Below are 124,717 nucleotides of genomic sequence, written 5' to 3'. Positions count from 1 at the left end.
CATCTAAAAATATATAGAAAAAATGAGCCGGGCATGGTGGCGCATGCCTGTAGTCCCAGCTACTTGGGAGGCTGAGGCAGGAGGATCTCTTGAGCCCAGGAGTTTGAGGTTGCTGTGAGCTAGGCCGACGCCATGGCACTCACTCTAGCCTGGGCAACACAGTGAGACTCTGTCTCAACAACAACAACAAAAAAACCAGGCCGGGCGCGGTGGCTCATGCCTATAATCCTAGCACACTGGGAGGCCGAGGCAGGTGGATTGCTCCAGGTCAGGAGTTCCAAACCAGCCTGAGCAAGAGTGAGACCCTGACTCTACTATAAATAGAAAGAAATTAATTGACCAACTCATATATATAGAAAAAGTTAGCCGGGCATGGTGGTGCATGCCTGTAGTCCCAGCTACTTGGGAGGCTGAGGCTTTGCTTGAGCCCAGGAGTTTGAGGTTGCTGTGAGCTAGGCTGACGCCATGGCACTCACTCTACCCTGGGCAACAAAGTGAGACTCTGTCTCAAAAAAAGAAAGAAAGAAAACAAAGCCAAAAAACTATAAACTTGATTTTTGTAAAACTAAAAACTTGATTTTTGTAATAAAACTATAGAAGGTAAAATTCAGGGAAAAAACTAGGTGTGCAGGTTGAAAGACTGAGAAGCACTAATAAGCGCCGAAGTTCACTGCACAGGAGGGAGGGCTAAAGAGCTGGTCGTTCAGCAGGGAGCTGGAGGGAATTTCCTTGGCGAAGGGGAGACAGAGGGAGAGTAGGATCGCTCAGTACCAGAGTGTTCCGTTCCTCCCGCTCCCATCCGCGCTGTTCGGGAGCAAGCTGTGGATTTGGACGACTTAATCTGTGCCTTGATTAGTTTGATGAACGGCCAAGTTCAGTGGAAATGCTTGGCACCGCATTTCAGAGCTGAAGCAGACAAACATCGCCCTGGCCAAGTGGCAACTGCGAAGGTTTGGGATCTGACTGGGGCGGTGGGTGACTGGGGAAGCAGAGACTGAGGGGGAGAGGCGCGTGCACTTGGGCAGAAAGAGAAAATTAGGAAAAATGCACTTGATTTTTAAGTTCATGAACAAACAAAGGATCACAAGTCATAGATGATGAAGTTGAACATACGGTAATAAGTAAAAAATGCCGGCCGGGCGCAGTGGCTCACGTCTGTAATCCTAGCACTCTGGGAGGCCCAGGAAGGAGGATCGCTCGAGGTCAGGAGTTCGAAACCAGCCTGAGCAAGAGCGAGACTCCGTCTCTATTATAAATAGAAAGAAATTAATTGGCCAACTAATATATATAGAAAAATTTAGCTGGGTATGGTGTCGCATGCCTGTAGTCCCAGCTACTCGGGAGGCTGAGGCAGGAGGATCGCTTGAGCCCAGGAGTTTGAGGTTGCTGTGAGCTAGGCTGACGCCACGGCACTCACTCTAGCCTGGATAACAAAGTGAGACTCTGTCTAAAATAAACAAACAAACAAACAAACATTGTTCAGGATAAGACACATGTAAAATGTTGAACATGTAGGAACAAATGATGTCAAAGTCACATGTACTCTGTCTCAAAAAATGAACAAACAAACAAAAAATGCCGTTCACTACAATGCAGATATTTAACATATTAGGGTGACAAAGTCTTTCTGCCAGAAAGTGGAAACACAAATAGTAATCAAAAGCATATATCATTTGGAAACAAATTGCAAACACACGCGTGCTCTCACACGCACACCCATGCACGCCCCCACGACCACACAGAACTACTAGAGAGGAACCACTAGGGACAGCCGGCCCCCACGTGCCCTATGCGGGAAGACTCCTTTTATCCGCCTCTGGAAGGACCACGCTCCTGGCCTCTTGCCTTTCCCAGGACCTGTCCTTCCCGGCCGTGAGGCGCAGGTGGGGCCCGCAGCGAGCAGCCAGGTCTGTCTGCCTGACTGACTTAGCTCGGTTAAAACATCCAAAGTCATCCTCCATTTGCTATCCTTCCTAAAATGCTCTGTTAAAAGTCTTTAGTATTGTAGACAGAAATGTGATGGAAAAAATAAAAATAAAATAAAATAAAAGTCTTTAGTAGGTGGGTACAATTGCTTGACACAGTGAAAACTGTAATTCAGAATAATTGTCTGAAAGACTCAAGTGAATTAAAGTCTGATTTATAAAGTTATTTGTGAGATCCACAAGTTTGCATTGTCAACAGAAAAAAAGGCCAAAGTCTGTAAAATAGTTTCAAAGAGATTTACTCTGAGCCAAATTTGAGGACCATGACCCGGAGCCATGCCCAAGAATCTTTGAGCAAATGGACTCACTGTGACTGGGTTACAGTTGGTTTTATACATTTCAGGGAGACAGGGGTTACAGGTAAAGTCATAAATTAATACGTAGGAGACATACATCAGTTTGGCCTGAAAAGGTGGGCCATCTCGAAGCGGGGGCTTACAGGTTATAGGTGTGTTTAAAGATTCTTTGGCTTGTAATTGGTTAAAGACATGAAGCTTTGTCTAAAGGCTTGGAGTTTTTCAACATAAGGAGCTGTTATCAGAGACAAGCCACCAGATTTGTTGTGTAAATTGAGGAGCTGCATGTTTGTCTTGCATACCCTTAGGCCTGTTAATGGGTTATGAAGGATATCCCCAAGAAGGGGGGCAATTTAGTTTTAGGATATTCCTTTGGCTGACTGAATGGAGGTCCATTCAGTCAGCTGGTGGGTTGAGCCTTGAAATTTTATTTTATTTTATTTTATTTTATTTATTTATTTATTTTTTTTGAGACAGAGTCTCACTTTGTTGTCCAGGCTAGAGTGAGTGCCGTGGCGTCAGCCTACCTCACAGCAACCTCAAACTCCTGGGCTCAAGCGATCCTCCTGCCTCAGCCTCCCGAGTAGCTGGGACTACAGGCATGCGCCACCATGCCCGGCTAATTTTTTTATATATATATCAGTTGGCCAATTAATTTCTTTCTATTTTATAGTAGAGACGGGGTCTCGCTCTTGCTCAGGCTGGTTTTGAACTCCTGACCTCGAGCAATCCGCCCGCCTCGGCCTCCCAAGAGCTAGGATTACAGGCGTGAGCCACAGCGCCCGGCCTATTTTATTTTATTTTTTTAGACAGAGTCTCACTTTGTTGCCCAGGCTAGAGTGAGTGCCGTGGCGTCAGCCTGGCTCACAGCAACCTCAATCTCCGGGGCTCAGCGATCCTCCTGCCTCAGCCTCCCGAGTAGCTGGGACTACAGGCATGCGCCACCATGCCCGGCTAATTTTTTGTATATATATTTTTAGTTGGTCAATTAATTTATTTCTATTTTTGGTAGAGACGGGGTCTCGCTCAGGCTGGTTTCGAACTCCTGACCTTGAGCAATCCGCCCGCCTCGGCCTCCCAAAGTGCTAGGATTACAGGCGTGAGCCACCACGCCCGGCCTGAAATTTTATTTTAGTTCACAGTGTTTTCAAAGCTCTCTTGGAATGTGAGCTGATCCTCAGGAATTTCTGCAGAGAGTTCCTTTTGGACCGGTTTTAACAAACAGCTAAACATCAGTTTTAATTAGTTCATGATTCACATGCAAATAAACGCGGCTACAGAACATGAAGAGTGCTGGGAAGGACTTCCTAAAGAGGACTCATAGTTCCCTCTGGGGGTTCCTCTTTCATGAATAATTTATTTGGCAAACACTTTCTCCAGACAAAGTACAAAGGTCATGACCTTGCCTAGGCTGGAACAATTCCCACTTCTCAAATACTAGGTTTCGTTTAGTGTCCCGGAATCCCCACCGTCACCCTCATCACCCTCATCACCCAGTGACCGTGTCATGCGTGTGAGCCTTGCGGAAAACAGCCCGGACGGCCATTCCTCACGCTTGGACTTTCGCTATTTCTGGGACATTCACTCTAACATTACAGAGGATTCTCAGGCCGGGCGCGGTGGCTCACGCCTGTAATCCCAACACTTTGGGAGGCCGAGGCGGGCGGATTGCTCAAGATCAGGAGTTCGAAACCAGCCTGAGCGAGACCCCGTCTCTACCAAAAATAGAAATAAATTAATTGGCCAACTAAAAATATATATACAAAAAATTAGCCAGGCATGGTGGCGCATGCCTGTAGTCCCAGCTACTCGGGAGGCTGAGGCAGGAGGATCGCTGAGCCCCGGAGTTTGAGGTTGCTGTGAGCGAGGCTGACGCCACGGCACTCACTCTAGCCTGGGCAACAAAGTGAGACTGTCTCGAAAAAAAAAAAAAGAGGATTCTGGAGGATTTTCTGGGTTCTGTGTTGATTTATCTGACGATGCTTCCAGTACCTTTTCCCTCACGAGCAGCGTGTGAGGAGGCGTGCAGGCCACGGCAAGGGGCCACCGCGCGATTTGAAAGTGATCGTGACGACACGGTCCCGGCCGGCCACCCAGCCAGGTGCCGCTGCCCCAGCAGCCGGTGAGCGGGAAAGGTCATGCCTCGAACTCCCAACCTCGGGGTGGTTCACACTCGGCATAACCGTGGCGAAGTCGGACAGCCATACTTAGACAAACCGTGATAATTTCATTGTTAACTTAAAGAGGACAAATGGAAGGAAACAGAGGAAGGCCAAGCAGTGCTGTAAAAGACAAGATGGGTGGGAAACGTCTTGGTCGAGATCCAGGCAAACATTAGCCAAGCTCAATTAAAGTCCACGCGGCACACGCTGGAACGCAGATGAATTGGAGTGGGGGGGAGTGAGAACCTTCCAGGTCCTCAAATCCCCATTTTATAGAGGCAGACGCTCAGTCTCCAGGAGGTGGAGTTGCAAGCTCAGGCCAGGCAGGGGCAGGTCATTGTATTTCCCGGCCTGTCATCGCTACCATGGAAACCCTACCCATCCTAAAGGTTCAGCTCAAGTCACCGTCCCTGTCACTGCCCCTTCCTGCCTTTCCTAACCAAGTGGCTCTCACCGCTGAGTTTCTGCAGATTTTAGAAGCGTCCATATAACACTTTCTACTTACATTGATATTTTGCTCACTTGTGCATAACGTCCTAGCGGTCAGCCTTCAGACAGGGCGCCACTATGGGACACTGAACCTTTGCTGATGTGAATGACTGAATGATTTCCAACATCATTTTTTTTAGTGGACATAGTCCTTAACTCTGTCTGAATTTAAAATAAAAACAGTTTTATTTTGTTTTGCTTTTCCTGCCTTACTACCCTTTTCCCCTCCTGGGCTGCTGGAACCCCAGGAGAGAGCTCTCCCCAGGGCGCAGGCCGGTGACCAGGAGTGGCACAGAACGCCCTCCTGCCAAGAGGAAACGGCAGGGAAGAAAGGGAAGGTACCTTACCCTCAACCCCTCTTCCTTTTTTTCAATCAATGACGCTCATAAATTCTACTTGCTTTATTTCTCCTTTTTTCCTGTGAACCCAGGCAGATTATCTAACACTCCCCCCACCAGAGCACTCTATTAGCTCCATGCCATGATTAAAAATGCAAAAAAAAGGCCGGGCGCTGTGGCTCACGCCTGTAATCCTAGCTCTTGGGAGGCCGAGGCGGGCGGATTGCTCAAGGTCAGGAGTTCAAAACCAGCCTGAGCAAGAGTGAGACCCCGTCTCTACTATAAATACAAAGAAATTAATTGGCCAACTGATATATATATAAAAAATTAGCCGGGCATGGTGGCGCATGCCTGTAGTTCCAGCTACCCGGGAGGCTGAGGCAGAAGGATCGCTCGAGCCCAGGAGTTTGAGGTTGCTGTGAGCTAGGCTGACGCCACGGCACTCACTCTAGCCTGGGCAACAAAGTGAGACTCTGTCTCAAAAAAAAAAAAAAAAAAAAAAATGCAAAAAAAAAAAAAGGCTGGGTGCGGTGGCTCACGCCTGTCATCCTAGCACTCTGAGAGGCCAAGGCAGGCGGATCCTTTGAGCTCAGGAGTTTGAGACCAGCCTGGGCAAGAGCCAGACCCCATCTCTAAAAAAAAAAAATAAAAATAAATAAATAAATAAAAAGAAATTAGCTGAATAACTAAACATACATAGAAAAAATTAGCCGGGCATGCTGGTGCACGCCTGTAGTCCCAGCTACTCAGGAGGCTGAGGCAGGAGGATCGCTTGAGCCCAGGAGTTTGAGGTTGCTGTGAGCTAGGCTGACACCACGGCACTCACTCTAGCCTGGGCAACAGAGTGAGACTCTGTCTCAAAAAAAAAAAAAAAAAAAAAGAATTTTCTGGATCATAAAAGCAATATACTTTATGCATGGGGTGAGAGGGGAGAGTTCCAACCTCTGGCTGTCCTGTCATCCGTCCATCCACCAGAGGTCACGGTCGATGGCATCTTGACCTTGAAAGATTCAGACGGATCACGTCGCTGCCAGTGTTTGGATGAAAGGAAAACCTCGCATTCACAGTGACTCTGCCGGGTGCCTTCCAGCAATCCGTTCCGCAGCGGTGAGGAGCGCGGTCGGGCGCTACAGGGGACTGAGTCGTGCCCCCAGCTGCACCCCGTGTGGGGTGAGGATGAGGACGGTGCAGGCTGCGTGTGCTCTCCAGCCCCCGCTCCCGGGAGGGTTGCGGCGTGGGCGTGTGTCGTGTGCTGGGCGTCTATAAATACGCGCGAGCTGCTCCCTGCTGTCCCGGCACACTCTCCCTTCCCGGCTTGCACACGCCCGCACCCTCACAGGAGGGAGCAGAACGAATCTCATTTCTGCCGCCAGGACCACCACTGCAGACACATTGCTGCACAGCCAGGCATCGCTCTCCAGGCACGGCTCGCCCCAGAGGCGCAAGGTTCGCCCTGGTTTTCCAGCGGAGACCTGCAGAGCGCTCTTCCCACTCCATCCTCCCGGCCTCCTCGCATCTCGTTGCCCAGACGCCCACTTCTCTTCGCCTCCTCCTGCCCTCTGGGTTGGACACAGGCTGCTGCTTCTCCCAGCCTGGGAGTCCGACTCCACTTTCTGGCTGAAGCTTTTCTTTTTTCTTTCTCCAGGAATCCCAACCCACGGGTGCTCCACCCACTGCTGCTGCCCCCGCAGAGGGACCTGTCCAGCACGACCTGCCCCTGCCCTCCTGCTTCACCTCCCGCCTCTCCCTCAGGCACGGACAGTGGTGACCAGCCAGTCTCTGCAGAAGAGTGTCTGGGTCTAAATTGCGGCTACTGGTTATTGGTTACCTAACACCTTCTGGGGCTTCAGCTTCCTCATCTAAACCTGGGGACAGGCTGGGCGCGGTGGCTCACGCCTGTAATTCTGGCACTCTGGGAGGCCGAGGTGGGCGGATTGCTCGAGGTCAAGAGTTCAAAACCAGCCTGAGCAAGAGCGAGAGCCCATCTCTACCAAAAATAGAAAGAAATTAGCTGGACAACTAAAAATATATTTAAAAAATCAGCCGGGCACAGTGGTTCATGCTTGTAGTCCCAGCTACTCGGGAGGCTGAGGCAGGAGGATCGCCTGAGCCCAGGAGTTGGAGGTTGCTGTGAGCTAGGCTGATGCCACGGCACTCTAGCCCAAGCAACAGAGGGAGACTCCGTCTCAAAAAAAAAAAAAAAGAAACCCAAAAAACAAAAAATATTATAGAAAATAAAGATGGGGACATTCGTAATACCTGCCTCACAGGGTTTGTAACGATCGTGCTGGGCTGCTGCAATCATGGGAGACCCTATGTGTCACGCCTTCCTGAAGGCATGCCCCACTGAAGTCCTCAACAATACTGATCTGGGGCGTGGCTGAGTGGCCTTCCTGGTCCACAGCACGAGCAGAGTGCTGAGATAGGTGCCCGCACCTTCGCTGAGTTGTGCACACGCTTGCTTGCCGCTTTCTGGAACCCGGCCACACCCTGGAGAGGCCTGGGTTAGCCTGTTGGATTCTGGGAAACACCTGTCTCAGTTGGCCCCACCCTTCAAGTCAACGCTAGACTTGTGGACAGGTATCTGGAACCAGCCACGCCCAGCTAACGGGCCTAGTTAGCAAACTCACAAGTGATTCCAGCTCACAATGTATGAACTGCCAACTCACAGAATCTTGAGTAAATAAGTGGTGACAGATTCATTACATTTTGGCATGATTTGTTACGCAGCAACGGCTGACTGATACAAATACAATAGGGTTTTAAATAAATCCTTAATTAATTAATCAATTTTAAAGGCTAGTCAAGTGAAGCAGTGGGAGTGGAGAAAGAAAAAAAGGAATCTGTAACTAGTTGTGATCAATTAGCTGTACACGACAACTGAGTCTTTGTACCGTGCGTGGAAAGTATTTAGGAAAGTGTGTGGAACACAGCATGTCGGTAGTCGTCTATTACAACAGTATTTGTCGTTAGTTCAAGGCATGTGGTCGTCGCGGAAACTCCTGAATGGGGTGAGCCTTCTCAGGCTTCCACACCTCTGCACGTGAGGAAAACCTTCCTGCCTGCTTTCGCTGACTGCCTACCCCCCACCGTCCCTCAAGAAGGGGTGTCTGAGATGTTAGCAACTGGCGTGGCCTGGGCACAACCAGCCAGGTGTGTGCCACCCGAACGCCAGGTCTGTGTTCCAGGCTTGGATCAGACATCACCTTACCTGGAGCCTGGGTTATCGTGATACTTCATCAGATTTCCCTGCTTTTGCCCTTACATCCCTCCATCCCCACCCCGTAATTCCTTCTCAACACAGTAGTGTTTTTAAAATGGAAACAATCCCTTAAAAACAAAGTCCAATCGTGTCACCATGCAGAGAACCACACTCTGCAATGATTATCCGTTCACCCAGCGTGAAATCAAAGGTCCTTACGATGGTCCACAGTCCTGCAAGGTCTGAGCCCTCCTCTGCCAATCCTCACCTACCGTGTTTCCCTGAAAATAAGACGGGGTCTTATATTTATTTTTTCTCAGGAAGACACCCTAGGGCTTATTTTCAGAGGATGTGTTTTTTTATTTTAAGTACGGTACAACAGTCTACATTGATTCAAATACAGTGAAGTCGTCTTCTTCTGGAACATCATCATCACTCTCCACACCCCAAATTCCATCCTGAATGTCTTGCGACTCTATTCCTTTACAACTATTGGCCCCAATCTCTCCTGTCGAGCACTAGAGTTCTCACGGGGTGGATGAGAAGGGCTGCTCGTCTTCTTTCCCGCTCCGAGATGAAATGCATGGGTTGTGCAGACGCGCTGCGCAGCCACGCCCGTCACTAGGGCTTATTTTCAGGGTAGGGCTTCTATTGCACAAGTGCTCAGAAATCCTGCTAGGGCTTATTTTATGGGTAGGTCTTATTTTCGGGGAAACACGGTGTCTCTATGTATAAATCCGTCTGCCAGGATCTGCAGGGCAGGCTGCCAGGAAGAGCAGCCTGGAAGCCCCAGGCACGAGCGGACGCTGCAGTCCGAGGGCAGAACCACTTGTTCTTTGGGCAGCCCGGTTCCACGTGTAAGGTCTTTCTCCCGACTGCACCAGGCCCAGGTTGCCCGGGACGACCTCCACAGCTGCACCCACACGAGCGTTCGGCCGAACCGCTGGGACTGCAGCCCAGACAGCTGGCGCGTGAAACTGGCCACCACCTCTTCTAACGAACTGTGCAACGTCCCAGTTCAGTGTGTCTCTCATCCGGCTCCTCCACTGAAATGCAAGTTCCACCAGCACTGGGCGATCTTTGTTTCATTGGCCGACGTCCCAAACGTTCCATAGAAGTTTGTTGAGTCGAATAGCAGTATCACATCCCTCGGAAATCCTCTCTGACCACCAGCTGTGCCCACGAGAGACACCCACCTCCCCTGAGCTCGGTGCCTTCTCACAGAACTTTCAGTTGGCCGAGTTCGTCCACCTCACTCAGACCAGTTAGCCTCATTACACGAGTTTCATAGAGCACCGGACATAACTAAATATCTTATGGTTTTATTGATTTAGTGTGTTTATCTTTTTGCTCACGTTGGTCTCCTATTTTTTTTTTTAGCATATTATGGGGGTATAAGTGTTAAGGTTACGTATATTGCCCATGCCCCCCTCTCCCCTCGAGTCAGAGCCTCAAGCGTGACCATCCCCCAAACGTTTGCACATCTCACTCATTGTGTTTGTATACACCCATCCCCCCTCCCCCCCCACCTGTCTGACACCCGGTCTCTCCTTTTTTGCATCTATTCCTTTAACTTTCTTCTACTTCTTCTTTTTTTTTGAGACAGAGTCTCACTTTGTTGCCCAGGATAGAGTGAGTGCCGTGGCGTCAGCCTAGCTCACAGCAACCTCAAACTCCTGGGCTTAGCAATCTTGCTGCCTCAGCCTCCTGAGTAGCTGGGACTACAGGCATGCGCCACCATGCCCAGCCAGTTTTTTCTATATATATTAGTTGTCCAATTAATTTCATTCTATTTATAGTAGGGACGGGTCTTGCTCTTGCTCAGGCTGGTTTTGAACTCCTGACCTTGAGCAATCCGCCCTCCTCAGCCTCCCAGAGGCTAGGATTACAGGCGTGAGCCACCCTGTTAGGCCTCTTCTACTTCTTTCTTCAGATTCTGCTTTGACCCAGTGAGAAAAACAAAAGGAGGATGCATTGAATTAATTTACATATATAAAGAACACACAAAAGGCAACGTTGAGCTGTTTGATATCTTCACCTGCAGAAACAGTCTTTCAACTTAGCAGCATCCATTTCACCAGCATTTATTAAGCACCAAATATATCAGACATTATATAAAGCGCTGAGACCACAGAGATAAAAGTCAAGGTCTTATATTCTAGGTGTAGAATTATGAAGTGATGCCTGGGGACTGCATCTGGCCTTTATTCATTACTACCCCATAGTTAGCAAGTGCAGTATTTGCTATTTAAATCAGTTGACAATATGGAAAGATTAGAATATTTTACATAATAATCAGAATTTCTGGCTTCCCTTGAAATATCAAAAGATGCAGCAACATGGCTTATATTTCTACAGGGCACAAGTGGCTGCTCTAACTGGGCAGGAAGGGTTCATTTCTAGCTCACGACATGCACTGACACTGTATTGCTCCCAACTTAAGGTCAGTTGTCAGTCGGTATTCACCATCTTATCCCTGGCCTGATCTAGGTATTAGTTACTGTCCTGGCCTCCTGCAGGCATTTGATTTTGGGATCCCTAGTCTGTTGGGTTGTATTTGATGACACTACTAGAACGATTCTTAACTCTGCAAAATAATTCTGCTCCTGTGATGTAATTTGATGTTCACAATAAATCTAAGATGTAGGTAGGCTGTTATTAGCTCCATTTTTCACACAAGGTAATAAAAAATTGGAGTGATTAATTTACTGATTCAAAGTGTAGAGGCAGTTCTAGCATTCAGATTTCCTCATTAGCATCCTGTCTAAAGAGTATTGCATGGCTCACGCCTGTAATCCTAGCAGTCTGGGAGGCCGAGGCGGGCGGACTGCTCCAGGTCAGGAGTTCGAAACCAGCCTGAGCGAGACCCCGTCTCTACTATAAATAGAAAGAAATTAATTGGCAACTAATATATATATAGAAAAAATTAGCCGGCATGGTGGCACATGCCTGTAGTCCCAGCTACTTGGGAGGCTGAGGCAGTAGGATTGCTTGAGCCCAGGAGTTTGAGGTTGCTGTGAGCTAGGCTGACGCCACGGCACTCACTATAGCCTGGGCAACAAAGTGAGACTCTGTCTTAAAAAAAAAAAAAGAGTATTGCAGAGGCATCCTATTTAGGCAAAAGAAAAAAAAGGGTGTGTATGTGTATCTCTGTGTGTAATTGGTAAGTTGAACAAATATGACACATTTTGATTACATGGAAAATGCAATTTCCGTCTTCCATTGTCCCTTTGTACATGTGTTCATTGGTGTGATCTTTTCCTAACCTAAGATGAAATGCTGAACAAGCCATGACTCTCCAGTAATAATTATTGTTTCTTTTACATATGTAGGATCAAACTATAAACAATATTTTGTAACTTGCTTTTCTCTTCCAACAATATATCTTTTTTTTTTTTCGAGACAGAGTCTCACTCTGTTGCCCGGGCTAGAGTGCCGTGGCGTAAGCCTAGCTCACAGCAACCTCAAACTCCTGGGCTCAAGCGATCCTCCTGCCTCAGCCTCCCAAGTAGCTGGGACTATAGGCATGTGCCATCATGCCCAGCTAATTTTTTTAATAGATATTTTTAATTAGCCAATTAATTTCTTTCTAGGCTGGTTTTGAACTCCTGACCTCGAACAATCCACCAGCCTCGACCTCCCAGAGTGCTAGGATTACAAGCGTGAGCCACCGTACCCGGCCCATGCTTGAGGGTTTTACTCCCTTGTTAAGAAGGGTCAGTGTTTTATAGCTTACTAGAACATTTTCTTTCTTTCCTTCTGTTTTTTAGAGACAGGGTCTCTGTTGCTTGGGCTGGAGTGCAGTGGCGTCATCACAGCTTACTGCAGCCTCACACTCCTGAGGCTCAAGCTATCCTCCTATGTCAGCCTTCCCAGTAGCTACCACATCTGGCTAATTTTTCTATTTTTTGTAGAGACAGAGTCTTGCCATGTTGCCCAGGTAGGTCTCGAACTCCTGGTCTCAAGCAATCTTCCTGTCTTGGCTTCCCCATGTGCTGGGATTATAGGCATGAGCCACCACGCCCAGCCTATAATTAACAGATCATTTTCAAACTACCCCTCACCCAAGCTTCGAGGGGCCCCTGGGAAGACGTCCTGTCTTTCCTCTTCACGCTCACTGCCACTCTGCACTTCCGGCGGGGGCAGACCTCAATTCCTGCCGGGAATTAATTCCTTGTGTTCCTTCCACACCCAGGCAGCTCCTCCCTTCCCTTCTCTGCTACCTCAGTCCTCCTGTCCACCAAAGTCCAGATCAAATCATTCCTCTTCCAGAACGTGTTTCTGGGATAACCCCACCCCCAAGTCATCTTTCCACTCATGAATCATATTCCTCTATAATTTTAGTATGTGTTTTTCTAAAATTTCCTTGGGGTGGGCAGGCTGAACTTTGGCAGGATCTATTTTGAATCTGCCTCCACAGAAAGCACACTGCTAGATGCTGAGTTTTGAAAAGGGCTGTGGAATTGTGGAATGAGTTACTGGAAAAAGCCCCAGAGTAGTCCCCTGAATGCCTTTAAAATCAGTTATACTCTCATCTGAAATTAGGCAAATGGATTGGATGAGTTTTCAAAGTGGCTTCAGCCATACTTTTCTAAGAATGTGATTACAATTAGTTATTAATGGAATATAAATTATTCTCAGCTGAGCCGATGAAAGATACCTCCACTTACTTGTAATAGTTATTTGGTATGGCGTTCACTATAAGAGAAAAACCTCTGAAAGAAGGTTTGATCACCACAATTATCAGAGTTGTTAGTGGTGGTCACATGGCATGGATTCGAAAACCATAACAGTGAGATTCCATTGTATAAAGATACTTTTATTCATAGCTTATGACATAAAACAGAACCAATGAATTTTAAAATTATCCTATATACTGAACATTAAGAAAAACTTTAGTTCATTTAAAAATACATAAATTATTTTCATTCCGCCCCCTCAAAGTATGGTACTTCACTGTTCCAAAAATACTATGCATTCAAATAAACTATAATTATGAACACACATAGCTTCCCAGAGTTAGAACTTTAAAAATGGATTGTGCTAAATAAAATGCATGTTGCTGCAATATTTAAGCATGATTTGAAGTAAATCATTATTATAAGTAGGCATGTAATTACTATGGCTTTAGGAAGTTTTAACCAGGCACTACACACAAAAGTATAAAATTTCTGCAGCTTTTGATCAAAGTAGAACGAACAGACACCCACCATTACTTCTTATTCCAGGTCTTTTTAGATGAGGTAACTGGAGTGAACAATCCTGGAGAGAAAAGGTAAGGACTGGAACAAAAGCCATGAAAAAATAGAAATAGAGAATCTAGAAATACTAAGAATTTCTGGGAATATAAAATCCAAGTTTTAAAAAAACGAATCTTTGCTGGAGAAGTGATGGCTTTGAATCTTGCTCCCTAAGGACTGGAGTTAAAACAAGATTGCCAGGGGAGTGTCGAACCTAACGCATCAGTCAACTTCTAACATTCGAAGTCTTCCCTGAAGTTTGTGTCAGTCTAATTCCTGGATGTCCTGGCGCCTGGCAGCTGAGCTCCCTGCCTGGGCTCCTTGCAGCGACACACAAATGGGCAATGTCCTCCTCAGCAGCTGCAGGGACCTCCGCATGGTTACTTAGGTAAAGCAGACTAATGCAAACGCACCTATTTCTACGTGTGCTGTGTATACGTGCAGCCACACAGAAAAGCAGTTCACACGTGTCACCTCTGGTGACCAGACTGGGGAAGAGGTCAATGGGAACTTTCCCTTTATGGTTTGAATTTTTTTAAATTTTTATTTATTTTTTAAGACAGAGTCTCCCTCTGTTGCCTGGGCTAGAGTGCCGTGGCGTCAGCCTAGCTCACAGCAACCTCACACTCCTGGGCTCAAGCAATCCTGCTGCCTCCCGAGTAGCTGGGACTACAGGCATGCGCCACCATGCCGGCTAATTTTTTCTATATATATATTTTTAGTTGTCCAGATAACTTCTTTCTATTTTTAGTAGACACGGAGTCTCGCTCTTGCTCATGCTGCTCTTGAACTCCTGACCCACTCCCACCTTGGCCTCCCAGAGTGCTAGGATTACAGGCATGAGCCACTGTGCCTGGCCTATGGTTTGAATTTTTACTGTAAGAATGTATTTATGTATTATTTGCCTAATTTTAAAAATTAGCAATCCAGAGAGGAACGCTGGGATGCCAACCTATGTAGACAGCACTGTGGAAAAGAACAGGCAGAGGGCTTTCGTCTAACGAAGAAGTAGTTCGTGCAGAAAGTTGTTGCAACATCAGTTTCCAGCCCGGGCGCAGTGGCTCACGCCTGTAATCCTAGCACTCTGGGAGGCCAAGGCGGGCAGATTGCTCGAGGTTAGGAGTTCAAAACCAGCCTGAGCAAGAGCGAGACCCTGTCTCTACTATAAATAGAAAGAAATGAATTGCCAACTAATATATATAGAAAAAATTAGCCGGGCATGGTGGTGCATGCCTGTGGTCCCAGCTACTTGGGAGGCTGAGGCAGCAGGACTGCTTGAGCCCAGGAGTTTGAGGTTGCTGTGAGCTAGGCTGATGCCACGGACTCACTCTAGCCTGGGCAATAAAGCGAGACTCTGTCTCAAAAGAAAAAACCACACCAGTTTCCTTGGGGGGCAATGAGAGCTAGTCTGTCTTTGCACCTGGTGTCCTTGTCCCCACCTATGGACAGCTTCCTGTTGGAGATTTTACTGGGATATCTTGCTAGTACAGCAAACTCTGGGTTCTAAAACCACACACATCATCATCTGTCCCATGTGACTTTCTTATTTTGATGGATTCTGTCATATTTTCAGGCTGCTGCATCTTCATTGTCCCTGTATCAAGTTAGTCGCTGAGTCATGCTTACCCACCTTTGCCACTCGGCCTTTTCTTCTCGTTTATACCACAGGACTCTACTTTGAGCATCGAAACAAACTCTTGTAACAGTTCCCCAACTAATCTTTCTGCTTCCAGTCCCACTGATCTGGCATTAATGTTTTTTTCTATATATTTTTAGTTGGCCAACTAATTCCTTTCTATTTTTAGTAGAGATGGGGGTCTCGCTCTTGCTCAGACTGGTCTTGAACTCCTGACCTTGAGTGATCCACCCGCCTCGGCCTCCCAGAGTGCTAGGATTACAGGCGTGAGCCACCTGCTTTATTTCTTTTTTTTTTTTTTTTTTTTTTTGAGACAGAGTCTCACTTTTGTTGCCCAGGCTAGAGTGAGTGCCGTGGCGTCAGCCTAGCTCACAGCAACCTCAAACTCCTGGGCTCAAACGATCCTCCTGCCTCAGCCTCCCAAGTAGCTGGGACTACAGGCATGTGCCACCATGCCCGGCTAGTTTTTTGTATATATATTTTTAGTTGGTCAATTAATTTCTTTCTATTTTTAGTAGAGACGGGGTCTCGCTCAGGATGGTTTCGAACTCCCAACCTCGAGCAATCCACCCGCCTCGGACTCCCAGAGTGCTAGGATTACAGGCGTGAGCCACCTGCTTTATTTCTTAATATTCCATTCTTAGAATCATTTGTCTAAAATCCCTCTTTACTGTCCACTGAACATATTCTCTTTTTCCCACTATGTGCTTTTCTCTTTCTTAAGTGCTCAAGTCAGTATATATATATATACATATTTGAGACAGAGTTTCACTTTGTTGCCCAGGCTAGAGTGAGTGCCATGGTGTCAACCTAGCTCACAGCAACCTCAAACTCCTGGACTCAAGTGATCCTGTTGCCTCAGCCTCCCGAGTAGCTGGGACTACAGGCATGCGATACCATGCCCGGCTAATTTTTTCTATATATATTAGTTGGCCAATTAATTTTTTTCTATTTATAGCAGAGATGGGGGTCTTGCTCTTGCTCAGGCTGGTCTTGAACTCCCACCCTGGAGCAATCCAGGGCCTGCCTCAGCCTCCCAGAGTGCTAGGATTACAGGCATGAGCCACTGCGTTCTGCCTCAAGTCAATATTTATCATGTTTGGGAAGACTTTGTTGTCTGGTATTTTTGTTTAATTAGTTTTATTTAATATGTTGGATCTATTTTTGTGTCTGAAGTTTATTACAAATTTCTTAGAGGCAGGATCCTTGCCATAAGCTTTATATCATTCCCTCCACAACAACTGACTCACCCATACACAGCACATTCATCAAAGGCATTCAGCTTGGAGTCCCAGCTATAAACTTGGGAGGCTGAGGCCGGAGAATTGCTTGAGCCCATGTGTTGGAGGTTGCTGTGAGCTGTGATGACAACACTGTACTCCAGCCCCAGGTGACAGGGGCTGACTCAAACAAACAAACAAACAAACAAACAAATAAAAGGCAGTTGGATAAGTAAATGTTGGATGACTGACTGAAATTAAAGACTCTCTGTGCCTTTCCTATTTCTGGGGAGCATTGCTTATATGCTTCCAAAAGTAAAAAAGAAAAATTAATATGTAGATGTAACGTTCGTGCAACAGTGTTTGTTGAATGAAAATATGTGCCCGGCATTTTGCTAGGCCCCGTGGATATGGCAGTGACCAGCCAGACTAAAATCCAGGCCTTCATGAAGTTTACCTTCCAAAGGAGAGGACAGACAAAAAAAAAATAAAAGAAATAAGCAAAACATAGAGTTTGTCAAATTGTGATAAGTGCTTTGCGGAAAAATAAATCAGCAAAGGAGCTTAGGAAACGTAGGGTATATGCCAGGGTGTGGTAGCTGCGATCTACAATAGGGTGGTCAGTGTGTTTGCTACCTGGCATTGGAAAAAGGTGGCATGTACATCTAAGCATAACACAGCTAAGATTGGCTTGAATTGGTTTGCCTCTGAAAATATGACTTGGAATATTTTTCTCATGATTTAATTTTAGTTGGCTTTTAGCAAAGATTTCAAAATGGCAGCTCAGGTTCATTTTTAGTTCAATGAAGAATAGTTCTCATACATATGCAGCCTGGATTTAATTCTATTTCTTGGGTTGGATTATTACCAAGATCTTAACAAGGAAAATGAAGAAATATGGGCGCCTCAGGAATTGACTAACCGCTTACATCCTGCGTTGAACACGCGGCTCGGTATCCAGAAGCGGACTAGTACCAGATTAAGAACTAGAAAGGATTTCTTGGCAAAGGATCCTCACTTGCAAAAATAATTTCAAGACTTGGGCTGAGCTCAAATTTTAGGATTTACGTGGAAATTCAAGACTTATCTTTTTACATTACCATGTAAACAATTTGAGCAAGTAATACAAACTCCCAGAGGTTTGGTCTTAAAAGGTGTAGAGTTTAGGAAGGATTTTTTTTTTTTTTTTTTTTAAGAAGCAACAAGAGGAATAGGAAGGATATTTTTTATCTCCTCTACTCCGCAGTGCACCTTATCAGAGGAAAGCATTCCTTATACAGTGTTACGCAGTTAGACCTGTATTAACAAAAAGGGCACGTTTCAACATCACTGTTTGTTGTCAACAACTTTGTGATTAAAATATTACAGAGGGTATTTGGAATGCATTCTAGAAAGAAGGAGTAAGTAGGGTAGGATATGGAGATCCTATTTAGCTCAAATAATATCAGTATGAAGTTATCCATGTCTAAAAGCCATTTGCACTGAAGTGTAATCCACTAATCATTCTGTTAACGGCTATCAGAGCATCTCTAAGTTTGATTAGGGGTGGGAAGAGGACACAGGAGACTTGCAGATGGTGAGGGGTAGAGGTGAGAGATGTACTGATGCCATCAGGAAAAAAGAGAACAGAATGGGGAAAATGAGAATGCCAAAACAAACTTATTTTGCTCAGGGCCCATGCTATTAACAACCAGCCATGACGGACAAGCAGGAGCTGTGGGTAGAAGTTTTTGTGTATGTGCCTGTGCATAATCCGAGATGACAACAAGCTAATGAAGCTTTGCATAATTTATTAAGAATTTTTACTTGCTTTTTCTTCCCCCCAGCATTGCTGACTGTGTAGAAAGATGTTTAGCCCTGGATAATTCTATAATGAGGTATTACATCACTAGACTATATATAAATATACCATATAGCTATACACAAGTAAAAATAGATTGAGTAAATTTCCTTTTCTTAAAAAAAAAAAAAAAACAGCTTAAAAGAAACTGCTTACCTGATATACATTAGTGTGAAACCTATTTTTGGATACTTCCTGTACCAATTTCAACAGATTTTCAATTAAACTTTGCAGCAAACAATTTGCATTCATTTCTCTAGGAACCTTGGATACAGGATAATAGGCAGGTGTGCTGTGCTGTAGATAAAGCTGGCATCTTAAAGTCCACAAAGACAAGGAGGCAAGAATTGGAAGAGCAAATTGGACTCACGGAAACAGCGGATCCCTTCAGTTAAAGCTTTCCCACTGGTCTGGAGCAGCAGGCTCTCACACTACCCCCGTCCACACCACAAGCTTGCGATAAAGACCTTCCTGTACTGACAAGTCCATTTGCTAAATACCACAGTCGCACAGACATATTTTGAAATGCTTCCTAATGTATTATGCATACTAAGCTGGTTCTAAATCAAAATAATAAAAGCAAAATCCCTACTTAAAATTAGAAAGGCAATTTAAGTAATGCATTTTAGGCTAACTCATTAGGGTAGATAATAAGACCTTTTAGAAGGTCTCCATCTTTTTCAGTACCCATGTTTGAGGGAGTGATTCTTTTCATACTTGCCATTTTTATACTGGAAGGGATTACAAACACAGGATCTAACAGTCTTACATTCTTTGATAATTTTTTTTTTTTTTTTTGAGACAAAGTCTTGCTCTGTTACCCCAGCTAGAGTGCGGTGGTGTCATCATAGCTCACTGCAGCCTCCAACTTCCCCTGCCTCAGCCTCCCGAGGTGCTGGGACTACAGGCGTGCACCATCAGAGACGGGGTCTCACCTTTGCTCGGGCTGGCCTCGAACTCCTGACCTCAAGCGATCCTCCTGCCTGGGCCTCCCAGAGTGCTAGGATCACAGGTGTGAGCCACCGCGCAGGGACTTAAGTCTTTTCTTTTTTTTTTTTTTTTTTTTGAGACAGAGTCTCGCTTTCTTGCCTAGGCCAGAGTGAGTGCCATGGCGTCAGCCTAGCTCACAGCAACCTCAAACTCCTGGGCTCAAGCAATCCTCCTGCCTCAGCCTCCCGAGTAGCTGGGACTACAGGCACGAGCCACCATGCCCGGCTGATTTTTATATTATATATATTAGTTGGCCAATTAATTTCTTTCTATTTTTATGGTAGAGACGGGGTCTCGCTCAGGCTGGTTTCGAACTCCTGAGCTCGGAGCAATCCGCCCGCCTCGGCCTCCCAGAGTGCTAGGATTACAGGCGTGAGCCACCGCGCCCGGCCTTAAGTCTTTTCTTTACAGGAGCAATTCTCTGCTCCCAGATTCTTGTCATATAGGTTTGAGCCTGCCGTGTCATGTCGTTAGTTCCATCACAAGCTCTGACAGCTGCTGTCCCGGTCTTGTCGTCTTTGTGTTTCCATCTTCTTTACAAGCGATATATTCTGGTCACTTACATTAGCTTTATATTATGATGACTGATATGGTTAAGGAATTGTTCCATTTCAATAGTATAACAACAGTGTAACAAATGGATGGACGTTTGTGAAACCTCATCCCTCTGCCGGGCATAGGAGGGGCTTATCTAAAGAATGGTCGAAAGGTGAGTGGAGCTAATGATCCAAGCAGGAGGGGTCAACACCTCTGCACTCCCAGCTGGCTCTTACGCCATGGAAATGGAAGAGAGAAGTCCTTGGTGGCCTTGGCTCCTAATCCTTGTTTCCCTCACTAGAGGAGGTGGTGAAACTGACAAAGGAAGAAGAGCTGTAGTGTTGGGTTTGTGTCCACCTTGTTAAGCATTTTTGTTTCCTTTTTCTTGTGAATGATGAGATGGGATTAAGTGTACACACTGCATCTGGCTGAGTTTTGTGAACTTATGTAAAGATGAAAATGGAAACTCTGGCCTTGTAAATTGCTACTGATCTTAGATAGGTCTGCTTATGTCTGAAAGCCAACAGTTCTGTCACTCTTTTCAGAAAACAACAAAGGCTCAGTGTGGATTAGTATTTTCAAATTGTTTCAGGAGTCTTAGATGAGACACTTGATTAAATCCTGGCCTAGTCTAGATTTCAGGGTCTGAGTTGTGGGTTCCACTCTTCCTCCTCTCTGAAGGGAATGGGGTCCAGAGCAGAGCTGTGCCTAGGAATGCAGACTGTCTTCAAATCTGCTTGGTGCCACCACACTGGGACACTGGCGCTTGTGGTCTGACAGTTACCTATAAGCAAGGTTGAACTACGTGTGGGTGAGGAAGTACTTTCTCAGTCGATTTGTGAAGCCCACAGACGGAGGTGGTGGTGACATGAGAGGTTGGGGTGGATGTTCAGCTTGCTAGATGAGGTGGACCCCCTAAGAAGAGGAGAATCTGACAGACACAACTAACCCAGAGGAGGACTGAAAGGGGCTGTGGTTTCAAAGCATGTGCCTACTTGTCAGATGGACACGTCTTCATTTTTTATTATCTACTTGTACACACAACGCTATTTTGGGTGGGAACATACAAAAGCAATAGAAAAGTTTTTTGTTTTTTCGATAAGAGCTCCTGGAATAGCACATTATCCAGCCCTGTTCATTCAGCTTGCATGGAGAAGGAAGTCAGGCCAAAGGTTTGGTTGCATCTAAGTTAAGAGTGTACCTCCTGGCTTTAGTACTCAATCCAGTTCCTAGCTGAGTCAGGTATAACTCAGGGCCACAGAAATGTGTAGAAATAATAACAGCAACTAACATTTATTAAGTGCTTCCAGTATACATTTATTTGCTATATATTTTATATAGATTCTTTCATTTAATTCTTGTAAGAACCTTACCAAGTAGGATGTTTTATTATGGTTCTGAACAAACCATCACTAATACTAGAGAAATACCTCTTCACGTATGCCCTATACATAGCAGATCAATAACGCCACCAGCACGTAGAGAAGTTAGCTTGTGTTCAGGCACACTAAGTGTTCGCTGTTTCCTGAACACTTCACCAGGCTACCAAGACACCTCCCTTGGACCTCTTTCTACCTCACTGGCTGTTCCCTTTCCATCTCCTTTGTCAAGTCCTTCTCATCTTGTTTTCCTGATGTTGCAGCGCCCAGCGCTCACTTGTTGGTCTTCTTTTTTTCCCCTAGCTACATCACCTAGTTGACCTCAACCAGTGCCATGACTTTACATACCATCAATCTACTGACAATGTCCAACTTTATGTCCAACGCAGACATATACATCTAATTGTCCACACCTTTCTTCACATGGATGTTCAGGTGACATCTCAAACCTACCATATTTAGATTAGGATTTACAAATACTACCCCCCTCCCAAATTTGCTCCTCCCCAATTTCAGTAAAGGGCAACTCCATCCTCCCTAGAGCTCAGACGGAAACCCTTAGGATCAATTTGGACTCCACCCTTGGTCTTACACTCTAATCTGCCAGCAATTCCTGCGTGCAGAATCTTACCTTCTGTCAGTCACTCCGACTCTAATCCAGCCCATCCTTATTTTTCACTGCAGCGAGGCTAATCCCCCTGCTTGCTCTCTTGTGTCTCTAAGTATGCTGCCCTTATAGAAACCTGTCATTTTGTTTTTTAAAATAACTTTTTATTATGAAATTTTAAAACATACACATAAATACACCTAAGTGATGACCAACCCATGCGCCCATCACTTAGCCTCACAAATTTAACATGTTGCCGATCTTCTTTCATTTATTCACCCCCTCCCATTTTTTGTGGAGTATTGTAAAACAAATCCCATAAAAGTCATCCTTGTAGTGATCAGATCCAGCTGTTCACCACTTTCCAATGGCCTCTCATCTCAGCAAAAGCCAAATCCTTCATTGTGGCCTTACAAAGCCCACGTGATATGTGACAACTCCCCAGCATCCGCCACTGTCTAACCCCAACCCCACACCCGTCTGACTCTAACCCTAACCCCACACCAGCTGCCGCAGTCTGACCCTAACCCCAACCCCGCCACTGTCTAACCCTAACCCCACACCCATATGACTCTAACCCTAACCCCACACCACCTGCCGCAGTCTGACCCTAACCCCAACCCCGCCACTGTCTAACCCTAACCCCACACCTGCCGCAGTCTGACCCCAACCCCAACCCCACACCCGGCTGACCCTAACCCCACTCTCAGCTCCGACAGAGCGTCTCAGGCCCTCGCAGGCGCCGGCACCGTCCGGAGGGCCGGGCGAGGCGGACTGCTGGGCCTCACCCCGAGTCAGGGTTCGGCGGGGCTCCTGCGGGACCCGAACACGTGCATTTCGGACGAGTCCGCGCGCTGCGCTCTGCCGGGCGGACCGGAGAACGCCAAGCCCCGCTTCACCCCGCGTCCCTCGGCGGGGCCGGCGGGTCGTGCCGGGCGCCGCTCGGGCTCACGCGGCTCCGGGGCGCTCCCGGCCGCCGCGCACGCTACGGGTTTTCTCCTCACAGGCGCCGTCGTGCCGCCGCAGTCCGCAGCAGGGCCGGCCGGGCGCCGCGCACGGCGGCGGGGAGGGAGGCCCGGCGCCCTCGCTTCCTCTCCCTCAGCTCCGTCGGCTGGCGGGAGCTGGGCGGCGCCGCCCGCCCTCCGTCTCCCGGCACAGCCCGCGTCACGAGGGAGCCGCGCGCTCACGCCGTGCGGCGGCGCGGGGGACGGACGCGGGCGCCAACGCCGCGCTTTCCTGCTCGGGACGCCCTCGGGTCCGCGTCCCGGTAACCCGCGGAGCCGGCGTGGGCGGCGCCGCCCGCTCCTGTCCTCCTCCGGCCGCCCGCCCCGCTCCGGTCCCGCACCTGCCCCGCGCCCGGCCAGCTCGGGTCCGCGTCCGCCCCCAGCGGGCGCGGCGGCGGCGGCGGGAGGAAGGGGAGGCGCCGAGGGAGGGTCCCGGCCGCGGGAGGCCGCAGCGCGCCCGTCACCGCGTCGGCGCCGCCCGGCGAACCCGGAAGGGGCCGAGCCGCGCCGCGCCGCCCGCACCCGGCGAGCGCGGGAGCCGCAGGCACTCGGAGCGCGCCCGCCGGCGGGCCATGGCCGCGGGGGCCGCCGCAGGTGGGGGCGCGCGGTGAGGCGAGGCTGCGCCCGCGCCGGGCGGATGGGACGCGGCTGGGCGGGCGGGCGGTGCCGGCGTCCGCGGCTGGAATGGTGCTGGCGGCGCCGCTCGGTGCCTGCGTTCTGACGCCCGCGAGGAGCCACCATGGAGACGCCGCCGCTGCCCCCCGCGTGAGTGAGCGCGGCCGCGCCGCTGCGGAGGCCGGGCCGGGCCGGGCCGGGGCGGGCGGGGGCGCGGGCGTGACGGGGCGCGGCGCCCGCAGTCCCGAGGCGGACGCGGCCGGGGCTCCGCCGGGCCGGGCGGCGGCCGAGCACGCCGCCCACGGTGTGCGGGAAGGGTCTTTCGGTCCCGGGAGGACCGCGGGTGCGGTGGGCCGTGCGGGGCTCTGCCGCCGAGACCCGGGCCGCCCACCCCGCCCGGCCGGGACGCGCGGAGTTCGCGGGGAAGCGAAACTGGGAAGTGCCGGTCGCGGCTGGCTGAATGGGTTGGCCCTGGGTTGCTTGTGTCCCGATCTCTGAGAAATTAGTATCTGAGGAGATTTCACATCCCTCGAACGAGCCGCGGCCGGTCAGGGCGTGCGACCTCTCCACCTGGCACTGCAGAGATCAGAGCACCTTGTGTGTCCTGGCGCCTGGGCGGTGAGTAGAGCACCGCCCTGCTAGGCACAGGTGGCTCTTCCCGTGGGGCGAGTGCATCCAAGACCAGCTGCAACAGAAGGACTTTCTAGAAATGATAGCAGCTGGAAGATGATGTAGAGGCTATTACTGCACTGTTCAGCCCAAGGGTTTTGGGGGTTTTGTTTTTGATTTTAAAACATCTTAGTCAAAGTGGACTGTGTAAATCCCCAGGAGTTTTGAACATTTCAATTTTGATTCAGGAAGGAACAAGAGCCCTTTGAATCTGACTTTTCACATCGCAGACAAAGCTCGTTCTGAAAAACGGGGTGCGTTTTGGTGAGAGCTTATTCATGGAGCGTTGTTGATTTTTTGGTTAGATTTGGCTGGCCTCACTCCATGACAGTTGTATCGCACCAGCCTCTTGTGGTTATTTGGTAGGGTTCTAGCCAAAATATGGGTGTTTGGCTTGAGCTGAATAATGTTTTGATATTGAGTCCTTTCAGGAGAGCTAATGGGAGTCTGGAACTACAATTTCTGTAAGTGCATTTCGGAATTTTTAGCTTGAGTGGAACAGGTCACAGGGATCTAAGGAGTAGATAGGTGCTAAGACTCTTGAATTGACCCTGCCCGCTGATAGAAGCCAGGGCCCAGCCTCTTCTTTATTGCTGTGCCTTTGAGGGCTGTGATCTGGTCTGCTGCTTCAGCAGGTTAGGGGCGGCTCTTGAACCCCAGGAAACATGATTGTGGATTGTTAAGGGCAGGGTGAGCACATGAGTGTCTGTCCAGCTCAGAAGCACTCAGAGCAGGTTGCGCTGTCTGTATGTAGACAACACATGGTACATAATATATGACACATAGGTATGTTACCTGTAGTAAACCTGCCCCTGTATATCAGTTCTCTGCAGCCCTTTTTTACCTTGGGAGCAGAGGGATTAAAGGAAAGAGCAAGAGGAATCTTCGGATGCAGGTGAAGAGAAGGGTGTGGAAAAGCAGGCTCTGGAGAGAGGGAGTAGAGACATAGAAAATAATTTAAATATAAATAATAAAAAAAGAAATAAATGTGTGCTTGCAAATATTGATAAACTGAATCTAGGGCAGCACAACCAATCATAATTTTGATGAGCAGCACGGTTCTTTGGTACTGAGACTCTGTCAGTAGTGCTGGAACAATGAGAGGCTGAGATAAAATGGAAAACCTGGAATGCCAGCATGGAGTCGTGGGTGGCTAAAGTTGCGGAGACTTTTTCATTGTTTCTGTCCAATTAATTATAAATACAATTAGGTTTTATTTTTGTTTGTCCTATCTGGGATTAACCCTAATTCTAAAACTTGTAGTGTTATTTGCCTTTCTGTGGATCAGAAATGTTTTTTTTTCTTCCCACCCCTTGGCCCGTTTGCCTGCACCTGCATGATCTTCCTTCCACCCTGGACTGTGTGTGCCAGACTTGAGAAGTGCAGGTAGTGTCTTTGGGAAGGGACTTCACTGGGCCTCACTTCTAGAGCTGGGCTGGGACAGGAGGCCAGTGGAAGTTACTTGGAGGATTCAGATTTTCATAAGGTTAGATGTTTAGCCTGAGCTTTAAGGCAAAGAAATATGTTTGACTTGGACTTAAAGTGCCTTGGATGGTGTGATTGAAGCAGAGACCTGGATTCTCTTTGTGAGAGTGTCTGTTCATTAATTCATTCAGTCTGCAAATATTGGAATGTCTGTCTCTGCCTGGCACTATGTATGGAGCTTCAGCTTGTGCTTCTCTTTTAACATTCAAGTTAACGTGTTCTCAAATCCCATCTTGCTCCCCACTGGCCCAAGAGCACGTCATTTAGGAGGATGACAGGTGTCTGCTCAAGATCCTGATTCCCTTTAGGATGGGCTCCTTGAAATTGGGTTTTGCTCTCTCGTGCTTTTTCTCCTCCTTACCTTCAAGCTCTTCTCATCCTTTTTGATTCTCATATTGATTGTCATTGGGCTTTATATTTCTACTTACTGTTTTTTGCAACCTTGAGTATAGGTGGCATTTAGATTGTGTTGCATTTTGGGGTTTGGGTGATAGGAAGACCATGTGACATTTGCTTTTGATCAAACCTGACAGATGTGCAACTGAAAATCAGATATAGATTAGTGAAGGAATTTCAGGTAGTAAACTGAGATGTGCAAAAGGAAATGTATATCGATCCACCCTGATTTCAGTAGTGTTTTACAGTTGTTTACATTGAAGATTTTCAGAATTACACTGAAGGGAGACTGTGAGTCTAGGACTGAGCGCATCCCTTTGCCCTCCCCTCCCTCAATGAGCCATTTTCTTGGCCCTTGTGTTCTGACGCTACACAGGCCTTGCTTTTTTGCTTTTCCTCCACAAAACTGAGCAAACATGCCTCAGATACAACCACATCTCTTTTCGATGGATGGTTCCACATCACTGGAGACTCTTGTCATCGAGGGTGTTCAAGCATAGGTGGACGGCGGACAACTTGTTGACTGTGTTCTAAGGGATTTGGGAACCAGATAAGTTGGATTAGAGCAGAGGTTCTCACATTTTTGGATTTCACTGACCTGTAAAATTAAAAAGAAAAAATTGAAGTCTGACATGGAATTGCTGAGTTTTTTGTTGTGCCAAGTAAAAGAGTTATTTATAAAACAATAATTATCAATTGCAATAATTTTATGAAAGAAAAAACATTTTACTATCCTTCCTTTAAATATAAGGAAGGACATAATTTCTAACTAAAGGATAGTCCTTAAATTGAATAAATTTAATTTTATGAAACCTTACTACATTGTCCTCGTTTTGTCACAGACTAGTAAAAAGTTCATTGAAGCCTGACATTTGCAATCCTTTGGGTTAGATCACCTTTAATGTTCTTTCTGATTCTAAGATTGAATAACTGTGAATTTGGCACCTTGTTACAGGCTACCCTCGTATTCATTTGTTTGTCTTTTATAGTGTATTGGAGTGTATTTTTGTTTTTGTTTAACTAGTCCTAAATGTTAATTGGGCACCTCCTGTAGATGAATCTCCCCAGTGACAGACAAAGATGTTAAGATATTTAGGCATAACCGTGGCCCACAGGCAAGGGTAAGTGAAGACATGGATCAATGTGTTGAAGGAAGTGCTCTATTCAGGGACAATTTTGAGTTACATTTGAGAACTTGAGAAGTGGATTCTGGAAATAAGTGGCATTTATGTTGTAGTTTTAAACATTTTTGATGCTGGGAAATCACTTCTCCCTCCCCCCAAAAGCCCAAGTCTTTTGTTTCTAGTTCACATTTTATAATGCACATAGTAGGCATTCAATAAATATTAGTAATATTAAATATTAATAATATTCACCTGCTTTTCTGAAGGTGACTGTAAGTTTACTCTTCTGTGGCTGTTACAGATCTGCACTAGGAGTGTTTATGAAAATGACTGAATTTCCTTCTTAAGCTCAGGCAGAAGTTTCTTTCAAGGGGATACAAAGAAGGAAAATTGCCTTTCAGTTGCTTTTCTATAGTATTATACCAAATTCCAAATGCATTTACCATTTGTGATGAGGCAATTTGGGGTTTTTATTTGTGTTTGTTGAGTGCCTGCTATGACGGGGTTTTAGAGATATCTTAGAAAACCAAGTCTTTTTCATCCTGGTTGGAACTAATAGTAAATAGACATACGATATTGGTAGTGGTAAGTACTATACATAAAAATAAGGCAGGATAGAGGGGTGGAGAATAATGAGGTTCAGTGAGTGATAGTTCAGATGGGGTCAGGTGTCTTTGATGAGGTGACACCTTAGCATAGTCTGGAAGCGAGACTGGCCTAGACAGGGAACTTAGGTGCGAAGGATTCATGCGTCCCCCCTGCTGGGACCATGGCTGTAGTGAGTGGGTCAGTGTATTTTCTGCATGTTACACACGGTGCTGCGTCACATTTTGGACTATTGGCGTTTGCTGAAATATCCCTTTGATCAGTTCCTTTCACTGATTCTGCCTGGAAAAGCAAGCCCTTTTCCATGACATCACTGTTTTGTGGTTTCCTCCTCTAGCTTTTAGGTTGCTAAATGTGATTTACATATTTTATTACCTAATCTCACTTTTTCTTGTCAACAACCTTATAGTGTAGGTCCGTTACCTAATACTTTTTTTCAGCTGAGGAAATAGAGGTTAAGTTACTTTCCCAAGCTTATCAAGTATTGGAAAATTGAGATGCTAATCTCTCTCGATCACTTTTTCTAAGTCTTACATTGTTTCTCTTCTATTAATGTTCATGGGCATTGGTGGTTCTGCACGGAAGTAGGTCTTGGCCAATTCTTTTCAATCCACTGTTCATCTCTTAAATTACAGCTCCATCTGTATCTGAAGTCTGGACTCCAGTTCTGTGCTTCAGCCTGGAATTTTGAGCTTCTAACAGTATCTACTCCTAGCTCCTCCCTCTAAAACTCAACGCGTCTAAAACTGACATTTCTTCCCCAACTGACTTTCCTTTATACCATCTCCACTTACTCAGTGGGGTGACCATTCTGCTGGTTCCTGATACCCCAGACATTTGCATAGTCTTGGTTTCTCTCTTTTTCTTCTTCTCCACGTCTTATCAGTCCCCAGGAACTGTGGAGTCTTGGTTTCCAGTGTCCATTCTGGCTGCTACTATTCTGAGGAATGGATTTCATCACTTGATACCTGAATTTTTCAGTAGTCTCCTGCAGAGCTCTGTATTCTCTCCTCACCTTTCACTTCACCTACTCTTTTATCCTTCTGACATCTCAGAGTCAGTGAAATGACTTTTCCAAACCAGAGAGTCAGGCAGTCAGAGCCCTCCGTCATTTTGACCTTATCTTATGTAGCCAAGATCATTATGTGCTTTAACCTCTTAGGATAAACTCTGCTTTTCCACAAGCCAGAATTCTCCAGCCTTTTCCTGCTTCCGTCCCCCTGTCCACAGTTAAAACAACTTGGAGTTCCTCCAGGGCCCAGTTGGAGCTCCGTTTCCTTCACAAACTCTTTCCTATTTACTGTAGCTTCCACCAGCTCGTGCTGCATTCCTATGGTATTTATAATTGGTAGCCTGTAGTCTCGCACCTGTGTGCTGACTTGGGCGGTTGCTTGGTGGTTTCGGATGTGCCTTCCCGTGTAGACGGTGGCTGGAGAAGGATCCAGGTTCAGCCTCCCTTCTTTCCCTCACCTTGCTTAGTACAGGGCATGCTGTGGCGTCCAGCAGCACTTGCTACTTGATTCATTAACTGCAAGGGTCATTTTGAGTATTGTCAATTACTATGAATTGAGTGTTGCAATTAAAAATGTGGAAGGTCAATAAAAATCACAAAAACCTATCTCCATATTGGGTTTAGCTCCTAACCTCAATGCTTTTCTTCTAAACTCTGTTGACACCCATGTAGTGCTTACTTGCTTATACAGCTCCCTGAGATAAGTAGGTGAGGTGTTGTTATCTGTCTCTTTCACGTTACATTTCATGTTAGACGTATTTGTGGAATAAATTTCATAAGTAAACAGTCTAGAGCCCAGGGAGGCTAGGTGACTGGTCCCCCAGGCTACCGTGCAGGTTTGTTGTGCCCGAGCCCGGTCCTTGTTGACTGCCCTTTCAGTCGCATGCTGGGAGATGCAGCCCGGCCAGCTGGGTCGCCAGGTTACATAGCTGCTCCTCTTACCAACCAAGTGATGGCAATGCTAGGAAAGCTGGCAAAAGAAAGGTCCGGAATACGCGTGATAAAAGAAAGGGAAGTGTCCGAAGTGGATTGTCGACCTCCTTTTCCCTGTCTTAGCATCTCGCAGATATCCCGTACTGACAGCGTTTCGCTAATTGTTTATAAAATATTCTTCAAAAGATTGGTCTTGCATAAGACGTGCTTTTACCCTGGTCCCTCTCCTGGTAATAGTCACTGTCAGGGACAAGAAGTGCCTGATTGTGCTCTGTTTGTCATGTAGGTGGGAGGGAAGAGGGAGAGAGCTGAGTTAACTGAAGCAGAGCTTTTTACAGCTCCATTGTTCTGCTATCAGAGAGCAATTATACTCCTTCCATCACCCTGCACCTCAGACACCCAGCACCTCCTCCTGCCTGCGCCTAGCTGAACAGAAGCCGCACAGCCGGTCCGGGGAGAACAAGGCTGGCCTGATAGCTGCCTCTGCCCTCCAGTAGTCCAGGGCTCTGAGTTTTAAGTGCTAATCCACTTCAGTAAGTCTGGGCAGTTCTAGTTTTGCTAGATGTTTCCTTTCCAGTTCTGGAAAATCAGAAATATAACCTTAAACTATATGTGTCACAGTGAAGTATTCAGTGGAGCATTATTATGAAATTGTATGTAAGATATTCTGTGACTTGATGTAAGATGGGAAGTTTTTAATCTCACAAGATGCTTCATACTCAATTCTAAGTGTCCACATACTGAACATACAATCTAAGTTCTTATATGGCTATAGGGCAGACGTTCACATTTAAAAAAATTCTACTTATTTAGTAATGTGATCATATGTTTGTAGATTATAGTTACTCTTCTGGCTTTGTGCCTAATAAAAGTTTACACAGTAAACCTTCGAAGAAAATTTGCAAGGCGTCTCTTTGCCTTTAGCTAATTGCAGAAACTAGAAACCGCAACCCTACCATAAACCAAAACATGTTTCCAGGAGAGAAAGCCCTCTACTTTCACAGTCTCTAAGTAATATGGCTGTTATTTGAGTGAAGGATGTGAGAGTATTTTGTTGAAAAATCTAAAATACTAGTTATGGCTGCATCTCCATGCTTCTGATATCCTGGACTTGTGTATGGGAGCAATGCTAGTAAGATACTGACTTCTGAGTGCAAGTGTAGCTGGAAGACAGCAGAGAAAACAGAAGAAATATTACAAGGTAATGGAGAAACTTCAGAACAGTATGGCATGGATGGTGACTTTGAAAACAACAGCTGCTGACATGAACTTGGCAGAAATTTGTGAGTAATGGAGGGTGACTCATTGCAAGCAGGGGAGTCTTGTAGCTTTTGAGGTGAACAGACAGGGGGGCTGAGCTGGCCACCCAGGGGCCGAGTATTTATGTCCTCAACGCGAAAGTGTCTTTGCTCCTCTGTTAAATGTTGCAGCTACATCATGCACGTGAATTGTAGCATTGTTTCTACCAGAAAAACGCTGAAAGCATAAACAGTCCGTATTTTCTAAAGTGCTTGTTCTCAATCTGGGATAATTGTCCTGGGGTGGGAGGTAAGTGGGTGGTGGGACATATTACATCACCTTTGTTTTTGGTTTTTTGAGGATCACACATAGCTGTTTTTCATCCTTACCCTGGAGATGCCATCGTTCAGATATAGCGAGTCCTAAAAGGGCTTGCGTGACTTCACATGAGGGGTGGTTGTGTGTAGTTCGAAAAATTGTTGGCGGTGTTCATGATCTTTCTGTTCCCCTCCATTGAAAATCACTGTTCCAAAGCAAATAATAAATATCTAAAAAAATTACACCCACTTTCTAAGGTGTCTCAGAATGGTTGCAGTAGGTTTAAACCTTTGCTTGATTATGAAATCTTGACTGTTGCAAGGAGACAGCCAGCCCTCTTAGAGTATTTTCTTCCTCTCTGAGAATTCAGTTATCATCAGCAGTGTGTTCTTGGGCAGAGTTAGAAAGTCACCTCATCTGAGAAGCAACCCTGCCACAGCTGCGAGTTTGCAGAAGTCAGTCGTTGAAGGGAGGGTTTAGGATTATCTGTTCCAAAACCTAGCTGTGCGCTGGACTCCAAGCCCTGGGAAAGCTCGCTTTGATAGCAGTAGGCTGTTGGATGATTGCAAGACTAGTTGTGGAGTATAGAGTTGGGGAAAGACTCAAAGGTGAAAGAAACTTGAAAAAGTGTCTTCTTCAGATATTTTGAAGAAGACATTTCTCAGAATGAGAAGCTTTTGTGGAAAAGGCTAGCTCTTTGCTTCAGAAAGGAAGCAGGGAGAAGGTGTTGTTCTGGACTTAAGTGATGTAACTTGAAGGTGAACCTTTACTTCCCACTTAGCTGCCTGTTCACATCCGTTGTTTCAGATGTGCTGCATCATTTCTGTTACTCATTCCTGCTTCCAAATGAGAGACCATCTAACACAGAGCCTCATAGGAAATGGAAAACTATAGGAAGGGCATTAGTGTTGACAATAGTCCTGTGCAGTAGGGGTGCTGTGCTTGTGAGTAGCTCTCAGGACATACAGCACTTAGAACAATTCAGTGTTATTTCTTTATTCCTTTAAGCCTTTGAATACACTCCTCTTTGCAGGGTTTCTGTAGTATATCAAGAAAAGCAGGAGCTGACATTATCTTTAAGAGAACACCAAAATGGGCCTCGATTGTTGTATGGCTGCTGTCTCACAAGGCTAATTCTCTAATGCAGGGAAGGGAATGTTAATTCCTAACTTCTTAAGCAAATGTAAACATTCTTGACTTTTAAATAGTGATATTCTTTGTAGGCAAAGTTGCTTTGGCTTCTACTCTGAGTGTTGAAACTTCTATGATTGTTTTGCTAATCCTCAGTATAATATTTTTCCTCCGTTGCAACTTCTAAATTATTATAGCAGAAACAGATATGGAATAAATAGTACCTTGCTACATATGTGGGCATTCAGTGTTACAGTCAGAACGTTTGCACGGGTCACATGTCTACGCAACTTCCCCTTTCCCCGGTGTCCTGTTGTTTTCTTACAACAGAGCGAGGACATGTGTCTCACTGCAGTGTTCCGCAGCCCTCTCCCTCTGGCTATGAGTGTTCTTTCATGTTTGCCTTGCAGACCTACCAGTGCTGTCCCTCTCCTGGACCAGGGGTAGCTCATCCTTTACGTGCCCCCGCCCAGGCCGTGGGGAGGGGAGCTGCTGCCTCAACCTTCCACCCCAGCTGTGGGCTCTCCCTGGGGGGCAGCCCCTTGCCAATCCATTTGTTAGGCCCCTTTAACACTCTCCAGTGGCTGGAGTGGAACTGAGGTCCACTTATAGTAGGTGAGACCTTGAAGAATCAGATGTCTCTACTAGTGCTGATTCTGGGATTGGGGGAATGAGCAAAGATGATTTCTATGATTATTATTATTATTTTTTTGAGACCGCATCTCACTCTGTTGCCTGGGCTAGAGTGCCGTGGCATCAGCCTAGCTTACAGCAACCTCAAACTCCTGGGCTCAAGCAATCCTGCCTCAGCCTCCCGAGTAGCTGGAACTACAGGCACACACCACCATGGCCGGCTAATTTTTTCTATATATTTTTAGTTGGGCAATTAATTTCTTTCTATTTTTAATAGAGACAGGGTCTCGCTCTTGCTCAGGCTGGTTTTGAACTCCTGACCTGGAGCAGTCCGCCTGCCTCGGCCTCCCAGAGTGCGAGGATGACAGGCGTGAGCCACTGTACCCAGCCCCCAAAAAAATCAGTTCTTAATCTTCCTACCCCAGACTGGTTCCACCTGCAGCCTTCCCCACCTCGATTAACAGAAACTCAGTCCTTCCACTTACTCAGGCTGGAAGAGTTGCTGTCGTTCTGTGACAGTTCTGTGACATCGCACATCCACTGTCGGCAGGTCTTGCTGGCTGTGCCTTCAGAATACCCAGATCCAGCCTCTTACCACCGCTGCCCTGCTCTGAGCCACTGTCTTCTCCTACTGCTGCCTCCTAAATAGTTAGCCTCCTAAGTAGTTTTCCCCTTCTCATCTTTGACCTCTGAAGACCATTCTCAACCAGAAGCCAAAGTGATCTTTCGAAGATGCACGTTGGCTTGTATCACTCCTGCCATGCCTCCCCATCCACTCAGGGTCAAAGCCAAAGTCCTTGTCGTGTCCCCATCCCCAGCCCTTTGCTCCAGCCGTGGCTCTTGGTCCTGGGACACGCCTGGCGCCCACGCGCCTTCGTGCGAGCCCTTTCTTCCACCTGGGTGTTCTCCCTTCTAGCCTTTTGCTCAGTTTTCATTTCTGATCAGGCCTTCCCTGAGCACCCTGCTTCATGCTGCAGACTGCACCCCTGCACCACCATCACCCGCATGTCTCGCTATCTGCACCCTGCCCTGCCTGTCTGCTCCTGTGGCACTTACCGCCCCGCCCTCTGCTTTGCGGGTTTGTCAGTTGTCTTCCACACCCCCCCAGACTCCACCCTTTCTGAGGATGGGGTCTTTGTTTTATTCATTAACTGTTCCAAGTGCATTGAGAATAGTGCTTGGTACATGATTGGTGCTAAAAGGAATTTGCCTAATGAATTAATAAACAATAATATTTTAAAAAATGAATCGTCCTTTCAGAATTGGGTCAGGAAAGGAAGAGAAGTGCAGCAGTTAGTCATGATGTTTGCTTATTCCTTGATACATAGACCAGCATGAATTTTCTAGGGTTTTTTTTTTTTTTTTTTTTTTTTTTTTGAGACAGAGTCTCACTCTGTTGCCCAGGCTAGAGTGAGTGCCGTGGCATCAGCCTAGCTCACAGCAACATCAAACTCCTGGGCTCAAGCAATCCTACTGCCTCAGCCTCCCGTTTCTAGGGTTTTTTAAGTCTGATTAAAAAATTGATGCCCTGATTTTTTAATATGGAATAGCTTTATTAAGGTATAAGTTACATACCATAAAAACCACGAATTGTAATTGTACAATCCAAGGATTTTTAGTAAATTAAATAGTTGTGCAACCATCACCTCAAGAAGTTCCCTGTGTCCATTATTTTTCAGTTAATTCTCTGCCCCCTTCTTCAGGGTACCTTGATTTTATGCGTTAATTTTTTGTCCCCTAAATCTTGAAAGAATAATTCATTTAGCAATGCTAATACCGCCTTGTACTCTTAGAAATTATAAGTTTAAATGTGGCATGTGTAACGTAGGGATGGTATTGAGCCCTAGTGAGGATAAGATGGAGACTCATTGTGTCTGAACTCATGTGCTGTTCGAAATTTAAATAAAAAAAAAAAAAGATGGAGACTCAGACGGGCTGCCCAGACGGTTCTGTTCACCTGATAAATGGGGACATGATAGTAATTAGTTTACAGAGTTGTGAGGATTAACCTGTTAATGAAAGCAAGCTGCCCAGCACAGTGGCTGCCGTGTGGTAAATACTTAATAAACTCAGCTAATGTGATTAGTCTCTCATTGGTGAAGGTCTAAAATAAATGGGTAAATATCCTTGCAGGTAAAGAGGAAAGTAAAATCAGATTCTAAGTTTCTGAAGTTTGTGTAAAATATAATCCTGCTCCTGTCTTGGTTTGTTAATAATGTAAGACTATAGCAAGTTGTAAGAGCAAGTTAATTTCCAACAGGAAAGATCTCTGCTCAGCATTTTTACTTGGCAGTATCTGTTGGACCACTTTCACTGAATTTTGTGTGTTCATCTTGGACAGCTTTGATGCCAGGGGGATAATACACACTTTTTTGTTGCAACCATAGTGATCACCAGAAAGTGTTCTGAATTGTGTGTTAATCGTGCGCTGGGGCGGCCTGTCTGCGGGACTCCTCTAGACGCAGGGGAGGGAGTTCACTGTGTCTCCTGTAGCTTAATAAGCCTGAACTACATTATCTTTAATAAGATCTTTTTCTGCTTTTTTTGTTCTTTTACGTACAGATGCACAAAGCAGGGTCATCAGAAGCCTCTCGATTCAAAAGATGATAATGCGGAAAAACACTGCCCCGTGACGGTGAACCCCTGGCACATGAAGAAGGCTTTCAAAGTCATGAACGAGCTACGGAGGTATCGTCACACTAACTTCCACACGACAGTGGTCTCCTCCCTTTGTGTCTGCTGTTTGTAGTGCACGTGCAAGCCCTCGTTGCTTTGTTTGATACAGGGGACAGTACAAGCTTTTTCCGCAAGTTGTTTTAAAGGAGGAGAGCAAGTAATTATCAGCGGTGTGGCTGATGTTGGCCTCCTCTGTCCAGCCTGGCGGCCATGAGCCACACATGGCCAGTCTGAGTGCAGATGTTCTGTAGGCGGAAAATATGCAGTGGGTTTCTAAGGCAGTGCAAAAAATAGAAATGTAAAATATTTTATTAATAATTTTAAAAAATATTGATTACATGTGGAAATGATAATAGATGGGTATTGTGAGTTAAATAGAAGATATCATTGAAATTAATTTCACTTGTTTCTTTTTACCTTTTTAATATGATTACTAGAAAATGGTGACTTGCATTATATTTCTGTTAGATGGTGCTGCTCTAGGGTTCTAACTTACTGTCACAAAGAACATGGAAAGAAACTGTTAGACAGAAAAAAATGGAACTCTCTTTGTGGTGATGGTAGTTTTGGGGGAGTAAGGGACCTGCCTGTGGCTAAGCTGATTCTCAGGTGTGGTAAGAGCCACTGTAGTGAAGAGTGACAATAAAAGTTGATTGAATCGCTTCTCGGCCTTTTGGCCAAGATCAAGCGTGGTATCTGTTCTTATCAGTTTAGTGTCTGATACGTTCTCTATCTGAGGACAGTATATTAAATGGATTTTTGGAGCAGGGAGGTGGAATAGGAGCTTGCTCTGTCTACTCCACGCATCAGCCTGGTGTTGCAGGACTTCCAGGAACAGGGCACCCCCACCCCCGCATCATAAAAAAAGTTGATTGAAAAATGAATAGCTTTTTTGTGTTGTTAATTAAAAGGCTAATGTGTGTATTAACAGTCTTGGTTTTCTTAGCACTTTTATGAAGGATTTGCTTTTCCCCACCCTTCCATTTAGGAAAGTATTTTCTACTTGAAATGCTGAAAGCTTGGCTAAGAAGGGCCCAAACTTTCCTGTAATCTCTCTGTGCCAGGTATTCCTAAAAGCCCGCCCTTTAGGTCCATCATTTGTGTGTTTCTTCTGTAATTAATTAACGATTCAGTGAATATCTGTTAGCTGCAGGAGATGCAATGGTGAACTAAACCAGAAGTGGCTGCGCTCACGTGGCTTAGGGTTGGCTTCAGGGAGCTCTCATCAGAGAATCACAAAATACTTTGCAGTAGCAGCAGGGGCTGCAAAGGAGGCCTGCTTGGGGCTGGGACGGTGGACAGCAGTGGTCTAAAGTAGAGGTGAGGAGATCAGCATGAGAGTGGGGAGCTGAGAGCAGCGTTTCAGGCGCAGGGAAGGCCCTGTGGGTCTGGTGCTGGGCCAGGGCTGAGGGCAGTGCCGGGGCCCTGGGATCAAGCGAGGCGGCTGGGTGGGTAGGCGAGGCCTGACATTTCTGTCTCTCTCCACAGTGGCCTTGGGAGGAAGCTGGTGGACAGTTTTAAGCAGGGACGTTGTGACCTGATCAGATTTGTATTTTTTTTTTTTTTGAGACAGAGTCTCGCTTTGTTGCCCAGGCTAGAGTGAGTGCCATGGCGTCAGCTTAGCTCACAGCAACCTCAAACTCCTGGCTCAAGTAATCCTCCTGCCTCAGCCTCCCAAGTAGCTGGGACTACAGGCATTCGCCACCATGCCCAGCTAATTTTTTGTATATATATTAGTTGGCCAATTAATTTCTTTCTATTTATAGTAGAGACGGGTCTCGCTCTTGCTCAGGCTGGTTTTGAACTCCTGACCTCGAGCAATCCGCCCGCCTCGGCCTCCCAGAGAGCTAGGATTACAGGCGTGAGCCACTGCGCCCGGCCAGATTTGTATTTTTAAAGGACACTCTGGCTGCTGGGTAGAGCATGGGTTGGAGAGGGACAAGAGAAAGTTAACCTGGGCATTGGATCGTTTGCTTTGCTTCCTAGTTCCGCTCTGACAGCATCCTCAAAACTCGAGTGTCATTTGTTCTGTGGGAGAACAGTCACGTTGTCTGGGACAGTCCATCAGGTCTGGCGGTCTGTTTTGGCTTTCATCCTGTTGTGACAGTAGCTATCAGAAGGCAAAATGGGGTGAGGTTTTTTTTGTGTGTTTTTTTTGAGACAGAGTCTCACTCTGTTGCTCGGACTAGAGTGCTGTGGTGTCAGACTCGCTCACAGCAACCTCAAACTCCTGGGCTCAAGCCATCCTCCTGCCTCAGCCTCCCGAGTAGCTGGGACTACAGGCATGCGCCACCATGCCCGGCTAATTTTTTCTATGTATTTTTAGTTGACCAATTAATTTCTTTCTATTTTTAATAGAGATGGGGTCTCACTCTTGCTCAGGCTGGTTTTGAACTCCTGACCTGGAGCGATCCTCCTGCCTCAGCTTCCCAGAGTGCTGGGATTACAGGCGTGAGCCACCGTGCCCAGCTAAAATGCGGTGGTTTCTTAAGGAGAATATTCTGGTTATTTTAAGACTGGATCTTTCTCTTTGAAAAGCCTAAAAAAGTCTGACTTTTGACAGGACTATTCGCGTTTTGCTTCTCACCCCTGTGGGGCCTGGTGTTTGTGGCATAGCACTGGTGTCCTTCGATGGGGTCTCTGTCGACTCGCTGAACTGCAGGGAGATGACAGCATTCCTTCCCTGAGGTCAGTGCAGAGCTTTGGGACAGATCCTCTGGCGTTGGGCTGACCGTCTACTTCTCTGAGCACTGACTGGGAAACGAGTGGAGGTGGTGGTGTCCGAGGCTCCCTGTGGCTCTGACGCCTCTGTGCCGGGGACCCTCCTGCCCCTGCAGTCCAGGTGGCTGTGCCCTGGCGTTGGGCTGACCGTGTACTTCTCTGACCACTGACTGGGAAACGAGTGGAGGTGGTGGAGTGGAGGTGGTGGAGTGGAGGTGGTGGTGTGGAGGTGGTGGAGTGGAGGTGGTGGAGTGGAGGTGGTGGAGTGGAGAGGTGGTGGTGTGGAGGTGGTGGAGTGGAGGTGGTGGAGTGGAAGTGGTGGTGTGGAGGTGGTGGTGTGGAGGTGGTGGAGTGGAGGTGGTGGAGTGGAAGTGGTGGTGTGGAGGTGGTGGTGTGGAGGTGGTGGAGTGGAGGTGGTGGTGTGGAGGTGGTGGAGTGGAGGTGGTGGAGTGGAGAGGTGGTGGTGTGGAGGTGGTACAGCGGAGGTGGTGGAGCGGAGGTGGTAGAGTGGAGAGGTGGTGGAGCGGAGGTGGTGGAGCAGAGGTGGAGGTGGTGGAGCGGAGGTGGTGGTGTGGAGGTGGTGGTGTGGAGGTGGTGGAGCGGAGGTGGAGGTGGTGGAGTGGAGGTGGTGGAGCGGAGGTGGAGGTGGTGGAGCGGAGGTGGTGGTGTGGAGGTGGTGGAGCAGAGGTGGAGGTGGTGGAGCGGAGGTGGTGGTGTGGAGGTGGTGGAGCGGAGGTGGAGGTGGTGGTGTGGAGGTGGTGGAGCGGAGGTGGAGGTGGTGGAGCGGAGGTGGAGGTGGTGGAGCGGAGGTGGAGGTGGTGGAGGTGGAGGTGGTGGTGTGGAGGTGGTGGTGTGGAGGTGGTGGAGTGGAGGTGGTGGTGTGGAGGTGGTGGAGTGGAGAGGTGGTGGAGTAGAGAGGTAGTGGAGTGGAGAGGTGGTGGAGCGGAGGTGGAGGTGGTGGTGTGGAGGTGGTGGTGTGGAGGTGGTGGAGTGGAGGTGGTGGAGCGGAGGTGGAGGTGGTGGTGTGGAGGTGGTGGAGCGGAGGTGGTGGAGCGGAGGTGGAGGTGGTGGTGTGGAGGTGGTGGAGTGGAGGTGGTGGAGCGGAGGTGGAGGTGGTGGAGCGGAGGTGGTGGAGCGGAGGTGGTGGAGCGGAGGTGGAGGTGGTGGTGTGGAGGTGGTGGAGTGGAGGTGGTGGAGCGGAGGTGGAGGTGGTGGAGTGGAGGTGGTGGTGTGGAGGTGGTGGTGTGGAGGTGGAGGTGGTGGAGCGGAGGTGGTGGAGCGGAGGTGGAGGTGGTGGTGTGGAGGTGGTGGAGTGGAGGTGGTGGAGCGGAGGTGGAGGTGGTGGTGTGGAGGTGGTGGTGTGGAGGTGGTGGAGTGGAGGTGGTGGAGCGGAGGTGGAGGTGGTGGAGCGGAGGTGGTGGAGCGGAGGTGGTGGAGCGGAGGTGGAGGTGGTGGTGTGGAGGTGGTGGAGTGGAGGTGGTGGAGCGGAGGTGGAGGTGGTGGTGTGGAGGTGGTGGTGTGGAGGTGGTGGAGCGGAGGTGGAGGTGGTGGTGTGGAGGTGGTGGAGCGGAGGTGGTGGAGCGGAGGTGGTGGTGTGGAGGTGGTGGTGTCCGAGGCTCCCTGCGGCTCTGACGCCTCTGTGCTGGGGACCCTCCCGCCCCTGCAGTCCGGGCGGCTGTGCCCTGGCCTCCACCGCCTGCCTGTCCTGTCGTGGGGTGAGCTCTGCGACCGTGAGACAGTGCCTCGCCCCGTGTGTGGCGCCGTCGGGAGCTGGTGTGTCACTGGCTGGGCTGGGGCCGGTTTCCAGAACGGAGAATGAATGACCTTTGTGCAGCCGGCGTCGGCCGCCAGTCTGCAACCAGGGTGGGCGTAATGCAGGCACTGACCATGAACTGTCTTTGGGTTCGTCAGAGCCTTTTATAAAATGCCGTTTTCTTAGCACTTTTATGAAGGATTCGCTTTTCCCTACCCTTCCGTTTGGGAAAGTACTTTCTACTTGAAATGCTGAAAGCTTGGCTGAAAAGGGCTCACACTTTCCCTTATTCTCTCTGTGCCAGGTATTCTTAAAAGCCCAACCTTTAGGTCCATCGTTTGTGTGGTCCATCATCCTCTTCCTTTCGTGCCCCTCTAGCCAGTTTGAGCGACTCTTTAAAAAAAATCTCTGAAGAGTGCTGCACGTTGTACGGCTGAAGATCATCAGTTGTTTCCTGTCTGTGCATCGACTTCCTCTTGCCAGGAAGGGGCAGCTGAGGGTGGTGTCCTGACTTGGGGAAGGGAGCACTTCCCTGTTGCCACTGCGCCACCGAGGGGCTGTGTCCTCAGAGTGGCGCCGCAGCAGCCGTGCGCTGGAGACTGTCTTGTGAGCCCTCGGCTGACGGAGCAAACTTCTAGGAGTGAAGGTCACTTTCAGTTGCAGCTCATGCGAGGGCCAGTTGTGGGAATGGGGGGAGGCCAGGAGGGTGGTAAGGGTTAAGTTACAGAATTAAAATTGTTTTATAGAAAAAGAACATGACATTCTTGTTTTTTTAAACTAATTTAGACCAGAGGCCTAGCTCTGTATTCTGGCCTGATGTGAGCTTGAATAACTTAAAATCATTTGGCTTAAATACTCTCACGGGCATTTCTAAACAGTGTGTTCAACAAGTGTTTGTGAGCTTGTTCTCTGTAATTGGCTGGCGTGCCCAGGAAACGATGTGTGGCCCAAAACCAGTGTCAGACTTGGCCCGTGCCCTTCGCCTGTCGGGAGAGCTGCAGAGACGTGAAGGGGATGAGGCAGTGAGAACAGGTGTGCCAGCTCGGGGCCCAAAAAGGATTCCCACGGGAGAACTCGCAACAGCCCGCAGAGGTGGGGGCTGGGGCCTCTCCAGGCCTGAGCGTGGCACGGCTGGGGAGGGGTGAGTGTGCCCTGCTGGGTGCCGTGGATCGGTGGCTCATGCTGGGAGTGGCAGAACCGTGGCAGGTTCCGCAGCATGATGAATTTGCACTGCAGTCCTTGGCCGATGGGACTCAGAGAAGGTTGGTGAGAAACAGCATCACGCTCAGATTACTGATGTCGGAGGAGCGGCCTGTCAGTGTCCTGGAAGGATGGCTCTTGCTCTGCGTCACACCTCTGGCGGGAAATTCAGTTCTTAACTTTGAATTTTCCAAGCATGGATGGGAGGAGGTTCTTCAAAACACCAGCATTTCAAAATCAAGGTAGTGGATCTCCAGGGGTGCTTGCTCTGTGCAAGGTGCTGTGTCAGGTCTGTGGAGGGGGCAGAGAAACAGACCGTATCCCAGATGCAGGTTTTATTGAGAAAGTTGGATTGCCTGCTTTTCCAGAGGACCAAAGGAGGAACCGTCAAAAGGTGGTATTTTGTTTTTAAAATAAATTTTTAAAAAAATGTTCTGTTTCCTAGGACGTGGGGTGCGACTGCACCTGAGCTTTAACAGTATCATCAGTGAGTATTGGGGGCTGCAACTTAGTAGTTTTATTTAGAAGGGATATAGTTTTTTTGGGAGTGGGGGGAGGACAGAGTCTCACTTTGTTGCCCAGGCTAGAGTGAGTACCATGGCATCAGCCTAGCTCACAGCAACCTCAAACTCCTGGGCTCAAGTAATCCTTCTGCCTCAGCCTCCCGAGTAGCTGGGACTACAGGCATGCGCCACAACGCCTGGCTAATTTTTTCTCTATATATTAGTTGGCCAATTAATTTCTTTCTATTTATAGTAGAGACAGGGTCTCGTTCTTGCTCAGGCTGGTTTGGAACTCCTGACCTCGAGCAATCTGCCCGCCTCGGTCTCCCAGAGTGCTAGGATTACAGGCGTGAGCCACCACGCCCGGCCAGGATATAGTTTTGATCTTTAATGTTTAGGAGTCGAAAGTGTTCATTAAGGAAATCACGTGAAACAATTCAAATGTTTGCCTGTGTCACTATACAATCCATAAAGATTTAGCTGGTCATTTATAAAAGCATTTTGGACATTCCAAGAGGTATTTGAGTGCAGTAGCCCAAAGCACTATCTCTGTTTCCCCCAGGATTTTAGGTGTCATGGGCCCAGATCTCTGCTAAGATGAGGTGGTCTGCTGTGCATCTGTGCAGATCTGAGCTGTGGCTGTTGCATGAATTTGTGCTTTGCTGCTGTGAGGGCAAGTTAATTAAACAGTGAGCTTAAGGGAGTCTGCCTTTCTCTTCATGGCTTTATGTCACTGGTTTTAAAAGGGCTTTTAGGAAATAACAAAGGATGTGGTTTCTTTATTGCTTTAATATATGTATTTTCTGTAGTAGAACATCATCAAGTTCTTTGTTTTCATGTTGTACTAACGGAGAATATAAGACATTCCTGGAAGGAAGAGCAGTTGGGAAGAGCCCTCAGGTGAAGAAGACTTGTCTATTTCAGAAAGTTTAAGAAATGTTTTGAAGCCAAAAGTTTCAATTTAACTGGTAATATTCTATAGTGTTTTTTAAGCATTTGTGATTAATATCTTTTTAAGTGGTGTTTGTTGAGCGTGCGTAGAATCCTTAAACATTCCCTGGATGCGAGGAGTGGGGTCAGGAAGCTAACTTACCGAGCTGACCTCCTCCTCCTCTTCCTCCTCTCTGAGCCGCGTAGGGTCAGCCTTCACCACCCTCGAGTGAGAGAGGCAGGTCTGACTGTGGCTGTTTTAGAGTATTAAAGGGTGTCTGCTCGTGATGTGTTTCACGAGGTTTTTCACGGAACCTTCTGATGAGGAAGTTTCCTTCATACGTACTGTGTCGTCCAGCTTGTCACCTGTGCGCCCAGCGCCTGAGCTCTGCCTTGGTTTCCCTCTGAAATCCTTGACCTCCTCCCGTCTCCACGTGCACCCCCCCGCTCCCCCCCCTGTCCGGAGCATCTTTCCCTTTACTTCTTTTTTTTTTTTGAGACAGAGTCTCGCTTTGTTGCCCAGGCTAGAGTGAGTGCCGTGGCGTCAGCCTAGCTCACAGCAACCTCAATCTCCTGGGCTCAAGCGATCCTCCTGCCTCAGCCTCCCGAGTAGCTGGGACTACAGGCATGAGCCACTATGCCCGGCTAATTTTTTCTATATATATTAGTTGGCCAATTAGTTTCTTTCTATTTATAGTAGAGACGGGGTCTCGCTCTTGCTCAGGCTGGTCTCAAACTCCTGACCTTGAGCAATCCACCCGCCTCAGCCTCCCAGAGAGCTAGGATTACAGGCGTGAGCCACCGCGCCCGGCCCCTTTACTTCTAATTACGTTTGTCTTCTGCTGCTCTCCGCTGCGGCCAGGTGTTCCCACGACTTCCCTCCCTTCCCCAGGTCTCTGCTTTGTCACCTTCCATGCTTACTCTGCTGTCTTGCTTCTGTCTGGAAAGAATGATAGATTGTCTGTTCTGGGACCCTTTACTAGTTTAAGTCAGTGCTAACTCATTGAGTGAAATGGATTTTCCTCTGACTTTCCAAGTTGCCTGTGGCCTCTCCTTGCTTTGCATTTGCAAATCCCAGCAGGTGTGAATCTGGTGAGGGGCTGTGTGGCTTTTCAGGGTTTATTGTGGGGGTGAACCTCATTAAACCCAATGTTACCTTTTCCTTGTGCTTAACTGCTGCAGGAATTCAGAGGTGCTACCTGCTGCAGTGGTTTAAGAAGAAAAGGAAGACAGTGGGGACCCTTGGCATGTAGTCCTGTTGCTCTTTGAGGTTATTGCGTTGTAGCCAGGATGTGTCTGCCTGGTCTATTAAATGGCATTGTCAGTTATAGGCGGTTTGGTTAAGTAAATCAGCAGTCGTTTCCCCACTCCACCCTTCCTGGTTGCCTAGCAGCCAACTCTCAGTGACGTGGCTGCTCACGGCAAGTTGTAGTTTCTTTGGCCTCTGACCCCCTACCTCCTTTCTGTTTGTGCTGCTCCTGTGTCCTTGTCCCGGCGCAGAACAGCCTGGTGCTGTCCTCCGGTAGCGACTCCGCACGCACTCCCAGGCTCCAGTCTGTGTTGGCCCCTGGGGCCTGGCTAGCAGCGCGCCAGCCAGGCACCGCTGTCCTCAGGTGTGTTCCCCAGGCCAGCAGGTGCCTCGGCCTTCCCTGGCACCGAAGGAAGAAAGGTAGACAGGTGCCGTGTGGTCTCCCCGCAGCCCCCCCGCAGTGTGAAGTAAATTCTTGTTTCTCGTGTTTACTAATTACTTTTGCTGTCTCAGAGCCTGATGGCACGTTTTATTTTCAAGAAGATATACACTATATATTTTTAAGGGCATTGATAAGTTTTGTAGTCTTAGGAATTCATTCGTTTTATATCAGAAAATCAAAGGTTGTGTTGTAAAGGTCAGGAACATTCCGTTTATTTTCAAAGCAGTGTTTTTCCTAAGAAGGACCAATTCCGTGGCACTGTTTTGCTTAGGATACGGAGTGCCTCTCCTTGTTCTATGCCACTTGAGTTTTACATAAGACCTGATTCCTGTTCTTCCTTCTCTCTTTCGATTTGAACTTAGAAGCCACCCCCCTCTGACGCTTTTCCGTGAGGTTAGGGTTAGCCTCTCCTGTGTGTTCCCAACCACTCGCACTTGCCCGTCTTAATAGTTATGTTTTCATTTTATAATCACCTGTTTCTCGTGTCCCTCGCTCAACTGCAAACCGTGTTGTCCTGTTTATTGTGTAAGTGACAGAGTGCTGGCGCCCAGTACACACTCCCTGTGTGTCTGATGAAGGAAGGAATACATGCACATTTTGCCACGTAACAACTTATTTATTAATACTCCATTATTTTGAGGCTTTTTTCCCTACAGTTCATTCCCTCATTAGATTTCAAGTAATAGGAACATAAACTCAGAAATTCAACATGTAAGACTTTGGATTTGAGCTGCTAAAACAAGTTTCTTATTTTTATTGCCAGACTTTTCATTCATAGCTCTCTCCTTCTTACCCATCAGTCATTCACCTTCTTGTAAGCGTGCACACTTGGAAAGAGCCAAGGGCCAGACCCAACACATACACATACACTCTGACCAGTGTGTGCACACACGCACACTGTACACTCCGTGACACACGCAGTAAGAAGGCCCGTCAGGTCTCTCGTCTTTGAATTGTTTCAAAATATGTTATTGTTGGAGACAAAAAGATAAAACATCAAACACTAAAACTTGACGTCCTTGGTTTGTGGTGGGCCCTTTAGATTCCCTGTGGCCCAGCCCAGGGTATGGCTGCATAGTGTTCGAGCCTTGCTAGTTACATGACATCAACAGGTAAGCCAATGAGGCTGAGCTAATTATATAAGTGACAGCCAGCAGGTATTATGCTAGCAGGTTTGGATCAATGACTAATTGTAATTGAAGCTGAATGTAATTAATTATGTGATTTTGAGATGTTCAAGTGTAATTCCACTCAAGTGCCATCTTGAAACTAGGAGGGATTAATGACTAGGGAAAACAGGCATGAAGACGCATTGACTCATGTTTGGGTTGTGTCCAAGTCCACTGGGCACGGCAGAAAACCTGGAAGGTCCCACTGCAGAGAGACGAGTGGGTCCTGCAAGCCCGCTCACCCCTCCCCTCGCCCACGACCCTCTCCCCCACGACCCTCTCCCCCTCTTCGTGGCCCCAGGTCCCCACCGGACTTTCTGCTTCATTCAGGTCTCCATGCGACAGCACGTTCTGTTCTCTGTTTGGGATTCTCTTGTTCCTTCCCCTCCAACTAACTCTGACTCGTTTTCAGAACTCAGCTGGTGGCCAGCAGCCGTAGGCGCCTTTCCTGATCTCCAGTCTGATTTGAATGCTCCCTTCCCAGGCGTCTCTGCTGTGGCACTTTGCACTTTGTCCTGTGATCGTGGCGTTGCGGCCTCTCTGCTCGTCTTCTTAAGGCAGACGTGGTCTTGCAGTGCTTTGTTGAAGGAGTGAATAAACTTCATTTGGTTCCTAGAAAATATTCTGTGTCGGCAGTGCTGCAAACTCACTAAAATGGAGTTCTTTGTCAGACGTATATGGAACTTAAAAAATAGTTTCTAGTATATAGTATGTCAAAAATAAATCATTGTTACTTATAATTTATCTGTTTTATTTGAGCTTTAACAAATCTTAAAACCACACAGCTTGAGGTGGGTTCTGTGTGGTGGTCAAGAGACTCTGGATTTGACTCTTGGCATTGCCATGGCTGGGGGGATTTAAGCAGATTGTCTTTAACCTTGGTTTACCCAGCTGTGCATTTTGGGGATAAAAATAATACCTACCTCATAGCACCGTGGTAGAGGCTGGATGAAATGATCCCTGAGGGCAGAGCTCGTGCATAGCAGTGCCTCCCTGAGACACCACGGACCTCCCACCTGGTGGCTTGTGAGCCCATGCGGTTCGTGGGGTTGCAGAGTGGTTGCACGTTCTCCGAGCAGACAGGGGACTTTGTGAGTTCTCCACACTGATCTGGAGGAATTACGGATTGCTGACGCTGTGCCGCCTTTGATGATTGTGAGACCTGCCCGATGTCTCTCGCAGCGTCGAGCCGTGAGCAGTCACACGGTGAGCTGCGCGTCCACGGGCTCAGCAGCAGCAGCAGGCCCTGGAGTGCCACCGCCATCCGCGCCACAGTGCTCCTTTTCCTCCCAGTTCCCTCAGCTGGGAGGAGCAGGCACCGGCAGGCGCTCCGGAGAGTTTCGGTGTGGGCCTTATGGGTTGTAAACAGCGTGGACAAGTAGAAACTTCAAGGACTTGATTAAGCTCGTGGGAAAGTGTTGCTTATAAGCTACCGGAGAATCACAGAGGTAGGCCGCCGCCCTTGCGGGAGATAGGCAGCACAAGGAGGAGGGGGTCATACGTGACCCGTGTGCACTGTGCACATAAATCCAGTGCTCGATGTTTGGCGTGCTTTCACCACTCCCCTTCTAGCCATTCGTGACGGGGCTGCCGGCAAGGCGGGTTTTAGGCTTTGGAGCCCTTCTTGCTTGTTCTGGAATAAGCGTCGGCAAACGCTCTTGCTAAAAAGCCATTTTGTGATGTTATTCGTAATGACCTGGAGAGAGTGATCTGGCACCGTGGATGGCATGTCAGCAGTGCTGACCACGTGTTTCTGAGTGATTACCACGAGTGTTTCAGAATTGGAGGTATAATTATGGTGGCTGCATAATGGTTTGTTTTAAGGTAACAAAATGCTCTTTAATTTTAGATGCAGTAATATTTTCTGGCCTTGAGGGATGAAGTATTTTGCATTAGTGAAATGTTCTGATTAAGTTAAGCTTCAAATGCTCAAATGCCTTTTAAGCAGGTGTAATTGAGTATAATTTTACTATTGCTTGATGGCCCACAGTCTTTTTAAATATCTTTTTTATTTTGGGGGGGATTTGACTCCATTTAGTTTTCTCTGTGTGTTTTTTCTTCAGCTCTGCTGATACACTGCTCATTCAGATGGCCTCTCCTCTTACAGCCCCTTGGTGGTTTGCTGCCAGCGACCTCCTCGAGGCTGAGAGATGAGTAACAAATTTGCAGAGATTCTGTGTTAGACAAAGGCGGGATGCTGAGCGCGGGCCGAGGCATGTGAGGTGTCACACCTGTTTCCCGTGTGCTTCACGTGCAGGGATCCTGTCCCAAAGGGTGGGTGCCGGGAAGTTTGTCTCAGCTTTGGAAAAGCGGACTTTGCTGTCATATTTTTGCACAGGATGTTTAATGCGTTCATTATTGGAATTATTTAAGTGTTTTTCTCTCTGCTTTGTGAACAGTCAGAACTTGCTGTGTGACGTCACGATTGTGGCAGAAGACATGGAGATCTCTGCGCACAGGGTAGTGCTGGCCGCCTGCAGCCCGTACTTCCACGCCATGTTCACAGGTATGGGAGTTTTAGTTATGGCACTTTAGAAAACGTATATAGATCTGAGCTTTTCTTTCCATGTTTTTTCCCCATGTTTTTCTTTGTAATTAACATTTTACTTCTAAATGAATAATTAGAATGGAAGAAAATACTCTTTATTCCAAATTCCTCCTCATCTTCGTTTCCACTGTGGGGTTAGTATGTACTACGTACATGCGCTCACAATGTTATGCTTGGCTTTCCTCATTGCATTTGTATTTAGGTATGTTTGTTCCTGACATTTATGTCAGCTTTTTGGCATCTTACTGTTTTGGCAAAAGAAGAAAAATTGTCACTATTTTACATTTTTTTCCAAATGATTTTCACATTTGCTTCATTCAGTGTTTATGTTGAACAAAAAGATGTTTATTTGATACCCTTTATTTGCAAATAGAAGAAGATAGGGTGGTTCATCCGTAAGCTTAGATGGTACTTTGGAAACCATAAAAATGTATAGGAAATGATCTTAGTACTTCTGGGAAAGAAGTATTTTATGCCTGTCACACTTGAAGCCCATGACCGTGTTCTTTTTTTTTTTAATTTAAATACTTAATACGGTTAGAAGAAAAAAGTCTCTGTTTCTCAATGAGTTTATAATCTTAGGGTATTGGTACTCTAAACAGAAAATAAAAATACAAATGTAGTTATACCAAAAAGCAAAAGTAGAAAGCTATTCATACTTTAGAAACTATTAAGTATCTCCTGTGCCTGACATTTTGCCGGATACTTCTAGGGTCACAGAAGACACGTGAGCCTGCCTCCTGCCCGTGGCCCCTTGGGTAGCGGGGGTGAGAGCTGCTCCCTCGGAACAGGCGACAGTGCGCGGGGGCGCGTGTGCGCGGGGGCGCGGGGGCGCGGGGGCGCGGGTGCGCGGGGGCGCGTGTGCGCGGGGGCGCGGGGGCGCGGGGGCGCGGGGGCGCGGGGGCGCGGGGGCGCGGGGGCGCGGGGGCGCGGGGGCGCGGGCAGCTTGGCGGCGAGAGCGGCGGTGGGCGGCAGAGAGAAGGCGCTGATGTTTCCCAGACTGGCCGATTGCAGGATTTGCACAGCGAGATCAGTGCCGGAGGCCCGTGCAGAGTGGACGGAATGGGAACTTCCCGTGTGTCTTGGGAGTAGGGGGTCAGGGTCCCCTCGCTTTCTGGGCGTTTGCGGTCTTGGTGCGCCCGAGCAGAGTTAGATAGTCAGAGCTGGGGAAGACTGGCAGTGGCTGTGAGCCACACGGGGCTATAATTGGGGGTGCCTTCAGCTGAGGGTGCTCTGTAAAGTCAACACCAGGATCGTGAGAAGAGTCAGAAGTTCCTGTCTGGGGGTTTACATCTTACTCATTTCCCCGGGACACTTTTCTAGAGAGTCTCTAGGTTTATAAGAGAAGGATTCAATCTGGAACGTGCTGCCTAATTTAGGAATTCCTCTGTGCAGTGCTGTCCTTCCAGGTGGCTTTCCTCTGGTCACAGCGCTATTGCCAGGGTCTTTGAGAAACTCGCTCGGTCAGTCAGTGCCTCACTTTCACCATGGGGGACATGGGGATGGATAATGTTACCTTACTTCCTACGTTTTTGCAGAGATTAAATGAGATCATATACATGGATTTCTTTTGTTTTTTTAGAGACAGAGTCTTGCTCTGTCATCTGTGCTGGAGTGCAGTGGTGTGATCATAGCTCACTGCAACCTCCACCTCCTGGGCTTGAGTGACCCTCCCACCTCAGCTTCCTGAGTAGCTGGGACTACAGGTGCACACCACCACGCCTGGCTAAGTTTTACATTTTTTTGTAGACATGGCATGTCGCTATGTTGCCCAGGCAGGTCTCCAACTCCTGGTCTCAGGTGATCCTCCTGCCTTGGCCTTCCAAGTGCTGGACTTACAGGCGTGAGCCACTGGACATGGCAGAGTTTTTTTGCTGCTCTTATTTTTTATAAATGTTTTATTTTCTACAGAGTAACAAAAAAATAGTACTTAACTTAGACCAATAAGATTAAGGTTAATTTCCTTTTCCCTCAAATAGCTTTGGAGGTTGACCGGGCACGGTGGCTCCGCCTATAATCCTAGTTCTCTGGGAGGCTGAGGCAGGAGGATTGCTTGAGTCCAACTCCTTATGTCTGTAGCTACCTTTCTGTTTGCTTTATACTTCGAACTGCAGTTCAGTTTCTTCCTTTTGTCTGTTGGTTCTTTGTTCTCCGTGTCTGAGCTGACATGCGGTTTGTGACTGCGAGAGCTTTGCCCAGCTGGGGAGGGAGGTCCTGAGGACGTTCTGGTCCTGAGTGTCCCTGGTGTGTCTCGGTCCGCTGGGATGGGTGCTGCTTGCAGTGCTGCAGGTATCTGCCCAAGAACACACTTGCGGTGCTCGGCGAGGTTTTAGATCGCTGTGTGGTGAGGCAGATGCAAAATAGGAACACTGTGTTAATTTCTGGCACATATGAAGTGTGAATTGAATACCTAGATTGTGTTCTTTACAACTTTCGAAGCATATTTTACATATTGTAAAACTTACCCATTTCAAGTCTACCATTCGATAATTTTTACTGAATTTACTGAGTGGTAGTGCCATTGCCATAAATCAGTTTTAGAATGTTTTTATTCCTACCTACTGTTTTTGAGGTTCATCCATGTCACAGCATGTTTCAGGCAAAGTTTGTTCCTTTTTATTACGAAATAGCATTCCACCGTGTGGATTTACCTTAGTTTGACTGTCCATTTACTGTTGACGGATGTTTGTGTTGTTTCAATTTTTGGCTATTTATAATGCTGCCGTGAACATTCATGTGTAATTCTTTGTGTAAGACATATATTTTCATTTCTTTTGGGAGTAGAGTTGCTGGGTCACATGCTAAATTTATGTTTAACTTTTTTTTTTTTTTTTGAGACAAGAGTCTCACTCTGTTGCCTAGGCTAGAGTACTGTGGTGTCAGCCTAGCTCACAGCAACCTCAAACTCCTGGGCTCAAGCAATCCTGCTGCCTCAGCCTCCTGTGTAGCTGGGACTACAGGCATGCGCCACCATGCCCGGCTAATTTTTCCTATATATTTTTAGTTGGCCAATTATTTCTTTCTATTTTTAGTAGAGACGGGGTCTCACTCTTGCTCAGACTGGTTTCCAACTCCTCACTTTGAGCAATCCAACCGCTTCGGCCTCCCGGAGTGCTAGGATGACAGGCGTGAGCCACTGCACCCGGCCTGTGTTTAACTTTTTAAAGAACTACTAAGCTGTTTTCCAAAGGGACTACACAATTTTACATTCCTACCGGTAATGTATGAAGGTTCCCATTTCTCTACCTCCGTGCCAGCACAAGCCACTGTCTGCTTTTTTTTGTTATTATTGTAGCCATTCTAGTGGGTATGAAATTGCATCTCTTTGCAGTTTTAATTTGCATTTACCTGATGACTAATGATGCTGCACATCATCTTGTGTGTTTATTATTTAGGCTGGACTTTTATGATTCTTCGGGAATAAATGCCATTTTCCTTTCTGGTGATCTTTGAATCCCCCAGAGATTAGGTGAAGAAGATGCAGAGATTTGGTCTCGATAGCTTAGTGTATGTATATTGATCTAAATATTTGCCAGAAGGGGAGCCCATTATTTTTTTTTATTTGTTTTTCAAGGTCCGAAGCCCCTGTTAAGCTTTTTTGTAAAAATTCTACTAAAGCCAACAAGTAGACCACTAGATGGTTTCATTCCACGAAACACCGTGTTTGTTTGTTTTCTTGCTCAGTGACAGGGTGGTACCCTACTCTTCTTTTGTTTTCCTGTGACTAACCTGTTTGGAAGTGGAGAATATGCAGATACTCTTTGCTGGTTCTTGTTTTTAATCTCCCATAAACTGTAGGTGGGGTTTTCATTCAAATTATATCACCTAAAGAAGAATTCTGTTACTCATGGTCATTCCAAGTACTTGAGTAGAGAAGGGAGGTGATAGTAATTCTGTGATGTGGTCACAGGCTTTGCTCGGTGACGTGTGGCCTGCTTAGAGCAAGGCCAGTTGTGTTATTTGATAAAGAACACGTCTAGATGGTTCTTGTGTTTTCAGATTATTTTTTTGTTACAAATGTGGCATTTAAAAAGGTGTTTGTTTAACAAATACATTTGAGGTTTATTTGGTGCCACAGGCTAAGATATCTGAAATCTAATGGTAAGCACTGAATTTTTATTTTTAGCCTTTTTTTTGTGTGCTTTTCAATGATTTCTTTTGTGCTATTGAATGTGATTCAGTTAATTAGAATAGCAAAAGATAGATTGTTATTTGAGTGATTAAGAAGTGAGATTTTTTCCTTACTGTCTCTTCCCCCACTCAAGAAGTGAATCTTTTAAAAGTGGTGTGCATGGTGATGCTTGGCTAAGACTCATGCTCTTGTGAGTATTGAGCATCTTCTTTGTGCCAGACATTGTCCCAGGCTCTGGGGGCCATAGAGGTGAATAAAACAGATAAGTCTCCCTGTTCTCGAGATTCTAGTTGGGCAGAAGAGGAAAGATTAGGCTGTCATTAAAAACATAAAGAAAAGATAATTTTTGATAACAGTGATGTTGTGAAGAAAATTAAATAGGATGTTGTACATATAGAATGTAAGTTAGACTACTTTAGGCTGCACGTAACAGAAAGCTCCACTCAAACTGATTTAAATATTAAAGCAGTTGGCTGGACCTGCAGCTTGAGGATTTCACCAGGAACCCGAGTGCTTCTGTCTGTCTTTGCTGCTGTGCTCAGTAGAAATGCTGTCCTAGGCCTGGTTCCCCCCCTGAATGCAAGATGCCTGCAAGCGTGGACCCGACATCTTGGGGAAGGAAGAAGATGGTCTCTTTCTTTCTTCGAAACCTTTCCCAGAAGCTACCCAAACCAGACGGGAGCTGGCAGGGCATGCAGTTAAGGTAGTTGCCTCAGTTTAGCTGTAGAACTGCAGAGCTGTGCACCGCGACCACCCCCTAGAGCGCTGGGGGGTCCAGGCCGCTGGCCAGGCTGGAAACGCCTGTGTGTTCGTAGCTGCTGGGTAACCCAGGACTAACAAAGAACAAAAGGGCAATAATAATTAGAGTAGATGACAAGTGGAGCTTGAAAATAAAGGATATAATTTATTTATTAAACGTAGCTAAAAATCTGCCATTTAGTTCTTTATTTCTTAGGCTTTCAGCATAGGCAAAGCTTCTGTATTATACTTATGTTTTTTCAAATATTTTCATGTGCTAAACAATAACAAAATAGAGCCATAGAATTTTTTAATGACATAGATCTTAGGGTTTGTCTTCTTAATTCACCCTCCATTTATCCATATTCAGAATATGCATGAATTTACCAGTCTAAGGTGGGCTTTGGGAGTCTTAGTTCAAGGTCCTTGAGATTGAAATGTTTTTAGCTGTATGTATGTCCTTAAGCTTTTACAGTTTGGAGGCCTTCATTTTTTTTTTCTCAAAAGAAGGTAGAGATGACGGAGTATTTGTTATTATTTATGTTAACTAAAAATGCTACATTTTAAGTCAGTGCTTTTACTTTTTGTTGTTTTACTTTTAGTCAATCACTCATCCATCTGCCCAGTATTTACTGGGTGTCTGCTATGTGTCAGGTGTCGTGGGACCCAGGGAGAAGAAGGACTTCATCTCTGTCCGCAGGGATCTTTAGCATTCAGGTGGAGAGACCTAGGCAAAGAGCTGATTATGACAGCGGGTTTGCTTGAGGCAGGTTAGAGTCAGGTGTGGTTTTGTCTAAGCTGAGTCACGACTGTGTCTGAGTCCTGGGCGGTGGTGTGGTGCTCATGAGGGCCCGGGCTGCGGGCACCACAAGACCCTTGATGGCTTAGCTGTGGCCTTTGTCCGGAGTCCAGACAGGAATCACCAGCGTGCCTTAACTTTTGGCACAAAAGAGCCTTCAGATCACACCAACCCCAACTGTACCACAAGGTAGGGTAGAGGAAGGTGCCTTGTATGCAGATGGAGACTTATTTTTGCATATTCCTCAACCCTCCTTTTCTTCTTTTTTTTTTTTTTTAATTATACAAATCTCCATGAAAAATTTTTTTTTTTTTGTATATATATATTTTTAGTTGGTCAATTAATTTATTTCTATTTTTGGTAGAGACGGGGTCTCGCTCTGGCTGGTTTCGAACTCCTGACCTTGAGCAATCCGCCCGCCTCGGCCTCCCAAAGTGCTAGGATTACAGGCGTGAGCCACCGCGCCCGGCCCTTTTCTTCTTTTTATTTAAGGCGAGGAAAAAACATTTGCTGTAGTAACAGGCATAACACCTGTCCCCTTTCTCCCTGCTGTTATGTGCGGGCACTTGCACTTCTTTCTCACTCACGCTCCTCCTCCCCTTGCGGCACAGGTGGGTGTTTCCCCACTGGGAAGCAGCAGGACGGTTTTGAGGTACTTGGCTCTGAGGTGAGCGGCTCTGTCTGGGATCCTGCCGGGGATGATCTCCGGGGAAGCGCACAGTTAGACGCACGTCACTGTCATTATTTCTCTCCTCCTAGGGTTTGTGTTTGCAAAGGAATTTTGTGTGATTGTGGCTTCCCAAGGTATTTCTGACAGTTAATGGTTGCTGACAGCACACTGCCATCTGAAAAAGAAAGAGCTTTCCAGAAACCTTGAGGCCATTGTGTTATTTAAAAACAGGAGATGCTGGATTAAGCTGTGGGTAATGGGTGGTGACATTGTTTTCATGGTTCTTTTATTTTTATTATTATTTGATTGATTAATTGATTGATTGAGTCAGAGTCTTGCTCTGTCGCCCAGGCTGGAGTGCAGTGGTGTCATCACAGCTCACTGTAGCCTCCAACTACTGGGATCAAGTGATCCTCCTGCCTCAGCCTCCTGAGTAGCTGGCACCACAGGTGCCACCATTGTGCCCTGCTAATTTTTTTTTTCTCCTATTTTTAGTAGAGATGGGGTCTTGCTCTTGTTCAGGCTGGTCTTGAACTCCTGACCTCAAGGGATCTTTCTGCCTCAGCCTCTCAAAAGCACTAAGATTACAGGTGTGAGCCACCACATTGGCTGGTGCTTTTATTTTTAAAATCCAGTGAATTCTAGAACCAAACCATTTTGCTAAGGGTGTCCCGTTGCACTCAGCATTGTTTGTGGACTGCCCTTTTAGTGTTCAGTTGGGTCCCCCCACTGTTCAGTGACTTGTGTGTCCTTTATCTGAAGTCACTTTATGTTGTCCACACGTTGGTGCTCACACCGCTGCCTGCTCTCCCAGGTGTCCTTGTTTAGTGGCCGTCCCTTCTCTCTCCCGCTTCCCTGCTTCTCCACCAAGTGTGTGAGGGGCGGTCTCGCACTTCACGGCAGGCGGTGCTCAGGGTGCCTGGCTTAGCAGTGAGTGCCGGTGTGGAGGTGACTTCAGGACGACGTTGCCGCAGATGACAAATGGGAACTGAACTTGGGCTAGGTTAGAAGATCTCAGTAACAGGCCTTTGCCGTCGACCAGCCCTTTTACTACTCCACTTCTGCCTTGCGTTCCCTCAGCGCGTACGTGGTGTGTCTTCTCCTGTTGCCTGCGCGGGCCATGACTGCCGGCCGAGGCCGAGCCTGTGTGTCTGGCGTGGGCCGCCGCGCCCCAGCAGGCCTCTGTGCTTGTTGCCGGGTTGCCAGGAACCGAGTGGGTCCGTTAAGTGGGTGTTTGTTGCCATTGACCAAAGGCCGTAACGTCGTTACTCTTCCAGTCGTGACTCCTAATCCATAAGGAAAATAAACTGCTGAAAAGCGTCAGATGCTGATCCTGCAGCCTCAGAATTGCGGCTTGTGCCCCTGGACTTGTGGCGCGCTTGTTGTCATGGCGTGGTTGTCAGGTACAAGTGGGTAACAAGAGCACACTTCATGGTTTGCTCAGGTGAGCTTTTGGGAGAAGCAGGCGAGTGTGTTAGGCCTGCAGGAAGTGGCCGGTAGCGTTGCCTGCTGAACACGGTGAGTGGCGTGCGATCGAGGCGTCCGACTTGGCTCCGGTGTTTTCACAGCCGTGTCTTCCTACGGCGTCACTCTCGCTCCTTTGCGTTTCAGGTGAGATGAGTGAGAGCCGGGCAAAGAGAGTTAGGATAAAGGAGGTTGACGGCTGGACCCTGAGGATGCTCATCGATTACGTTTACACGGCAGAAATCCAGGTCACAGAAGAAAATGTACAGGTAAGCGTGAACACTCCACATAACTTAGCTCTTGATGTATACAGTTCCTTAAATCAAAAAAGCAAACCTGGCTGGGCACGGTGGCTCACGCCTGTAATCCCAGCACTTTGGGAGGCCGAGGCGGGAGGATAACTTGAGGCCACGGGTTTGAGACCAACCTGGGAAACATAACAAGACTGTGTCTCTATTAAAAAAAAAAAAAGCAAACCTTCACAGTGTACAGTGTACATTTTGTACAAAAGTAATAGGATTCAGTGTTAAAATGGCATCTCTAAAGGATGTTTGGAATGATTACATGTTTTTAATGTTTTTGATTTTAGTATCTTTTGTGTACTTAATGTTTGAAAATACAGATCCTTTGGTTCTCTGAATGATGCTTGTTCTTTCATGAAAACACCGTCATATTCACTTATGACTACTGATGAGTACTGCCCACAGCTTTTCTTTATTCCTTTGAAGAGTAAAGTCTACAAAGGATGTTTTCGACTGTTAGCACCCTTTATTTCTTTTACTGTTTCAGCACCCTCTTTAAGTGATTCTGAAATTCAGCTAAAAGTTGACATTGCGTCTTTCTTATTTTCTTTATAAAACAACAGTTTTATATATGTTACATAAATGTTTAAGTAATACATACGGATGTGAAGTGAAAGGTGAAGGTCCCTCTTTCAAACTGTTCTTCTCTGAACCTACCCCAGCCCTCACACACAGATCCACTCCTCTCTCCAGGGTGGCTTCTGTTGTGTTTGGTATGAACCGTTCCAGACCACTTTTCATGCGTACATTCTCTCTCTCTCCCCTCTCCCTCTCTGCTCTCTCTTCTCTCCCTTCCCCCCCTCCCTCTCTCTCTGTCTACTTTACATAAATATGTTTATGCCATACTTGTTGTTCTGCAACTTGGTTTGTTCACCTTTACAAAAATGATGCAGTGAATGGATGCTTTTATATTTTCACCCACAAATTTCATAAGCTATATTTCCTCAAAGTGGAATTGGTGGATCAGAGAGTACATACATATTTTAATCTTTTGGTAGTGATGCCAAATTGCCATCTAAAAATTTGTATTTATTTATATTCCTTCCAACAGGGACATTGTGTTTTGAAGACAGTGAAAAGAACTAGGACTAAATTCTTAAGAAATAATCTTTAAATTCTACTTGCACAAATAGGAAATTGTGGGTTCAGTCTGTAATTCTTCTTAACTAGTGTGCTACAGAGTGTTTGAATGTGGAGCTAAGCGCGCACTGTGGCTGTTGAGGCGCGCTGTCTGTGGATGGTTAGAGTGCGCACTGGCAGTGGGAAGGCTGCCAGGTAGTCTCTCCCGTGGCCTCGTTAGCCCTTGCTGGAAAGTTCTGTTTGTGAGGGAGGCGTTTGGAGGCCTCCGTCGGTACTGGGGTTGTGTGTAAAGGAGTCGATCTTCACCCTAGATGCACACTTTTTAGCATGGAAGAAGGTGTTGGGGTATGTCATGAGCTCACAGCGCCAACGTGGCATCTCATTCAGGTTTTTTCTGCACACTTAAACTGCTTGCTAGATTCTGGGGCATTGTTTTCAACAAGAACTTATCTTGGTTTCTTTTTTCCTCCTTTTTATTCATCTTAGTGCACAGGCTATATATGACCTTCAACAGATGATTTACTGATTCCTTTGATTCACACAGTGGGCCACACAGGGAAATTGAGAAAGAAGATTTGGGCCTAAGAGACCAAACTACTGTGTTTCCCCAAAAATAAGACAGGGTCTTATATTTATTTTTCCTCAAGAAGACACGCTAGGGCTTATTCTCAGGGGATGTGTTATTTTCCCCTCAAAGCCTCAGCTTACAGCACGCACAGGATGGCCGAGACCTGACGGGGGAGCCGACCTTGCTGGTGGGGCTGCCGCACCTTTCTGGTCACCTCTGGGATAGTAGCTGCCAGGACGGGGCAGATGAGAAGGGCTGCTCGTCTTCTTTCCCGCTCCTTCACGAAATGCATGGGTTGTGCAGATGCGCTGCGTAGCCACGCCCATCACTACTAGGTCTTATTTTCAGGGTGGGGTTTCTATTGCACAAATGCTTAGAAATCCTGCTAGGGCTTATTTTTGGGTAGGTCTTATTTTCAGGGAAACACAGTATGTGAGTTCAGCCGTCAGTGCTGCTTGTAGCAGCTCTGGAGGTTCTTGGCCTATTAGGAATTAGGAGGACACCTTTCATGTTTCTTTTGATAACTATCACGTTCCAGCCCTGAAATGTTAGCCATCGCAGCCTTTCAGAGAAACTCTTGCCATGCTAATTTGCCTTTTGTGAATAGTACTTAGCTCTTAGAACGTACAGGAATACATTTCTGAGAGTTGCACTTGGCAGATTTATTAAATGCTTAACATTTGTGTCGTCGTTTTTGTTTTTTAAGAAGGGGAGGGATCTCTCTTCAGCATAGGAGTGTCCTGGTATGTAGAGCTTTATTTTATGTTCCTTTGAGAACTACTTGTTTTAGAAAAGGCAGTTTGTTTATTTATTTATTTATTTATTTTTGAGACAGAGTCTCACTTTGTTGCCCAGGCTAGAGCGAGTGCCATGGTGTCAGCCTAGCTCACAGCAACCTCAAACTCCTGGGCTCAAGCCATCCTCCTGCCTCAGCCTCCCGAGTAGCTGGGACTACAGACATGTGTCACCATGCCCGGATAATTTTTTCTATATATGTTAGTTGACCAATTAATTTCTTTCTATTTATAGTAGAGACAGGGTCTCACCCTTGCTCAGGCTGGTTTCGAACTCCTGACCTTGAGTGATCTGCCTGCCCCAGTCTCCCAGAGTGCTAGGATTACAGGCGTGAGCCACTGCGCCCGGCCTGGAAAAGGCAATTTAAAAATAAAGTCGATTAAAATAAGCCGCCCTTTCCATAACAAATAGTTTCCCATGAAGTATGAAACAAGGCTTTGCATATCAAGATACACCAAACCGTTTCTTCCTCTGTTTTGTGTGTGTTTTTTGGCTGCCTGCACTTGGTTAAAGCCTTTCTTGGGAAGTGCTGTCCACCGTAAGGAGAGGAGCAGCGTGGTGCAGGTGTCTGTGTTCTTCTGATGAGGAGCTGGGGCTCCAGGGCTGTAGCTGGAAGCCCTGTTCTGCCCACACACGCTGAGAGTCCTGAGTGCCCACACATGCTGAGAGGGTGCGGACAGAGCTTCTGTGAGGCAAATGTCCGTCGTGGCTGGTTTATTTTTTCTTTAGACCTAAAACCAAATCTTTTGACAGGTGACCTCTCTTGGAAGTTTCTGTTTTAGCGATAAAGTGCAGTATTGGGGTGGCAAATATCTTTGGGATTGCATGTTTCTCTGTAAAGTCATAGCACCGTGGAGCGCTACAGCCGTCTAGAGTCAGGTGGTGACAGGACAGGCCCATGACTGCTGGTTCTGATTCCTGGTTGGGGTCCCTCCACGATACAATGCGGTCTCCTGTGCAAATCTGAAACAATGCAACAGATATTTGAAGTGAGGGTTGTTAACTCTGAGTCAGAATGAGGGAATAGTAATTTGAAAAATCAACTCCAAAGAAGGAATAATTGTTACTGTATTTTGTAAGCAATTGGGCTTTAATTTTTGGCTATTTAAAGTTTCCTAGATTCGTGTGTGTATATGTGTATGTGTGTGTTTCGCTGCTAGTTTTTTTGTTTGTTTAGGTTTTTAAACTTTGATTTTAAATTTGGGTTTTTGTTTTTATTTATGGCAAAGTTGGAGTATATTTTGAGCTAAGTGAGTATACAATTATTTATCTCTCTTTAAAAAAAAGAGAGATCAAAGGAGAAGGACACATTTTATTATGACCTTTTTTTAAATTTAACTTTTTTGTTGTTGCTGCTGTTGAGTGAATTAAAATTCAACTTGTGTCTACAGTTTCCAGGCAAACCTTTTGAACTGTATAAATCTGGGGAATAGAGAAAATAGAGCTGAAGGCTGCTGTGAAGTTGGCTTTTTGACTTTTGGGGGTTATGGGCACCTTTGAGAATCTGGTGGAAAGCTGTGGACCCTCGCAGGAAAGGCACATGTGCACATACACATAGAGTTCTGCACGCGGTCTCTGAGAATCCATGCACTTTGCTGCCTGCCTCCCACTGCTAGGGATGCTTGGCTTTAGGTATAACAGCATATATATGAATACATCCGTATATGTGAATATTTAAATATATATATGTACATAGAGGATTTTTCGTATGGGTGTATCTTCAACTATGTGCCATGCATTTTATGTATATCTTATTTGATGCTTTCACCTCCCTCTGAGGTAGGTATTACCCCATTTTGTGATTGAAGAAATAGGTTTGAGAAGGTTAAATAATTTGCTCAACATGACACAGCAGCTATTAAGTTGTCATTGTATTGCTTACGAAGAATTTATGAATTTGAAAATATAAACACCTTTATAACAAAAATTTTCCTTTCATTATCCAAAAATTATTGAAGATATATGCTTTTTCATTAGATGTGTTCATTAATATTTTTGGAGAATCCTAAAGGATATTGAACTTCTGAAAACTTTTACTTCATTGCTAAATTCGTAGTTTTATTTCATGCATTTTGACTTTTCAGGTTTTTTTTCTGGAGACAAGAGTCTCACTCTTGTTGTCCTGGCTAGAGTGCCGTGGTGTCAGCCTAGTTGACAGCAACCTCAAACTCCTAGACTCAAGCGATCCTCCTGCCTCAGCCTCCCATGTAGCTGGGACTACAGACATGCGCCACCATGCCCGGCTGATTTTTTTCTATATTTTTTTAGTTGGCCAATGAATTACAGACTCTGCCTCACACACACTCCACACCGTAACCAGTCATCAGCTGGGATTTTCTAGTTGTTTTTTTTTGAGACAGTCTCACTTTGTTGCCCAGGCTAGAGTGAGTACCATGGCGTCAGCCTAGCTCACAGCAACCTCAAACTCCTGGACTCAAGCGATCCTGCTGCCTCAGCCTCCCAAGTAGCTGGGACTACAGGTATGCACCACCATGTCTGGCTAATTTTTTTTTTTCTATATGTATTAGTTGGCCAATTAATTTCTTTCTATTTATAGTAATGACAGTGTCTCGCTCTTGCTCAGGCTGTTTTTGAACTCCTGACCTCGAGCAATCCGCCGGCCTCAGCCTCCCAGAGTGCTAGGATTATAGCAGTGAGCCACTGCGCCCGGCCATAGTTTTTTTTTTTTTTTTTAAGGTGAAGCAAGAACTGAGACAATTGAAATTTCTGCTCAGTACAAAGTCTTTTTTGAATTATATGATTTCTCTTTCATTCCTCCCACATCTAATTTGATAAAAACTTATATTTTTTGCAGTAACACATTGATCAAGTCACTCTAAAGCAATCAACTTAGTTTTCATAGAAACAACTCTCTTTTTACACTCAGTTTTGTCGGATTACATATATTTATTTCAATTATGTAATTTCAGTAAGAAGTGCAAGTGTCATGAACAGATGTGGGAACAGCTCCCGCAGGCACGAGCTGGCGGAGCGCAGCTCAGTGGAGGGCAGACGCGCAGTGGAGAGGGCGCCTTATCTCGGGCGTGGGGCTCGGGTCAGTGAGTGGCACAGTGGGGGTTGATAGAGCGCTTTTGCCGCGTGAATTTCTGTATTGTGCAGGTAAACGTTGAAAGGACATTCCCATTAGGTGGATATTTGCTTTAAAAATGGATATTTAAGACACCTTTATCAATTAGACATTGATGAAGTATCTGCTAAGTACTCAGTCCTGGTGCTATAAAAAAATGAGTAAGTGCTGTGAGCTAGGCTGATGCCACGGCACTCTAGCCCGGGCAACAGAGTGAGACTGTGTCTCAAAAAAAATAAGGAACAAAACATAATAAATGAGAGTACCTACTTAGACTGGATTTGGGTTTTGGCTGTGCTGTTTAGATGCCATGTGGCCTTGTCCAAATTGCCTAGCCTCTCTGAGCCTTATTTTCTAGTGTAGAAAGGTGGGGTAACACTGCTCTTTCTCACGTAGGAGCTTGTGGAACTCCAGTCATTAGATAAAACTGGTGGTTTATGTCGAGGTGAGGCACATGGGCACCTTGCTAAGAGCCTGGTTGAGGTTGGAGCTTGAGCCAGAATAAAGGGGCTGGGGTGGAAGCGCTGGCCAGAGGGAATAAGCACTCAGCAAACAATTTCTGCATGGAGGGCGCTGTGCAGTTCAGACTAAATGTTGGCGGGTGAGTGGCAAAGTCAGGTCTGGATGAGGCTCGGCGGGGCAGGCAGCGGTCTCTGGGAAGGTGGAGGAGGGAGGGCTGCTGTGAGCCCCACGGCAGCACCCTTGACCTGGGAGGGGCTGCCCAGCGTGAGCACAGACGTGAGCCCACGGCGCTGTGTTCCAGCCTGCCTGGAAGGAGGCGTGCTAAGGGCTGGCAGTTGTAGCGACCACAGCCATGTGAGTTGGGGTTGTGGGGACTCTGTATCCCCATGAGGAACTGGACGGCAACCAGGGGTCTGGGCGGGAATTGTCACAGGGAGTGTCGGGGCTCAGGTGTGGCTCGGTGAGCGTGAGGGCAGCTGGGGGAGCGTGCCACGTTTACGCAGCAAGACAACGCCGCGTTTGCCGTGACACTGGGTCGCACTGCAGGGGCTCTGTGGGCTCCGTCAGGGGCAGTTTAGGGCCGACTTGGGCTGTACTTGAAGATCTGAGATTGTTAAGATCTGTGGCTGCCCAGGCTGGATCAGATGAGGATTAATAACCACTCTGCTGCTTTTCTTTCTTTCTTTCTTTCTTTTTTTTTTTTTTTTTTTTGAGAGAGAGTCTTAACTCTGTTGCCTGGGCTAGAGTGCCGTGGAATCAGCCTAGCTCACAGCAACCTCAAACTCCTGGGCTCAAAGTGATCCTCCTGCCTCAGCCTCCCAAGTAGCTGGGACTACAGGCATGTGCCACCATGCCCAGCTAATTTTTTCTATATATTTTCAGTTGGTCAATTAATTTCTTTCTGTGTTTTTAGTAGAGATGGGGTCTCGCTCTTGCTCAGGCTGGTCTCGAACTCCTGACCTTGAGCAATCCTCCTGCCTCGGCCTCCCAGAGTGCTAGGATTACAGGGGTGAGCCACCGTGCCCGGCCCACTCTGCTGCTTTTCATACATGCCTTTCCCATTCGTACTTCCAAGCTGTTGGACTTGCCCATTTTTCCACTGCCAGTATTGATCCGGATGAATTTCAGTTTCCAATCAGGAGTTCGTGAAACATTTACGAAGCATCTATCATATGCCAGGCAGTGACCCAGCTGTGGTGACGTGGTGTCGGGACAGACAAGGTCTCTGCCCTGAGAGGTTTACGCTATGGCGGAGAGGCAGGGCTGGGGCGAGTACCATACCCACAGGTAAGGACACAGGACAATTGTCCGCTGTCGTTCTCTGGGGAGGAGTCATTTGAGCGGCGGCGGAGGCAGCATGTGAAGATCAAGGCAGAGAACATTCCAAGGGGAAGGCGCATCAGGCACAAAGACCAGAGATGGGAACCAGCTTGGCATGGTCAAGGGCCAGAAGGAAAAAAGATGATGATTATTTGAGGAGAGTAAACGGTGGGAGAGCGGAGAAAGATGAGATTGGAGAGGTAGCTAGCACCAGGTATGTGGGATTTGTGGGCTGTGGTAAGGGGGTTGGGCTTTATTCCATTTTGTGGTTTTAGGAGGAGATTTATGCGTTAGAGTGCTCCCCTCCCAGCGCGGCATGGAAGCTGGGAGGCGTCTGGATGCCCCTTGTAGGCTGGGTGAGAGAAGTAGTGGCTTGGGTTAGGGTTGATGGCAGGAGATGGTTAACAGTGGTCAGATCTGGGAGATATTTGGATACTTGGAGGTAGGGCCAATGGAATTTACTAAAGGATTTACATGAGAGGTGGAGGAAGGAGAATTATCAAGACAGCAGCTGGGTGTGTAATGATGCTGCTGTCTGAGATGGTGAGGACGGCAAGGGGACACGGTTTGGGGGTGGTAGGAATTAGTGGTTCTCCTTTGGACTTTCATCCGTGGGACTTACACCTGGAGGTGCTGAGTAGGTTGGCTACATGACGGGAAGGGGTCAGGTTAGAGGGTAGCTTTGGCACATAGGTGGCATTTTAAGTCACCAAACTGGCAGAGGTCACTTTGAGGACAAGGTAGATGGAGAAGGAAGGCCACAGACACTGTCTGGAGTGTGCCAGACGTGAGCAGAGGAGGGAGGCTGGGCGGCCAGTGACGCAGGAGGAAGGTCAGGTGTGTGTGGTGTCACAGTGCCAGCTCTGGAGAAGAAAGAGTTTCGGAGGAGGGTGGCTAGCCGGGCCGGGTGTTCCCGGCAGGTCAGGCACGTGACTGGAGAGCGAGTGGACTGTTGACAGCAGTAAGCAGTATCGGTGTAGGCCACGTGCCGGTTTGTCGGAGGCAGTCCATCTTACACTTACCAGTCAGTCTGATTAGTGCTTATTTTATTCCCAAGTGTTCCAGTGGATGATAGACTGTATGGTCACACGAGTCATTAGGGACTTTGGAAAAGCTACTCAGATGTGATGTTGGGAACGGAAACTGGAGTGGACCGAGAAGTGGATGAAGAGAGGCCAGGCAGCTCTTCCAAGGCGTTTTGCTGTCAAAGGGGAGAAAGAGAAGCAGAGCTTGACGAGATAGAGGATAAAGAATGAAAGTGGGGGGCCAGGCAAGGTGGCTCATGCTTGTAATCCTAGCATTCTGGGAGGCCAAGGTGGGTGGATCCTTTGAGCTCAGGAGTTCGAGACCAGCCTGAGCAAAAGCGAGACCCCCGACTCTACTAAAAATAGAAAGAAAGTAATTGGCCAACTAAAAATATATAGAAAAAAATTAGCTGTGCATGGTGGCACATACCTGTAGTCCCAGCTACTCGGGAGGCTGAGGCAGGAGGATCGCTTGAGCCCAGGAGTTTGAGATTGCTGTGAACAAGGCTGATGCCATAGCACTCTAGCCCGGGCAACAGAGTGAGACTCTGTCTCAAAAAAAAAAAAAAAAAGTAATCGGGGAGTGTTTGTAAAAGTGAGTGGTTGGCCTCTAACACAGAGCGGAGGGGTTCACCTTAGGTAGCAGGAAACCTTCCCATGGTAGCCAGAGGGAAGACCGACGGCGTTTGCAGGTACAGCAAGGCTGGTGGCTTAGGTGGTGTATATTCCGTCAGCCTGCATCTGTTTATGATAACCCGCTGTGGCAAGTTAATTAGCCGAAAGGAAGATGAGGAAATCTGATGCTGGAAGTTTGAGGAGAGACTAAAGGTGTTGTTAAATCATTGTCTTGGAAAGTATGAAGGTGAATTTATATAATTCACAACTAATAAAGTTGTCAGGCCCTATTGGGAGCTCAGTGGAGATTTGTAGTCACAAATACCAGAGAGAATGGCTGTGTGATTTTCTTCAGCCAGGTTCAGCAACTTCATGTAGGTGTGGAGGTGATGAGTGTATTAGTTAGCTATTGCCACAAAAATGCTGCAAAACAAACTAAACCAAAGCTTATTGGCTTAATACAAAAATTATTTATTCTTGTAGATTTACGGATTGGCTAAGGGTTGACTAATCTAGGCTGAGCTTGGGTGGGTGATTGTCTCTGTTCCCCATTTCTTTAATCCCCTGGAATAAGAAGGTCTAGAACAATACCATGGATGGGTAGCTGAGAAGGTATGGGGGAAAGAGAGCTGAGACTCAAGACTGTGATGCTCTGTTGGGATGTTTGTGGTATCAAAGATGGCAAGAAATTGTGGGAGAGAGGAGAGCCGTGATTTGGGTTTTAAGAAGTCGTTGGTTGTGAGCAGAGTGGCTGGGATGTTGCTGGATAGTCCAGCAAGGGGTCTGGGAGCAGGCGGGCTCCACGGGAGCTGGGGTTCTGGAGAAGGAGGGAAGGGAACAGCCATGGCAGCTGTCTCCAGGCCCTGACGCAGCACTTGTGTTCTTCAGGTATGGGGGCTGATTAGTGGGTCAAGAAACAAATTTAGTAGGTCATTATTAGCATTTAGGAAAAAATGAGAGATTAGAGTAGGAAATCTATTCATGTCTAAAGACTAGAGTAGAAAATAGCAGGTCTCTGCACATTTTGTACAACTTTGAATTCTAGGTTGTGATGTAAAAAGACTTACTGTGGAGTGTGGTCTAGAAAACTTGAAAATTTGGCCACAAATTACTTGGGTTGTGAAACAGAAAATTTGTGTTGTTGATTGTGTGTAAATATATTGATTTTTTAATGTTATTTGTGTATATTTTTATCCCCCTTTTAAGACTGTATTCTTGAGGATGCATTTCCACACGGACATGCCCAGTAGGTGACTAGTAAGTATCGACTGCTTGACTGTCAGGAAGGCTGCGTGTGCAGCAGTAATCCAGGAAACTGCTTTGTTTCCCACGCTGGCTGTGGTGCAGCTGCTGGGGCAGTGTGCAGACTTGCAGTCAGACCCGCTCCGGTTCCCACGCTGGCTGTGGTGCAGCTGCTGGGGCAGTGTGCAGACTTGCAGTCAGACCTGCTCCGTTTCCCACGCTAGCTGTGGTGCAGCTGCTGGGGCAGTGTGCAGACTTGCAGACAGACCCGCTCTGTTTCCCACGCTGGCTGTGGTGCAGCTGCTGGGGCAGTGTGCAGACTTGCAGACAGACCTGCTCCGGTTCCCACGCTGGCTGTGGTACAGCTGCTGGGGCAGTGCGCAGACTTGCAGACAGACCCGCTCTGTTTCCCACGCTGGCTGTGGTGCAGCTGCTGGGGCAGTGTGCAGACTTGCAGTCAGACCTGCTCCGGTTCCCACGCTGGCTGTGGTGCAGCTGCTGGGGCAGTGCGCAGACTTGCAGACAGACCCGCTCTGTTTCCCACGCTGGCTGTGGTGCAGCTGCTGGGGCAGTGTGCAGACTTGCAGACAGACCTGCTCCGTTTCCCACGCTGGCTGTGGTGCAGCTGCTGGGGCAGTGCGCAGACTTGCAGACAGACCTGCTCCGTTTCCCACGCTGGCTGTGGTGCAGCTGCTGGGGCAGTGTGCAGACTTGCAGACAGACCTGCTCCGTTTCCCACGCTGGCTGTGGTGCAGCTGCTGGGGCAGTGTGCAGACTTGCAGACAGACCTGCTCCGTTTCCCACGCTGGCTGTGGTGCAGCCACTGGGGCAGTGTGCAGACTTGCAGACAGACCTGCTCTGAGGGTGACAGTGCAGGTGCGGTCAGAGCAGGGTGAGACATCACATGTCCGGCCTATTTCTTGGCTTTGCGGCTCTAGAAACTATTTTGTTGGCTCCTTCAGAATTGATCGGACTCTTAGGAAATACCTCAGACTAGCCAAAATCAAAAGGGTAATGTATAGCCAGTGTTCCTAAACTCACTTTCAGTAGGGTAGCAGATGTTTCTGGGGACTGCATATCTGTGTGCACTGTCTAGTATGCATCCCTCGTAGCATACGGGTGCCTGATGACACAGCCGGAGGGTCGTGGGTGGGCGCGGCGTCCCAGGCAGGGTCCACTTCAGCGGGATGAGGGGTCCCTGCGAGCGCTGCCGTCCCGCCGCAGAGCTCGTGTTTCTACCGATGGGAGCCTTGGCTGCACCGCAAATCAGCGTCTCCACCTTCCACGGCGCTGGAAAGACTCTGACCAGTAATTGCTCTGTGGCTGACCCGGTTCTGAGTTCTTTCTGTGACCTCGTGGCTGTTTCTCCCACTCCCAGGCACTGGTGGGTGCCACTGAGGCGGTGACTCACAGCTGGAGGGCAGGGCCTGGTGCTGAGTCCTCTCCTACGTCCTTACGCAGGCTTAGTAACGCGGGCCACCTTGGACCTTACGGTAGGGATAACTGCTCCTGCCAGAGAGGGTAGCTGCACACTCGGCTGCGTCTCTGCAGTCAGTGGGGTCACGGCCCCCCTGCTCGGGAGCAGCCTGTCCTCACGGGGATGCAGCACCTGCTGGGCAGTGCTGTGACTGTCTTAGTGACCTCTTAGGATAACAACATTTAAATTAACTCTGCTGTGCTGCGTATTTAAATTACTGTTGAGCAGCTCTGAGCGTAACAACAAGGGGCCCTTAGACCAGCTCTCTGCTAGAAAGCTTCACGGGCCGGTGCACTCTGGCTAATTTCATACAGAACTCAGAGCTTAAATCTTGAATTTACTATCGATTTCAAGAATGACTTTGGGGAAGATGTTAACCTTTCTGTTTTCAGCTATTAAATGAGGCTAATAATGCTTTGCCACCTCATAGAAATAACATAAAATAAACCAGTTAAAGCTCACAGAAATAGCAGAGATAGGACATGGGCAGCAATGCAAGATTGGAGCCCAAGAAGAAGACTCAGCTCTTGGGTCACGGTAGAGGATGGCTCACGTGACTTTTCCCTCACTCGTCATGTTCATAATCAGGACATGTAAGAACATGAGTGATGTGCTGCCGAGTCCTGTGCACGGCTGGGTCCCGTGTGTTTGGGTTGGCGTGGAGCTCGTGGCGCCTGCTCCCTGCCGAGTCTGTGACGAGAGCACCTGCCCCCCTGCCCTGATGGTCAGGGACGAGGACAGTGGGATCTCCCCACCTTTCCACCTGTGTTCTCTTTTTCCCACGAGGCAGGGAGCAAGTCTTTTGCCAGCCGAAGGGTTTAGCAGATGATGTGCTTAGAAAACACAGGTTAAAACTAAACAAACAACAAACAAAAACAACCGTCAAAATCCCGGGGTCGGGCCGTCAGGATTAGCGTCTATTTACAACAAGGCAGTGGGAAGTGACGCCGCTGGGAGGGGAGTATCTGGTACCCTAACACGCAGGTGGATATCTGTTAACTTGACATTTTATCACTTCACTTGGACAGGGCAAATTTAAGTTCATCATTATTATCCAGAGATGTAAACATTTAAATTATTTAAAACTGAATCTAGATGTTATTTGTATTTTATTATATTTTATATCTGAATTTGGTAATCTGCTTAATTTTAATCAAAGTATTAGATCAGCTACAATATCCATTTTCCAGTCATTCTAGCTAAATTATTTTTATTCCATATAAGTGAAGAGTGCAGAATAAATAAAAGCCCATTATTTAAAATTTAGCATGGGAAGGCCATGGCGGTCCGCTAGTTGGAGGAAACCTAGAAAGAAGCCTTGTTAGAAGAACTTGTGAGACGGGGTGGATGTGGAACTTGAAGTGTTTAAGTTCCTGTTTGGGGCAAAGCTAGGTACTCTGGAAGCATGAGCAATCAAGCTACTTGTGGCTTTATATGATTAAAATGCGTGATCCTCAGAGACGCCTACCCAGCTGAGTCATTTTGCGATTCGTGTGTTAAGTGGCTTCATGCGGCACATAAAAGGCATTTATCCTGATGAATAGAAAATGACTCTGTCCTGACTGTGGCGTAGCATCTTGTAAGAGCGTTGTGATTTGAGCAGGAATGAGAAAATAGGGATAAATCAAAGTCCTCATCAGAGGAAGCTTTTTCTCGGTCTTGGAAGGGTTGGAGCCTGTGTGGGACAGCAGGCCGGTGTCAGGCGGGCCTTGTCTGTGTGGAGACTTTGTCTCTCCAGACCGGGCTGGCCGTGCGAGCCAGAGTTGGGCATTATCTGTGGTTCTGGCATGTTTGGTGCGAGACCAGCCGAAGGCTTTATAAACCCTAGCATTACTGACATACAATCTTAAAAGTATTTTTACCTTTCGGACTTTAATGTCTTAATTTCATTGTTAGGTTGGTAAAACTAATGTGCTTCTGATAATCTGGTTTAAGTGTGCTGCGCCTTTCTTCAGGATATATCATTTATGAAAACTTTATTCCCTGTGAAAATGGAGTATAGCTATATCACTAATGTGCATTAATTAAGCTGCTGTTTAAGTTTATGAACGCTAGGTGTGGAAATTTGGGCACATAAGTACATTCAATTTTTTTTTTTATTTTTGGTTTGCTTGTTTTGGATTCTACCAGGTAGGATTATTATTTTCCATTAAAAATTTTATTTCATGGTTTATAAATGCTGTCTGTCGATCGCTGGTTAATCTCTTAGTGTGAGTTTACACCTGGTCTTAGCCAAAGGGTGGAGGAAGGGATACAGTGTGAGTTTAAAATACAATTTGTCTCTTGGTGTTGGTGGGGGCGGTTCCAGGCTTTGCTTGGATGCAGTCTGAGGGTGTTCAAGTCGTAGTGTGGAAGGGTGTGGAGTGTGCAGATGCCCACGCACGTTCTCCACATGCTTCCAGTCGTCTCTGCGTTGCCCGCAATGCCTAATACAGTCTAAATGCCACGTCAGTAGCTGTCATACTGTACTAACAGTGAACAAGTCTGTACATATTTAGATGGAATTTTTTTCCTTCCAATTTTTTTTTTTAAGAGATGGGATCTTGCTCTGTCACCCAGGCTGAAGTGCAGTAGTGTGATCACAGCTCACTGCAGACTTGAACTCCTGGGCTCAGACAATCCTCCTGTCTCAGCCTCCCAAGTAGCGGGGACTACAGGCATGCACCACTATGCCCAGCTAATTTTAAAAATTTTTTGTAGAGATGGGATCTCACTGGTCTAGCATTCCTGGCCTCAAGTGATCTTCCAGTCTCAGTCTCCCAAAGTGCTGGGATTACAGGTGTGAGCCAGGGCACCTGGCCTCTGAATACTTTTGACCTGAGGTGGGTTGAATCCACAGATGTGGAGCCCACACACATGGAGGCTTGACAGTGCTTGGTTTTTTCCCTAGTGGGGTTTCATTTACATGCCATAGGTCTTAACTATACAGTTCACTAAGTGTTAACAAATGCATATGCCCATTAACCCATATCCTAGTCAAGATAGTGAGCATTCACAACCTCAGGTTTCTTCCCAATAAATCCTCCACTCCCTTTCCAGACAGCCACTGATAGGATTGCTTTATAGTAGATTCATTTTGCCAGTTCTTGAACTTCATGTAAATAGAATCATACAGAATATAGTTTTTTGAGGCTGACTTCTTTTGTACAAAATAATATTTTTGAGATTCATCTATGTTGTGTATTTTAGTAGTTTATTCGTCTTTATTGATGAGTATTCTGTTGTATGGATTTGCTACAATTTATTTAGCATGTTGATGGACATGTATTTGTAAAGTTTTGGTTGTTATGAATTGGCTTAAAGCTCTTCGGTGAAGCACATTGAGAATAACACAATCTCTGTAATTAAGCTCCACCTGGTGTCTGAGAGACGCTATTGGTAAGGTGGGGGAAGTTATTTAATTGCCTATTAATTATGATTTGATTTTTTTTAACTTGTACTTTGATGTTATGGTTTTTTTTTTTACTTTTTATTTCTGCAGCAACAATTTGATTTTATAATCTCTCCTTTTTATGTCAAGCATTGGCTTTGAGAAGCAAAGATGGGAGATGGTGTATGAACATGATTACTGACAGGGTTGGGAGGAGAAAATATAAAATAATTTCCAGAGAAAAATAACATGCAAGTGAAAAAGAGCTCTTTGTCCAAGGAATGAGATCATGTCCCATGACACGGTCTACCTGTGTTTTGATTTAGTGTTATATTTAAGAAAAAAATCTTTTAAAATAATTAGCAACTCTTCAGCCTTGAAAAAACCCCATTGGAATAAACTCGGTGATCGGTGGGGTCTCTGAATGACACAAGTCAACTTAGAAAGATGAAAAAGAAGCAGGCGAGGAGGACGAGGAAGAGGGTGTTGTATGTAACGGAGTCTTGCAGTGCCCAGCGGGGCTGCTTGGGTCACTTTCCCCGGCCTAGGGCTTCGCTGCCACAGAAGAGAGGTGATGACGATGGGCTGTTTTGACAGCTGTGTGTGCAGTTAACTTGGCAATTTCCTCCACAGCTGTAAATATGCCGTGTACGCCCTGTGCAGAGCCAGAGGCACCATTGGTCCCTTGTAGTAAGAGACTTGCATTTTACCTCTGAGTTAACTGGTAATCTTGGTCTCTGAAACTTGCTTTCTTATCTGTTAAGTTTTTTTTAAAAAAAAGGTTTTTGGCTGGGTGCAGTGGCTCACATCTGTAATCCTAGCACTCTGAGAGGCTGAGGCGGGCCGATTGCTCAAGGTCAGGAGTTCGAAACCAGCCTGAGCAAGAAAGAGACCCCATCTCTACTATAAATAGAAAGAAACTAATTGGCCAATTAAGACATATATAGAAAAAATTAGCTGGGCATGGTGGCACATGCCTGTAGTCCCAGCTACTTGGGAGGCTGAGGCAGGAGGATCGCCTGAGCCCAGGAGTGTGAGATTGCTGTGAGCTAGGCTGACGCCACGGCACTCACTCTAGCCTGGGCAACAGAATGAGACTCTGTCTCAAAAAAAAAAAAAAAAAAAAAAAAAGAGTCAGCCTCTCTTAAGGCTTTTAATACACTGACTGCCACACAGAGAAACCAGAAACTGTTCCTTGGGCCACAGTGTTTTATTACAAAAATAGAATAAAAACTTCCAGTGTAACTTAAAGGTAAACATAGATAGAAAAACAAAATTTATTGCTTTCTATTCATTTAATCCACCTTTTTAGAATAAAATTGTCAACATTAACTGTAGCAATAAGAACACCAACAAGCAAGATTTTATATACTGCTTTACTCAGCCCGGGGGCGAAACTGGAGTGCGCTAAGTACAGCTGTCACGGCGGTCAGTGTGTTAGGCACCTCTGAAGGAACTGTTCTGGAAGATCTTGTGTTATTAGCTCGTTGTTGGCTCACACGAATGAGCTCACAACAAGGTGCCTTTCGTCAGGGGCTGGGGGCTGCCAGCAGTGGCCTTCCCATGGGGTGGGCCTGGGTGGGTGCGCTGGGAAGGGGCGGGGCTGACGTGTGGAGAGTGAAGTCTGCAGCACTCGGGATTGTGGGATTGGGCAGAGCGTAGCCGGGCGCAGGAGTGGGGGCTGCCAGCAGTGGCCGCCCCGTGGGGTGGGTGCGCTGGGAAGGGGTGAGGCTGACGTGTGGAGGGTGAAGTCTGCAGCACTCGGGATTGTGGGATTGGGCAGAGCGTAGCCGGGCGCAGGAGTGGGGGCTGCCAGCAGTGGCCGCCCCGTGGGGTGGGTGCGCTGGGAAGGGGTGAGGCTGACGTGTGGAGGGCGAAGTCTGCAGCACTGGGGATGGTAGAGCTGGGCAGAGCATAGCCGGGCGCAGGAGTGGGGGCTGCCAGCAGTGGCCGCCCCGTGGGGTGGGTGCGCTGGGAAGGGGTGAGGCTGACGTGTGGAGGGCGAAGTCTGCAGCACTGGGGATGGTAGAGCTGGGCAGAGCATAGCTGGGCGCAGGAGTGGGGGCTGCCAGCAGTGGCCGCCCCGTGGGGTGGGTGCGCTGGGAAGGGGTGAGGCTGACGTGTGGAGGGCCAAGTCTGCAGCACTGGGGATGGTAGAGCTGGGCAGAGGGCGTAGCTGGGTGGAGGAGTGGGGGCCGGCTCCCGGGCCAGGCTTGGGGCTCTGAGACGTAGGCGTGTGAGTGAGGAGCTGGCGGGGGCCGAGGACAGACATTTCCTGTGTCAAAACTCTGCACCAGGCCAGCCCCACTTCCCAGAAAGAGGAAGGAAACTCTCTTCCTCCTCTCCTGCAGCCCACACCCCGCTGAGGCCACGGCATTCTGGTAATGCTGCTGCGTTCGTGGCTCTTGTGGTTTATGACCATGTGCAATGATGTTTCTGTGAGTGGATGGGCAGGAGGTGTCAAGCAGCCAGCTGAAAGAATAAACTCGTGGAGACATAACTTACGTGTAAATTGGGGACTGAGTGCAGATTTTAGATGTGTGCTGATGAAAGTTACAGGTGATGCTATGTGATCAGGCTGTTTCAGTCCAGCTACATACAGCTGCTTCACGTTTGGGGGTGATGTCTTGTCTCTGCTCACGCCCTTCGTGCAGCTGTTTCCTCCCTGTTTTTAGGTCATTCCTGGATGCAAGACCCTTGCACTTTAAATAAACAAGTGCTTCTAGTATAAATATAAAATTGCTGGGGAATAAATAAAAATCTGCTTTTTAGTGCATTTACAGTGAAGTTAACAGTGACTGAGCTGTGAGTTTCACATTTGCACGTTTTCTTAGACATCTGGAACTCTTGTAGGTGGTGCAGTCAGACCCTTGGCAGTCTCTTCCTAATAAACCGCTGAGGGCTCAGGATTTTAAAGGTGCACTGCATAAATTATTTCCCCTGTGGAGTAAATGCCCAGGCTGGAGATGAACTACAGAGCCTAATAGCTGAGTGGAAGGGGAGTACTTGTCTAAGTGAAACATCATATGTGTAGTTTGGCTTGTTAAGAATGTGAAATAGGACGAAAGCATACTTTAAAATGTGCAGCTGGGGTGAGAGTGTCGTGCTTTAGAGAGCTCAGAAAGAGCTCCTTTGCTTTAGAGAGCTCAGAAAATATCGTTTTAAAGACATAAATTTATTCATTGGAGCTTTTAGTTACAATGCCCAAGATATTTTTGTGAGCTAATAGCAAAGGCAGAAATCGCCTCTTTACAGTGCTAGGTGTTTCTTACATTTGTTGCCAATAGTACAGTTTATCCACTTCAGTAGAAAATAAGCCATGGGTTTATAATGGCCTCAGATTAAAGCACATTCTTCTTTTTCAGTGATGTGTAAAACTCAGGACTCAGAGCGATATCAGATATTAAAAGATTAGAATATTAAATCTGATCTCCCAAATCAGAGTTTTCCAAATTTCAATCATTTGTGTGCCACCTTCATGACTTTGCTATATTCTGTATTGCTAATACTACTAAATATTTAATGTTTTTCTCTGCAGTAATTCGATGTTTGCTTAAATAAATTTATTTGAGAAAGAGTTTATATTATTGAAATAAATGGAAGGTGGTAACTTTAAAAATATATTCCTCTTAACACGAGCATTTATCTGTGTGCTGTCTAGAATCATCATACCCATTTTGGCTAACACTGCTCTCGTAGCAGGCTTGACCTGCCCCACCCCAGGTGTGACCTTGGGCAAGTTACCCAGCCTCCCCAAGCCTCTGTTCTCATGTGGCGTGGGGACAGTGAGACAGCATTGCCTGCCAAGCGCGCAGCCGGCGAGTGATGACTCAGAAAACAGGAGCAGCTACGAGAGCGCGTTGACCAAGTGGCCGAGTCTTTCTCACTCCTGCTGAAGGGAACAGTGTTGGAGAGTCAGAAGTGACGCGCGCACTCCGTCCCGCACCCAGAGGGGCTGGAGGTGTCAGAAGGGACGGCGGGCCAAGTTGGCCGGTTTGGTTGTGTCCCTCACTCCCCGTGTCGGCCAAGCCGCTTAACCCTTGCAGGGTGGGGTTTCTTCATCGCACAGATTAGGAAGCTGGATTCGGTTTGATCCCAAAGCGTCCCGCTTACAAGGTTCTGATCATACGGTATGGTCTATCTGAAATCAGAGCAGTTTACATTTTGTTTTGTTTTAACTGGCCATTTAATACACAGAACAAGCCGGGATTGGTGTGGCCCCGGCTGTTTTCCTGTTTCCGTTGCAGTGGCTGATGGCCCCCGGGGCCCAGGTCAGCAGGCGGGGTCAGTTAGTGATAGCCCTGGAGGCAGATGTGATTAATTACATAATTGTGAGTCACTGAAGTTTAGTCCTGGTAAAAGCACATCATAAAACGGAGGCATTTTTTTTTTTTAAATCAGCGACTGATGATTGTTTGCTGAAAACAGGCATTTTTGAAGGATGTACTGACAGGAAAAACATGAATAAACTCTTATTACACATTTGACTCAAATTTAAGTTATGTTTGATATGTTTGCCAAGCTATGCCATCAGTAAAAAATTATATGTGAGTTTCTAGCCGCTTGCACTACTATTGAAATAGCTTTTATGTCTCTGACCTAGATGACTTGTTATGGCCCTTCCAGATTGGAGATTTTACAGTTTTATGAATTTCAGTCTCCTGATAAGGTCGATCTGGACTTGGTAGTGATGAAGTTGAAATCAAAGCAAAATAAGATTTATAAAGCCTACTGTAGCTACTCCTTTAGATGAATGTACATATAAGGGCGGGTGTGTATTCAGCATAACAACCAGTCATTAGTTTTTCACTTAGGTATGTATCTTAGAAATTGTCCCATTTGTATGTTTTTCTCCTTCTTTGGAATGACTGCAGAGTTTTCCATTGAATGATCACAATTATTGGCCAGTCTCCTTCTGATGGACACCTGTGCCCTTTTCTAACTTCTGACGTCACCTGTGGAAATGCCGTGGTGAATGTCTGGCACGTGTGAGATTCTGCGCAGATGTTAGTGTGTCTGTGGATTGAATTGCTGGGTCAGAGGAAATGTGCATTTGTAATTTTGAACTTGAAATAAATGTTCTTGGTGGAGTTGAAGCAACACATACTCCCCCCAGCAGTGTGTGGATGAGGCTGTTCTGCTCAGCCACTTTCTCTGTCTCTCTCTGTGGGACCCAGCAGTTTGCGTTCTCCTGCGCCTCCGTTTCCTTCAGGAAGCTGCTGGTTAGCGGGATGACCGTTTCTGTGTGTGCCAGCTTCACAGGGACTAGATATCACACCGAAGACCACTTTCCAAGCCGCGTGTATTTGCTGAATTAAATGGCCGTGCCGTTAAGCCTCTTGGAATGTGCTTTACGTCGCTTCAGAGCACAATCACACCGGCTCGGAAAGGCCTCCACTTTGAAAATTATCGACAAATTGAAGCCTTCCGTGGAGATTCATTCTCATAACATAATGAAACCTCTTGTACGTGTTATGCAAAAGGTTTGGCTATAGCAGCATTATTATGCTTTATTTCTCTTAAATTCAGAAGGAAAGGCATTGTATCTGGATACTGTTTCCATTTTCTTTTAGAGAAAACTAATATTAGTTGGTGGAGGTGGGGGCTAAAACACACAAAAAAAGCTTCCCTCTTGATTCCATTCATTCCTATTGGATCGTGTGTGTGTGTGTGTGTGTGTGTGTGTGTACGTACACACACAGCCTCTAGGCCCAAGAGCTAGAGCTTCTGTACTTCAGAAAATAAGAGCAGTTTGTGTTACAGAGAGAGATCAATGCTCTTTCTTTTTCACACTTAGGACTTATATAGATTTAGGAAAATTGTTAAAGATATTCTTAAACCACTATTTCTTTATTCTCCTTGGGCTGAAGTGTGGTGTGTATATGAAAGTCAATTCCTGAAGGAACTTAGAAAATTTTATTTATTTTTTATGCTGATGTTGTCTTTTCTAAAATTGACCATTGTTCTAATAGCTGAGAGTTTTTTTCCCTTGGCTTTTATAAAAGAACAACAGATGTTCGATAATTTTTTTAAGTGAAGTTTCCCTCCTTCATTTGACTTTCAGGTATGATCCTTAATATAGCACTGTACTGACTCACAGGGAAAAATGTTTCCATTGTTGACCTATTTGACAAGCAGCTGTAGTGGTGGATGTAGTATTTATAGTGAAGATGGGGGTTAAATCCTACTGAATAACCTGTAACTGATGTAAAATTGCTTAGAGTTATTAAAATTAAAATACAGATTAAAAAGTTATTATTAGGCAGTTACCGTTTGTGCTTTCCTTTTTAGCACAGGTATTACATTATAGAGAAACTCTGCTCCTAACTAGAGACTGTTGAATTTAGAATTGTTCTAGTCCGCCAGGAAAGCCGTCTGTGGTGTAATTCATGCAGTGGAAACAGGCATTCAGCGCTGCGGTTTGTTGTGGCATGTGTTGTTCTGGGCCCACCCTTGCCAGGACACAAAACCGTTTCATTGAACCGTAGCACCCCCTAGCATTCTAATGATTTGTCTTTTTAAAAATCAAAGGAACACGATTTTAATGCTTGTAAAACAAAACATTATAATCTAACATGATCTGATCTCTCTTACATTGTGACCAAGAAGAGACGTTAGAGCGACTCCCTGGAAATAATAGGATATGAAGAGTCATCACCATTGCACGTTGCGCGTAATTCTTACCTTTGTTTTCTGTGGCGTGTCCGAGTGAGGACGCAGATCGTAAGCTGTGGCTGAGCTGCTCGTACCCGACGTGGAGTGGTCAGTGGAGACTGGTTTTCCGGCTCCTGCCTAAGCATGTGTCCTTGTGTGTTGCAGGTTCTTCTCCCAGCAGCTGGTCTGTTGCAGCTGCAGGACGTGAAGAAGACCTGCTGTGAGTTTCTGGAATCCCAGCTTCACCCTGTCAACTGCTTAGGCATCCGGGCTTTCGCCGACATGCACGCGTGTACGGATCTCCTGAACAAGGCCAACACCTACGCAGGCAAGTGGTGCAGGCCCCGCCGAGCTGGAGACCCGGGAGTCTGGAGCTCTTGAGCTCTGGTGTGATTCCACGGTGGTCTCTGGAAAGTCACTTTGTGAAAGTGTAGCTAAAATTATATTAATACGACGGTAGCACTGGGTGATTGAAGCATGCTCATAAAGTTATGAACTTAAAAAAAGCAACTATAAATCGGTATTGGACCCAAATAAGAGTTAGATTTATGTAAGTATTGATTTTGACTTCCTGTGTGTTTTTCTTTCAAAATGTCAAATGAACAGGCATACGAAAAAGCATATGCATGTGAAATTAATTTATTTTATCTCTGGTTTTTTACACACTTGTCTTGCATCCATGAAAACACTTTTGTGGCTTACAAAAATCTTCACAGCAGTGAAATCTAGATGGTCTGGGTGGAGTGGAAAAGTAGAACCCTGTGTGCAGCCCTCCCCTCGGGCACTGTCCTGTAGCTTCCCGCAGCTCCCTGTGGAGGAGAAAGGGCCGTGGCTGTTCCGTGGGCGTCACTCTCGCTGCTGCGCCAGCCCCTCACACAACCTCATCCTGCGGTTGGAGAGGAGAGTCTTGATGCAGCTTTGGATGTAGCTCAAGGTCACAAAAGTAACCTATAATTTCTTTTCTTTGAGTTTATAAACATTTAAAAAATACATATTGAAAGTGATTATTGGGAAGTTTTTTTTTTTTTTTTTTTAACTATATTTCTGGAACATAAACCTGGTAGAAGTTACAATCCACCATCTTCTTGCGAGACTCAGCCCTGGGTCTGTGAGACCCAGGGGAACAGTTTGCACAGGGGGGTCTGCGACTGACTGCTGCCCCTTGCTAAGTTCTAGAACCACAGCTTCCCAGCCTTCCGACGTCAGGCCCTGTCCAGACTCTGATGAGTGAGGGAGCTGTCAGCACGGAGATCTGGGTGAGGGTGTGTTGGAGTGTGTGCACGCGTGTATGTGTCCGCCAGGAAGCTGATTCACAGATGAGCTTTAAAAACACCCTTCTGTAAGTTGGGGAATGCCCGCAACATGTCACGGTATTCATGCAGTCCCTTTGGTGGGATGAGGCATTTTTGAACATCCAGAGAAATTTGAATTCGTCGTGTGCCAGTGCAACCAGTTCTGTTCTTTCAGTTAAGTAGAAAACGTTCCTTATGGACCCAAACTCCATCGACTGCTAGACAGGACGTGCCTGTTGCAGTGGCTTATATTAGGAAAACGAGAAGGCTTGTATTTTGGGGAAGATTTTTCCTATGTGAGGCAGTCACTACTTAACATTATATTTAAATTCTTTTTTCTTGGGCTGCTAGTTGTGTCCGTGGTGCTTGGTAAGTGTTGCTGCCCTAAGGGTGTGGGGGGCCGTGGGGAGAGAACGAGACAGTGCACCCAGTGGTGGGTCCGCTGTCCACGCGGTGCGCTGGAGCTCTGGGTTCTGCTTGTGTCAGAACCCGCTGGTCTTGGTATTTCTTTCTGGTATTTATTTATTTATTTATTTATTTTTTATTTTTTATTTTTTTTATGACAGCAGCCTGTATCTGTATTCTTTCTGGTATTTAAAATCTTACATTTATCGTAGCATGCCGCAAAACGAGAAAAAAATTTCAACAGTATTAGAGTACCTGGTATCTTAGTTTGTAGAGTACTTCATAACTGTGCCAAAAATTTTTTTTGGAAAAATTATTGTCACTTTTAGCAAAATTGTAAAGGAATATAGGTTCTTCATCTTTAACACACTGTGTTTTAAATCAGAGTCTAGTCTCAAAGGATGAAGTGCTTTTACACTGTGCTTCTGAGTCTCATACTTGAGTTTCTTAGGTTTATAGGTAACATTTTAAAATGTCTTTTATTATGAAAACACAAACAAGAATAGAGTAATACTCAACATCTGATTATCAACTCATAGATAATATTGTTTCAACCATAACCCTTTTTTCTTTCCCTCCTGTTACTGTTTTATGTGTGTTCACTTTTTAGTGTACACATAGAAAAGTACACAAATCCTAAGTCTACCGCTTGATGCATCTTACACCATTTTTATCAGTGGTAGTGTCAATGTAAGAGCATTTAACACCTGAACTCAGCACCAGAGAGACAAATAGTGATTTCCATCGGCAGCGTATGACATAACAGGTGGGCAGCACTAACCTTGCCCTTCTCTCCGCAGAGTTTCTACGAACCAGTTTCTATCTAAATATGTTTTCAGTTGCTTTTTGGTCCCTAGAAGTCTGAATACGTGTATAGGAATCTTCACATAGCGGACTGACACTATCAGTCATGCCAGATTTGTGTTATCTTAGTTTCTGAGGGTCGGACCCGAGGTTTTACTGGCTGACTCGTTCACAGACAGCGCTGTTCTGCGGCAGGAGGAGTGGCGTGGGAGTGCCTTGTGCCGACTGCAGCGCCGCCTCACCCGCGCTGTTCTCGAGACCTCCACGCGGTTCCTGTAGAGAGCTTTCATATGTTCCGTATCAGTTCTGTGCAGCTTCTTTTGCCCTTAAAAGTTTGACATCTGCTGTTTTTCCCCAATAAATGTAGAATTAAGTAAACCTTTTTTCTCTTCAAATGACTGGAAGGTTTGCTTTATGTAAAGGGAATTCGTTACAGGTACTTTCAAAAAGCCACTTTCCTTCTCTTTACCCCAAAGCATTCTGAGGCATAAAACTAAATTGGGTGAAAACGTGGCTGACAGATCCGTTCAGATATGCACCTGCATTTGGGCGCGTGGATGTACACACGTATGCAGTGATTCCTCATGCTAATCAATCTTATCACCCATGTGGAATCCTGGCCTGCATGACTCACGGCAGTTTTGGAGTGACTCAGAATCAGGAAAGCAGGTGGTTTGATGACAACAGCGGAACTGCCATGCTCAGCTTAAAGTCTGAGGACCCCACTGCGAAAGTAGTAAAGTACAGCCAAATCGCATTCAGGGATGAGGGATTTGTATGGCATTTAGATATTAATGTATGTTCTCTTGGCCATTCTGTTAGGCTGTGAGTGAGCTCATACACATGGGTTCCGAGAAAGATTTCTCCAGACAAAGATGAGGATGGAAAGAAGAAAAAGTTTATTTTACTTTTTCCAGATGGGAAAAAGGGCCAGCAGGGTGAAAGAGAGGGTTATCGTGTTGGCAGAGAGAATGAGCACCTGGCCTCTGATTTGGGATGAAGAAGATTTGTGGCTGTAGTCAGAGTAGCAGGGCGCTGCTGCGTCTGCTCCGCTCCTCCTTCTCGGAAGATGTCAAAGTCCAAGAGTCGGCAGCTGGCTTCCTTGCCTCACCTCTGAGTAGGGCGCCATCGTTATCGCTGGAGACGTGACTTTGCCCTCGAGATACGAGTACACCGGGGCCTGACGCTCCCACCCTGCCTGCTGCTCACCGGGAACTCTGCAAAAAGCAGATTCTCAAAAGCAATTTTAAAAGACATAGATTTAGGCAAGATGCGGTGGCTCACGCCTGTCATCCCAGCACTCTGGGAGGCTGAGGTGGGCGGATCTCTCGAGGTCAGGAGTTCGAAAGCAGCCTCAGGAAGAGCGAGACCCCATCTCTACTAAAAATAGAAAGAAATTAATTGGATGACTAAAAACATATAGAAAAAATTAGCCGGGCATGGTGGCACATGCCTGTAGTCCCAGCTACTCGGGAGGCTGAGGCAGGAGGATCTCTTGAGCCCAGGAGTGTGAGGTTGCTGTGAGCTAGGCTGACGCCACGGCACTCTAGCCCTCTAGCCCGGGCAACAGAGTGAGACTCTGTCTCAAAGAAAAACAAAAGACCTAGATTTACATCTCTTTTCCATCTTTTCTGCCCTTTTTGAAAGTTATGCAGAACAGAACTCCTGTGGTTGCCTGTTATTGAGAGAACTCATAGGATTGATCTTTAACTGTTACTGGGGAAATTGTAGGATGAGAGATTTTCCTGTTATTTTGCAAGGCCACCCTTTCACACTCATTAGAAATACGTCATTAACAGGGTAATGATTAACTCACTCCTCTAGTCATAGTTTTCAGAAGTGTTTGCCAGAAGCTTAAATCAACAAACGGTTTTTCACTAATTGTTTTTTTTTTTCTTTATAGTGCAAGGTTTACAAAGAACATGATAGATGCTTTTGAAAATACAATAAGTTTGGATACTATATTTTAATGTTTTTAGTTTGATGCCCAGTGAATTGGTTAAGGAGTTAATGGGACCGTGCCCCACAAGCATGGGTTGATGAGAACCTAGGGACTGCAGACCGTGGCATCGAAGCGTGCCAAACACAGAGCACAGCCGTTCTGCAGACACTGAGGGCTGGGCCGGGACTGGGGCCCGGGGTATCCGTGAGCCGTGTGGGTTGTGGTTTGTGTCAAGCCATGTAAATCGTGTGACTTGCTGTAGGTGACCCTGTGGAGTCTCCAGTCTGAGTGGGAAAGATCAGAAAATGCTACAGGTTGGCCGGGCGTGGTGGCTCACGCCTGTAATCCTAACACTCTGGGAGGCTGAGGCGGGCGGATTGCTCCGAGCTCAGGAGTTCGAAACCAGCCTGAGCAAAAGCGAGACCCCATCTCTACTATAAATAGAAAGAAATTAATTGGCTAACTAATATATATAGAAAAAATTAGCCGGACATGGTGGCACATGCCTGTAGTCCCAGCTACTTGGGAGGCTGAGGCAGCAGGATTGCTTGAGCCCAGGAGTTTGAGGTTGCTGTGAGCTAGGCTGACGCCATGGCACTCACTCTAGCCTGGGCAACAAAGCGAGACTCTGTCTCAAAAAAAAAAAAAAAAAAAAGAAAGAAAATGCTACAGGTAGTTAACATTACGTCAAGAAGGTCAGCGACAGGGCACACTTGGATAGCCAGAGCTCATAGTGTCAGGAGTGCACGCCGTGCCTGGCCAGCCAGTCACCGGGGCTTCCTGAGGTGGCGGTTCCCTCGAGGAGTATCATAAGCCACAGGCCTGTCAGACTGCCTGTCATTGACGCTGCAGAACACCTGAAGAAATGTCCTGTTAATATAAATAGAGAAAGGCAGGCCCTCACGTAAGCTAATTTACTCCAGATGTTGCCAAATAGTGCCTTCCTCATTCAGTGATACTTTACATATTTACCACACCATTTCCGAAGAAAATTTAACACGGGGGTGTGAGCATTAGATGCCGAAGCCAAAAGATTTTTCTAAAGAGGTAGGGTTGTGCCAGTAGAACGTATCTGAGTGCTGGAAATATTTAATAATACATGTTCATCTGCAATGCAAGTTACTTTTTTTTTTTATTTTAATTTTTTTTGAGACAGAGTCTCACTCTGTTGCCCGGGCTAGAGTGCTGTGGCATCAGCCCAGCTCACAGCAACCTCAAACTCCTGGGCTCAAGCAATCCTGTGCCTCAGCCTTCCGAGTAGCTGGGACTACAGGCATGCACCACCATGCCCGGCTAATTTTTTCTATATATATTAGTTGGCCAATTAATTTCTTTCTTTTTATAGTAGAGACGGGGTCTTGCTCTTGCTCAGGCTGGTTTCGAACTCCTGTCCTTGAGTGATCTGCCTACCTCGGTCTCCCAGAGTTCTAGGATTACAGGTGTGAGCCACCACGCCTGGCTGAAAGTTACTTTAAATTTGAAAAATTCTTCTTTCTTCACTTTTCCTTTAGACTAATTTTATTTTGTAATTGGTGAGAAGGTGGTGTATGTTTGTTTAATAGCTGTGTTATGGTAATTGCTGATTTAAAAAAAAAATCAATTTGTTTTTTTAGCAAGTACATTTTTTCTGAACGTTAAAGCAGAGACTAGGATAATATACAGTAGTTCACTACCACTGGAGAGTTTGTTCTCCCCAGGAAAGTACAAGGATGTCAGCAATCTCTTACCCTGATACAGATTTAAACTTTGAGAGCAGCTCAGTCTAAAACCATGATAGATGTACATCTGGAGGTGAAAATGTTTTTGTGACTGGGGAAGAGGTTTATGTAGCTTCTGTTTTGTTCAGTAGCTACTGTGTATTTTCTATTTGAATTTCCAAGTTGCTATATGTATTTTCAAATTTATATGTTGTTTGCCAGCTTTTCGTTAAGATGAATTTATTTCTCAATATTTTAGAGTCTGGTCATGCTTTTCTTATAGTCATTCTTTACGAAACCCAGCTATAGAAAAAAGTTTTCTCTCAGTGTGTAAAAAAACTTTTGAAATGATTACTTTATATAAACTTCTTGTAAAGTCAGAAAGTAGCAGGTTCATATTTGAGCTGCAGAAGGGCCTTTGTCGGCGAGCTGCGGCAGCTGTGAGTCTGCCATTCCACCGAACTTTCACAGGGTCGGGCGCTGCTGCGAAGGGCTGCTGTGCCGCCAGCGCTAGCTGTCTCTGAAAAGTGGATATTTAAGTGTATTCTCTAGTTTGCATTTTTCATGTGCCAATGTGACTTTTTCTAATTTGAATTTTGATCCATCACAGATTTATCATTTATGCTGCTCTTTATTAGTGCATTCTTTCTTTTAACTAAGAGTTTATTTTTTAGAACAATTTTGGGTTTATAGAAAAATTGAGTGGAAAGTACAGAGTTCTCATGGTCCCTCTCTGTCCCTCCCCCACCCGTTTCCTGTCTGTATGTGGGTGTTTGTGTGTGTGTCTCTGTGTATGTGTAGGTGTGTCTCTGTGTGTGTGTGTAAGTGTGTCTGTGTGTGTGTGTTTGTGTGTGTTTGTGTGAGTTTGTGTGTGTGGGGTGTTTGAGTGTGTGTGTAGGTGTGTCTCTGTGTGTGTGTGAGTGTGTCTGTGTGTGAGTTTGTGTGTGTGGGGTGTTTGAGTATGTGTGTGTCTCTGTGTGTGTGTAGGTGTGTCTCTGTGTTTGTAGGTGTGCGAGTGTGTCTGTGTGTGCGTGTGGGGGGGTGTTTGTGTGTGTGTGAGAGGAAGGAAGGAAGGGAGGGAGGGAAGGAAGGAGTCTTGTTCTGGCGCCCAGGCGGGAGTGCCGTGGTGCGACCATCGCTCACTGCAGCGTTGAACCCTTGGGCTTAAGCGATCCTCCCTCGCCAGTGGCTGGGACGGCAGGTGTGAGCCACCACACTTGGCTGATATTTGAATAGTTTTTAGAGACAGGGATCTCACTATTTTGCTTAGGCTAATCTTGAACTGGCCTTGAGTGATCCTCAGTGGGACTATAGGCGTGAGCCATGGGGCCTGGCTGGTTCCCCCCTGTTCACACACATCTTGCATCGGTCTGCGTTTGTTACCGCTGATGAGCCAGTACTGATGCACTGTTGTTAACTGCCGCCTGTGGTTTACAGGAGGGTTTACTCTTTACGTTGTGCAACCATAGGCCTCGGCAAATGTGTGGTGGCATGCACACACAGTCACAGAAGAGTTCCACTGCCCTAGAAGTGCCCTGTTCATCTCTCCCTTCCTCCCTGCAGGAGACCCTGGCACCACTGACATTTTTACTGTTTCCATAGTTTTGCCTTGTCCAGAATGTTACATATTTGGAAGTGTATAGTATTGAGACTTTTCACATTGGCTCTTTGACTTAGCGATATGCATTTAAGGTTCGTCCGTGTCTTTTCAAGGCTTGATAGTTCTTTTCTTTTCTTTTCTTTTCTTTTCTTTTCTTTTCTTTTCTTTTCTTTTCTTTTCTTTTCTTTTCTTTCTTTTCTTTTCTTTTCTTTTCTTCATTTTATGTTATTTTTTCCCATTTCTTTGTTATTTTAGCATATTATGAGGGTACAAATGTTAAGGTTACATTTATTGCCCATCCCCCTTCCCCCCCATGATAGCTCATTTCTTTCTGTCACAGAATAATATTCCATTGTACGGTTGTACCAGTTTATCCATTCACCAACTGAAGGACATCTTGGTTGCCTCAGAGTTGTAGCAAGTATAAATGAAACTGCCGTAAGCATCCATGTGCAGGTTTTTGTGTGGCCGTAGGTTTTCAGTTCATTTGAGTAAATACCAAGGAGTACAGTTGCTGGATTTTTTTTTTTCTTTTTTTTTTTTCAATAAAGCGCTGTCAGAAGACAGTTGCTGGATTGTATGGCAAGACTGTGTTTGATTTTGGAAGAAACTGCCACACTGTTTTCCTGCCAGCAGTGACTGGGGGTTCCTGTTGCTCCATATCCTTGTTGGCATTTGATGTTGTCAGTGTCTTCGGTTTTAGCTGTTCTAGTAGATGTGTATCCCATTGATGTTTTGCTGTGCGGTTCTCTAATGACATACAGTGTAGAGCATCTTTTCATGTGTTTATGAAAATGCAGATTTTATTTTTTAAATGTCTCTGAAGGGGAAGTCAGGTATTCCTTTTTATGGTCTGTTGAAATACATTTTTGAAATGACTCTTTTATTCACCTAGAAAAGCCTTTAAAAAAAAAACAACAACATGATTAGAATGTGGTTAATTGTGAAGACCTAAAAGATAACCTAGATTTTCTAGCAAATTTTATTTTAGAACTTAGGGATCACAGCAAGAGCTAAATCATTGAGTCCATACTCCTCCAGACACACTTCTAGGTGCTTTGTAGACCATTAGCCATCTTATTATTGTGTTTGTTATCCTCCTCCTGACAAAGAAACTGGGGCTTGGGGAAGTTGGCCGAACAGGGAAGTGCGAGTTGGCAGTGGTTGAGCTGGGATTTGACCTGGTGTGTCTGGCTCCAGAGCCTACACCTCCACGTTTGCCTGTGAGCAGCTCTCACTTGAGAGTGAGAGATGGATTTGCAGAAAAGGTTATTTTGTAAGTGATTCATTCTTTGTAAGTTTTTAAGACATTTAATTATATCAATAAAGTTTTTTATTCCCTTTGGGAGGAGTGGCCATATTTGTGAAATCAAGGAATGCATTTTTTTAATATTTTAAGAACTTTACTAGTTTCTAGAAAGGAACTGGGGTCTAAAATCATGTAATTTGATTCCCAGGAAATTGCTTGCATAGACTTCAGAGCTGTCTATATCGTAAACCAATTTTGTTTCTTTTTTAAAAATGTTGGTCATATAACATATTCAGATTGATCAGCATTTAGGATTTCTTTAGTTTAGTTTTCAAATAAAGCAGAGTTTTCTTCCTTACTCCCTAATGTTTTTGAACCTTCTAATGTTTTATGTAATACATTCAAGTGTGTGAATGTATAACATCTTTTCTTTATCTGATTTATGTAATAAAAAAGGTTTTATAGGCTTAAATGCTGACAGTGTCATTACCGTATGAGGAATAGATGTCTAAGTCTAAAATACCACCACATGGAGCAGAAGTGCTTCAACTAAGTGCTTATGCATGAAGGCAACTTTCCTACTTGGTCTGTTTCCTTGCTTGGGTATACATAGATCACTCAAGATATTTTCCCAGGTATCTCTGAATTTCTTTCAGTTTGTCTGGTTAGTTCTTGCCTAGAGGAAGTATAGTTGGTTTTCTCATTCTTAGGTTAGATAAGTTAAGAAAAACCTCTTCTTTTGCAAGCAGTTTGAAACCATGGCAATGGAATGTTGGTGTTCATGGATTTTCTTTTTAACCCTCACACAGAGCAACATTTTGCAGACGTCGTGCTTAGCGAGGAATTTCTCAACCTTGGCATTGAACAAGTATGCAGCTTAATCTCAAGTGACAAACTGACCATTTCCTCAGAGGAGAAGGTGAGTGTGTTTTCCTTTTCTCAGTGTGCAGTGACACAGTACACCTCCGTTCTTTATTTCACCTCGTTTTGTGACTTTGTGATCCTGTGTGTGCAGTGACAGGCGGCGATCCTTGGTCTGGCAGTTAAGAGGCTCAGCTAATTGACTTGCTGATTGTCTGTAAATCACTCTGTTTCTTCACTTCTTGGGAGGTTCCCTAAATTTTTAGACGTCTGACCTTTGCACGGGGCCTCCACAGCAAGAGCTCGCACACAGTAACCTCTGAAACGAGCACCTTTTGGGAAACAGGTTTCTTCCTACCGCTAGATGCCTATAAGAACTGTGATCTGAACACAGTGTTTCTCACGGAAGCGATTTCACTGTCTGCTGGGTTGAGAGAGGCTATCCAGGTGGCAGAGTGCTGCTAGTTCTGGACTGCACCTACTTGCCTGTCATCTTCCTTTTAACTCGGTTCCCTGTGCCGCACCCGCACCCTGTGCTTCCTCCCGTCCCTCCTCGGAGCTCTGGGCGCCTGCCGCCTGTGCCCGTCCTCTGTCCCGCAGCGCTGCCTCTGTCGGCCACTGCACCTGCCTTGCAGCTGGAGAAGCTTCTCTCCGCGGGCTTTTCCCTTTGGGTGGGTTTTGTAGTTTGCGGGAATCAGGACATAAAAGCTCCTGAAAACACCGTGCTTAAAGGACATGAAGTGTTTAAATACATATAAATTTACGTACATATAAATTTATGGGGTGCAAGTGCCATTTTGTTACATGAGTAGATTGCGTAGTGGTCAAGACAGGGCTGTTAGGGTGTCTACCACCCAAATAATGTACATTGTACCCACTGAGTAAGCTTTCATTGTTCACCCCCCCTTCCACATGTCCACTGTCCACCATTCCACGCTCTATGTCCGTGTGCGTGTTATTCAGCTCCCACTTATGAGTGGGAGCATGTGATATTTGTCTGTGTCTGGCTTATGTCACTTAAGAAAATGACCTCTAGTTCTATCCAGGTGGCTGCAAAAGATATGACTTCGTTTTCCTATGGCTGAGTTATTCCATTGTACACATACCACATTTTTAGCCAGTCCTCTGTTGATGGACACTTACGTTGATTCCGTATCTTTGCTGTTGTGAATAGCACTGTGATAGACATATGAGTGCAGGTATCTTTTTGATTTATTGGTTTATTTTCCATTAGGTTGTTACTCAGTAGTGGGATTTTTGGGTTATACGGCAGTTCTGTTTTTAGTTTTTTGAGAAATCTCCATGCTGTATTCCATAGTAACTGTACTAATATACATTCCCACCCACAGTGTGTAAGAGTTCTCTTTTCTCCACATCCTCGACAACATCTGTTATTTTTTGTCTTTTTAACAATCACTATTCTGACTCGCATAGGATGATAATCTCATTGTGGTTTTAATTTGCGTTTCTGTGACGATTAGTCATATTGAGCATTTTTCCATATACCTGTTGGCCATTTTTATGTTGTCTTTTGAAAAATGTCTATTCATATCCTTTGCTCACTTTTTAATGGGATCCTTTGTTTTTTGTTGTTGAGTTGTTAGAATTCCTTGTGTATTCTGGATATTAATCTCCCGTTGGATGAATAGTTTGCAGATATTTTCTCTCATTCTGCAGGCAGTCTGTTCGCTCTGCTGATTATTTCTTTTGCTGTGCAGAAGCTTTTTAGTTTAATTAAGTCCCAGCTGTCTATTTTTGTTTTTGTTGCCTTGCTTCTGAGGTCTTAGTCATGAATTCTTTTCCTAGACCAATGTCCAGAAGAGTTTCCCTAGGTTTCTTCTAGTATTTTCATATCTTCAGGTTTTGTGTTTAAGTCTTTAGTCCACTTAGAGTCGGTGTTTGCGTGTGGCCAGAGACAGTGGTCCGGTTTCATTCTTCAGCTTGTAGCGTTCCAGTTTTCCCAGCACCAAGGAAAGGAACCTTGAGTTTCTCCTTTGCATGCTTTGCATTTAAAGTTGCATTAACCCTGTTTCTCAAGTGTATTCATTCCACCTGGGGGCAAAAAGACACATTTGCTTGATTGCTTACAATATGAGAGAACGTGTGACAGTGTTTGTGGGATCTGTCACCACAGCAGTGAGAAATACAGACGAGGACATGACAGTTCACATTTAGTAGACGAGTACTGAGTGCCTGCCACACACTGGCACTGTCCTGGGGTCCTAGATGGAAGAAGACTAACAAAATAACATTCTTTACTCCTCCACTTGTGGGACAGCCGGCAGGGCGAATGGGGACAGAGTGCTGCCAAGAGTGCCGTGGAAGCTTTCGGTCTTTGTGCGGGGAGGACAGGGATGGTGCTTCAGCGGGTTCAGATGTGTGATCTGGTCTTTGAAATGCGTGAGTTTGCCCGGGAAATGGGAGGGCCATTCCAGGCAGAGGGAAGAGAATATACAAATATAACGAGATAGGAAAGAATGATTGTATTCAGTTTGTTCAGTATGATTGGAGTTTACTTTTTTTTTTAATACTTTTTTAATTTCTTTAATTTCTTTATTTTTATTTTTAACTTTTTGCCAAACAGACTTGAATGAAATGTCCCTTGATTGGAGTTTAGAATATGGGAAAATCATGGGAGATAAAATGGGAAGATGACATAATAAAATATCTTCTCAGCAATATTAAAGAAAATTAACTTTATCGTAGTGATGAAAACCTCTAAAATCTGCATCACAGACATATCCTGAGGGCTGTTCTGTTTTTTACTATCTAACAAGCCACTCCAAAATGTAGTGTCATAAACATTAACCATTTTATTATGCTCAAAATTCTGTGTCCAGCAGGGCTCCCTGGGAGCAGCCTGTCTCTGCTCCTCAGTGTCTGAGGCTTCGCTGGGCTGGCCCAGAGGCTGGAGGTGTCTGGCAGGGTTCTGCGGAGCCGCAGATCCAGGGCTTGAGTTCTGCTCATGGCGTCTGTGGATCCAGAAGGTCCAGGGTGGCTTCTTCACTCACTTGTCCAGCTCCTGGGCTGGGGGTTCACCGGTCTGTCTGCCTGTCCCCCCACCACCCCCGTTTCTCAATTTCCATACTTTTCCCCTCCCTTCCTTCTCCGTAGCTTGCTTGGGTTTCTCACAGTCTCAAGCGGTCAGACTTCTTCCCTGATGTTTAGCTTGCCCCAAAAGAGCGTTTCAAGAGATGGGGTAGAGGCTGCAGGCTTCTCAGGACCCGGCTGCAGAAGTCGCTCCCTGGCTCTCTGTTGGCGGCACGGGGCAGGGTGGGGGTGTGGATCTCAGGAGATGAGGTTTATTAGGGGCCAGCTTTGGAGCCAGGCTTCCCTGGTGGTGATGTGCAAAGCGGACCAAAGTGGGGCGAGGGCCAGCTAGGAGGGTGCTGAAGTCTCGCCAGGGAGCAGTAGGGTCTGACATCACGGCAGGAGCAGGAGCGGAGAGAAGACAGCACGGCAGCGGGGCGAGTGGTAGAGTGCAGACTGCCTCACTCGCCTTTCTCCCCAGCGCTGGCACGCAGGCGCTCGGTAAATACTGACAGACGGATTAAAGAGGGGCATTGAGTGCGATGTGCGTTATTTTTAGTTTCTTGCTCTCTTCCTGTATCAAAATAACCTATTTCCACTGCCAGTAATCCATTTGCATATTATCAAACATTTTCTGTGACTCTGACCTCAAATGCAGGGAGACTGTTAAAGATTATCAGGTGATGCATTTTCTTCCTTCAGTGTGAAAGGGAATTATCTGGATAAATACTGTCTTCATATTAGCTTTCTCGTAGGTGTGTGTTATAAGTAGTAAAGCCCTTATCGTTTAATTTGTGAAAATTTCAAAATATTACATTTTCATATATTCTCTTGTGACAGAACAGAATTAATCTATTCTGCGAACCCTTGATTTATAAGTTTATGGTCCAACATTTATTTGTAAATCTAAAGAAAAAGCCAAACATGAATTATTTATAATAGTACATGATTTTCATTCCAGTATAGCACTTTGCTTTATTATTTTAGATGCTTCATTCAAAGGGACGTAAGATTTAAGTGTAGGTAGGTAGAACTAAATTCAGTTTGGAAAGGCTATCTATGGTGAAATAGTTCATATCATTAAAATTAAGATTTGGTGGTAAAGTAGTTGGTAAAATGCTTAGTAAATACCAAATGAAAAGTACTGACTGTGCAAAAGTGCTAAAGCACTGATATCATACAGAAAGAAAGCAGTGGAGTGAATGGCTTCGCAAGCACACTGTGAGTCGGGACTTGAAAAACTGGAGCCATGGATCACCCTTGGAGGTGTTAGCGAGAGCCGTATGTGGAGCGTGGTCTCCTCGTGTTTCACCAGGATGCGCCGGCGCGCAGCTCATGGCTGGTTCCCCCCCTTGTTCCCGCCAGGTGTTCGAGGCGGTCATAGCCTGGGTGAGCCACGACAAGGACGTGCGGCAGGAGTTCATGGCTCGGCTGATGGAGCACGTGCGGTTGCCGCTGCTTCCTCGCGAGTATCTGGTTCAGGTGAGAGCCCACGCAAAGCGCAGGGTGCACGCAGCGGGGCGTCTGTGCCGGCCTGCGCGGATCCTCGTCACGCAGCGAGAGGAGCGGCGGGCACAGGTCCCTGAAGTGCCCACGGGGCCTGAGGGTGTCTGCGGCTGTGTGGCTGCCGTCCCAGAGCCCCGCTCGCGGGGGTTTGCGCTCCACCGTAGAGCATCGCGGCCGCACCGTGGCCATTGCCGTGGTGCGGGCCGCGGCTCTGCGGCTCTGGGCCACTGCGCTGCGCTTCTCTGCGTTCTTCCTTCAGTGGCCTCTTCTGATCCCCACAGAATGGAATTTTGAGATTCGACCCAAACTCTGTTTGATTTTACTTCATAATTTAATAGTGGCACACACTTGATTTTAACTTTATTTCTAAGCAGAGGGAAAACAGGTTATTTGGAATAAATGGGAATAAACAATTGTTCAGTAGTCCCCTAACAAGTTTAAATTTTCTCTTTTATCATTAGCATCCTACTAGGAACACTTCAGTGTTATGTTAATAACTGAAACCATCAAAAGAAACATTTCTTCTTTAGGAGATTGGATCTGAACATTTTAGGATTTCTGGAAACCTCATTATTTGTTGGGATCTGTGTAATCATTGGTCCTCTGTTAAGGAAATAAACTAGAAAAAAACAAAACAGTGTCCTGCATTTGAAGTGGGACATCACCAGTACAAGAGTCATTTGTGGTGTAGGCAGTCGCTCTAAAGAGTTGTCTCTTTCCTGGGCACCTCACCTACCCTCTTGTGTCTGAAAAAGGTATTGTTAACTTACTAGTACTGCTTGCCCCACCTGAAGGATTTGTTATCTAAATTTTGTTTCTAGTTTTTTTTGTTTTTTTTTTTTTTACTGTTTGGCTTGATGTTTAAAGATAAGAAATAGGCGAATATCTTATTATCTAAAGATTTTATTATATTCTATAGCTGACATCAAATGTAATCGTTTTTCATTGCTTTTCTTCTCTTTGTTGCCGATATATGTTTTTCTCTGCAGGCCAGATACTGGAGCGTTTTTTGGTTTCATTTATTTTTCTCTTAGTCACATTTATGAACTTTGCTCTTTTAGACTAAACTACAGAGGATAGTCACTGCTTTTTTTCCTCTTCTTTACTTCCATTTTTTGGGCAGTTCCATAGTGAAGTGGCTGTCCCTGAGTGGGTGTGTCTGGTTTCTTGCAGAGGGTGGAAGAGGAGGCCTTGGTCAAGAACAGCAGCGCCTGCAAAGACTACCTCATCGAGGCCATGAAGTACCACCTGCTGCCCACAGAGCAGCGGGTGCTGATGAAGAGCGTCCGGACCCGGCTGCGGACGCCCATGAACCTTCCCAAAGTAGGGCCTGTTGTTCTTACTTGCTGTTGCCTCGCCTGAAAGGCCCATAGTGTAGCTGGCTGTTAATGTTTGTGCTCATCTGGATTTCCATGCTTTACTGTTTCGGTTTTCCTGCAGCGGGAAAGGTTCCTGAGAGCGCTAAGTTTAGTCTGCGTGCTTCGGTCTCTGCTGACTTTTCGTGTCGAGGGCGGGCCGTGCGGTTCATTTCTAGATCATTGTGGACTGCGCGAGGTCACCCTCTGGACCTGGCTTTTGTGCCCCGAGTTTCATCAGCGCTAGTGACAGTTCAGAAGGCGCTAGCTATAGCAGAAAGAGGACAGTCAGACCAGGAGAAAGGTTCTCCCTGAGCCAGGTGTTCACATAGCGCCAACACGGGTGGTGGCGCTAGCTATAGCAGAAAGAGGACAGTCAGACCAGGAGAAAGGTTCTCCCTGAGCCAGGTGTTCACATAGCGCCAACGCGGGTGGTGGCGCTAGCTATAGCAGAAAGAGGACAGTCAGACCAGGAGAAAGGCTCTCCCTGAGCCAGGTGTTCACATAGCGCCAACGCGGGTGGTGGCGCTAGCTATAGCAGAAAGAGGACAGACCAGGAGAAAGGCTCTCCCTGAGCCAGGTGTTCACATAGCGCCAACGCGGGTGGTGGCGCTAGCTATAGCAGAAAGAGGACAGTCAGACCAGGAGAAAGGCTCTCCCTGAGCCAGGTGTTCACATAGCGCCAACGCGGGTGGTGGCGCTAGCTATAGCAGAAAGAGGACAGTCAGACCAGGAGAAAGGCTCTCCCTGAGCCAGGTGTTCACATAGCGCCAACGCGGGTGGTGGCGCTAGCTATAGCAGAAAGAGGACAGTCAGACCAGGAGAAAGGCTCTCCCTGAGCCAGGTGTTCACATAGCGCCAACACGGGTGGTGGCACTAGCTATAGCAGAAAGAGGACAGTCAGACCAGGAGAAAGGCTCTCCCTGAGCCAGGTGTTCACATAGCGCCAACGCGGGTGGTGGCGCTAGCTATAGCAGAAAGAGGACAGTCAGACCAGGAGAAAGGCTCTCCCTGAGCCAGGTGTTCACATAGCGCCAACGCGGGTGGTGGCGCTAGCTATAGCAGAAAGAGGACAGACCAGGAGAAAGGCTCTCCCTGAGCCAGGTGTTCACATAGCGCCAACGCGGGTGGTGGCGCTAGCTATAGCAGAAAGAGGACAGTCAGACCAGGAGAAAGGTTCTCCCTGAGCCAGGTGTTCACATAGCGCCAACGCGGGTGGTGGCGCTAGCTATAGCAGAAAGAGGACAGTCAGACCAGGAGAAAGGTTCTCCCTGAGCCAGGTGTTCACATAGCGCCAACACGGGTGGTGGCGCTAGCTATAGCAGAAAGAGGACAGTCAGACCAGGAGAAAGGTTCTCCCTGAGCCAGGTGTTCACATAGCGCCAACGCGGGTGGTGGCGCTAGCTATAGCAGAAAGAGGACAGTCAGACCAGGAGAAAGGTTCTCCCTGAGCCAGGTGTTCACATAGCGCCAACACGGGTGGTGGCGCTAGCTATAGCAGAAAGAGGACAGTCAGACCAGGAGAAAGGTTCTCCCTGAGCCAGGTGTTCACATAGCGCCAACGCGGGTGGTGGCGCTAGCTATAGCAGAAAGAGGACAGTCAGACCAGGAGAAAGGCTCTCCCTGAGCCAGGTGTTCACATAGCGCCAACGCGGGTGGTGGCGCTAGCTATAGCAGAAAGAGGACAGTCAGACCAGGAGAAAGGCTCTCCCTGAGCCAGGTGTTCACATAGCGCCAACGCGGGTGGTGGCGCTAGCTATAGCAGAAAGAGGACAGTCAGACCAGGAGAAAGGTTCTCCCTGAGCCAGGTGTTCACATAGCGCCAACGCGGGTGGTGGCGCTAGCTATAGCAGAAAGAGGACAGTCAGACCAGGAGAAAGGCTCTCCCTGAGCCAGGTGTTCACATAGCGCCAACGCGGGTGGTGGCGCTAGCTATAGCAGAAAGAGGACAGTCAGACCAGGAGAAAGGTTCTCCCTGAGCCAGGTGTTCACATAGCGCCAACGCGGGTGGTGGCGCTAGCTATAGCAGAAAGAGGATAGACCAGGAGAAAGGTTCTCCCTGAGCCAGGTGTTCACATAGCGCCAACGCGGGTGGTGGCGCTAGCTATAGCAGAAAGAGGATAGACCAGGAGAAAGGTTCTCCCTGAGCCAGGTGTTCACATAGCGCCAACGCGGGTGGTGGCGCTAGCTATAGCAGAAAGAGGACAGTCAGACCAGGAGAAAGGTTCTCCCTGAGCCAGGTGTTCACATAGCGCCAACGCAGGTGGTGGCGCTAGCTATAGCAGAAAGAGGACAGTCAGACCAGGAGAAAGGCTCTCCCTGAGCCAGGTGTTCACATAGCACCAACGCAGGTGGTGGCGCTAGCTATAGCAGAAAGAGGACAGTCAGACCAGGAGAAAGGTTCTCCCTGAGCCAGGTGTTCACATAGCGCCAACTCGGGTGGTGGCGCTAGCTATAGCAGAAAGAGGACAGTCAGACCAGGAGAAAGGTTCTCCCTGAGCCAGGTGTTCACATAGCGCCAACTCGGGTGGTGGCGCTAGCTATAGCAGAAAGAGGACAGTCAGACCAGGAGGAAGGCTCTCCCTGAGCCAGGTGTTCACATAGCGCCAACGCGGGTGGTGGCGTTAGCTATAGCAGAAAGAGGACAGTCAGACCAGGAGAAAGGCTCTCCCTGAGCCAGGTGTTCACATAGCGCCAACACGGTTTCACAGAACTGCACGGCAGAACCAGGACAATAAAACGGCGGCTCAGTGCGTTGTCCTTTCTGTGCCTGTCGTGTGCGTGCCGCCCAGCGGTTCCTCACACGTCACACGCAGCCGTTCCAGCCTCCATGCTCCGTGTCTTCCCCTGTCTTCAGTGTTTGTGTCTTCCTGGGCGAAAGTTTATATTCTACCTTCGTCTCTTTAGTTGTGTTTTGCTGATTTTATTTTCCTTACAAAATAACCCCTGATCTTTGTCTCCCTGTTTGTAGTTCCTTCTGTTCTGTTTGCATCTTTACGGTACTAGAAGACCAACACTTTAGGTACCTACCTTGTTGTGTATAGTCTAATCGAATGATCTGTAATATGATTTTATTTATGTATTTATTTTTAGCTCTTGCGTGAGTTTATATTAAGAAATAAGAACCTGTTATCCATTGTTTTCTTATGTCATCTTTAGTTACTACTCTATCCTTTCTGTTGCAGTATGTCTTTTAAATTCTTTCACATCAATGCTTTTATCTAATGTTTTCTGGTTTTGTTTGTGGAGTCTGTATTTTTAATTGCATCAAATCTTTATTGGTATTGTTTTTTGTTTTGCCCCTGTTAACGACAGTTCTCAATTTAGAACTAAATGCAGAATTTGCCAGTGTGCTATTTTCTCATTTTTCTAGATCATTAGTAAATATGTTAATTTAGAATGGACCTTAACAGTCTCCCTGGTAACCCCTCATTAGAGATACCCACCCGTGACACAGTCCATTGTGGAAAGTTTCAGTCTTTGGGATTATGTTTATTATCTAAGCCAAAAATGTGTAACCCAGCATGTGACATCCAGTGGGACTGAGCATTAAATGAATTCAGATTTGGCATGATTTTTTTTAACATCCCCGAGTGTTACTCATTTTATTGGCCCCTAGAAGTTTGAATGCTTTTCTGAAAATATTCTAAGCTTTTACTAAGCTTTATTATCACTTAACAAAAGGTATTTACAAGGCACTCACTTCCTGCCTTGCCTGGAAACTTGTTGTTGGTCTCTTTTAAATTTTCTGATCTCTCTTCACTTCTCCAGATTTTTCAAAAATGATTGTGAGTGGCCCAGTAAGTCCGTTTGATATTTCTCGCAATGCCCTAGCCTGGAGCCGTCGGTCTGCCGACTTCATGGGACTCACATTTTCCAAATACTCTTTTGTCTGCTTTTATAAGTAGCCGTCTGTATAAATCTTCATTCAAAGTTACCCTTTATTTTGTGATAGTCTTTTAAACTTCCTTCTAAATAGTTTATCTTTAATGCTTTTTGAACATTTCACATTAATACAAGCTCTCTTCCTGTCTGCTTCCTCTGCTGGCACCGTCAGCTTTGCTGTGTTCAGCTGGGTCGCAGAGACCGGCAGAGTCAAAACGCATCCACTTCTGGTTTCTAGAGTGAACGTGCCACTTCTGAGAACCTTCTAAAGAGTTCCGGGTGAAGCCCTCTCGGCGTTTCACTTTCTCTTTTGCAGGTTGTGTCGTCTGCTCAGTTCACGTGGTTTCTGGGCTTTTCCGGCCGTGCCACACTTGTGGATTTCTCGGCTCTTTGACTTTCATCCTGTGGTGGGTGTGCCACTCCGTGGGGTCCCTTCACTCCCCATTGGGAGGTGCGGGAGGCCCGCCGTGGCGGGCAGCGAGAGGGAGGCTGGCACGGCCCCTGCCTGCTGCACCATGCGCACTGCCAGACAGCTGCCGTGGGGTGCCTGTCAGCAGCGCCTGGTACCCCAGGGTGGTCGCGCCACGCTGACTCGCCGTGCGCACTGCCGGAACAGCTGCCGTGGGGTGCCTGTCAGCAGCGCCTGGTACCCCAGGGTGGTCGTGCCACGCTGACTCGCCGTGCGCACTACTGGAACAGCTGCCGTGGGGTGCCTGTCAGCAGCGCCTGGTACCCCAGGGTGGTCGTGCCACGCTGACTCGCCGCGCGCACTACTGGAACAGCTGCCGTGGGGTGCCTGTTAGCAGCGCCTGGTACCCCAGGGTGGCCATGCCGCGCTGACTCGAGGACCAGGCGGGAATGAAGCAGACACTAATTTCTGATGCTGTGCGTTTCACAGTGATGAGTGTTTCATGGTGACGAGTCCCGTTGAGCCAGGCGTGGTCGCAGTGCTGAGGAAATCACTGTGCAGCTTGACGGTATTCCTGCCATGGCAGGAACACGGTGCTTTTGTGTGAGGCTCTGATTTTGTGAAATCACACTGATTGGCGTTGGTTCTCTTCCTCAGTGAACGGTGTTCAGGTTGTGTGCAGCGTCCTTGGCTTTGGACATCATGATAAAGACTACATGTGTTTTGCTCTTTGTTAGCTAGCTCCTTTTTCTCTTTGGAATCTGCGTTTTTTAAAATGCTGCCGTGTTTCTGGGTATTTTAAAAAATATTTGTTGAAATTTTCAATTTAATTACGAAACTTGGTTTTCCAGGAGACAATTTAAAATTAATACTTAGTAGGTGAAGAAATGAAAAAGAGCAGTTTCATAGACCTACGTTTCAGGCAGTCAGTAAATCCAGTACTCCTGGCCCACCTCAAATACGCTGCGTCTGACTTTCCCCCCACACAGTCTTCCCCGCTCCCGTCCCTTCGTTGCGTGTCCCTGGGGAGTCTCTCGGTGTCTCTCAGAGGAGCTCGGCGCCGGTGGGGGTCGGCCCAGAGCCTGTCTGCTGAGGTCAGCAGCACAGTGCCTGCAAGCTCCTTGATCCCGTGTAGACATTCTTGCTCTCTTGCCCTCCCACGGTGCATCCCCCGGTCTCCTCCCGCCTGGTTCCTGACCCCACCTCCCCGCCCTCCTCGCCTCTCCTCTGCGCTCCTAGTGTGTTTGCCCTCCCATCCTCATATTGACGTGTAAAAGGGAATTGTTGCATGAAAATCATAAGATTCAAAGCGTGAGAATCATGACATCGATAAATCGGTGTTGTTTCTCAATGTTTTAAACAGTGTTTCCTTCTGAGTTTTTTTAAAATTGATCTTCATCATCCAAGACTCTTTCGACTATCATCTGACTGGTGGGCTGAGTTTTGAAGTTCTGAACACAGATCCCTGAATACAGGGTTGTACTTTTACAACCTTGCCTCTTCCTCCCTTCCCTCCTTTGTGGTAGGAGGGAAGGGTATCCTGGATGTTCTTTAATTCTTCCTTTTATTTATTTGAATTCAGCCCTAGAAGAATGACAGACCTGCAAAAAATCGTGTGGTTGGTCTGAGTACAGTCTTCTTTTAAGACCTTTAAAGTTCCTTCTGCTCCCCAGTTACTAAATAACTAAAACGTCTTCTTCTTGGAAACTTGGGGTTTGCTCTCGTTCAGGAATCATAATCTGTGTGCACCTGTCTCTGTGAGTTCCAAGTTGCAGGTGGATCCTCGCTCAGCCGAGGGTGCAAGTGCCCCTTGTGTGTGGGGGGGTTACTCCACGTTAGGTCCATTGTGATTTTTTGTTTCTTTTTAACATCTGGTTTTCTAGTCATCATCTCGTTTTTCCCCCAAGGTCCTTGCCATTCACGGTTTTATGCGAGATGTGTTTTAACTTTTCGTTCTTCCGAGTTGGCGCTGCGTCTCGGCAGAGGGCGCCTGTGCGTGCTGGCAGGCGACCACACTGGGTCTCTAAGCGCGTCGTCTCTCCAGGCCCGGGTCAGGGCCCAGCCCTCCGGGAGGCTTTCCCCTTCCGACCAGCAGCAGCAGTCCACGCCTGCGCCGATTGCCTGGCCTGGTGATCACGGGTCCTTGCGTAGGGTGCTCACGTGCTTCGGGGTTTTGTGTCCTCGCTGGGACCCGTGAGCTCTGGAGGTTGCAGCCTGGCCGTGCGTGCGCGTGGCACCTGGCGAGGCCTGCACAGGCGCAGAGGCTGGCATGGGCGGGCCCTTGCTGGGTTGCGCTGAAGACATTTGCAGACCTCGCTGGGTCTCAGCAACAGACTCAGGGTTTCCAGCATTTCTGCTCTCTGCCGCCCTGCTGGGAGGCTCTATTGGAGCGGCCTCGAGGGTCTCTTTGCCCGAGATCCAGGAACGTGTGCTCAGCTGCGAGCTCCAGTTCAATCACTCCGCCTTTTTTGATAGTTTTTTTCTTCTTCCATCTGTCTTTTAATACCTTACTGTCCTTTCCTCCTCACCTGCCCGGTGACACTGTTTCGTTTCTGTCTCTGCCCTGGATCACGGAGGTCTGACGCCTGGTCGCTGCAAAACCAGGACCAGGTTATAGCAGCCCTGCGACCTGCCGCCGCCCGGCCAGTGCCTCTGCCTGCTGTTTTTTGGGCTCAAATACTGCTTTTGCTTGAAGGATCAGAAACTCACGTTAGTTTCTGAACTCCTTATTTTTGAACGACCGTGCTAGATAACAGAACTGTAGCTCTAACACGCGCCCCTTTGTTGTTATTAAGTGGGCAGCTGGTTGTGCCTCCCAGCTCACCCTACACCTCCATCCCAGCACTCTCCGCACCCCTGAACACGGAGCAGTCCTTTGTTCACGTGCTTGCGTTTTTCCCTTGCAGTTGATGGTGGTGGTCGGGGGCCAGGCGCCGAAGGCCATCCGGAGCGTGGAATGCTATGACTTCAAGGAGGAACGGTGGCACCAGGTAGCAGAGCTGCCCTCCCGGAGATGCAGGGCAGGTGAGCGTGGGTCGTTCCTGTTGCTGGGAGCCGGGAGCCTCCCTCCCGGGTCCCGAGTATCCCTGTGTTAACTAGAAGAATCTCTGCAAGGCACACTCTGATTGGAGCGCTGTGTGGTTACACGGTGATTCGGGCCTTGCATGGCTCACGTCAGACACGGATGGGGGTAGCTGCTCTGCCTTTGTCTTCCCGTGGCTGCCTTGGTGAGAGGTGGAGGGCTGGCACTCCGCTGGTGTTTTCCCAGGTGCCTCTGCTCGAGTCGGGAGGGGACTCTTTAGGGTGGGACCCTCAGTGTTAGGCGACTCCTGGCTCAGCTGCAGGTCGCAGCTGCCTCCTTCCAGGCATCTGTCTCAAAAGCATGTGTTGATATGGACAATCATTTAGCCAAAAACGCAGCCAGGAGTGGCTGTTGCAAACTCTGATGATCCTTCCTGAGACTAAAACTTGGATCTGTGGTTTCTGTCTCCCACAGCGGAGTGAGCTCTAAATGGAATGGAGCATCGCTGTGACGGGGGCACTTTAAAAGTGCGTCTTGGGGATTGTTACGTGTCAGCACAGTCAGAGTTTCCTCCTCCTTCAAAAATTGTCTAGTGTTTTATTTTGGTCTGGATGGTAGTATGATTTTTAATTAAACATTAAAATTATTATTATTATTTTTTTTTTTTTGAGACAGTCTCACTCTGTTGCCCAGGCTAGCGTGCCCTGCCATCAGCCTAGCTCACAGCAACCTCAAACTCCTGGGCTCAAGCGATCCTCCTGCCTCAACCTCCCGAGTAGCTGGGACTACAGGCATGCGCCACCATGGCTGGCTAATTTTATCTATGTATTTTTAGTTGGCCAATTAATTTCTTTCTATTTTTAGTAGAGACAGTGTCTCGCTCTCGCTTAGGCTGGTTTCGAACTCCTGACCTTGAGCAATCCTCCCGCCTTGGCCTCCCAGAGTGCTAGGATTACAGGCGTGAGCCACTGCGCCCGGCCCATTAAAATTATTTGTAATCTTATGTTATAAATAGTGTTACAGTGAATTGCTTATACATACATCATTGGGTACATATGCTAATATATTTTGGTAGGATAAACTCTAGAACTGGAATTACCAACTCAAAGAGTATCCTGAGGATATACTAATTATCATTCTTACTAACAGTAAATAAAACATGAAGGTGCCAGTTTCCCTACGCTCCTGACAACACTTTGTAATTAGATGTTTTGAGCTTTGCCAGTCTGGTGGGTGAAAAATGACATCTTATCCTAATTTTTACTTCTATAATTATGAGAGAGTTAATTCTCTCTGAACTGTCACTTTGTTATTTTTGCCATTTTTATTAAATTTTTTTAGTGATTTCACAGAGAAAGTAGCCTTCATTGTGTGGTCTGTTACACGTGTTGTGAATATTTGTGTTAATCTTTTATCTTTTGACTTGTGCCATTTTTGCCATGTATAAACTTTACTTTTTATGTAGTCCTGTATACCATAGAAAAGCCATATTCCAGAATTATCTATCTGTGTGTGTGTGTGTGTGTGTGTGTATACACACACATACACAACGTGTTTCTTAAGTATTTTATGTTGAAATAATTTTACCTACAGAATAATAGAGAACAAAGAATTCTGGTGCACTCTTTCCCTAACATTAACATCTTACCTACTGTGATAAGATCAAAACCTAGAGATTGGCACTGGATGTTGCTATTAACTGAACTTCTTTCAGATTTCACCAGTTTCCACCGATTTCTGATTCTGTTTCAGGGTCTCACTTCATGTTTCGTGGTCGTGTCTTCTCAGTTTCTTCTGGTCTGCAATAGTTCCTTACCTTTTATGTCCTTGATCCCTTGAAGAGAACGGGTCATATATTTTGAAGAATGTCCCTCAATTTGGATATGTCTGATGTTTTGTTATGATTAGATTGAGTTATTATGATTATTTTTGTGTGATGTTAACTGTGATCACTTGGTAAGGCAATATCTGCCAGGTTTTTTTCCTATAACAGGCTGATGCCACGGCACTCTAGCCCAGGGAACAGAGGGAGACTCTGTCTCAAAAAAAAAGAGAGAAAGGAAGACAATTTAGTGATTATATATTCTTACAAATAAATAGCATTTTCAGGCCCTAGTTGATGGATCAGCTCCCCCTGAGAGTAGCACCCTGTTCTGACGACAGCCGTGACTCACTGCGTAGTTGAGTCGTGCACTGACCACTGAGTGCCGCGTCCTGTTGCAGGGATGGTGTACATGGCTGGGCTTGTTTTTGCTGTCGGCGGCTTTAACGGGTCGTTGCGGGTCCGCACCGTGGACTCCTATGACCCGGTGAAGGACCAGTGGACCAGCGTCGCCAACATGCGAGACCGGAGGAGCACCCTGGGGGCCGCCGTGCTGAACGGATTGCTGTATGCCGTGGGCGGCTTTGACGGGAGCACAGGTAACTGACTTCCCTTCCCTTCCACCTGCTCTGCATGGCTCTTGGACTTAACACGGCGACCGGTTTTATAGAGCACGTTGTGGCAAAGTTAGGGCACCTTTGAGTGTTTTAATAGGTATTATATTTAAAGATACGTTTAAAAATTACATCACGAGTTTCTTTAAATGATGTATAAGTGCTGAGTTTATAAATTTCTTTTCTTCACCTGTCAGTGTCAGTCATCTTAGCAAGTTTAAAAACCGTATGAATGTCTGTAGCTTGAGTAAGAGCCCTCTGGAAACAAGCTGTTCCTGTTTTTAACGTAGCCCATGTGTTTACATTCTACCGTATTCTTTTAATTTCAGTCCAGTTCCACATACCTGAGTCAGGTTTCCCTAGTGGCATATACAGAAAAGAACAGTTGGGCTTGTCAGAGCAGGACGTGAGGAGTGCTGTGCTTGATTACAGGTCTGTCCTCGGTGGAAGCGTATAACATAAAGTCCAACGAGTGGTTTCACGTCGCCCCGATGAACACGCGGAGGAGCAGCGTGGGCGTGGGCGTGGTTGGAGGTGGGTGCTGTGTTCTTTCCCGCGAGCCTGTCCAGGTACACCTGGCTTCCTGGTCCTTGAGAGTGGTTCTTCCAACTGTCTAAACCCTGCTTTTATTAATGGGCAAACTGTCATTCAAAACAGAAAAGTAGTAATTACTGTAAAATCTCAGCTATCCTCTCTCTGTAAATTAACCTGTGTAAAAGGCTCTCTCTCTCTTCTCTCCCTCTCTCCTCCTCTGTCTTTTTCGCTGTGTGTGTGAGAGTGTATGTGTGTGAGAGAGTATGTGTGAGTGTGTATGAGTGTGTGAGTGTGTGTATATGTGTGTGCGTGTGAGGGAGTATGAGTATGTGTGAGTGTGTGCGTGAGTGTGAGTGTGCGTGTGTGTGTGGCCTGTACACAAGACTGTCGATTGGTTGTAATTCAGTTGTTTTGGGAACAAGTTAGATGTCAATGTGGAATTTTGTCTCTGGAGAAGGGCTGTCTCACATTTAAGGGGTGATTGCCACAGTTATTTATTTATATCCTACTTTGTCCCCCAACAGAATTTAAAGAAGGATATGAGTATTATTCTTTGGTGTGATCTTTTTTTTCCTTTTTAACACTGCTTTGGGCAAATTTGTGTTCCCGCCTCCTCCCCGTGGGTATGAGTCCCACACCATACAATTCACTCATTCAACTTACACAGTTCGGTGTGTGCATCCATCACCACAGTTCATCTCAGAATATTTTATGACCCCAGAAAGCCACCCGGCTTTCCTTGGCCATTAGCTCTGTCCCCCCAGCCCTCAGCAACCACTGAAAGACTTTCTGTCACTGCGTAGACCTGCCACCTCTGGACATCGTGTTGATGAAATCATGTAGCACATGATCCTTGGCAAATGGCTTTTTTCACTTGGCATGATGTTTTCCAGGCTTAACCAGGCTGTAGCGTTTATTAAGTACTTCATGTCTTTTTATTGCCAAATAATACCTCTTGCCTTCTGGTATTAACTTTTTTTTTTTTTTGAGACAGAGTCTCACTTTGTAACCCAGGCTAGAGTACCGTGGCGTCAGCCTAGCCCACAGCAACCTCAAACTCCTGGGCTCAATCGATCCTTCTGCCTCAGCCTCCTGAGTAGCTGGGACTACAGGCATGCACCATTATGCCCAGCTAATTTTTTCTATATATGTTTAGCTGTCCAAGTAATTTCTTTCTGTTTTTAGTAGAGACGGGATCTCACTCTTGCTCAGGCTGGTCTCGAACTCCTGAGCTCAAAAGATCCACATGCCTCGGCCTCCCAGAGTGCTAGGATTACAGGCATGAGCTACCGCACCCGGCCTGGTATTAACTCTTGATTTAACTTTTTTTTTTTTTCAGTTAACTAAGATAAATTTGATACTTAATTCCATTTTCCAGGATGTTGCTCATTTATCAAATAGTGTTATCCAAAGATGTAATGAGTATATTTTCTGTTCTATCAGATTATGGATGAAAGTGTAAAGTTAACATCATAATTTATACCCTGCAGATCTTCATAATATGGTTTAATTACCCCACCTGTCACCATTGGGCAAGGCCTTAAAATAGCTCATAAAAATCAGTAACACTTTAAGGGGAAACTGCTACCAACGAGGAAAATATATTAATATTTTCTGACTCAAAAAGTAGCTTTTGTGTAAACGTGGCTCTCTGTGATTCATGCTCAGGTCTGCTCTATGCCGTGGGGGGGTATGACGGCGCCTCCCGCCAGTGCCTGAGCACGGTGGAGTGCTACAACGCCACGGCCAACGAGTGGACCTACATCGCGGAGATGGGCACCAGGCGCAGCGGCGCCGGTAAGTGCGGACCCCAGTGAGCAACCGAGGCACAGAAACGGTGGGAAATGATTAAACAAGTGAAATGATTCACTGACGTCTCTATGCATTGTCTGAAAATATGCTGTGTGCTGATTTTAATGGCACTGTTGAATGTCTTTCGAATTTGCAGGAAGTGGTAGGTAAAATTTAATTTCTGACCGTTAGGTGAAAGTGCTTCTCTGTTTCGTTTGTATGTTCATGTTGTTGGTGTTCCTTTTAGGTTTTTGTTTTCCCTACTAATGGGGAACTTGCTTAATAGTCAAGTCTTTTTGTGTCTATTTCTTATATATTTTGTGCTTTGATACTGAATTAGCTTTTTTTGTGGATGTTGTTTTTTTTTTTTTTTTTTTTTTTTTTTTGAGACAGAGTCTCACTTTGTTGCCCAGGCTAGAGTGAGTGCCGTGGCGTCAGCCTAGCTCACAGCAACCTCAAACTCCTGGGCTCGAGTGATCCTTCTGCCTCAGCCTCCCGGGTAGCTGGGACTACAGGCATGCGCCACCATGCCCGGCTAATTTTTTATATATATATCAGTTGGCCAATTAATTTCTTTCTATTTATAGTAGAGACGGGGTCTCACTCTTGCTCAGGCTGGTTTTGAACTCCTGACCTTGAGCAATCCGCCCGCCTCGGCCTCCCAAGAGCTAGGATTACAGGCGTGAGCCACAGCGCCCGGCCTGGATGTTGTTTTTAAAAGGATTATATTAAAGGACTTTTTTCCTCCGTGTTTCACTTACATATTTTTTTATTTGTTATTTTATTTTTGACATGCCTCTTCTTTTAGAATAATGGTTCCATTGAGATCCTTGTTTAATCATCAGTTCTATTCATTTCCATTTCTTAAATTGCAGGCTGTGATATCGACTTACTTTTATTATGAATTATAATTTGAAAAGTTTTAGTTAGAAGTCATTTGAACAAACCCTGATAAATTATACATTTCTTGTTCTTTCTGCTCTACCATAGTTTGGTTGTTGTGTTTTATAGGTGTCGGGGTGTTAAACAACTTACTGTATGCTGTAGGAGGTCACGATGGCCCTTTAGTACGGAAAAGTGTTGAGGTGTATGATCCCACCACTAACACATGGAGACAGGTCGCAGATATGAACATGTGCAGAAGAAATGCAGGTATTGTCCAGTTTAATATTGTAACGCTTATACTGAATTTTATTTAAAGCTGTACTAATATCACTTTGTATTTCCATTGTTCTTTTACTTATCTGGGTTCTCTGGTAGATTTTGAACACTTGTGAGGCAGAAACTTACACGCAGTCACCCTACAGAGTGGATGGCCAGCGTGGCATCTGGAACGTAGCAGGTGGCCGTGACACTTCTGTCAGCTCACAGTTTCTACTAGCCGCCACTTTCTGGTGATGGACGTGGAAACTAATCAGGAGTAGAGCCTTCTTTATTTGGTGCTTGAATTCATGCATTCTCACCACAAACGTTTTTGAGTGGTGCCTACCACATACTGCACGCTGGACATCCCAGTTCCTGGAGAATTCGGTCTAGTTGGGTAAATGTCGACACTTGGTTAAAAAGGGAGTTGATTATCTGAATCTGGAGGGTAAGCCTGAAGATGTAACCCTTATCTAACACAGTTCAGGATTTTCAGAAAATGAAAAAAACTAAAACAACAACTAATAATTTCAAGAAAGCAGAGGTCTTCAAGATTAAGGAACTAATGGATTGCTTGGGAACAAAGATCTATGGGGGGGAAATACAAATGGAAAGTAGATTCAGGATGACTTGGTAGCTTTTCAGGAAATGCTAATCTTCAAAACACCGTCATCTTCATGCCATTTCCTGTGGTCTGAAACAAGATCCTAATAATTCTAGTACTTACTATACACCATTGGATGGTGTTGCAAGATGCACCCCCCAAAATGTTCTTAGTCTCCCTTTACTTGGTCTGTGATTCCTACGGGAGACCCAGTGTGTGGGCCTGTGAGGAGCCAGCAGCAGAGCAGAGTCTGCCATTAATTCTGTTGGAGCTGGCCGCTCCTCTCAGCTGCGTTTGGCGAGTGACTAGAGCCTTTCCATGGTCTGTGTCGAGCTGGAACGCCATGGCCACCCATGCATGCGCCCTCGTGGATTAGGAAGCTCACGTGCAACTTGGACTTTCATGATTATCGTCTAAAGATTGAAATAAACTCTTTTCTCTACATATGTTTATTGTTTTCATATCAAAATTAGCTCATCTCTTTTATCCAGAAGAATACAGAGATAATTTGCATATAGAGAGCTGTCATTATTCTGGCCTTTGGAAAATTTTGTGGGAAAGGGTGGGGTTTAGGAAAAAAACTTTTCTTAAGTCTCTGCTGAAAAATTGTTTCATGCTTCGATTTGGACCACAGTTAATTGAGCTTTCTTTATTTGGTAACCATCAGGGAGTGAGGGAAATAGGAAAGTTAGTTTTCAGTTTGTTTTTCCTTCTCACGTATATTTATTTTCCATGCAAATAATAAAACTTAAATAATTTACTTCTATAATTTACAAGACAATATAATTCTATGGAACATCTAATTTTCAGTTATTTATATATGCTCATAGAGAGTTTTTTACAATTCCGTATTTCTGATAATTTGAACAAACTTCTGGTAAGGTCTACCAGCCCGTCCTTTTCAGCATTCCACGAGAAAGACCTCGTCAAACACCTGAGTTGGGAAGAAAGGGTTAAGCTAGCGAGGAGGGGAGGACACATTCAGTTTCAAATGAGGAGAGGTGACAGCATCTGAGTAAATTAGAAATAACAGGCAGCTTATACGTCAGATTTCAAACGTTTTCATAAATATGGTCAGTGATGACTCGAGTGGAGCGGAACGAAGTGCATTCAATCAGGTCACTAGAGCCCCACACTGCGCAGCACCTCCGCAAGGGGCTGCTGTGCACACGTGATCAGGTGACGTGACGAGGTGCAGGGCGTCCACGGGAGCCAGGGAGCACTGCGGGAAGGAGCAGGCTTTGTGCCTTGGCGGAGGGACCGGGCTCCCGCCTGCCCAGAGGGATCTGTGGTGAATTAGCGGGCTTGTTGGTGGAACCGACGTCTTCCGAGTGCATCGCTGCCGTATTCATGGGGACGTGAGGGCTGAGCTCCCGCTCTGCTGCGGACGCCCTGTCCCTGGCTGCCCCGCGCAGACCAACTGGGAGGGCTCCTGACTCTTTCCTTCCATCACAGCGGAGCATTCTGGGGTCGTTCTGTCTCTCCCCAGTCCCGTGTTGTCCGTCGTGGGCTGGGATAGACCTGCACACACATGCAGTGACTTTGGGGACTTGTGTGCAGCTCTTGCTTCAGGGACTTGAACTACTTTTGAAATGGAGTGAGTTTGTTTCCTGTCAAGAGGCTGGAACAGTAACACTGTTGAGTGGGAGTGGCAGAGAGCGGATCCACCCCTCTGCACAGAACAGTGCTGCTGGTGGACTTCTCAGTGCTGTGTAGAGGTGTGGGCTTATTGCTGCATTGTGTTAAAAATCTGCAAGCTTCTGTTAATTATGTTAGGAAAACTGCAAAACTGCAAAGACCAGTGTGGGCAGCATCCTTCGGGGATTCTTTGATGTCCTCTTATAAGAGTTCATAGTGGCACTAGACCTTTTCTAGGTGATTAAATATACTTTATTTTATTTCTGCACTTGGCCTGTTCTTCTGCAGAAAGGATAGTAAATATACCTTAAACAAAATTAAATTGAAATAATGAGCTTTTAAATGGTGTCCACCATTTGATTCAGCAGTTTTCTTTTTTCTTTTTTTTTCCTTTTAGCAGTTTTTAATGAAAATTGTACATAAGATTATTTTATTCTTGCAAAATAAAACACTTTATTCTCATGAAACACTTTATTCTCAAGTGTTTCTTCCTTGTACTTGCCCTTTGCCTTTCCTACTTGGTGAGATTTCGCTTTCCGCTCAAGGATCTTTTTGCGGTCTTTGTCCAGTCTAAGCCTAGTAATAACCACCTTGCTGGGGGGAATGCCCACGTGGACAGTTGTGCCGTTGGCCTTTTCCCGCTGCACCTGTTCAGTGTAGATGTCATATTTCTTCCTGCAAACCTGGACTACTTTGCCAGTTTGCTGACCCTTGTAGTGTCCCCGAACCACCTGAACTTCATCATCCTTTCGGATGGGCATGGATCGAACATTGTATTTCTGTCTCAGCTCCTTGGAAAGAGGGGAAGCCATAATCTTCCTGCGAACGTGGGAAGGTGCATTGAAATGCCTTTTCCGGTTCTTGCTTCAGTCCGAAGTCACAAAGGGATTGAACTTCATTTTGGCCGCTGCCACTCCGGCGATGGCTGCAAAAGGGCAGCAGTTTTCTTTTTACGAAATTACCGTTGCCGGGCATAGTGGCTCACGCCTGTAATCCTAGCACTCTGGGAGGCCGAGGCAGGAGAATTGTTTGAGCTCAGGAGTTCGAGACCAGCCTGAGCAAGAGTGAGACCTTTCTCTACTAAAAATAGAAAGAAGTTAGCTGGACAACTAAAAATATATAGAAAAAATTAGCTGGGAATGGTGGCGCATGCCTGTACTCCCAGCTACTTGGGAGGCTGAGGCAGGAGGATCGCTTGAGCCCAGGAGTTTGAGGTTGCAGTGAGCTAGGATGACACCACAGCACTCTAGCCTGGGCAACAGAGCACGACTCTGTCTCAAAAAAAAAAAAAGAATTTATAGTAAGAAATAATTGTACAAGTATTCAGAAAAGTATGCAAAAGACCCTTATTTATTGCAATATCATTAATAAGAACAAAGCAAAAGATAACTAAAAGTAATTAAATATCCCTCAGTAAAAGGTGATTAAATATTGATACTATCATAAATGGACTACTATGTAGTCACTAAAAACTATGTACATTTATATTTATTAATTTGAGGAAATTTCCAAGGTATATTGTTTGGCAGAAGTGGGTAATAATAAAGTATCATGTGTAGTGTGAGCTACTTTGGGATTAAAAAAGGAAGTGTTTGAGTATATAAGCACAGAGAAAGGTTAGCTAGAGTAGAAATCAAAATTTTAATAGTTACTATTCTAAGTGGTAGAAGATTAGAGGTGATCTTTATTTCTTTATAGTTTTCTGGGTATTCTGAATTTTTGAAAAAAGCTGAGTTTGGTTTTTTATATATTTTTTATTTTTTTAAACTTATTTCAAGGAAATATGAGAGTACAAACATTTTGGTTGCATTTTATATCTTTGCCTCTCCCTAGCAAGCCTTCCCCTCCACAATGCTCACCACATCCCTCAGTTGTTGAGTCTACCCCCCAACCCCCGAATCCCTGGTGAGCACCACCACCCTTTGAGCACCATGGTGTTGATCAGTCAGTACCAATGCGATGGCGAGTACACGTGGGGCCCATTCTTCTGATCTCGTGTCACCTCACTTTGGATAATGGACTTAAGCTCAATCCAGGATAGTATGAGTGGTGCTAGCTCATTGTCATTTCTTAGAATTGAATAATATTCCATTGTAAACATATACCAAATTTTAATACTCCACTCATGAATTGACGGACACTTGGGTTGTTTCCACGTCCTTGAAATAGTGAATTGTGCTGCCATAATCATTTGAGTGAAGATGTCTTTATAATAGAATGTCTTATGCTCTTTTGGGTAGATGCCTAATAATGCTATTGCTGGGTCAAATGCTATTTCTATTTTTAGCTCTTTCAGGTATCTCCAAATTCTTTTCCACGGAGGTCGCACTAATTTGCAGTCCCACCAGCAGTGTAAGAGTGTTTCTGTCTCTCCACATCCTCACCAGCATTTGTTGTTTTGTGATATTTTGATAGAGGCCAATCTCATTGGGGTTAGGTGATATCTCATCATTGATTTGCATTTCTCTAGTGATTAGAAATATTCAGCATTTTTTTATATGTTTGCTGGAAAAACTGAGTTTTTTAAATAATCAAATACTATTTCTTCCCCCTTTAAAGGAGATAAAATAGTTAACCATTCAGTATAATAATTTAAGAATATTTTTTACCTTCTGCTAATAGATATTTTTTTTCCTTAGGATTCCCTAAGAAGCTGACTTTGGGAGAGTTACTAAACTTCTTTTAGCTTTAATTTTCTATTTTTTTAATAAAATGAGGATCAAAATAGTTTCTAATCTATAAAGTAAGGTTATTGTGAAAATTAAATGAAATGACGCATATATAAAGCAACTACTACTTACATGACAGTGGGAGCTTGGAAGTGGTGTTCGACTCTCACACATACCGAGAGTCTTGACATGTTCATTATCTTCTTGCTGCCTTTCAAGGAAATGAGTGTCTCTGGATCACCCCGTTAAACATGTACAGGGATATTCATATTCATCCAAGTTTTAAAAATAATTGTTTTCTCTAATTTTTTAAAGGAGTCTGTGCAGTTAATGGTCTGTTATATGTTGTTGGCGGGGATGATGGCTCCTGTAACTTGGCATCGGTAGAATATTATAACCCAACGACTGATAAATGGACCGTGGTGTCGTCCTGCATGAGCACGGGCAGGAGCTATGCAGGTAACACCTCCCTTTCTCAGAGTCCTCTGTCGTAATGCAGAGATGGCGTCGTCGTGATTCTTTTCCTGTTATGAGAAAATTTCTTCTCAAAATATATTTTATATCTTATTTTTAAAACAATCAACAATGGCTGTGTATATTCTGAAATAAAGCACCACTGTTCTTTTGTCCTTCCACAGTCCTTTGTGTTCAAAATCCCAAATCTTTGCAGTACAGAATCACATTAAAAAAGGTAGCATCACTAAAGTCTGTGTGCAGTGGAGAGGAATTCACTGTGCGCAAGGCTTTAATCCCTCAGACGTCCAGACCGTGCGGTTCCTGCACCATCTCCCCACAGCGGGCTCCACGAGGTGGCATGGCTGTGAAGCTGTGGAGTGATACTTCTTCCTAAGCACTCCACTGGCTGAATGGTAAAATGCCATTTTGGTTCCATTCTTGTAGTAAGAAAAAAATAGTAATGCTCCTTAATAGATATAATGGTGAGTCTTTAAAACTATATGTTTCATATTATTCTGATGATAGATATTTATGTTCTTTTAAATATTAGAATGTTTCTGTAACTGATCCATTAGTACAGGAAAAAATGTTTATGCTAATTAACCATCACTGTTGTTTATGCATTATACGAGACAATACTTAATAGAAGAACTATTGTAGTAGGATTCCAGAGTAACATGGCTCATTATTAGATGAATTTTCTTAACAGCTTCATTGAGGTGCAAACTGACATAAAACGAATAGCATACAGTTGACCTTTGAACAGTGTGGGTTTGAGCTGTGTGAATCCACTTATATGCAACTTTTTTTTCAATAAATATATTGAAGAATTCTTGGGAGATTTGCTACAATTTGCAAAAACAGATGAACCATGTAGCCTAGAATGACTGAAAAAATTAAGAAAAAGGTATGTCACAAATGCATAAAATATATGTAGATACTAGTCTTTTTTATCATTTACTACCATAAAAAATATATAAATCTATTATAAAAAAGTTAAAATTTATCAAAACACACACAAACCCTTGGAGGCCGTGCATGGCACTGTTTGCGGCTGAGAGAGATGTGAACAAGTGCACAAGATGAACCACACACCTGCTGTGCTGCCCTGACGATCCCATAGCCGCCTCCCGTTGCTGTTTGGTGAACGCAAGGGCTGCGGGCATCCGCCGAAAGCGCTGCGTGGTGCTGCGCGTCTCCCAGTGAGCAGCTCGCTTCTCCAGTCAGTGGTGCTTCGCGGTGAAAAGCAGTCTCCTGCAGTCCTGGCGTGTTTTCAGCGTGGTCAGTGCAACACCGTGACCCTTGAGTGACCACGGGACCCGAGGAAGTGCCGCTGGCGATGCCAGAAGTGCTCCCGAGCAGCAGAGAAATTCCTGACATGACAAGGAAGAGGGAATTGCTCGACATGTGCCGTAGATTGAGGGCTGCAGCCACAGTTGCCACCGTTTCAGGATCAGTGCATCCAGGGTGAGGACCGTTGTGAAAACGAAAGGGGAGTTTGTGAAGCCACGGCTGCAGTTACGCCGGCAGGCGTGAAAACTCCGCGCTTTTTGTGAACTGCCTTTTTATCTCATTTCGAAAATGCAGCCTTTACGTGTGTGCAGGATTGCTGTAAGAAAAGCATGCCTGTGGACTCTAATGTGATTCGAGAAAAAGCTCAGCCACTATATGACAACTTACAGCAAAATGAAGGTGAAGTATCTAAAGCTGGAGAATTTAATGCCAGCAAAGGATGATTTGATAATTTTAGAAGGAGGTTTGGCTTTAAAAAGTCAAGATAACAGAAGCAGCAGCTTCTGCCAACTAAGAGGCAGCGTGTGAGTTCAGAAAATCATTGAGGAGAAAGCGTGTGCACCTGAACAGGTTAAGTGCAGACAAGCATGTCCTGCTCTAGGGGGAAAATACCACAAAGAACATTTATTAGTAAGGCAGAGAAGGGAGCACCAGGATTTAAGGCAGGAAGAAAGAGGCTAACACTGCTGTTTTGTGCAAATGCAGCTAGGTTTGTGATCAGAACTGCCCCATCTATAAAGCTGCTAACGCCTGAGCCTTTAAGAAAAAAGGTAGATACCAGCTGCCGGTGTTTTGGTTGTACAGCAAGAAGGCCTGAACAGTAGTTAGTTCCATCGATGCTTTGTCCCTGATGTCAGGAAGTACTTTTGCTACTGAACAACGTTGCCGGCCACCCAGAACCCCGTGGGTTCAGCACCAAAGGCACTGGAGTGCTCTACTTGCTGCCAAAAAAATCTCTAATTCAGCCTCTAGGTCAGGGGTCACAAGGACCTTGAAGGCTCGTTACACCTGGCACTTTATGGAAAGGATTGTGGGTGCTGTGGAGGAGAACCCCAATAGAGAGAACATCACAAAAGCCTGGTGGGACCACACCACTGAAGATCCATCATTGTTACAAGAAAGCCGTGAAAGCCGTCAGCCCAAAACAAGGAATGTCTGCCGGGGAAAACCGTGTGCAGACGCTGTGCGTGGCCTCCCAGGATCTACAACAGCCAACCAAGCACCCCGAGAAAGAGATTGTGGGTGTGGCACAAAGTGAGGGGTGAAGGGTTTTCAGATGTGGATTTTGGAGAAATTCAAGAGCTAGCAGACCCTGCACGGGAGGAATTTACAGACGGTGACTTGATGGAGAAGCTTCCAAACCTGGCCGGCAGCGAGGAGGAAGACGCAGAGCCAGAGAACAGTCTTCAGACAGCCGGCAGGAGGGTCCGACTGTGGAAGACGCTGGCTCCCCTGGCGATGGGGCCTCCTGTGATCCGGCACTGACGCTGCAGCAGCCGGTGGGAGGGGGTGGGCACTGTCGAGGAACCTTCCGGAGAGATGCACAGACCGGTCAGGCAGAAATTACAGAGTGTTTCTGTGAGGTCACACGAGTGTGCCTCCTCTCCTGCTCCCCTTCCCTCCTCTGCCACCCGAGACAGCAAGACCAGCCTTCCTCCTCCTCCTCCTCCTCAGCGTGAAGATGATGAGGATGAAGACCTTTATGAGTGTCCACTTCCCCTTAACAAATAGTAAATATGTTTTCCCTTCTGTGATTTTCTCAATAACACTTCCTTTTCTCTCGCTTAGTTTATTATGAGAACACAGTGTACAATACATGTGTTAATTGGCTGCTTGTTCTTTCCAGCCGACAGCAGGCCGTTAGCAGTGAGTGCTTAGGCAGTCAGAAGTTCATATGAGGCGTCGGTTGTGTGGGGGAGGGGGTCAGCACCCCAACCCCGTGCTGTTCAAGGGTCAACTGCATGTTCGTTTTTTTTTTTTTTTTTTTTTTTTGAGACAGAGTCTCACTTTGTTGCCCAGGCTAGAGTGAGTGCCATGGCGTCAGCCTAGCTCACAGCAACCTCAAACTCCTGGCTCAAGCAATCCTCCTGCCTCAGCCTCCCAAGTAGCTGGGACTACAGGCATTCGCCACCATGCCCGGCTAATTTTTTGTATATATATTAGTTGGCCAATTAATTTCTTTCTATTTATAGTAGAGACGGGGTCTTGCTCTTGCTCAGGCTGGTTTCGAACTCCTGACCTCGAGCAATCCGCCCTCCTCGGCCTCCCAGAGTGCTAGGATTACAGGCGTGAGCCACCGCGCCCGGCCTTTGCATGTTCATTTTTTATCACTTTACACATGCACCCTCACGAGACCATCACCACCACCGAGACAACGAACGCACCCATGATGCGTGACAGTTTCTTTGTGCCCCTGTGCGGGGTACCAGGTGAATGTTGGTATCCTGAGTAAAATTATTTTTTCCAAATTGTAACTATAAAGAGCAAAAGACTAGGTCTGGATTAGGCTGATGCAGTCCTGGACCCTAACTGAACAGATTTCACCGTCATTTAGGTTAAAATGATAGCACTGCTGAAGTTGAAGAGATTCCAAAACATGGTGACTTCTTCAGTCCCCGTTGCTATAGTAATAAAGAATTCGGTGTTTTCCGAGAGGTTCAGAATGCTGCCTGTGACATCTGTTCTATTCCTTCCTGTCTTTGCCCAGGCGTCACAGTTATTGATAAGCCACTATGAGCCTCGCGAGGACACTTCCGGCACCTTTGTACACGAGCCAGGCTCCAACAAGCATTTCCGAAGTGACTGCGAATCTAGCACTTCTCACTTGCAGCTGCACTTTGCGTCTCGGCAGAAGATTCGAGCGTCTGCCTCTCTAGGCCTCGGACACTGAAGATTATTCTCGGTAGAAGCACCGTGTAGGCTTTTTCTGCAACGAGCAGCAGCTGACTGAATTTTCATAAGACACTGGACTGTCGGACTGACTCTGGAGTCTTTAGTCGACAGTTGCTTCCATGAAGACTAGTTCTCACCAACCTGGAAGGACTATGGGTTGCTTGGTGAAGGAGGATAAAGTAATGTGTGTTCTTGTAAAATTAAGTTTTATCTGTATTTCTTTTCCTGAAAATATACCCAGGAACTGAAAATCTTTGAACAGGTATTAAAATCTACATATGTAAGTATACAAACTAGCTGAGGGATAAAACAGTTTGCTTTTATAAAATATCTTTGATTACATGGATATAATAAATTGTGTGCATATAAAAGTGTGTCTATATGCTTTCCTTTAAATATGTTTGAAAAGATGTTTGAAACTTGATTATACTATTTATAATTGGCACAGTACTTTGAATTATGCCAGTACTACATTGTAAAACAGAGTTGTATTTTTTGATATTTAACAATGCTTAATACTTTAAAATGCCACTTCTGAGGAATGAACATGGTGTAACACACTTGAATATGTGTGATGCCAAACTTTTTTAAATAAAATATAAATTAAGCTTATTTATTATTTTCTTTAGTTCAATCTTGGTCATGTTTTGGTGTGTGTTTTTAATTTTTTTCTTAAAGTAACACTTTGGCATGAACATTAATGCAGGTTTTTGATGAATATAATGAATGTATGGAATTAAACTGAAATTTGCATGGTCTTAAGAATTTTTTCTGTGTGTACAAACTTAGCTGCTATTAACAGAAGAGAGATCTTCCTGTGAGTAGCCATGTGTGTTGATCAGATGGTTTTTCTGAGATCTTCAATTAATCTCACTTTAAAAATGACCAAAACATGTCTTTCTTGAATTACCTTTGAATAAAAGTTTGTATATTATTTGTTTCACAGTGTACTTGATTTTTCTCTATTGAGTTCGAGGTTAAAAATGTTGCCTGTTAGTTTTGTAAAATTTGCATTTTGTAACTTTATAAATCTATGTTTTTAATTTGTTATCAGAGTAACCTGTAAGACAAGACTATTAAATCAATAACGTAAGTCACTGAACATTATTTTCCAAGAAAAAGTAACCTTAACCATCAAGGAGAAGTTCCTCAAGGATTGGTGAAATTAAACGTTTTATATTTTTATGTCCCTAATATGAGCAGGACATGAGATGAAGATAAAAACAAGTAGCACTGGACCAAAAAGAAAGTCAAAGCAACTCTAAAGCAACTGAGGAATAAATTGTGGTTTTGATATTAAATAAAAGGAATTGAGGAAATGGGGGTGGAGGAGAGGGGTTGGCGGCCGAGGTGCTGGACACAGGAAGAAGGGAGAGGAGCGAGGAGGAGACAGGTGTGCGGCCATTCCTCTGGAATTTGAAAGGTCAGCATGAGCTGTTGCCACAACAGTTGATAATCAAGAGGGAAGATGCCTGCGATAACTTTTCTATTTAGTTAATATCGAGTGTTCAAATTTAAACATAGAAGCGTGTTTAACACTTAGTTGAACTTTCCATTATAAATGAAAGTACAAAGAATTTAATTGGAAAAAACCTATGCCCACTTGATGAAAACACGAATTTGTGCAATAATGTGGCCTCCAAGCACATCCTTTGTCAACAGATGTGTGGAGGGGCTGATGAACTCGGAGCACTGTCAGCTGTTTCTCACGGAAGCTCCAAGAAAAATGTGAGGTCGTTATCTTTACTCATCCCTTCCAAACACTAATGTTCCGTGAAACTCTCTGTGAATCCATCAGTTAAAGATTTATCTAACAATTTTTAAAGCTTTTCTTAAAATATAATCTCAGTCTATTATGGTAACAAAGTCCTAACTACTTGGCATGTCAAACACCTCTTTGTCTTTCTGTCTTTCGTGCCACAGAGTGGTCTGCTGGGGTTCCCAGTGTCTGGATTCTCAGCTCTGATTTCAGAGCTTTCCTTCCTCATGCCAACCTTTGTCTCTCCAGTTTGAGAAGGCTTTGTTTTTCAAAGGCATATAGAAGCTTTTCCAGCTTGTTCTAACACTGTATGAAAAAGAGGTCAGAAGTTAAGGAAGAGAGGTGATTGAGAAATCCTGCCAAGGAAGCAGCCCCAGGTGTGAGCGGAGTTGCAGGCTGGGTCCGTGAACCTGCGCCGTGGAGCTGCTTTGGGGCATCCACACCTGCACACCTGGTGGAAAGTCGTCACTGCTGGGGTTCTGGTGGGCGGTGTGGATGTCAGGGAATATTAAATCTCTTCCTGTGTCTTACGGCCTCTGTCATATGACTCCTAGCATTTATTATCTCCTTGGTATTCCTTGTAGCATGAGGACTCAGGTATTTCTGCGCTTCGCTGCTGATGAGTTATGAAACAATCTATCAGGTTTAAAAGGGTAGCGTAATGTTCCACGGCAATGTGCTAAGGCTGCCGCCTTCCTTGTTTGGCCCTAAGCCAGCTTCCTCCTCCTGACTCTGACACTGCCGGTACCTCACTTCAGGAAGGGGAGGCTGCCTGGGGGAAGGGAAGCATGCTCCCAGTCAGGATTCCGGAGTGGTAATCCTGGGAAGCGCACGGGCATGCACACCGGGTGGGTCTGGGTTTGCATCCCCTCTGTCAGTTGCTAGCTGTGACTTTCAACACTTAAACTGTGACACTTGTCTTTAAAATGGCAACAGCCGTGTCTGTGTCACAAGGTTTTGAAAGAAACGATGTGTGCTAATGTGCCTGAGATACGGAGGCCCCTCGATACATTGCAGCTGTTCTCTGAGCCCCCGTGCCGTTTCTTCATGGTAGAGGAGTAGAGCTGCCAGATACGCATTTCCTTCCGGCTCTGAATCTCCAAGGTTTAAGGTGATGCTTCGACCCCTGCACACACATAACACCTGGCGCCGAGTGAGAAGACAGATCGACTTTGGTATAAAAGAACTCTAAATCAGAAGTAGTAACTGATATTTACTGAGCACTTCTTGTGTAGGTATTATCATAATGCCCATTTTACAGAAGCGTGAATAGGACTTACAGAAGTTAAATAATTTATCTCAGAACACACTGCTAAGAAATGACAAGTCTGACCCTACAGGGCTGCAGTCCCCCAACTGTGGGGCTGTGGACCTGTACGGGTCAGTGGCCTGTAAGGAACTGGGGAGGAGGAGGCACCTGTATTGATGGGGGGGATGAAGTGGGACCTGGATTGATGGGGGGAGGAGGAGGCACCTGCATTGATGGGGGGAGGAGGTGGCACCTGCATTGATGGGGGGAGGAGGTGGCACCTGCGTTGATGGGGGGAGGAGGTGGCACCTGGATTGATGGGGGGAGGAGGTGGCACCTGGATTGATGGGGGGAGGAGGTGGCACCTGGATTGATGGGGGGAGGAGGTGGCACCTGGATTGATGGGAGGGGAGGAGGTGGCACCTGGATTGATGGGGGGAGGAGGTGGCACCTGCATTGATGGGGGGAGGAGGTGGCACCTGGATTGATGGGGGGAGGAGGTGGCACCTGCATTGATGGGAGGGGAGGAGGTGGCACCTGCATTGATGGGGGGAGGAGGTGGCACCTGGATTGATGGGGGGAGGAGGTGGCACCTGCATTGATGGGAGGGGAGGAGGTGGCACCTGCATTGATGGGAGGGGAGGAGGTGGCACCTGCATTGATGGGAGGGGAGGAGGTGGCACCTGCATTGATGGGAGGGGAGGAGGTGGCACCTGGATTGATGGAGGGGAGGAGGTGGCACCTGCATTGATGGGGGGAGGAGGTGGCACCTGGATTGATGGGAGGGGAGGAGGTGGCACCTGGATTGATGGGAGGGGAGGAGGTGGCACCTGCATTGATGGGAGGGGAGGAGGTGGCACCTGCATTGATGGGAGGGGAGGAGGTGGCACCTGGATTGATGGAGGGGAGGAGGTGGCACCTGCATTGATGGGGGGAGGAGGTGGCACCTGGATTGATGGGAGGGGAGGAGGTGGCACCTGGATTGATGGGAGGGGAGGAGGTGGCACCTGGATTGATGGGAGGGGAGGAGGTGGCACCTGGATTGATGGGAGGGGAGGAGGTGGCACCTGCATTGATGGGAGGGGAGGAGGTGGCACCTGGATTGATGGGAGGGGAGGAGGTGGCACCTGGATTGATGGGGGGAGGAGGTGGCACCTGGATTGATGGGAGGGGAGGAGGTGGCACCTGGATTGATGGGAGGGGAGGAGGTGGCACCTGCATTGATGGGAGGGGAGGAGGTGGCACCTGGATTGATGGGGGGAGGAGGTGGCACCTGGATTGATGGGAGGGGAGGAGGTGGCACCTGGATTGATGGGGGGAGGAGGTGGCACCTGGATTGATGGGAGGGGAGGAGGTGGCACCTGGATTGATGGGAGGGGAGGAGGTGGCACCTGCATTGATGGGAGGGGAGGAGGTGGCACCTGGATTGATGGGAGGGGAGGAGGTGGCACCTGGATTGATGGGGGGAGGAGGTGGCACCTGCATTGATGGGGGGAGGAGGTGGCACCTGGATTGATGGGAGGGGAGGAGGTGGCACCTGGATTGATGGGAGGGGAGGAGGTGGCACCTGCATTGATGGGAGGGGAGGAGGTGGCACCTGGATTGATGGGAGGGGAGGAGGTGGCACCTGGATTGATGGGGGGAGGAGGTGGCACCTGCATTGATGGGAGGGGAGGAGGTGGCACCTGGATTGATGGGAGGGGAGGAGGTGGCACCTGGATTGATGGGGGGAGGAGGTGGCACCTGGATTGATGGGAGGGGAGGAGGTGGCACCTGGATTGATGGGAGGGGAGGAGGTGGCACCTGCATTGATGGGAGGGGAGGAGGTGGCACCTGGATTGATGGGAGGGGAGGAGGTGGCACCTGCATTGATGGGAGGGGAGGAGGTGGCACCTGCATTGATGGGAGGGGAGGAGGTGGCACCTGCATTGATGGGGGGAGGAGGTGGCACCTGGATTGATGGGGGGGAGGAGGTGGCACCTGGATTGATGGGAGGAGGAGGTGGCACCTGGATTGATGGGGGGAGGAGGTGGCACCTGGATTGATGGGGGGAGGAGGTGGCACCTGCATTGATGGGGGGAGGAGGTGGCACCTGCATTGATGGGAGGGGAGGAGGTGGCACCTGCATTGATGGGAGGGGAGGAGGTGGCACCTGCATTGATGGGGGGAGGAGGTGGCACCTGGATTGATGGGGGGGAGGAGGTGGCACCTGGATTGATGGGAGGAGGAGGTGGCACCTGGATTGATGGGGGGAGGAGGTGGCACCTGGATTGATGGGGGGAGGAGGTGGCACCTGCATTGATGGGGGGAGGAGGTGGCACCTGCATTGATGGGAGGGGAGGAGGTGGCACCTGGATTGATGGGGGGAGGAGGTGGCACCTGCATTGATGGGAGGGGAGGAGGTGGCACCTGGATTGATGGGAGGGGAGGAGGTGGCACCTGGATTGATGGGGGGAGGAGGTGGCACCTGGATTGATGGGGGGAGGAGGTGGCACCTGGATTGATGGGGGGAGGAGGTGGCACCTGGATTGATGGGAGGGGAGGAGATGGCACCTGGATTGATGGGGGGAGGAGGTGGCACCTGGATTGATGGGGGGAGGAGGTGGCACCTGCATTGATGGGAGGGGAGGAGGTGGCACCTGGATTGATGGGAGGGGAAGAGGTGGCACCTGGATTGATGGGAGGGGAGGAGGTGGCACCTGCATTGATGGGAGAGGAGGAGGTGGCACCTGCATTGATGGGAGGGGAGGAGGTGGCACCTGGATTGATGGGAGGGGAGGAGGTGGCACCTGGATTGATGGGAGGGGAGGAGGTGGCACCTGCATTGATGGGAGGGGAGGAGGTGGCACCTGGATTGATGGGAGGGGAGGAGGTGGCACCTGGATTGATGGGGGGGAGGAGGTGGCACCTGCATTGATGGGAGGGGAGGAGGTGGCACCTGCATTGATGGGGGGAGGAGGTGGCACCTGGATTGATGGGAGGGGAGGAGGTGGCACCTGCATTGATGGGAGGGGAGGAGGTGGCACCTGCATTGATGGGAGGGGAGGAGGTGGCACCTGCATTGATGGGGGGAGGAGGTGGCACCTGGATTGATGGGAGGGGAGGAGGTGGCACCTGGATTGATGGGAGGGGAGGAGGTGGCACCTGGATTGATGGGAGGGGAGGAGGTGGCACCTGCATTGATGGGGGGAGGAGGTGGCACCTGGATTGATGGGAGGGGAGGAGGTGGCACCTGCATTGATGGGGGGAGGAGGTGGCACCTGCATTGATGGGAGGGGAGGAGGTGGCACCTGGATTGATGGGGGGAGGAGGTGGCACCTGCATTGATGGGAGGGGAGGAGGTGGCACCTGCATTGATGGGAGGGGAGGAGGTGGCACCTGGATTGATGGGAGGGGAGGAGGTGGCACCTGCATTGATGGGAGGGGAGGAGGTGGCACCTGGATTGATGGGAGGGGAGGAGGTAGCACCTGGATTGATGGGAGGGGAGGAGGTGGCACCTGCATTGATGGGAGGGGAGGAGGTGGCACCTGGATTGATGGGAGGAGGAGGTGGCACCTGGATTGATGGGGGGAGGAGGTGGCACCTGCATTGATGGGAGAGGAGGAGGTGGCACCTGGATTGATGGGAGGGGAGGAGGTGGCACCTGCATTGATGGGAGAGGAGGAGGTGGCACCTGGATTGATGGGAGGGGAGGAGGTGGCACCTGGATTGATGGGAGGGGAGGAGGTGGCACCTGCATTGATGGGAGGGGAGGAGGTGGCACCTGGATTGATGGGGGGGAGGAGGTGGCACCTGGATTGATGGGGGGGAGGAGGTGGCACCTGCATTGATGGGAGGGGAGGAGGTGGCACCTGGATTGATGGGAGGGGAGGAGGTGGCACCTGCATTGATGGGAGGGGAGGAGGTGGCACCTGGATTGATGGGGGGGAGGAGGTGGCACCTGCATTGATGGGAGGGGAGGAGGTGGCACCTGGATTGATGGGAGGGGAGGAGGTGGCACCTGCATTGATGGGAGGGGAGGAGGTGGCACCTGGATTGATGGGAGGGGAGGAGGTGGCACCTGGATTGATGGGAGGGGAGGAGGTGGCACCTGGATTGATGGGAGGGGAGGAGGTGGCACCTGCATTGATGGGAGGGGAGGAGGTGGCACCTGGATTGATGGGAGGGGAGGAGGTGGCACCTGGATTGATGGGAGGGGAGGAGGTGGCACCTGGATTGATGGGAGGGGAGGAGGTGGCACCTGGATTGATGGGAGGGGAGGAGGTGGCACCTGGATTGATGGGAGGGGAGGAGGTGGCACCTGGATTGATGGGAGGGGAGGAGGTGGCACCTGGATTGATGGGGGGGAGGAGGTGGCACCTGCATTGATGGGAGGGGAGGAGGTGGCACCTGGATTGATGGGAGGGGAGGAGGTGGCACCTGCATTGATGGGAGGGGAGGAGGTGGCACCTGGATTGATGGGAGGGGAGGAGGTGGCACCTGGATTGATGGGAGGGGAGGAGGTGGCACCTGCATTGATGGGAGGGGAGGAGGTGGCACCTGGATTGATGGGAGGGGAGGAGGTGGCACCTGGATTGATGGGGGGAGGAGGTGGCACCTGCATTGATGGGGGGAGGAGGTGGCACCTGCATTGATGGGAGAGGAGGAGGTGGCACCTGGATTGATGGGAGGGGAGGAGGTGGCACCTGCATTGATGGGAGGGGAGGAGGTGGCACCTGGATTGATGGGGGGAGGAGGTGGCACCTGCATTGATGGGGGGAGGAGGTGGCACCTGCATTGATGGGAGAGGAGGAGGTGGCACCTGGATTGATGGGAGGGGAGGAGGTGGCACCTGCATTGATGGGAGGGGAGGAGGTGGCACCTGGATTGATGGGGGGAGGAGGTGGCACCTGCATTGATGGGGGGAGGAGGTGGCACCTGCATTGATGGGAGGGGAGGAGGTGGCACCTGGATTGATGGGAGGGGAGGAGGTGGCACCTGGATTGATGGGGGGAGGAGGTGGCACCTGCATTGATGGGAGAGGAGGAGGTGGCACCTGGATTGATGGGAGGGGAGGAGGTGGCACCTGGATTGATGGGGGGAGGAGGTGGCACCTGGATTGATGGGAGGGGAGGAGG

General features: G+C 46.9%; 1 protein-coding gene, 1 non-coding gene and 1 pseudogene across 4 annotated transcripts; 2 read left to right on the top strand and 1 right to left on the bottom strand.

Annotated features, from left to right (window-relative positions):
* The first annotated feature begins 23,380 nt into the window (after positions 1 to 23,380).
* KLHL2 (kelch like family member 2) lies at positions 23,381 to 117,525 on the top strand. Of its 3 annotated transcripts, XM_012770581.3 has the most exons (15): positions 23,381 to 23,690; positions 35,649 to 35,774; positions 48,129 to 48,235; positions 56,228 to 56,349; positions 78,244 to 78,406; positions 87,877 to 87,986; positions 92,324 to 92,440; positions 93,638 to 93,787; positions 101,020 to 101,137; positions 103,359 to 103,556; positions 104,004 to 104,105; positions 105,774 to 105,902; positions 106,908 to 107,048; positions 112,266 to 112,409; positions 116,407 to 117,525. In XM_012770581.3, the coding sequence occupies exons 1-15, from the start codon at positions 23,665 to 23,667 to the stop codon at positions 116,433 to 116,435; spliced, it is 1,782 nt and encodes a 593-aa protein (XP_012626035.1). In that variant the 5' UTR covers positions 23,381 to 23,664; the 3' UTR covers positions 116,436 to 117,525. The 3 variants fall into 3 exon arrangements, with proteins under 3 accessions (XP_012626035.1, XP_075866865.1, XP_075866866.1); XM_076010750.1 differs by lacking the exons at positions 112,266 to 112,409; positions 116,407 to 117,525 and adding an exon at positions 107,157 to 108,085 and having other exon boundaries at positions 23,433 to 23,690; XM_076010751.1 differs by lacking the exons at positions 23,381 to 23,690; positions 35,649 to 35,774; positions 48,129 to 48,235; positions 56,228 to 56,349 and adding an exon at positions 73,642 to 73,805.
* On the top strand, positions 36,420 to 36,610 carry LOC142876732 (U2 spliceosomal RNA). Its single transcript, XR_012923562.1, has one exon. It is a non-coding gene; the product is annotated as a U2 spliceosomal RNA (small nuclear RNA).
* Positions 109,707 to 110,193, bottom strand: LOC142876417 (large ribosomal subunit protein uL24 pseudogene; annotated as a pseudogene).
* Positions 117,526 to 124,717: the final 7,192 nt, after the last annotated feature.

Source organism: Microcebus murinus, chromosome 15 (genome assembly GCF_040939455.1).
Source record: "Microcebus murinus isolate Inina chromosome 15, M.murinus_Inina_mat1.0, whole genome shotgun sequence".
Lineage (NCBI taxonomy): Eukaryota > Metazoa > Chordata > Mammalia > Primates > Cheirogaleidae > Microcebus > Microcebus murinus.
This window is presented reverse-complemented; position numbering and strand designations above follow the sequence as displayed.

What these genes read in the sequence shown, in the direction of transcription:
- KLHL2 (XM_012770581.3), top strand. Translation starts at nt 23,665, where the DNA reads ATGGAGACGCCGCCGCTGCCCCCCGC. An exon ending in GTCATGAACGAGCTACGGAG is followed by an intron (nt 35,775 to 48,128) that starts GTATCGTCACAC and finishes CTTTGTGAACAG; the next exon opens with TCAGAACTTGCTGTGTGACG. An exon ending in TCACAGAAGAAAATGTACAG is followed by an intron (nt 56,350 to 78,243) that starts GTAAGCGTGAAC and finishes TGTGTGTTGCAG; the next exon opens with GTTCTTCTCCCAGCAGCTGG.